Source organism: Heterodontus francisci, chromosome 8 (assembly GCF_036365525.1).
Source record: "Heterodontus francisci isolate sHetFra1 chromosome 8, sHetFra1.hap1, whole genome shotgun sequence".
NCBI classification, from domain to species: domain Eukaryota; kingdom Metazoa; phylum Chordata; class Chondrichthyes; order Heterodontiformes; family Heterodontidae; genus Heterodontus; species Heterodontus francisci.
Genome location: NC_090378.1, coordinates 31006254 through 31150432, shown reverse-complemented (window position 1 = coordinate 31150432; position 144179 = coordinate 31006254). Strand labels below are relative to the sequence as shown.

Here is a 144179-nt window from a genome sequence, read left to right as displayed (position 1 = left end):
CGGAGAACGAAAACACCCTGATGAGCAGCCAATGAGAATGTGCATGCACACCATTAAGAGACTGGCATGATTTAAAGGCTATATGTGCAATTCACGTGCAGAGACTGGCGAGAATAAAGAACTGCTAATGCATGAGAACAGTGGTGTGTATAGTGGGCAACTTGGGCAAAGTGTCACTACGTGCTGAGGTTCTATCTGTCCCCGGTGTTGCGAAGGATGGGCCTGGTCACATTGCCGCGGAACGCTCCATGCACTTGGACCGTGCCGTACCACCTATCCTTCGTGGAGCAGTTTCTGCGGGAAAACACCTTTGACCACCGATCCATCAGGCAGTGGTCTGCACGGAATGTCCTCAAGGCCCTATGGGAAAAGAAGACGGTGGATCCTGTCGGATGGTTCCCCGAATAGACCGCCAAAGTCATTGGGCAGAATGCCTCATCACCAGAACTTTCAAACAAGCATCAAGATGTAGCTTGGCTGGTGGTGAGAAGAGCCCTCCCCGTCAGATCCTTCCTGCACACCCGAAGTCTCGCCCCCTCCGCACAATGCCCCCGCGGTGGCTGTGGTGGGGAAGAGACAGTTGCCCACCTCCTTCTGGAATGTGTCTTTGCAAAGCAGGTGTGGAAAGAGATGCAGTGGTTTTTGTCGAGGTTCATCCCAAGCAGCTCTGTAACACAGGAGTCTGTGTTCCAAGGGCTGTTCCCAGGGACACACACCAAGACAAACATCTGCTGGAGGACTGTCAATTCGGTGAAAGATGGCCTTTGGTCTGCCCGAAACTTGCTGGTCTTCCAGCGCAAAGAGTTGTCCACGACCGAATGTTGCAGACTGGCACATTCCAAGGTCCAGGACTATGTGCTGAGGGACGCACTAAAGCTTGGGGCAGCCGCAGCAAAGGCTCAATGGGGAAAGACCACAGTGTAAGATCCCCCCACCAAGCTGAACTGAGGGGCTGGATCCATGGGAATCCCCTTGAACTGTATTGGGAAAATTTTCATTTGCTGTAAAATGTAAAAATGTAATTGGCATGACAAATGTGAAATGGAAGGGTTGTGAGGCAACTCATGATTGTAATGATTGCACTGTTTGTATTTTTTGACTTGGTGCTGTTTGAAACTGGTAATGTAATTTTTTACAGATTTTTATGAATAAAGTATATTTTGGAAATAAAAAAAACTTGGGCAACTCATAGTATAAATGACAATGCATGCAATTTTTTTGTATGAAAACTGGATGTTTGGGATAGAAATGCAATACTGTACTAATGTGCCTCCTGGCTTGCCGTAGTCACGTAACCTCTACCATGAGGTACTCACTGCAGGCAGTCATCACAAAGCCAGTTCAATAAAGACATAGTACATGCAACACTGTTGTCATGTGAGCTCGTAAGACCTCGTGTCTGCCAAATCTTTTTTAAACACTTATTCCCCTCCTTCTGATGTTCTAACTGGTTTTTAGTTTCCTGAGCCTCAGTCACAACTGCGCCAGCATTCAGTATTGAGACATGCTGCTGCTGCAACAAAAGTGGTCGTACGCTGTTTGCACAGTTCCAAATCTCAGACCCTCAGTTGCTCTATCTCCTGATCGCTCTGATTAATGGACTCTTGGATCAGTTGATTCAACTGCTCTATTTCCTCATCTTTTCAGTTAATAATCTCATCATCTCTCTGAGTGCAAGCGTGAGTGCTATAAGCCAGGCGGTTGGTTTGCCGTTTCAACATTTAACTTTTCTGGCCTTTTCTATCTTGGATAAACTTTATAACTCCCATATATGGCATTCGATCGGCTGCAGTCAGGCATCCCGCCATCAGCTCTTGTACCTCATTATCAAGGAGTTTGTCTAGTTTCTGCTCGAAGACCCATTTAACATCTTTGGACGACATAATTATACCTATTCTCACGTAAGTGCCTTTGATCACTGGTGGGTCCATTCGGGTCCTCACACTCCAATAAGATTCCCCTCCTGAGACACGTGTTGGCCGGACTCGCTAATGTCGAGATTCCTCCTTTCTCTCAAAAAGAGTTCACAACCTAGTCACGTCCCATCTGGGTCGACACTTGTTAGGATCTAATCTGTAAGAATTTAAACCCTGACAACAGGATGGGACGTGAAAAAGTTCAGTTGTGAATCTACTTTACTGAGACAAAGTCAGAACAAGTTTATTAAATTTTACTCAAACTAAAGCAATAAACTCGGCAGCGCAGTCTATATTATCCATATCAAGAATGGACAGAAGAGCGCACATCTTCTCTTGCAGCTTTGGTCTTCAGTCTTCAAGCTTCTCTCTCTCTCTCTCTTGTCTTCTGTCTTCTTGTTTCAGGTTCTTCTCTGCTCTACCAGACCCAATTGGGAGGGCCTCTTTTATCCTGGCTCATATCCAATTAACCCCTTCCTGTCCACAATCATGTTCAGCCTCGAGGTGATCATGCCTAAGCATGCTTTTCTTGACCAATCATGTGAACCTTCCATAATTACATAATGCCCTTTTAGTTTGCCAGTGTCCTATTTCCTCTTATCTCAACACTTCTACATCTGTGGTCTCTTATCTCATTGAGAGGTCCCTGCATTCTTGTTTTTAGCTTGCACAAGCAGTCTTCAAGGACTCTAGTTTCCAGCTGCAGTAAGTGTCTTGTTACAGCTTGACATTGTTTCCCATAATCCCTCTACCTTGGCATCATTTATGTTATGCCCTATTTCTAATATACTATACTACAAAAAAAAGGGCTTTAATAGAGTTAAACATTTAATAATCTTACAAACCTGTGCCTTTTTATTGACTTATTTCAACAGTATGTTATGCTTTTTAGGTTCCTGTTTCTCTGCTTATCAAACAAGCAAACTAAAAGCACATTACTGCACCGGATGTCCACATGTTTAGGGTTACATATTCTTTTGTCTGAGATTCACAGGCAGAAGTTGAAAAGACAGGACCAAGTTTGAAATTGTACCTTCAATTATCCGTTGGTTTCTTCCAAATGGTACTACGTGGAAATGCAAGCTGTCTCTCTACTTGGTCGGCCAAACAATCTTTTCCTGGAAATCTCATCACCAAAATGATGATTGGTAACTCTTTCTCAGGAGTGGTAAAGTAAACCAATCTGAGACCACCTAGTGCTTCATATAAATCTCTCTCGGTCCCCAACCCCATTTGTAATGCTTTCCTACTTATATTTTCTGACTATTTGTTCAAGCTGCTTTGCCAAAAAAGTATTGAACTATAGAATCAGTGAATTTGACCACATGATTAAATGTGGAAAACCCTTGCTGGGCATTTTTTGTAGCAGTAAAATTTTCGCTGACTTTTAGTCAGAAGATGCCATTCAATTATATCTCCATCACCTTGAAGGACAAGGGCAGCAGATGCATGGGAACACCATCACCTGGAAGTTCCCCTCCAAACCACACAGCATCCTGATTTGGAACTATATCGCCGTTCCTTCACTGTCGCTGGGTCAAAAACCTGGAACTCCCTAACAGCACTGTCGGTCTCCCAACACTACATGGATTGCAGTGGTTCAAGAAGGCAGCTCACCACCACCTTTTCAAGGGCAATTAAGGATGGGCAACAAATGCTGGCCTTGTTAGCTGTGCTCAAATCCCAAGAATGAATATTTAAGAAAAATTGCCGAGACTATTGGCCCCCAAAATCTATGGTTCCTCTAGGATGCTACTGTTGAAACTTCAGTGGGAGTATGCCAGAATGGCCAGAATCGAGGCTGGGACCTGACCTAGTCCTCAACATTCTTATGGCCTGCGGGGACTGTTATGTTTTTGCCGTTTGCTGGATATTTTATATATTTGATTTATCTCAGATCAATGCAGATATGACACTACTTCTAAATCATCAACAGGTTTATTTAAAGTACTTTAAAATATTTCAGCACGTACAAGATTTCAGTACAATGTCTTTCAGAAGACTGTTGTGTTTAATAGAACTTGCAAGCCTCTCTTTTCAGTTTCAGTTTCAAAACAGGCTTAAGTAATGAAGCACAGTGAACATTGATCAGTGGACAGACTAATACAATCAAACCCAGATCAATCAAACCACTGAACACTACAGGGACAAAGACTCCACCTGCCCCTTACAAGGCCATCAATGCAGAAGGAGTTGGGGCTTGGGGTGAGGACTCCCTATTTCAAGAGTTCCCCAAGCTTTTGGTGGGTGAAGATCAGGAACACCTCAATAATAAAGACAGAAGCGAGGCCCACCTGGCACTGCAGCCTGAACCCCATTAAGGGGATCCAAAGTTTTCTTCATTAAATTATTTTTCAATGCACTTCCCTCACCATGGGGGCCATGGGGAATGTCCTAAATTACTTTCTGGTGATGGGGAGGGAAGATGGTACCCCACCCCAATCATCAGACTTTCCAGTTTTCCCAATTTGGTAGGTGCTCCATATGCATCTTTAGTGGCCGTCCCTGATTTGGGAAAGTCCTTGAAGGTCATCAATGGAAGTTCCTGTTGCATTTATTTCAGCGTGTACCCTGATATATACTCAATTGTGGCTTTTCAAGGCTTTTAGATACATGAAGAATTCTCAGGAAATCGGAAAGAAAAAATGAAAATAAAAAGTGAACAGTTTGCACAGGTTACTGGGTCTTTGTGATGAGGCAGAAATGTCATTAGGTGCATGTTCCAAACATTACATGCAAGGCATACAGCTGCAAGTTTACTAGCCATAATGTGAAAGTGGTGGGGTAATACAGTACTGGAGTATTATATAGTCAATTTGAAATGATACACTGGATTATTTTACTATTCCGCACAGAAAATGTGCATTATTTGCATATTTGAAGAATGCTTATGAAATATACATTCTTATGCTGTTTAGAAGCAATTTGTGTCAAACTTCAAAGAAAATGTGATGCTTTGATAATCATCCACATATTGCATAAACTAAGAAGGAATCTAGTTGCTATTATCTCACAGTCAATCCTGCTCCATGTTAGAATGATCCTTGTGCACTCCAGTGCACTGTGATGGGTCTATGGCCTGATGAATTTTATTGTCCTTTGAGTGATAAGACAGACTAAACCAATTTCTACAAAACGTTGCACCTCATGCAGAAAACACATTGAATCTCATCTCAATAAAATTTATCTGAACCAGTGAATAAGGGAAAATTTGTCAATTTTAGGTGTTATAAAGAAAATATATTGGAAGCAATTTACTTTCAATATAACAGAACGCAAACAAGCTCTTGGAAAAGGATGCATATTCACTGGAGAATTTTAAGGAAAGGGAAGTGAATATGGAATAGATAAGAACTTATTTTGTGATAATGCTTGGCCAATAATTCAAAAGCAGTCTATTTGGAGTGATATGTTCACAGTATTTTAAATGTCCCTGGTTTTATTCATGCTATTAAAGTTCCATAGCGTGTGATCATTTTGATCAGGATTATAAAGACGAATAGAGAGAGATTTCTGCACTACAGTTTTCATCTCATTTCATTTCAATTATGCTATTTTGAAAGAGATTAAAATATATATGGGAGTATTAATTCACTCTTCACCCATCATTTACTATCAACAATAGATCATTCACTAATTGTGGCCTCTTATTTCACAACTGTGAGCTCAGGTCAAGCCAAAGCTCAGGTTCTGAAACATAAAAAAGATAATCAGTTACAGGGTACATACTGCAGCAGAATCTTGACGCTGTTTGGTGCGGGTCTGCTCACAGTGCTAAAACAGTAGAAGATGGATGGTAAGCAATAATACATGCAGACATGTATTTTCAAATAGCAACTACCCTCCAATATGGCCTCATGGCAAATTTTTATGAGGTAACTAATATTTTTAAAGACACCGTGTGTGCTCAAACCTGTAATGTATTTTTGAACTGGATATAGATGATGGGAAGCATATGAATTCATGTTCTCACCACTGACATATAGAAGGCATTCAGTTACATCTGGTTGGCATGAAGACATTGCACAGAAACCCTCTTTACAGCCTGGCAACCTAGACTGTGGCATCCAGCAGCAGGTTTTCTAGAAGGGACGCAATAAAAATCATTTATATAACCTCATTTATAAAACATTCATAAACCAATGGCACCAATGCAGGGAGGTGATGGGAGGGAGAGGGGGAGGGGGAAGAGAGGGAGGGGAGAGATGGGGGAAGGGGAGTGGGGGGTTGGGAGGGACAGAGAGGGAGAGAGATGGGTAGGGTATGGAGGGGAGGAGAGGGAGGGGAGGAGGGGAAAGGTGGGGGTAAGAGGGAGGAGGGAAGAAAGGAGGGAGAGAGAGGGGCTGTGAGGGAGGAGCATGAGTGTGAGGGTGGGGGGGACAGAGGGGAGGGAGGGGGAGACGAGCATTGGATATTGTGAAAGAGGTAGCTGGGCATGAGGGAAAAGCCAGTGGAGTGTGATTAGGTGAGTTGCTTTCCTTCTGTGCTGTATCCATTCTATGATTCCATACACAGAACACGGCTGTTTCACTATTGCCCGGAACACTTTTAAACTCTTTAAGGGCAATTGTGCAACTATTGTCTTGAAATAGGTTCAGAACTGCTAAAAATGGTGGAATTAAAAGCTTTTCAAACCCAAAGTCAAAAATCCTGTTAGCTTTGCCATAAAGTGTATAGGTAAGTGTCCATAGAGTGTAAAGCATGCCGATTGACTCAAACCAAACTATCGAAAAGCCCAATTTGTAAAAGAGAATCACTATTTCCAATACTGAGCCCACAATTCCTGGGAGGTGGAGAGAGCTCTTGCTCCACTGCAGATATGCAGCAACATGGCACATCTGCCTGCCAGTCAGCCTGGGTTCTAACCCTGATTCCTCTCCAATACCTTGAGTCAGGATCACTTTTCATGATGGGGGCCACCACGCTCACGATGCCCAGTATTCCCTGATCATCAACCCCATCTAGGGTTGGCAATTTGCAAGAAGACACTGTTGTTCTGTTAGTGGGACTGAACAGCTCTGCCTAAAGAAACAATTTTTTTTTTAAATGCAAATTTAATGCAATGAAGGAATTAGCATTTCAGGACTTACTTCTGCCGGGGTCCTTTTCTGGCATGCAATTGTTATGTATTTGCCAGTTTGCTGGATATTTTATATATCTGATTTATCTCAGAGCAATGCAGAGATGACACTAGTTCTAAGGCAACAGGTTTATTTACAGTACTTTAAAATATCTCAGCACTTACAATATTTCTACACATTGTCTCAAACAGAACTCATTCTGTTTATCTGGAACTTTCTCAATGGTTTCACTTCCTTAACTCTCAGGTTCCACCCACAGGCTTATACAATTAAGCACAGTGAACATCTCTCAGTGAACAGACTAACACAGTCATAAACAGATCAATTGAACCACTGAACACTACTGCAATTATGCCTGCATCTTGTCTCTCCACTTGCCTGGATGGGTGCAGCTCCAACAACACTCAAGAAGCTCCACAAACATTCATTCACTCCACCACCGACACACAGTGGCAGCAGTGTGTACCATCTACAAGATGCACTGCAGCAATGCACCAAGGCTCCTTAGACAGCACCTTCCAAACCTGCGACCTCTACCAATTAGAAGGACAAGGGCAGCAAATGCATGGGAACACCACCACCTGCAAGTTCCCCTCCAAGTTACACACCATCCTGACTTGGAACTATATCGCTGTTCCTTCACTGTCGCTGGGTCAAAATCCTGGAACTCCCTTCCCAACAGCACTGGGGTGTACCTACCTCACATGAACTGCAGCAGTTCAATAAGCCAGCTCACCACCACCTTCTCAAGGGCAATTAGGGATGGTCAATAAATACTGGCCTAGCTAGCGATGCCCACATCCCATGAATGAATGAAAAAAAACATTCCTTTCTCCCTGGGGCTTTGTTCTGGCATATTGCTTTGTTACAGAGTTGGAATCTTTTAACTTTGGCCTTCCCGCTATAGTTTTAGATCCACTTTGATTTATGGATCACCAGTTCACTTCAATAATGTTTATTTTTTCTCTTTGTATGAATGAGTAGTCAGCAGTGCAGAATGATGTTTGTTTTGCGTCCACTGCTCCTCAACACCATACCACCTCACCCCCACCAAATGCTCCCAGTAACTCCTCCTGCTGACTATAGCCTCACTCTCTGTATGCGCTTAGCATCTGTGTCAAGGTCACGTGCCTCTCACTGTCTGGTGCATCTAGGCTGAGCTACTAACTCATGGAGGTCAGCCCTGGCTCCAGAAACTCCTGTAACTTGAATATATTTTGTTGATTAATAAAATGTTGAGACACTTACTAACAGCACATGGCTTCAACTACTTTAAAAAATAGATGTATGGACAAACTCTCTTTCTTGGCTGCTGCAGCCTTTCTTTTCTTTGTGTATGCAGATACTTTGGTCTTTTCAACTGACCCTGATCTCTGTTTCTGCCCCTGAGAGCCGCATCCTCTGCCCTTCCCTGTTGTGTTTCCAGCTCCTCCTCCCAGCAGATCTTTCTCTTCAGCTACCTTCGTTTGATCCCTTCCACGTACCAAGTCCAGGCCCACCACATAACTTCCTCCCAACTCAGCCTTCCTTTCCCTGCCTGAGCCCCCAGTGCGTCACTTTCTCCATCTGATCCCGCTGCCTACCTTCGACACAATGGGTTGATTTTTCTGTGGCAGTAACATGGACAATTTCAGCGTTCACTGCAACTGGGCGTTGGAGAGGGCCCGTAACTACTAGAGGGCACGCATGCGCACTAGAGAGCGCTAATTCAAAAGTTGCAGTAGGCCAACCAATGCTATCGTCAAACTACTTCAAACTCCATGCAAGGAACCAGTGTGAAATTGGGGCGAGTTGCCCACTAATTTTGAATTAATTACACTTAAATTTTACATCTGTGTTTTCAGGCTTAAGGAGCAATTCTCAATTTGCGAATACTTAATGAGGCAGCCCACACCATTTTAAAAGTTAAAATGGATTGATTTTTTTTAACATTTCTTAACATGAAACCTTTAAAAAATCTTGTTAAAGAGTAAAATTTATGACTTTTTAGCATGATTTAGCAGATGTTTTAAACATCATTTTTAACTGATTTATCTGATCAAATTACTGTGCTTTTAAAAAATATGTTTACATTTTTAATTTTGTAAAATGTCTACTGAAGTAACGATTTTCCAAAGCTTTTTTTAATGTGATTTTCCAATGCCTATTTTAATGTGAGGGAATCCTCCCTCAAGGTAGCTGAACTTCTCACTACAAGGATCGCAGTGGGTTTGTGTAGGTTTTATTTGATGTCAGTGGTGAGCTCCCTGCTGCACTGCTGACTGCAAAATATGGGCCGATATGTAGTGGAGGCCATCTTGCTGCATTCCTTCCTTTCCTTTTTGGCCTTCTTGTCTCACGAGTCAATGGATAAGTGCCTAGAGGTGGTCAGTGGTTTGTGGAGCAGCGCCTGGAGTGGCTATAAAGACCAATTCTAGAGTGTCAGACTCTTCCACAGACGCTGCAGTTAAAGTTGGTTGTCGGGGCTGTTACACAGTTGGCTTTCTCCTTACACTGCTGTCTCTTTTCCTGCCAACTGCAGAGTCTCTTCGACTCGCCTCTCTTCAGCCCCGCCCTTATAGCTGTCTGCCAGCTCTGGCGATCACTGGCAACTGGCTACCATGACTTGTGGTCAATGCCGCAGGACTTCATACGCTGGGTTTAAAAATAGATAACAGAGATATATATTGTAGATCAACAAAGAAACATGTTGGAGCCATGAAGAAAGATTGGGAGACTTACAGAGAAAGAATAGAGATGGAAAGAGATTGTCATGCAGGCCCCCACCTGCCAAGAATGAGGCACACATTATTTTGCCACATGAACATTAAAACTTTAAATTGCTGCCGGGAAGAAAAGAGGGCCTATCATAAGGAATTGCCAGGCCCCTCACCGGAAAGACCTTTTTTGCGTACTGGCAGACAGTGTTGGAACAAAGGAACCAGTCCCTGCTTGCCCAATACACAGAAGATCTGGTCAGACCAGTTTAGTCACATGACTAACTGGCGGTTGTTTTTTTTTTAATTTGAACTTGCCACAGAGTTTTAAAACTCGGTAAGCTGTTTGCTCCTGGACTGAGAACATCTCTCTCCTGTCTGCTCCCATCTCTTTCTCACTGAACTGAAGACCCATTGAAGGCACGTGAACCCCAAGAGACAAAAGTCTCCTACAGTGAACAAGGTTTAAGAAGAATACTGGGCCCCAACGAAAAGCAAGACTACCTACAAAAGGGTTACAGTGAGCTCAAAGCACAGTATCAAAGAACTCTCCTGATATTGCCTCAAACCTCTCTATTTTTTCTTCTGCTCTTTTCTGTCCCTATTTGCATGTGCGTATTGTGTATGCATGCTAGCGTGGGGCACGGCATGTATCCATAGACGTTAACTGAATTAGAGTTTAAGTTTAAGGTTTAATAAATTTCATTTTTCTTCTTTAAATCTAAGAAAGCCTGTTTATGCTCATTTCTTTGTCTAATAATTGGAAAGTGGTGAATAAGGATTCACCAAGGGAGAACTAAAAACACAGTGTGTTTAAAAATTAAACCCTGTTACAATAAGACCAGGTGAAGGCTGAAAAGACACCCTAGACACCTTTCTCACCTGGTTGTAACAGAGAGATTTACAAAAAAGTGAAAGAGGCATGAACAGAGTTGAACACAGAGAGGCATCACAATGATAAAGTGTGTGGTGTGACTGCCAAAATGAAACTGACCCTGCTAGAAAAGCTAAAGTTCTTTCCACTTCATCCTTAACTATTTCTACACCATTCTTGGAGTATGTGCATTGCCCATTTCTCCTTATGTGTAGTACCTTACAATTGTTCACATGAAATTTGATCTGCCATTGTTCCCACAATGTTGCTTGGTAAATATGTAACCATTGCACTGTTTTCATTTTAAAACAAATAATTAATACATCACTGATGCAGTGCTATTTATGAATGCTACAGACATTGCTGTCCATTTTTCACAGTCAGCCCCAGGTTTCAAGTCACTGAAGCTTACAAAAGTAAAATCCTTAGTCTGTAACCTATAGATGAAGTACAAAAGGCTGTTCTAAATCTGTACCTTTTTTTTATTCAGTCATGAGATGTGGGCATCACTGGTTCAGTCAGCATTTATTGCCCTTCCCTAAATGCCCGAGAAGGTGGTGGTGAGCTAACTGAGTGGCTTGCTAGGCCATTTAAGAGTCAACCACCACATTGCTGTGGGTCTAGAATCACATGTAGGCCAGACCAGGTAACGACAGCAGATTTCCTTCCCTAAATGACATTAGTGAACCGGATGAGTTTTTACAACAATCGACAATGGCTTCATGAGCACCCTGAGACTAAATTCCAGATTTATGAATTGAATTCAAATTTCATCATCTTCCATGGTGGCATTTGAACCCATTTGAACTCACAGCATCAGGCTGGGCCTCTGGATTAGTGGTCTAGTGACAATACTACTACACCACTGCCACCCCGCTATATCTATAATCTGTACCTTTAAACTAACCTTGTTTTTCCCCATGTGGCATCTTAGTACCTAGAAACACAAGCAGCTTTTTTTTAACAGGTCAGCCAATTAGAGTTTCTCTTGTCACTATTCCCTCATGAATAATTGGATAGTTTTCAAGTGATTCCTTATCATTAGAATGGTCGGAGGATTTCTTGTCTGGAGCAAACCAGCCAGTGACTACCTCATGCCAAAAATAGTGGGGCTAGTTTGCTAATTGCCTTCTCTGAGCTCTAACACATTTCTATCATGTTATTCCCATTTGCTACTAATTGGCTCATTACATCCACTGGCAATCTCTTTTGGAAAACTATTACTTCCACTTTCCCAGAAAGTAAATTTGACAACTCTAAATTTACACTTTCAAAATTCACAATCTACCTCAGGCCATTATGGTCACATAATACAGACTCCAACAAAGAAACTGAACTGAGGGAAGAAGAAAAACTGTGAGTACTGCAAGCCTCATATTTGCTCTAAGAAATACTTTCCTAATAGTAACCCAAGAGAAATGCTATATGGATTCCACAATATACATACCTACCATAAACCGTCAAAATTATGCAGCAGAGACACAATGACATTGTTATCATTTTCTTGTTTTGTTAGCCTCAACAGTGAGTAACAGTCTATTCAACCACAAACCTAAACCCAGCTATCATTAACCCCCAAAATAGCAGGAAAAAAAGAAAGACTTGCATTTATAGAGCACTTTTCACAATCACAGACTTCTCAAAGCACTTTATCGCCAATTAAGCATTTTTGAAGTGAAGTCACTGTTGTAATATAGGAAACACAGCAGCCACCTTGACACAGAAAGCTCTCACTAAATAATCTGTTTTTTGATGTTGATTGAGGGGTAAAGATTGGCTAAGACACCAGGGATAACTCTCCTGCTTTTCTTCAAAGTAGTGCCATGAGGCCTTTTATATCCAACTGAGAGGACAGGGAGGATCTCCGCTCTTTCGGCCGCTCCGCTCCCCCCCCCCCCCCTCGCTGCTGTCTCCAGTCGCTCCTCTCTTTCCGGCCGCTCCCTCCCCCACCCCCGTCCCCAGCCTGCTCGCTCGCCCCCTCCCCGGCCTGCTCCGCTCCCCCCACCCCCATCCCCGGCCCCGGCCCGCTCCGCTCGCCCCGCCCCCATCCCCGGCCTGTTCTGCTCCCCCCATCCCCAGCCCGTTCCTCTCCCCCACCACCCCCCCCGCCCCCCTCCCCGGCCTGCTCCGCTCCCCCCACCGTCCCGGCCCCAGCCCGCTCCGCTCCCCCACCGCCATCCCCGGCCTGTTCTGCTCCCCCCGTCCCCAGCCCGTTCCTCTCCCCCACCACCCCCCCCCCACCGCCCCCGTCCCCGGCCTGCTCCCCTGCCCCGTCCCCGGCCCGCTCCGCTCCGCTTCCACCTCTCCCCAGTCCGCTCGCTCACTCGCTCACTCTCTCCCTCCTGCCATTGTGTGCTGCCATGTGTTTAGGTTAGGTTGCCTTCGTGTGATTACTAGAGCAGCACCATCTTTAGTCCTGGCAGCTGCCTGAAGTCGCAGACTATGACATTTTAGTGGCACTTGCTGCATTTGCGCACGTGCCACTGCAGCGCCACCTAGTGGTAGCCTTCTGTGACCTTGTCCTATCTACACCTTCTCCTTTGTTATCTCTTGCCCCACCCCCACTTTACTTGCTTATAACCTTTCACATTTCTAATATTTGCCAGTTCTGAAGAAGGGTCACTGACCTGAAACATTAACTCTGCTTCTCTCTCCACAGATGCTGCCAGACCTGCTGAATATTTCCAGCATTTCTTGTTTTTATTTCAAATTTCCAGCATCTACAGTATTTTGCTTTTAATATACTGAATTTGCAGGGTCTTGCGTAGGCACCGCTGGTGATATCTCTCCAGGGCTTTGAGATGTCTGCTGTACAGTGTCCATGTTTCCGACGCATACAGGAGGGCAGGTAACACTGCGGCCCTGTAGACCATGAGCTTGGTGCCAGATTTGAGGTCTTTGTCATCAAACACGCTTTTCCTCAGATGACCGAAGGCTGCGCTGGCACACTGAAGGCGATTCTGAATTTCATTCTCAATGTCTGCCTTTGCTGAGAGGAGATTTTCAAGGTATGGGAAGTGATCAATGTTGTCCAGTGGTTCGCCGTTAATCTTGATAGTCGGGGGGCAGAGTTGCGCTGCGGGAGCAGGCTGGTAGAGGACCTTTGTCTTCCGGATGTTTAGCTTAAGGCCCATTCTTTCATACCCTTCCGTGAATGCTTCAACAAGAGTTTGAAGCTTGGCCACTGAGCGTGTGCTTATGCAAGCATTGTCAGTATACTGCAGCTCGATGACAGAGGTTGGAGTCATAGAAACATAGAAAATAGGAGCAGGAGTAGGCCATTCAAAAAAGATCATGGTTGATCGTCTAATTCAGTACTCTGTTCCCACTTTCTCCTCATATCCCTTAATCCCTTTGGTATTAAGAGATATATTTATCTCCTTCTTGAATATATTTAATGATTTGGCCCCCACTGCCTTCTGCGGTGGAGAATTCCATAGGTACACCACCCTCTGAGTGAAGAAATTTCTCCTCATCGCAGTTCTAAATGGCATACCCCATATCCTGAGACTGTGACCCCTGGTTCTGGACTCCCCAGCCATCAGGAACATCCGCCCTGTATTTAGCCTTTCTAGTCCTATTAGAATTTTATAGGTTTCTATGAGATCCCCTCTCATTCTTCTAAACTCTAGTGAATATAGGCCTAGCCGACCCAATCTCTCCTCATACGTCAATCCTGCCATCCCTGGCATCAGCCTAGTAAATCTTCTTTGCACTCCCTCCAAGGCCAGAACATCTTTCCTCAGATAAGGAGACCAAAACTGCACACAATACTCCATATGTGGTCTCACCAAGGCCCTGTATAACTGCAGTAAGACATCCTTGCTCCTGTACTCAATTCCTTGCCCTGTACTCGCCTTGGCTCTGGACAGGAGCCAACGTAAGTTAAATAGTTTCCCGCTCGTCCTGTAGAGTAGATCGACTCCCGCAGGGAGCTTCAAGGAGATGACGTGGGGTTTTGCGGCAAGCACTCCCTTAGCACTGCACTGGGTTACCAGCCTTGATTTAATACTCAAGCACTGGAGTGGGATGTGAATGCAGAACCTTGTGACTTAGAGGCAACAGAACCACAGCTGATACTACCAAATGGGGACTTTGTCAGAGATGATTACAGTAATGAGGCTTTGTTTTTGAGGTGTGAATACAGTAGAAATTTTAAAATTAAATAAGCTCTGTATGCATATTTACTGCAAGCAATAAAAATGTCATGTTTTGCACTGGCACATGGCAATTTATTGTTAAAGGTAAATTAAGGCAGAAGAATGTGTGAGGTGAGAGTGACTGCCCTTGACATCAAGGCAGTACTTGATCGAGTATGGCATCAAGGAGCCCTAGCAAAACTGAAGTTAATGGGAATCAGGGGGAAAGGTCTCCGCTGGTTGGGAGTCATACCTAGCACAAAGGAAGATGGCTGTGGTTGTTGGAGATCAATCGTCTCAGCTCCTGACATCACAGCAGGAGTTCCTCAGGGTAGTGTCCTAGGCTCAAACATCTTCAATTGCTTCATCAATGACCTTCCTTCAATCATAAGGTCAGAAGTGGGGATGTTCGCTGATGATTGCACAATGTTCAGCACCATTTGCGACTCCTCAGATGCTGAAGCAATCCGTGTAGAAATGCAGCAAGACCTGGACAATATCCAGGCTTGGGCTGATAAGTGGCAAGTAACATTCACAGCACATAAGTGTCAGGCAATGACCATCTCCAACAAGAGAGAATCTAACCATCTCCCCTTGACATTCAATGGCATGATGATCACTGAATCCCCCACTATCAACATCCTGGTGGTTACCATTGACCAGCAACTGAACTGGAGTAGCCATATAAATACTGTGGCTTGGCACCCCATCCACAACATTCACTCCCTGCACCACCACAGTGGCAGCAGTGTGTGTCATCCACAAGATGCACTGCTGCAATGCACCAAGGCTCCTTAGACAGCACCTTCCAAACCCGCTACCTCTACCAACTAGAAGGACAAGGGCAGCAAATGCTTGGGAACACCACCACCTGCAAGTTCCCCTCCAAGTCACACACCATCCTGACTTGGAATTATATCGCCGTTCCTTTGCTGTCGCTGGGTCAAAATCCTGGAACTTCCTAACAGCACTGTGGGTGTACCTACGTCACATGGACTGCAGCAGTTCAAGAAGAAAGCTCACCTTCTCAAGGGCAATTAGAGAGGGGCAATAAATGCTGGTCTAGCCAGCGACCCTCACATCCCATGAATGAATAAAAAAAAAAGAGCAGGTCAGAGACTAGGAATCCTGCGGTGAGTAACTCACCTCCTGACTCCCCAAGCCTGTCCACCATCTACAAGGCACAAGTCAGGAGTGTGATGGAATACTCTGCAATTGCCTGGATGGGTGCAGCTCCAACAACACTCAAGAAGCTCAACACCATCCAGGACAAAGCAGCCCGCTTGATTGGCACCCCATCCACAAACATTCACTCCCTCCACCACCAATGCACAGTGGCAGCAGTGTGTACCATCTACAAGATGCACTGCAGCAACACACCAAGGCTCCTAAGACAGCATCTTCCAAACCTACGACCTCTACTACCTAGAAGGACAAGGGCAGCAGATGCATGGGAACACCACCACCTGCAAGTTCCCCTCCAAGCCACACACTATCCTGACTTGGAAATATATCGCCGTTCCTTCACTGTCGCTGGGTCAAAATCCTAGAACTCCCTTCCCAACAGCACTGTGGGTATACCTACCCCACATGGACTGCAGCGGTTCAAGAAGGTAGCTCACCACCACCCTCTCAAGGGCAATTAGGGATGGGCAATGAATGCTGGCCTATCCAGTGACTACCACATCCCATGAATGAATGAAAAAAATCAAAGGGCCGGAAGCTCAGCAATACCGGGAGCAGTGGGTACTGCTGGTACTGCAGGAGGCCTGAAGCAGTGAAGGGTTCAGTTCTGGGTGCTGCCTGTGCGGAGTTTGCAAGTTCTCCCTGTGACCGCGTGGGTTTTTGCCGGGTGCTCCGGTTTCCTCCCACAGCCGAAGACTTGCAGGTTGATAGGTAAATTGGCCATTGTAAATTGCCCCTAGTGTAGGTAGGTGGTAGGAGAATGGTGGGGAATATGGGATTAATGTGGGATTAGCATAGATGGGTGGCTGTTGGTCGGTGCAAACTCGGTGGGCTGAAGGGCCTGTTTCAGTGCTGTATTTCTAAAAAAAAACCCGAAATGCTTGGTGCGCTGCCAGCCTGCCGGAATGCCTGTGCTCAATCTCAAGGAGCATGAAGGAGTCTAGCACCATATTGGCACAGTCTTTTGCACAGAATTTGGAGCACATCCTTTCCAATATATAACTGGTGGTCACCTCTGCCAGCACAGTTGTGGAACCCACCCTGATGCAACATCTGATGACCAATGTCACAGCTTCCATTGCAGCACAAACTGCTTTCATCAGAATGGAAGCTCCTGCAGCATATACCACAGATCTCATACTCGGTCAGCCGCTCCAACCAGTGGCAGTGTTGCTTGATGATGCTGATGGTGTGCTCAAGAATGTCCCTTGTGACAGTATGGCTCTCATTGCTGTGCATGTATGCCTGGGTTGTGAGGTACACCATGAACGGATAACCCTTGTCACACAGTAGCTGGCCTTTAACTTGCCATGGTGAGTTAAATAGAGCTGGCACAGAAACAAGGAACCATGACTACTGCCAGGATAACAAGTGCTCACCTGCATGTTGCACTGCCTGTGGTTACACACCAGTTGCGCATTGAGAGAATGGAATCCCTTTCAGTTCATGAAAATGGCTGAGTTCGGATGATCTGCAAACAAGGTAATGTGTGCGCAGTAAATGGCGCCCTGTACCAGGGGGAAGTCTGCAATCCATGCAAATCCTTGTGTTTGCTCCACCTGCTTATCCCTGGCACGAGGGTATGAGATGAAGCTGTCTCTTCATGTAAGGAGAGACACAGTGAATTCCCTTATGCAGCAGTGCACTGCAAACTGTGAGTTGTTGCCTATATCTCCAGCAGCAGCCTGGAAGTAGCCAGATGCATAAGATTGAAGAGCCATGGTCACCTTTACAGCCATAGGCATTGTGGTCCTTGCCCTACTTTGAGGTTGCAGTTGCAGTGTCAGATTTCAGTCATGATTTAGTGAAAAGAAGACGTCTCAGGCATTGATTCTCAATTAAGTTGAGGTAAGAAAATTTCTCGGTAGATATAGCCTCCTGTTGACAGCCCAAATCCCCTTTTTCCTCCTCCCTCTTCTAGCAGCTTGTCTTGTTCTGCCTGGTCTATCATCATTCTCCCATTCAATATCAATTCCAATAGGACGGCCTCCAAGGCTGCCCATGTCTGGATGCAACTGGTTTCAGCATAAGCTTTTAGTTGAACAAAAAAAAGTACTTCAGCAGCAGCCTGGCTGCTCCTTATAAACAATTCAAACTTTAGCCAAGTGCAGGAAAACTCCCAAAGGCTCCAAAATAATCCAGCAACAAACCTGTAAGTAGTTCATGATCTCTTTTTGTAGCAGTAGTGGGCAAAGTCCTTCATGTTGTTAATGTCGTATTCAGCTGTGCAAGGTTAAGACAGGCATAGGATGGAGTGTGGTGTTCGAAAATGGCACCGCTGGCATCAAATCATTAGTTTCCTATTGTCTCTGGGTTTCTTGATCATTTTCTCGTTCATCCAGATAAATGATCGATCATTGCTTCTGTGGAATAGGGATAACATTTCTCCTATTTCGTCGTATCATACTCTCTGCTATATGTACTAGATATGATCTCTGATAATTTTCATCTTTTTGGATGACAACACCTTCCCATTCTAGGTCTCTTATCTTCTTGCCTTCCTTTAGCTGAGGTAAGTTTCTGGCATGAAATCTTTATTGTAGTTGTGAGCTCGTTGGTTTCTTTAGTAATTCTCTCTATCTTGGACTTTTCAATATCTTTGATGTTTAGCTCCGGAAGTAGTTTTCAAGGCAAAAGTTGGATTTTTATCTTCCTCCCCATCAACAGTTCAGAAGTTGATAGTCCACACAACAATGGAGTAATCGTCAGTTAATCAATGCAGTTGGAAGATCTTCGTTCTTCTTCAACAACGTTTTTATGGTTCTTACACCTTTCTTGACCTCACCGTTCGACTGAGGATATTGTGGTGAACTCGTGAGATGTTCAAATCCCCATTTTCTTGCAAATTGTGTGAAGTGTTCATTTGCGAACTGCGGTCCATTCCCTGACACGACTTCGTCAGGGATACCATGTGTCGCAAAGATCTCCTGCAAAGCTTGAATAACAGATTCCGTTGAGTGCAACCTTTTCACTTCAATCCATCATGAGAAATAATCGATCATGATTATATAGGATTTTCCATTGTACATAAATAAATCCATCCCTAGCCGTTCCCACGGTCTAGTTGGAAATTTTGTTGTAATCAGAGGTTCTCTCTGCTCCAGTCTATATGTATTGCACGTACTTGGCAGTTCAACACTATGACCGAAATTTTATGCCCCCCAAAAGAGCGGGCTAGTGGGGTGGTGGCGTAAAATGGAGTGGGAGGCTGGGGGCGGGGCGGGGTGTGGACGGCAGTGCCCTTCCCGATTTACACTCCTGCCTCCACTGCCAATTTACACGGGACTGTGCGGGCGGGAAATGGGCTGCCTGCCCCCAGGCCATTCAAGGCTCACTGCCACGGGGATGTTACATTTGGCTGGCGGACGGCTGAAGCCTCAGAAAACCCATCTGATAAAACTAGGCGCCCTTCTGGTGGGCTTGTGCCCCATGGAGGGCCACCCCAGAAGCCCCAACCACCCCTAACACACAACATGTCCCCCGCCCCCCTAACCGACCCCCCTTGCCTCGCCGAAGCCCGGCGAGACCCCAAAAACGTACCTCTTTTCCGGGGCCGTCCATCACCTTCCTCCTGAAACTGGGTGTAGTCCCAGCAGTGGCCACTGCTCCTGGTGGCGCTGCTGGGACTAAGAGCTGCCAGCCCGCTGATTGGCCGGCAGCTCCATTAGGCAGCACATCCTGCCTCAATGAGGTGGAAGTCCAGCCCAAGACCAATTAAGGGCCTGAGGACCATAAAATCCAGTCTGGATCCCCAGGCCTGGCGGAGATGGGATCGCCACCGACTTTTCGGCCTGTGGACAGGTTCCCCCTGCCCACCATAAAATCCAGCCCTATGTTTTCTATGTCTTTGCGTATTCCTGACTGTTTGACTTAATCTACCTTTTTGAGTAGATGTATGTCTACGCATGCTTTTCTGCTTAACAAGGAAAATTCTTGGTTCTTCAAAACATAGACAATTTCCATAATCTGTCTTCCTTTATTTTGGAGAGTTGCTTGAAGCATACCCTTCACCTTCAGTTGGATCCTTCTGGACCATGTCCACTGGTTGTAGGCAATGTCTTGTCAACCATGGCTCTTGGTCTAACAGAACTGTGACACTTGAACCTGTGTCCAATTTGAAATTAGTAATATGTCCATTGACATAGATGTTTACTGTCCAAAATCCTTGTTGGGGTCACTAATTTCCCCAAGGACATCTCCTGGTTTATCTTCCACTGGAAGTTATTTGACCTCATTCACTGCCCTATGCGTTGTTACGACTGGGTGAGGAAAGGGTCTCAAGCTCCTCCCTTGCCCCTTTCCTGGTTTGGCCATAACATTTAAAACACAATGTTTTTTTAGCTTACCACCTCAGTGAGTCCTTGCTCACTGCTCTCTAGTTGTAATTGTAAATGAACCAATCAGACAGGTTTTCTTAGGTTTAAACAAGAACGATGTAAATTTATTAGCCTTATCACTCTAACTCAGTACAAATGACTAAAATACGCAATGCAACCACACTAGCATGCATACGAGATAAACACACACACAAATAGATACAGAGGGGGTGAAGGAATTGGGGGAGGGCGGGGTTGAAGTAGGGTTGTCAATAAATGGAATTCATTTCCTTAAATTCCTTGGTTGAAGTTGAGGTCTTGGAGTTCTCGCTGGGGCCCAGTGCACAATTTCCGACTTTCTTTTCTGGTACCAGAAGGCTGAAGAGGTGCTCTGTCCTGTGGCTTGTGCTGCCACCACGACTTTCCTGGGACTTTGCTGGAGAGCGAGACAGAGAGAGAGGTGCTTTCCCCTTTGAGTTCAATTGCAGTCTCCCAAAAAACCCTTCTGTGAGGCACAATTCAAACAGTCTTCAGTCTGACCAGCAGGTAAGTCATATGACCATCTCTTTGCTTGAGACAGTATCTTCTGGGTGGGTTGTTGATTCTCAAAGTTCTCCAGTCACATTCGGTGGGGTGTGGAGCTCTGGCTCTTACACAGACAAAGAATGTTGATTATTATGATTGCCCGGACCAATCTTATTAATTGAATCAGTGAGCCCTCCAGTTGTCTCTCTATTCAACTATCTCTCAGAATACAAATGTGCAGCCATGTTTCAGCTGTCCAACTCTGTGGTCTTTTTTTAAACAAGTTGGGCTGAACTTTACCGGCCCCTCAACACCGCGGGTTGAGTTGCGGGGGCCGATAAGATTCTATGGGGAGAGTGCTACCTTGACCCGCGACATCAAGAAGGGCCCGCCGCATATCACCGATGGCGGGCTCTTCATCAGCATATGCAAATTGACATTAATCATATGTAAATAAACTTACCTGTTGGCGGCAGCTGTCCCATTCCGATATTATGTTCGGCATTTATACTTCGCGTGCCTTCAGAACTCCGCACGGTATTCTGAGGCGAGAACCTGGTGGAGAGCAGGGATGAGTAAAATTTTCAGGGTGGGAGGGGCGGAGAAGTGGGGAAATCAATTTTTATTGGATGTGGGGATGGTGGGAAGGGGTTAGAGGCCAAATGTTAGAAGGTTGGGGGGAAGGTTCGGGAAGGGAATAAAGTATTTTTTGACAATAAGTGCCTCTTAAGTGACCATGGGGGGCGGGGGGGGAAGGGCCTCAACATCTTTATTAATTGTTAATAATACATCTCGATTACTGTACCTGTAAAAATTAAAATTAATTCTAAGGGCTTAAAGCCCTTTACAAATGACGCTGCGCCTCCGCGATGGCGCCGGACGCTGTTGTCAGGGTTGCGGCGGCTGCCCCCTACACGTCATTAGGGGCAGCTACTCCGCCCCCTCTGTTTAAATAAGCCCCCATGTGTAATATCACGGGGGTTCCTCGGCCGCTGAATGCAGGCAGCCCGCTGAGTTCAAAGGGCAACGCCGCGCACTGCAGTTCCGAATAAAATTCATGTCGTTATGTGCAATGTCCAGTAAAAAGGGTTCAAGTAGTGTTCCATTTAATGACATTAATATGTTTCCATTTGGCAGGTGATTTCCATCACAGTGTTAAATTTTTTGTTTTGTAATTTTAAAAGACATCTTGCTTTCACACATCTTTCCAAAGTGCCCGTCTTTTTTCAATTGAAGCATTCTGCTTTATTAGCAGGACACTGATCACTTTGGTGGGTCAGTCTGACTCCACAGTGCTGGCACGGTTTCACGGTGTCTCGCACCCTCTCACATGTGTGTACCTTCTTATATGGAGATTGCTTTTCCATCCTGGGCTTCGGGAACTGGACCATCTTCAGGTTTTCTCTGATCCATGGCATCTCTTCGGGCTGCAGAATAGTTCTGCATTGTCTTTGGACTTCAGCCTGCTGCACCCCATTTGAATTGCTTTCTCGAGTGTGAGGTAATTTTGGATTGCAAGAGGTCTACTACTGTCCGGTCCCTGATCAACTCAGACTTCATTGCTCCGTACCCGCAGCCCTCCGCCAATCTGTACAAATCATTAATGAAAGCATCCATGGATTCGCTTATCTTCCGGACTCTCGTATTAAATTTTGCTCTTTCGTGGATTTTATTACTTCTCAAGTTAAAATATTTGGCGAATGCTTGTAACACGTCTTCAGATTTGTCTGAAGCTTCATTTATGCCTTGCCTTCTGATCAGCAATGGCACCCACGGAGTATAAAAGAGTATTAACTTGCTCAGCTTCTGTTTGAGTGTGTAGCTGAGAAGCTATTCTAAATCTTAGGAATCTTTCTCTTCACACTGACCAATTCGGTATCTGATTGAGTCCTCCCCAATTTGGAAGCTTTCAGGCATCATATGTTTCAAATTTATTTTTTTGGTAGACTCTTTTTTAGGGTGTTTATCTTGCTTTAAGAATTTTCTTTCTTTTTAGGCTTGCTTGCTTTAATGGAGGGGTCCCCGCCCTGTTTGGAATTCCCGGGCTTTCTCTGGGGTTTCCCACTCTTTGGCAGTTTGTGGTCAGTCCAAAGACAGGATTTGTTTTTTTTCCCTGTTTTCTTTCTGTGCACAGTGCTGTCAGAAAAGTACTGCGACCTTTTCAAACGGCTTCTTACCCAATCCCTGACCGTCGGTACCGTGACCCGCCCATTCGATGGATTCTTCTTGCAGGCCACCATGCTTCTGTAGTGTAGCTTGTCGTTCTGTGCATTGACTCCCTGACTATCTGTGTCAGAGCAGTTGTGGAGCGCTTTACAGCTTCTACCACTGAGCCACAGCTGACACATATTGTGTTATGAGTACCTTAATAAAATTGGAATAGTAGGCTTTCCAATTGGAATCCTACACTGCTTGTGTTCTCTGGAGGAAGAAAAGGAAGAGCAATTGAGAGGTATCATGCAAGTCAGATTGCAGAACTGTGCCTACTCGCCAATAGTGTCCCAACCACTTTTACAGGCAGACTTACCTCAGAGAAGCTTGTCATGTAGGCTCCGGTTGACTGGGGCCGCATGCTGCAAGCTGACCTGTAGTCAGGCTCCTCCTCAGGCATATAATTGCCAATGATTGTGAGGTCTTGTATGCCCAATCAGAAGCTCCCTCCGTGAAATTGGGCAGATATTTGGCCTGCTACAGGATTCTTCAGTGGCCATCGTGAACAACGTATAAAGGTAGGTTTTTTAAAAGGTTATTTTTACACACACCTCCACAGTCATGAAATTTACCGCCTTCGCACTGACTGCTCCAACCCCACATTCTGGGACATAATATCAAGCTGCTGCCAGTGAGGCAACCAGCCTGACATTTGTGCTTCTCAAATGCATGTACTGCTTGTGGAGAGGCTAAAATATTAATGAGACTGCAAGATCAATTTTGGGCTGGTGTCATGCTAGGCCTCCACCTGCCAAGAATGAGGCACATTAATTTTGTCATGAACATTGATTTTAAACTGTTACTGGAGTGAAAAAAGGATGTTAAACAGATAAGCCGGGCTGGAAAAGATATTTGCATATTAACAGATGATGTTTAGAAGGACAAAGGACCATTTCCTGACAAATTCAACCCACAATGGACCTTGATCACGCGTTATTGTGTGTAAGAGGAGCATTCCAGAGACCACTAAGATGATACAATCCAAGACGTGGGCAGACCAGTTAGCCACATGACTAACCTACTTGGCAACCTGGGTTTTTCTGAATTGTAGAAACAGTTTGAACTGAGAGAGTGTCTGTTTACTCCTGGACTGAGAGGATCTCTCCTGTCTGCTCCCATCCCTTTCTCACAAGCCTCTGAATCCACTGAAGACACATGAACACCAAGAGAGAAAAGTCTCCTACAGTGAACAAGGTTTCAAAAGAATACTGGGCCCCAACGTAAAGCAAGATCTATCTACAATCAAGGACTCTACAGTGAACTCAAAGAACTGTCACAAAATCTCTTCAGATATTGCCTCAAACGTTTCCACTTTATTTTTCTTCTGCTCTTTTCTGTCTCTATTTGCATGTGTGTATCTCATGTGCATGCCAGCGTGGGTGCGTCATTTATCCGTAGGCGTCAACCGAATTCGAGTTTAAGTTCAACTTTCACAAATTTCAACTTTTCTTCTTTAAATCTAAGAAAAGCAGTTTGTGCTGGTTTCTTTGCCTTATAATTGGAAAGCAGTGAACAAGGATTCATCAAGGGGGAGCTAAAAACACAGTGTGTTTAAAAATAAAACCCTGTTACGGTAAGACCAGGTGAAGGCTGAAAGGGAACCCTAGACCTCTTTCTCACCTGGTCGTTACAGAAATTTGGGTGCTAGCAAATGGAATTGACCCACAGACAAATGAGAAATTGGAAGTGGGAAGCCAAATTGTTACCAATCAAAAAAGAGCAAGATTTCAACACAGGTTTTCTTGTGGTTGCGTGTGATTGAATACTAACGTGTCTGTAACTGAAGCTAGTAGCTCTCCAAGCCAGGGTGAAGTAACTTGGGACAAGTTAAAAGCACTGTCTATGGGGGAGTTGAGGAAAATGTCTGAGCAGTGTGGGATCACTGTATATGGCAAGGCTAGGAAGTCTGAACTCCTAAGGCTAATGGACAACCATTTTCCCCTTGAATCTGAAGAAGCAGAAACAGGGTTAGAAGCAGACTCCGACAGGGTATTGTTAACAAAGATGCAACTGGAACAGAGGAAACTTGAATTAGAGAGAGAGCAAGAGAGAGCTTTCCAGAAGGAACGTGAAGAAAATGAAAGGCAGGAGAGGGAGAGAGAAAGAATATTCCAGAAGGAATGTGAAGAAAGAGAGCTGTTGTGGCTGCAAGTTAACTAGGGGGTGAAAGAGTAACCCCAGTGAAAGCATGGCCAATATGGAGGAGAATAATTCAGGGCTGGGTACAGAATTGTTAAAACCAGCTCAACTAATTCCAAGATTCAATGAGGAGGATGTAGAAGAATTTTTGTGTCCTTTGAGAAACTGGCAAGGCAGCTAAAATGGCCAGCTGAGATCTGGCCTCTTTTACTACAAAGCAAGTTAACTGGAAAAGCCCATGAGGTTTATTCCCTTTTGCCAGATGAGACTTAATCAAATTATGAACTGACAAAAAGGTGCTATCCTCGGAGCATATGAATTAGTACCCGAAGCCAATTGCCAAAAATTTAGAACCCTCAGGAAGCAAGCTAATCAAAGTTATCTGAAATTTGAAGGAAGTAAGCAGCTGGCTTTTGACAAGTGGCTGAGGGCTGTTAAAGTACAGATTGGTTATGAGAATCTCAGAGAAGTAATTCTGTTAGTAGAATTTAAACACTCTCTCCCACTCTCCATAAAGACCCAAGTAGAGGAGCAGCGGGTCCAGAGAGTCCGGCAAGCGGCCGTTCCAGCCGATGAGTTTCCTTTAATTTATAAGTCAGTTTCCCAGGGGAGAACCTTTCCTAGTCAGCCCCACAAATCCGAAAGCGATAAAGGGTGGGAAGGTGATAGGAGCACAAGCAGTCCTGGGAGAGAAAGAAAAGCAAGAGACATGGGGGGCACTCCTCTAGCCAAAAAGGAAGATGCTGTGAGCAAGAGTGAGACCCAGAGACATGTGTGCTTCCATTGTAATAAAGCAGGGCATTTAAAAGCTGACTGCTGGAAACTAAAGGGAAAACCTGTAGGGTTAATCAGGGCGTACCCGCTCAGTGAAGAAGTGAACCTGATGGAAAGCACAGCAAAACGAGCTGTAGCTTTAGTTGCAATAAGAGTGAGACGCAGAAATCTTATGGCTGCGGATGCAGGAAAAGCTAATAGGATTCTTAAGGCTATCATGGTTTTGTGTCTGAAGGGAAAGTAACCCCATACCCCTCAAGTGAGGCAAGCAAGCCCATAGTGATTCTCAAGGACACAGGGGCCACTAGATTTCCTTTACTGGGAAAAGGCCTGACCTTTCCCCCAGAGAGTGCAGTGAACACTAGAATGGTGGTGAATGGTATTGGAGGGCAGTATATACCTGTACCTGTACACTGGGTGCTCCTGGAGTGTGACCTAGTTTCGGGACCGGTCACCATAGGGATTGTGGACAGGGTTGACCTGCTCCTAAGTAATGATCTGGTGAGGGTGAAGGTGGTAGTCCCCCCAGTAGCGAAAGAAAGACTGCAGGAGGTTAGAGAGACAGGGCAGTGGCAGGAGACGGACCCCTGCAGTTTCCCTGAATGTGTAGTGGATCAGGCCATGATCTAACCAGCTCCCCCAGAGGAGACTGCATTGGCACTGCAGGCAGATGACCATGAGGCCTGCCTGTCTGAGACTTTCTTTGGAAATTTAAGAGACCCAGGGAATGAATTAAATGGATTTTCCCTAGCTGAGGCTCAGTGAGCCGACCCAGTATAGCGAGAGTTAGCACAGGCTGCCCAGTCTGAAAGTGAAGCAGAGGGAGTTCCTGATTTCTACTATTTAAAGAATGAGGGACTAATGAGGAATTAGAGTTCCCCTCACAGTCTTGAGAGCAAGGTGTGGACGGTAGTTCACCAGTTAGTGGTGCTGCGGAGGTACCAGAGAGAAATATTAAGTAGGGCCCACGAGACTACAGTGGCTGTACATGCCGGCACACGAAAGACCAAAACCTGCATAAGACAGCAGTTTGACAGGCCAAAACTCCACAAAGATGTAGTGCAGTACTGCAAGAGTTGCCACATGTGCCAGGTTGAGATGAAACCCCAACCTACAATGAAACCTGCACCCCTAAGTCCTGTACCAGTGTTAGGAGGACCCTCCAGCAGAGGGCTGGTGAACTGTAAGCGACCCCTGCTGAGAACAAAAAGGGATAGGCAGGCACACGGCTGGCAAAAGGTTAGACAGGGAAGGGAAAAAAGTGACGAAGAGGGCAGGTTAAAGGAAGCCCAGGAGGAAGCCCAGATGAAAACCCTCACTGTCCGGTCAGCCAACGTCGAAAAATGTGAAAAGTTAGACCCCACATCCTCCTACCTAAATGCAGACGCTATAAGAACCCCACCAGATCTGCTAACAGCATTCACAGGAACCTGTCGACTCAAAGAAAGGCCTCTAGGGGGCAGAGAAACCATGAGGGTGATGCCTCACCTAGTCGAAGTACCACAGGGGAGTGTAGTAGAGTCTGCACAAATACCTGCAGGCAGGAGTGTCCTCTGGGACAAGGGGGAGATTAGCAAAGAATCCTCCCCCGCAGTCAGAACCAAAGAGAACCACCTCTCCCCCAAAGTCAAAAGCCTGTGCATGACTCAGCAAAGCATTGAAAGAGAGTTCAGGATAGACCCGCCCACTTCTGACTCTCCTAAAAAAAAAATGACCTCAGCAGGAACAAAGAAGCTAGGCAGCCATGGAAATGGGCAAACAGAAGAGAAACTTCCCCAATAAAGAGCCACATGTCTACTGGGATGCCAATAAGAGGAGGGGGGACAGTTTTAATAAGATTTAGGATTGGTGAATGAATGAGAGAAAGTCATGTTTTTTTTTCTGTATCTTATATTTTCACTTGACCCTTTTAATGAAATGCGTCTTTTCTCAAATCGCATATCATTCCGCTGGATGTGGAGGCGTCATGCTAGGCCCCCACCTGCCAAGAATGAGGCACATTAATTTTTTCATGAACATTGATTTTAAACTGTTACTGGAGTGAAGAAAGGACTTGTTAAACAGATCAGCCGTGGCTGGAATAGACATTTGTGTATTAACAGACAGTGTTTGGAAGGACAAAGGACCATTCCCTGACACATTCAACCCACAATGGACCTTGATCATCAGGTATTGTGTGTAAGAGGAGCATTCCAGAGACTGCTAAGGTGATACACTCCAAGACGTGGGCAGACCAGTTAGTCACATGACTAACCTGCTTGGAAACCTGGGTTTTTCTGAATTGGAGAAACAGTTTGAACTGAGAGAGTGTCTGTTTGCTCCTGGACGGAGAAGATCTCCCCTGTCTGCTCCCATCTCTTTCTCACAAGCCTCTGAATCCACTGAAGACACATGAACCCCAAGAGAGAAAAGTCTCCTACAGCGAACAAGGTTTCAGAAGAATACTGGGCCCCAACGCAAAGCAAGATCGACCTACAATCAAGGACTCTATAGTGAGTTCAAAGAACTGTAACAAAAGCTCTTCAGATATTTTATTCAGAGATACAGCACTGAAACAGGCCCTTCGGCCCACCGAGTCTGTGCCGACCAACAACCACCCATTTATACTTCTTCTTCTTCTTCTTTGGCCTCCTTATCTCGAGAGACAATGGGTAAGCGCCTGGAGGTGGTCAGTGGTGTGTGGAGCAGCGCCTGGAGTGGCTATAAAGGCCAATTCTAGAGTGACAGGCTCTTCCACAGGTGCTGCAGAAAAATTTGTTTGTCGGGGCTGTTACACAGTTGGCTCTCCCCTTGCGCTTTTGTCTTTTTTCCTGCCAACTGCTAAGTCTCTTCGACTCGCCACACTTTAGCCCCGCCTTTATGGCTGCCCGCCAGCCATAAAGGACTCTATAGTGAGTTCAAAGAACTGGAACAAAAACTCTTCAGATATTTTATTTAGAGATACAGCACTGAAACAGGCCCTTCGGCCCACCGAATCTGTGCCGACCAACAACCACCCATTTATACTACCCCTACAGTAATCCCATATTCCCTACCACCTACCTACACTCGAGGCAATTTACAATGGCCAGTTTATCCATCACCTGCAAGTCTTTGGTTGTGGGAAGAAACCGGAGCACCCGTCAAAAACCCACGTGGTCCCAAGGAGAACTTGCAAACTCCGCACAGGCAGTACCCAGAATTGAACCTGGGTCCCTGGAGCTGTGAGGCTGCAGTGCTAACCACTGCACCACTGTGCCGCCCCAAACCGTTGCACTTTATTTTTCTTCTGCTCTTTTCTGTCTCTCTTTGCATGTGGGTATCGCGTATGCATGCTAGCATGGGCGCGTCATGTATCCGTATTAGAGTTTAAGTTCAAGTTTAATAAATTTCAACTTTTCTTCTTTAAACCTAAGAAAACCTGTTTGTGCTGTTTTCTTTGCCTTATAATTGGAAAGTGGTGAACAAGGATTCACCAAGGGGGAGCTAAAAACACAGTGTGTTTAAAAATAAAACTCTGTTACAGTAAGACCAGGTGAAGGCTGAAAGGGAACCCTAGACCTCTTTCACACCTGGTCGTAATAGCTGGGTTGAGGCCTATTAATTGGGGCGTGCGCCGAGCCAAAACTGCAAGCAGTACTCCAGATGTTGTCTCACCATGGCTAAATGCAGTTTTAAAATGATCTTGTATAGATTCATATGCTCTCCCCCTTGTTAGGCATCCCAGCATTCTGTTTGCTTTTTTAAACAGCCTGGGAACATTACATAGAAATACATTGACAACACTGAAACAGGCCAACAGAAAAGCAAAATACTGCAGATGCTGGAAATCTGAAATAAAAACAGAAATTGCCAGAAATACTCAGCAGGTCTGGCAGCTTCTATGGGGAGAGAAACAGAGTTCACGTTATAGGTCTGAGGCCTTTGATCAGAATGGTTTTTATTCAATTCTGGTGAAAGAACACAGAAACAGGCCATTGGCAAAACAAGTCTGTGCTTGTGTTTATTGTTCCTTAAACGTCTCCTCCCATTCCATCTACCTCATCTCAGCCTTTCAGCAAATCTTTCTATTCCCTTTTGTCTCATGTACTCAACTGGTTTCCTTTTGAAAGCATCTAAGCTAGTTGCCTCAACTACTTCATGTTGTATTGAACTCCACGTTCTAACTACTCCCCGAGTAAATAAATTTCTTATTTCCTTATCGGATTTATTGGTAACTATTGTTTATTTATGGTCCCTAATTTTGGATTCTCACACAAGTAGAAACATTCTCTCCACATCTACACTGCCCAGCCCATTCATAATTTTAAAGCACTCTATCAGGTCACCTTTAAGTCTTCTCTTTTCTAAAGAAAAATACCCCAATCTGTTCAATCATTCTCAATATCTGTAATCTCTCCGTTCTGGTACCATCCTTGTAAATCTTTTTTGCATTTTCTTGAGTGCTTCCACGTCCTTTTTATAGTATGGAGACCAAACTGTGCTCAGCACTCTAAGCTGATCAGGGTCCTACAGAAGTGTAACAGAACTTCACTACTTTTGAATTCTATACCTTGGAAAGAAATCCCAGTGCTTCGTTAGCATTTTGAATAGCTTTGCTTTCTGCCAAAGTGATAATGTGGGGGAAAAAGGAAGTCAGTTACTGGGAGGAATGGCTCTGACCTATGTTGACCTTCCTACAAATATTCTACAACCGGTGTCAGATTCATTGTGGGCATGCCATTTTACGAAAACCTCCCTTAAAAGGAACTGGATTAATTTGGGCGGCACAGTGGCGCAGTGGTTAGCACCGCAGCCTCACAGCTCCAGGGACCCGGGTTCGATTCCGGGTACTGCCTGTGTGGAGTTTGCAAGTTCTCCCTGTGTCTGCGTGGGTTTTCTCCGGGTGCTCCGGTTTCCTCCCACATGCCAAAGACTTGCAGGTTGGTAGGTAAGTTGGCCATTATAAATTGTCACCAGTATAGGTAGGTGGTAGGGAAATATAGGGACAGGTGGGGATGTTTGGTAGGAATATGGGATTAGTGTAGGATTAGTATAAATGGGTGGTTGATGTTCGGCACAGACTCGGTGGGCCGAAGGGCCTGTTTCAGTGCTGTATCTCTAATCAATAATCAAGTATTCCATAATTAAGCCTGATACACAGCAATAGATTTAAACACAGGATCATAGCCAGGGTTTGGTGTCTGCCATGATCGGGTCCCAGATAATCAAACTCAGACTCCGTACATTCAACTTCTCAAACCACCCTGTATGGAACAAGTTTGTGTGCCAACATTGTGATCCAAGCAATGGGGGCAATACACTAACAGATTTTATGGTTAGTTTTGCTGCTCAGCACACTACTTAGGAGGGGATTTTGATACCTCATGACCATCTAATGAGACTTCAAACCATAATTGTCAGTTGACTAACTTATACAAACATATGAACATACGAACTAGGAGCAGAAGTAGGCCATTCGGCCCCTCGGGCCTGCTCCACCACTCAATAAGATCATGGCTGATATGTTTCTGTTTCGAATTCCACACTCCCATCTACCCCCGATAGCCCTTGATTCCCTTGCCTAACAAGAATCTATCTACCTCCGTCTTAAAAATATTCAATGACCCCGCCTCCACTACCTTCTGAGGCAGAGAGTTCCAAAGTCACACAACCCTCTGAGAGAAAACATTTCTCCTCATCTCTGTCCTAAAAGGGCAACCCCTAATTTTAAAACAGTGCCACCTAGTTCTGGACTCACCCACAAGAAGAAACATCTGCTCCAGATCCACCTTGTCAAGACTGTTCAGGATCTTATAAACTTCAATCAAGTCTCCCCTCATTCTTCTAAACTCCAGTGAAAACAGCCCAGTCTGTCCAACCTTTTCTCATAAAACAACCTACTCATTCCAGGTATCAATCTAGTAAACCTCCTCTGAACCACCTCCGATGCATTTACATCCCTCCTTAAATAAGGAGACCAAATCTGCACATAGTATTCAAGATGTGGTCTCACCAATGCCCTGGATAACTGAAGCATAATATCCTTACTTCTATTTTCAATTCCTCTCATAATAAAGGATAGCATTCCATTAGCCTTCTTTATTTCCTGCTATACCTGCATGCTAGCTTTTTGTCACTCCTGCACTATAATATCTAGATCCCTCTGCACCTCGGAATTCTGCAGTCATTCTCCGTTTAAGTAATACTTTGCTTTTTTATTCTTCCTGCCAAAGTGAACAACTTCACATTTTCCCACATTATACTCCATCTGCCGGATTTTTGTCCACTCATTCAACCCATCTATATCAGTCTGCAACCTCCTTATGTCCTCTTCACACATACTTTCCTACCTATCCTTATGTCATCTGCAAATTTAGCTACCATGCTATCGCTCCCCTCATCTAAGACATTGATATAAATTATGAAAAGTTGGGGCTCCAGCACAGACCCCTGGGGGAAACCACTCGTCACATCCTGCCAATTAGAAAAGGACCCATTTATGCATAACCTCTGTTTTCTGCCAGCCATCCAATCTTCTATCCATGCTAGTATGTTAACCCCTATACCATGAGCTCCTACTTTGCGCAATAACCTTTTATGTGGCACCTTGTCAAATGCCTTCTGGAAATCTAAGTACAGTACGTCAACAGGCTCCCCTTTATCCACAGCACATGCCACTCCTTCCAAGAACTCCAACAAATTGGTTAAACATGATTTCCCTTTCACAAAACTATGCTGACTATTTTGGATTACCTTGATTTTTTCTAAGTGCCCAGCTACAACCTTAATGATTGATTCTAACACCTTCCCCACGATAGACGTCAGGCTAACTGGCCTATAGTTACCTGCTTTCTGTCTCACCTCACTTCTTGAATAGAGGGATTATATTTGCTACTTTCCAGTCTGATGGAACCTTTCAAAATCTAGCAAATTTTGAAAAATTAACACCGCATCTACTACCTCATTAGCTATCTCTTTTAAGATCTTGGATGAAGTCCATCAGGACCCGTGACTAATTTTCTGGTAGGACAAGCAGTTGTATACTTACCAGTGCTCTGTGCTGATGCGATGTGTGGCTTTAGCTCATTTTATTAATTCTTCTCAATTCAGAGACTCAAATATTGTGATAAAAACAGAAGATGTTGGAAATACTTAGCTGGTCAGCCAGCATCTCTGGAGAGATCAATGACCTTTCATCAGAACCGCTTTCTATTAGACACTTTACAGTCTTCCAGACTCAATGCTGAGTTCAACAATTTCAGATCACAACTTCTGCTCCCATCTTTTTTGTATGATAACTGTGGGTGATGATTCTGCTTTTTCCACTTACACCTCCTCTGGACACATCTTTTGTTTCTTTACTTGTCCCAATACCATCTCCTTTTGCCTTGCACCATTATCCCTTTCGTCATTTAATCTCTCTTGCCTTCCACCCTATCGCAGACTTTCCCTTTTGTTTTTCCCCTCCTCCGCTTTTCTCTGCCTCTGTACTTGCTGAAAACCTGTTATATCTCTAACTTTTTCCAGTTCTGATGAAAGGTTATCGATCTGAAATATTATAGGCAAAATTTTGTTGTCACCTTGGAGGCAGGCAAGGAGGCCGGGGGTAGGGGGAGGGTGTGGTGGGGGGGGGTGGCGGGGGTGGAAGATGCAAAATGGCAGGGCGTGGCGTTAAGGGCCTCTTCCCGCCTCCATCTCAATTTTGTGGAAGGCGGAGGGGTCCGCCGCTGCTGGGAGACACCTCCACATAAAGCCTGGCGCCCTTGTAGTGGGATCAGGGGAGTCCCTCCTTTGGGAACAATCCAGGTCCCCCGAAGGTCTCCCCCCCTCAACACCCCGGCGACAATTGCCATGACCCCAGGAAGACATCCCCTCACCTCGCCATACCCACCCCGTCACTGGGGCCTGCCACTTACCTGTCCCAGGGTCTCCTTCTCCTTCGCTACTGCAGAACTGCTGGCCTTCCAGTTAGCTGACAGCTCTGGAAGTGGAAACTTATCCCTTAAGGGGAGAGCATCCCCAACGCCGGGCAGTCAATTGTCAGGCTGCCGTGAATCGGCTTCGGGGTATGACGGAGGGCTGAGGCAGGGTCTCCCCCTGCGTTCGGGCCTGCCACTGAGACCCCTGTCGCAAGAATAAAATGCATCCCTAAATCTGTTTTTCTCCCCACAGTTGCTGCCTGACCTACATTTTTCTTTTATTTCAGATTTCCAATATCCAAAATATTTTGCTTTTCTTTTACTCAAATATTATAATTTATTTCAAAGTATGTCTAAAGGATAAAACAGGTGAAAAGAGGAAAATTGTTTAGTATGAGATCTTGGAACATTGCCCTTCATAAGTGCTAGATCCCACAGAGATGATCAGCACATGCACCAGGTTGAGTTTAATGGTTGGCATTGGGTCCAAAAAGGCATAATTTCTGCCTCCACATGACCTTCTGTGTAGATTCACTGGGTGTTGGAAATGTATGATTGATAAGAAGGCTGCATTTTATCTGAAGCTCCACTTATTAGAAGGAGGTTATAGTCCTTATTGTACAAATTAATCCAAGGAAATTCTTCAAGAACCGTTTATAATCCCTAGAGTCAATGTGCTGATGGTTTTAGCAACCTGTCCATTAAAACCCCAAGTTTTCTCCTCTGCTCCGATATCTAAAATACATTCACTTTTAGCACATAATCCACGTCAACTCACCCTCTGCCAAATCTCCTAACCCTATATTTTCCTCTATTATACTCCATCTGCCATTTCTCCATCCACTGGTTGACTTGTCAAGATCCTTTTGAATTTCTGTGTGTTGATATTCATCATTTGCCGTTGCTCCCAATTTGGTGTCATCTGCGAATTTGGATGCTTTGGGCACAATTCCTTCCTCTAAATTATTTTTTATAAGTTCTAAATATCACCGGCTCTAACACTGAACCTGTGGCACTCCACTGGCAGCTGGCTGCCAAACAGATTCCTTCCCATGCACCACTTATTCATTGTTGTTTATGAAGCAACCACTTGCCAATCCATTTTAACACACTCATCTATCCCATGGACTTGGACCTTAAGTGTTAGTTTATTATGTTGCACAGTGTCAAATGCCTTTCTGAATACCAGGTAGAAAATATCCACTGTCTCTCCCCTATCTACTAGTTCTAACATCTTCTCATGGAAATTCAATGAATTCGTCAAACATGACCTCCGACTCATAAAATCATGTTGACTGTGTTGGATTAGTCCGGCCCATTTCCCGCACCTCTACCCTCACTCCTTCCCCTCCCTCCCAGAACCGTGACAGGGTTCCCCTTGTCCTCACTTTCCACCCCATCAGCCTCCATATCCAAAGGATCATCCTCTGCCATTTCTGCCACCTCCAGCGTGATGTCACTACCAAATGCATCTTCCCCTCCCTTCCCCTGTCAGCATTCTGAAGGGATCGTTCCCTCCATGACACCCTGGTCCACTCCTCCATTACCCCCACCACTTCATCCCCTTCCCACGGCACCTTTCCCTGCAATCGCAGAAGGTGTAATACCTGCCCATTTACCTCCTCTCTCCTCACTATCCCAGGCCCCAAACACTCCTTTCAGGTGAAGCGGCGATTTACTTGTACTTCTTTCAATGTAGTATACTGTATTTGCTGCTCACAATGTGGTCTCCTCTACATTGGGGAGACCAAACACAGACTGGGTGACCGCTTTGTGGAACACCTCCGCTCAGTCCGCAAGCAGGACCCCGAGCTTCTGGTTGCTTGCCATTTCAACACTCCCCCCTGCTCTCATGCTCACATCTCTGTCCTGGGATTGCTGCAGTGTTCCAGTGAACATCAACGCAAGCTCGAGGAATAGCATCTCATTTACCGATTAGGCACACTACAGCCTGCCGGACTGAACATTGAGTTCAATAATTTCAGAGCATGACGGGCCCCCCATTTTACTTTTATTTTTAGTTTTTTTTTCTTTTTCCTTTTTCTTATATATATTTTTGTGTTTATTTTATTTTATTTCATCTTAGTTTGTTCAGTTTGCTTACCCACTGTTTTTTTCATGTTTGTACTTGCAGCTGTTCAATTTTCAGTCCGTTAACATACTTTCTGTACTATTGCTTTGTCTTTCAACATACCATGAACATATCTTTACTCCATGACCTTCTGGTCAGCTATTCTGTGACCTTGGCCTATCTACACCTTCTCCTTTGTAGTCTCTTGCCCCACCCCCACTTTACTTGCTTATAACCTATTACATTTCTAATATTTGCCAGTTCTGAAGAAGGGTCACTGACCTGAAACGTTAACTCTGCTTCTCTCTCCACAGATGCTGCCAGACCTGCTGAGTGTTTCCAGCATTTCTTGTTTTTATTTTGGATTAGCTCAAGCTCCTCAAGATAATTCCTCAAATACTTTCTAGAATTTTCACAAAAATGCAACTACATCTTCTGGCTGTATAAGTTGAATAGGTAGTGGTATACCTTCTCCTTCAACCATTGCATTCCTTCTGGTTACGATGCTCTAATGATTATGTTAGGTAAGGAATGTTAGAATTTTGACCTGACAATGATGAAGGAACATGTCCAAGCCAGGGTGGTGTGTGAATTGGAGGAGAAGTTGAATGTGATGGAGTTCACATCATTTTGTAGCTTTTATCCATCTGAGTGACAAAGGTCATAGGGGAGGGAGATGTCATTGAAGCAAGCTTGGTGAGTTGCTGCAGTGCATGTGTAGATACATATTGTAGCCAGCAGTGGATGGATTCATAGAGAGAGGTACAGCACTGAAACAGGCCTTTCAGCCCACTGAGTCTGTGCCAACCATCAACCACCAATTTATACTAATACTACATTAATCCCTACCACATCCCCACAATTCTCCTACCACCTACCTACACTAGGGGCAATTTACAATGGCCAATTTATCTATCAACCTGCAAGTATTTGGCTGTGGTAGGAAACCAGAGCACCCGGCGGAAACCCACGCAGGCACAGGGAGAACTTGCAAACTCCGCACAGGTAGTACCCGGGTCACTGGAGCTGTGAGGCTGCAGTGCTAACCGTTGCACCACCCTCCACTGTGGAGTGGCTATTGAGTTCAGTAGCAGGATTGCCGATCAAGCAGACTGCTTTGTCTTGGATGGTAGCAACCTTCTTGAGGGTTGTTATGACTGTATCCATTACAGAATACCCAGCATCTACCCTGCTCTTGTAGCCATTGTGTTGGCATGACTGATCCAATTAAGCTTCTGGCCAAAGGTGACCATGGGGATGTTGACAGTGGGGGATTCAGCCATGGTGCTTTAAAAGCCAGAGAGTGATGCATGGCACTTTTTCTTGTTGCAGATGGACATTGCCTAGCACACCCAAGTCTGAATGTTGTCTAGGTCCTGCTGTAGTCTGGAATGGGCTGCTTCATTATTGGAGGAATCGTAAATTGAGTTGAACACTAAAGCATTATCAGCAAAAAGTGAATAAGTAATGAGTTGAGGTATTAATTAAATTGTCTTCCTCTCTTGCCTTACTGATTTTTTTCCCTTTGGGACATGAAGCACAGAAGAAAACATTTATACTGTGTTCTGAGATCTCCAGTTTGGGTCTGCCTGGTGATGAGGTCATGTCCAGAGACCAAATTGATCTGCTGTTGACCTGTTCACAAACACATCAATATTTAATGCTGCTGCAGTTCTCACTTCTCAACAACACTAAAGTTATGTAAATGCAAACTAAATGCTCTCAACTCAACCGGCTTTTGGTTTATTCAGTGGATAGTGCAGTTTTGCACCTGCCTTTAGCAATGTTCAAGCCTGTCATTAGCAGAAGAAAATATATATCAAAAGCAGTGTATCCAAAATAACTAATTAGTTTATCTAAAACAGGTCAAGAGATTTAGATTCAATTTATGACACAAGTTGAATAATCAGAGCAACTTTAGCAAAAAGATTTTACAGATTTATATTAATACGGAGCAAAATCACTCAAACTTCATCTTACTGATTCATTTCTGCTGTCCTTAGGCTGAATAAGCTCCATCTTACAACAATCCCTTAAGGTTCTGACTAATTTTAGACTGAAAATTTGACAAGAGTGGAAATGGTCACACAACTTAGCAACCACCCATCGGGGCAGAGAGGAAAGCGAGGAATAGTTTATGTAAATTTCTTTGAAGTCTGGGCTCTTTAGCTGAGTAAGACAATTTAACTACAGCCTGTCATTCAGCTTTTCTGGTCCTGTAGTTTTCTTATAAAATGGGACAAGATTAATGTGCCTGCAGTAGTTTGCTCTCTGGAGCAAATCCACTTCTGGGGTAGTGTATTTAGATTTACAATTTAGGTGCAACAATCAAATGGACACAACTGTCCTTTAACGATATACATGAGTGCGCCAGACATCATTCTATTGCTTTTACAGCAGGCAGTTGGATTATGTTACTGAGGCACATGACAGATATTTGGCCCTTCATGTGTTCTTAGATCCTTGAAAAATACTGTCTACTTAATCCTTGCATGGTTCTGGAAACATTATCAATGATCCCATGTCTCCTTTAATTTAAAGGAAAATGACCTATTGACATTGAATAGAAAATTTTGCAAAGCTATAAACAATTGACATCAGAGAAAGAGAATTTCTCATGAATTTGCAGTTGAGCAGGATGCAGTGTTTCAAAGCTGGTACATTAGAAGGGCCTCAGTGAGTAGAGACTATAATATGGTCTCAAAGTACTGGGTTAACATCCAGCAGGACACTCTCATCCAGACATAGTGATCACTAGCTCAGTGGTAGTATTCCTGCCTCTGAGCTAGAACGATAGAGTTTAGGCTTCACTCCAAACAATGGTGAGCAGAGTCCAAAGCATTGGCTCTGAATACTTGGTAACATCCAACATGGGTGCTTACTTCCAATGGGGACGGGTGAATCCTGTAATATTACTTGTTAAAACAGCTGCTCAATCATAAAGGGCAGGTGGGGCTCTTTAGTCTTGGTTGTAGTCCACCTAGGAGATGATACCCTGAAGTTAAAAATAGCAAGAAAGGCAATAGGAGAGCAGCTCAGCTACCCTCTTCCCTGGTATGTGGCTCAAGAATCTCATATTGAGACTTGTGTCTGCTTCAGGGAAGATGGATGGATGAACATGACAAAGTGCACAAAGCATAACAAGGCATGCCTCCTCCATAGCAAAATAGTTAGGCACCACCAAACTAGCAATTCTTGAGTGTCATTGCAATACTAGCATTGGGGGATGAATGGGAACAATTCTCTCAACCTGATGCTGCAGTTATATTTCTTCTCTATTTAAAAAAGCATCCCATGAAAGACTGTAAAATTCCTATTTCATTGGATGCACCAGGACCACATTGTTGTGATATTTTTCTAATAGAAATGAGATTTGTTGCTTCCATAATATTTTTATGAATTCACTCTTTTAAGGTCAGAAATAAATATTGGCTTACCATTATCTACATCAAGACTCTAATCATGATGTTAGTATGTTTTAAATTGGTCAGTCATTATTATAGTAAGTTCACAGTTTTTCTGTTAAGTCATAAAAATTCTTCAAAGTGCTTTTTTTGGAAAGGTTGTTAGATTATGAAGTTCTATTTCATTCTGTCAATGGGCAAATCAGTACCAGACTGATCCTGGCACAAGGACGATCATACGAACATACGAATTAAGAGCAGAAGTAGACTATTCGGCCCCTCAAGCCTGCTCCGCTATTCAATAAGATCATGGTCGATCTGTTTCTGTTTCAAATTCCATACTCCCATCTACCCCCGATAACCCTTGATTCCCTTGCTTAACAAAAATCTATCTACCACCGCCTTAAAAATATTCCATGACCCCGTCTCCACCACCTTCTGAAGCAGAGAGTTCCAAAGTCGCACAACCCTCTGAGAGAAAACATTTCTCCTCATCTCTGTCATAAAAGGGCAACCCCTAATTTTAAAACAGTGCCACCTAGTTCTGGACTCACCCACAAGAAGAAACATCCTTTCCACATCCACCTTGTCAAGACCATTCAGGATTTTATAAACTTCAATCAAGTCTCCCCTCACTCTTCTAAACTTCAGTGAAAACAAGCCCAGTCTGTCCAACCTTTCCACATAAGACAACCCACTCATTCCAGGTACCAATCTAGTAAATGTCCTGTGACCCGCCTCCAACACATTTACATCCTTCCTTAAATAAGGAGACCAAAACTGCACACAGTATTCGAGATGTGTTCTCGCCAATGTTTTGTATAACTGAAGAATAACATTCTTACTTTTATTTTCAATTCCTCTCATAATAAAGGATATCATTCCATTAGCCTTCTTGATTACCGGCTATACCTGGATACTAACTTTTTGTGACTCCTGCACTAGAACATCTAGATCCCTCTGCACCTTGGAATTCTGCAATGGTTCTCCGTTTAAGTAATACTCTGCTTTTTTATTCTTCCTGCCAAAGTGAACAACTTCACATTTTCCCACATTATACTCCATCTGCCAGATTTTTGCCCACTCATTCAACCTATCTATATCGGTCTGAAACCTTCTTATGTCCTCTTCACAACATACTTTCCTACCTACCTTTGTGTTGTTATGACAGACCACTCCAGTCAAAGGCCCCAATCAAAATATACGATTCTGATTGTGGTGGGAGAAATGCACTGTTAATTCAAGCCCATTCCTCCACAGATCGCCTAACATATCATTTTAAACTTTCCAAATTAAAGAAAGACCCAGCCAAATTGTACCATCTATTAACCCCCGAATGAGGCTAACCAAACCAGGTGTCTTTAACTCAACAAATTAACTGTTTAATTAAAAAAACTAAATTCTTAAACACTATAAAGATATAAACAACATTTAAAAGTGAAAAAATTAGAGTCCTTGCAAATTTACAGTCCAATGTTGCTTGAAGTGCTCACAGCCATCTGATGGGGAAAAAAAAGGTTCTTCAACAGTAGAACAGCATGTAGTCTAATTCTAGCAGTAAGCGATGCTTACCTTCTTCAGCGATGGATTTCAACAATTAACAACTTGCAAACACTTTCAATAGAATCAATCTGACTTTAGAATTTTTGAGGGATAAAAGATTGTAACAGTCTAACTTCCCTTCCTTCAGTTTAAATTATCAAAGATCTCTGTTTTGGCTTGACATTTTTTTTAGAATTTTGAGAGATAATAATAATTAAACAGTCTAAATTTTCTTCCTTCAGTTTAAATGGCTGAGAGCTCTTCTTTCAGGTGCTGACACAAGCTGTCTGTTTTTGTTCTGTTAGAAGAGACTGTCTTCAACTAAAAAGCCAGTTCAAAATTGAATTGTAACAAATGTATTGCTTGATACTTAGTTCAAGTGGCTGTATCCAAGGTAACGAGAATGCACCCTTTGAATTGCAGTCTCCAAATGGCTGTATCCAACGGCAACCAAAATGCGCTTTCTCCAACTCCTGAGGCCTGCTGGTTCTTTAGGTAGTACTGATCCTTTGCAAGCCTTAAAGGGACACCGTATATTTCCCAGAGAGAGAAAAAAGGCAGGATCATGACACCTCCGCCCCTGGTGGAATGAAACGCCATTCCTGAAATGTGTTTCATTATAATGGGTAAAAAAATACAAATTGATAAAATGCTAACTTTTTTTCTGCATTTACAGGCCTACACGTTTCTAAAATGTTAAGACAAGTTCCACCAGAACAGTTTGGCTTTAAATTTTCAAAAAGTTGTTCCAATTAACCTATTTAAAATTTACAAGCATAGTCTTCCAATTGTTTCAAAACGTTGTTCCAATTAACCTATTTCAAATTTACAAGCATAGTCTTCCAATTGTTTCGTGTTTTCCTTCCAAGTGTCCCTGTTATCCATCACCTCAGCCAGGTGAACTGCACAGCTAGGAGCACTGACCACTACTGGGTTGACTATTCTTTGAGAAGTTTCTTGAGTACCCCTTACCCTATGTGGCATCACTTGACACTGGAAAACCCTGTCTGGTGTAACAGAGGCTGATTTTTTCTTACCCTGGGGTGTCAAAGGAATTTGACACTATCCCTCTGACACATCTGTCTCTTTAAGACACATTGTGTGATCCACTCTGTCCTTACAGCCCTTTAAATGAGAATTTGTGTAGGGGTCTGCCTTCTTTACCACAGTGGCTTTTCTAGAGTCTATGCAAGTTTGAGCTGACCCACCAGGTTTAGACATCAAGACCATCTGTGAATTCCAGTTGTCCTGACTAGGTTCATCTAAGCTGCCTTTCAGCAGGCATTGTACCTCTGCTTCCACTTGGGCCTGTCTGTCTGGACCTAAGCGACAAGGATGTTGTTTTAAAGGAATGGCCCACCAACCCCCCCCCCCCCCCATACCCACAACATGTGTGGCTAAGGTTGTACATCTTGGCTTATCCCTACAAACTTTTTGAAATGTTGTGAAAACCCTGGTTAGGGCTTCATGCTGTTTTGCCTCTAAGTGTAAAAGCATATTGTTTAATTTTCCTAGCCATTCTGCCTCACCTTCACTATCGTTTTCCCTCTCAACAGTCCCGATTACCTGACATACCTGTACTGGCGTATCCTCCTCCTGCGGCAATATTGTTTGAGCATATTAATGTGACAAAACCAGTTCTTCTTCTGGCGATCAGGAGTGTCAATCAAGTAATCTACCTTACCCACTCTTTTGATCACTCTATATGGCCACTGAACCATGCTTTTAATAGTTCTCCCTGTAATGGTAACAACACTAATACTTCATCACCTGGTTTTATGGTAGGTTGTGTTTTTCCCACCATTTGACAGGTATGGCACACCGTACAAAATTGTTTCACATCCTTTGTAAGACCTGGCCAATAATAATGTTTGCTTATGTGTGATTTGGTCTTCCGAATTCCCCTATGTCCTGCAAAAGGAATGTTGTGTGCTAACCTTAATAATCCTTGTCGATATTAAGGTGGTACCACTATCTGTTCAACAACAGTCCAGTCTTCGTCAGCAGATCAATGATGCAGTCTCCATTTCCTCCTCAAAACCCCGTTTGCCATATAATAGCCTTCCGGAACTCCTTTTGTCACAGCTTCTAACAGAGCCGTCCGTGCTATTCGGTATATCTCCGGATCAGCTTGCTGTGCTGCAATGTAGGCGATCTGTTAAACAACTTATTTGGATTATCTAAATCCCAAATAAAGTTTCAGATGCTTGGCTATCTATTTGTGGTGCCCCTTTTACCTCCGACAATGGATCCTGTTTAGCCATTGCTCAGGTAACTACACAGGCAGAAAATATTCCCGGAACTTGTTCATGTAATTGCTCCGTTCCCTGAATTTCACTTAGTTCCTCTGTAACTATAGGAGAAACTGATACTTTTGATCCAGCCAAATCATTTCCTAGGAATAGATCAATTTCCTTTACTGGTAAACTGTGGACAACACCTACAGTTACTATCCCAGATATTAAGTCACTTTCTAGGCATACCTTATACAAAGATACAGGTATACACACCCCCACCAATTCCATTTACTAAAACTTTTGTGTTCAAGGCACTCTCTGTTGGAAACCTCATATCTTTCCCCAGCAAGAGTGTTTGGGTTGCTCCTGTATCCCTGAGTATAATGATAGGTTCTCCTGCCTCACTTACAGGATATGGAGTAACTCTCCCCTTTGACAAAAATGTATTATAACTCTCAGGTATTTTATTCTTAAACTCTACTTTCCCTTTAGTTCTAGTATCTGGTTTCACATTCACAACTGTCGTTAAAGCTATAGCCTCGTCTGCTATACACTCAGCGAGAGTCCTTTCCTCTGCACTAACTTTGCATACCCCAACAAGTCCTATGGGTTTACCTTGCAATTTCCAGCACTCTGAACGAAGATGACCCGTTTTGTTGCAATGATAACACTTTGGCTTGCGAACCTGACTTCTACCCTTAGCACCTTCCTTTCTGACCTAAGGAGGTGATCCTGGGGCATTCCCAGCTGTTCCTTCTTACCCCCGGCTACTTGCCTTTCTTTCACTCTCCCACTTTCTACCCTTCTCAGGTCTATGGGGGTGATGGATAAAATAGGTTGGCTTATTCACAAGCTCAAAATCATCAGCAATCTCTGCTGCTTGCCTAGCTTTCAAAACTTTCAGGTTATCTATATGAGTTCTCACTCCCGAAGGAATGGAGTTTTTAAACTCTTCTAAGAGAACCGATTCTCGAAGGTTCTCATACGTGGTTTCAATCTTTAATGCCCGTATCCAACGGTCAAAATTCATTTGCTTCACCATCTCAAATTCTAAATATGTCTGCCCAGTCAATCTCCGTAAGTTTCTAAACTTCTGACAGTAAGCTTCAGTGACTAACTCATATGCAGCAAGAATAGCCTTTCTTGCCATCTCATAATCTGCAAAAGCCTCTTCAGGAATAAGCTCTGCCTATCAGCCTGCCCTGAATAATCAATGTCCAGCTTTCTTTCAGCCATTTCATCAGTTTGGCTATTTTTTCAAAAGATATGAAAAATGCCGCTATGTTCCTTTCCTCGAACTTAGGAAGAGCTTATATAAAATTAAACAACTTCTCACTGGGTCCTGATCTAAACTGAGATTCTTCCTGACCTGAATTTTCCCTTGATTTAAGACTACCCTTTTGTCTTAGATCCATCTCTTTTAGCTTAAATTCCCTCTCTTCTCTTTCGCTTGCTCTCCAAAATGCTCTCTTTTTCCTCTTTTTCCAATTCATGTTTTGTTAATGTTATTGCTTTTTCTTTTTCCTTTTCCTCTTTTTCCAATTCAAGTTTTCTTAATTCTTTCTCTGCCTCAAGTTTTTTCGTTTCTAACTGAATCCTAGCCAATAACCATTGTATCACTGTCGGACCTACTACCTTCATGTCTCTCGTATTCCCTTTCTTGTTCCTCAGATTGCCCTTCATCTTCTTCATCATCATCATCATCATCTTCTTCTACTAATTTCAGATGTTCGGCTATTATGTCAATTATCTTTGCTTTTTTGGCACCTGATTTCAATTCCAACCCCTATTTTGCTGCCAATTTTTAAATTTGTTCTTAGTTAAAGTTATCAAATCACTCAGGGAAACATTCCGCTTTCCCAAAAACTCTGCTTAATTTCTTTGTAATTGGTGTTAGATTTAGATCCCAACAATAGAGTTTCCAATTGCTATGATCCCAGATGCGAGAACAATTAATCTGATGCCAAACGCAGGACCCCAATTTAAATGTTATCCCAGAGATGGGTAATTACTATGATTTCAAATGCGAGCCGTCCAAATTAGTCTGATTCTGATCCCAGATGCGAGCCACCGAATTAAATATGATTCAACTGCAAGCGAGCCCCCAATTAAGATACGATTCAAATCCAGAAACCCATTTAATATGTGATTCAAATCCCGAGCGAGCCCCTAATTAATATGTTACTCAAATCGTGGATGAGCCCCAATTAATATGTTGCGACCGACCGTTCCAGTCAAAGCCCCTAATCAAGATATACGATTCTGATTGTGGTGAAAGAAACGCACTGTTAATTCAATCCCATCCCTCCACAGATTGCCTAACATATCATTTTAAACTTTTCAAATTAAAGAAAGACCCAGCCAAATTCTACCATCTATTAACCCCCAATTGAGGCTAACCAAACATGGTGTCAACCCCTGAATGAGGCTAACCAAAGATGGGTCTTTAACTCAACAATTTAAATGTTTAATTAAAAAAAACTTAATTCTTAAATTCTATGAAGATATAAACAACATTTAAAATTGAAAAAATTACAGTCTTTGCAAATTTACAGTCCAATGTTGCTTGAAGTTCTCACAGCCGTCCGATGGGGAAAAAAGGTTCTTCAACAGTAGAACAGTCCGTAGTCTAATTCCAGCAGTAAGTGATGCTTTCCTTCTTCAGCGATGGATTTCAACAATTAACAACTCGCAACCACTTTTAATAGAATCATTCTGACTTTAGAGTTTTTGAGGGATAAAAGATTGTCACAGTCTAACTTTCCTTCCTTCAGTTTAAATGGCTGAGAGCTCTTCTTTCAGGTGCTAACAGCAGTTGTCTGTCTTTGTTCTGTTAGAAGAGACTGTTCAAAATTGAATTGTAACAAAAGTATCGCATGATGTTCTGTCCAAGTGGCTGTATCCAAGCTAACGAGAATGCACCCTTTGAATTGCAGTCTCCAAATGGCTGTATCCAAAGGCAACCAAAATGCACTTTCTCCAACTCCTGAGGCCTGCTGGTTCTTTAAGCAGTACTGATCCTTTGCAAGCCTTAAAGGCACAACATATATTTCCCAGAGAGAAAATAAAAAGGCAGGATCATGACAGTGTCATCTGCACATTTAGCTACCATGCTATCGCTCCCCTCATCTTTGTCATTGATATAAATTGTAAAAGGTTGAGGCCACCTCTGTATCAAAGTGATTGTAGAAAGTTCCTAGCTTGTTGGCCTTTCTTATGTCCTTTTGGGAATGTTGATTCTCTATTGTCCAATGTTCTAAATGATGTGCCCTGTGAATGATCTGAGGCAGCCATCCTGTCCTGACTGCTGAGGAATATTATAACCTTATCAGAACAGTCAAATCTTGCAGGGGTACTATTTAGGACTATATTTTCCTCCATTTATTAATGTGAATGATAAAGTACAAGCATAAAATTGGTTGGCTATTTACATTTGCAACAATTATTTTGCCAATATTAGCAACCAGAGGAAAATATGCCCATGGATAGAATAGCTTTGGCTTCATCTCTTCAAGTTAAAGCCAGTTAATTAAAAACTGGACTGAGACTTCTTATGTACTGAGTCACTTGCTATGAAAATCCACTTGCTTTCTTAATAAGAGATTTAGGTGCATCCCTTGAGATTGGATCCACCTTCATCTTCCCTATTCCAATACATATTGGCATCTGGGAGCATACAAAGATGTGCATGTGAAAATGGATATAATCTTGCACAGCTATAAGGACACAAACACAAGTATCATCACATAGCTATGTGAACACATAGGGCTGGGTTTTAACTGTTCGACACACTGGTAGTGGGGCAGCCTGGTAGCAGGTGGGGGACCAAAATGTTTCAGCAACGTATCTGTCAGTGTTTTCTTCTAACCCAGCCCCTACATTTTAGCATCTGATTTCTGGGTTTCATGACAAATTAGCATGAGTGAGCATGATGACAACCGCATGAGTCTATTTCAGCTGAAGTATTTGAAGGGACCCTGCTAAGATGAAAGTTGAAGGATTGTCCAGGTATTTCAATAGATAAGAAACTGCAGCAATGGATTCACAGTGTCGCACAGCAGCACCTTGTTTCACTGATGCCTCCCTAGAACTGATGCTGCGATCTGTAAGGCCCTGTAATGAGATTCTCTTCCCTGTTAATGGGAGGAAGAAACCTGCTTCAGAGAATAAGAAGGCATAGCTGGAGATTGCAGAGTAAGTTAGCAGCAGGGCTGTGGTGCCACACGCCTGGGTTCAGTGCTGGAAGATGCTTAATGACTTGATCAGGTCAGGAAAAGTGAGTGCATTAGCACATCCACATAGTACAATCCTGATATGCATCTAACCCCAATCCCCGCCTCCCTCACTCTGCCTACCCAAGCCTACTCCTGCACATCATTCCTCATAACAACACATCTTGTCGATCTTCCAGGTGCACCCATCCCTCTCTGTCGATGCTGTTCCTCACATTCTCACCTGACCATCCACCACTGATACTCTTCCTCATCTTAATATTATGTCACATCTATACCTCAACAAATAAGCACAAAATACTGCAGATGCTGGAAATCTGAAATAAAAACAGAAAGTGCTGGAAATACTCAGCAGGTCTGGAAGCATCTGTGGAGAGAGAAACAGAGTTAATATTTCAGGTCAATGACCTCTCATTAGAACTGGCAAAGGTTAGAAATGTAAGGTTTTGAGCAAGTGAAAGGGGGGAGGGGGGAGAAGAACAAAGGGGAAGGTCTGTGATCGGGCGGAGGGCAGGAGAGATTAAATGACAAAGATGTCATGGAATAAAAGGGAGTGCTAATAGTTGTAGAAAAAGACAAAGCGTTGGTCCAGAGACAGTGTTAATGGCAGAATAATGAACAGCTCTGTACGAAAGCAAAAACATGTAAAACAAGTTTAAGACTGGGTTATGGTCTGAAATTATTGAACTCAATGTTGAGTCCAGAAGGGCTGTAGTGTGTCTAATCGGAAGATGAGGTGCTGTTCCTCGAGCTTGCGTTGAGCTTCACTGGCACACTGCAGCAGGCCAAGGACAAAAATGTAGGCATGACAGCAAGGTGGCGAATTAAAATGGCAAGCAACCGGAAGCTTGTGGTCATGCTTGTGGACTGAGTGGAGGTGTTCCGCAAAGTGCTAATCTAATCTGTGTTTAGTTTCCCCAATGTGGAGGAGACCTCATTGCAAGCAGCGAATACATTATACTAAATTAAAAGAAGTACAAGTAAATCACTGCTTCACCTGGAAGGTGAGTTTGGGGCCTTGGATGGTGAGGAGAGAGAAGGTAAAAGGGCAGGTGCTACAGCTCCTGCGATTGCATGGGAAGGTGCTGTGGGAAGGAGACGAGGTGTCGAGGGTGAGGGATGAGTGGACCAGGGTGTCGCAGAGGGAACGGTTCCTTCGGAATGCTGACAGGGGAGCGGAGGGGAAGATGTGCTTGGTGGTGGCCTCACACTGGAGGTAGCAGAAATGGCGGACAATGATCCTTTAGATTTGGAGGCTGGTGGGGAAAGTGAAGACAAGGGGAACCCTGTCGCGGTTCTTGGGGGGGGGGGGGGCAAGGGGTGAGGGCAGAAGTACGGGAAATGAGTCAGACAAGGTCGAGGGCCTTGTCAAACACAATGAGGGAGAATCCTCGGTCAATGAAAACGGAAGAGATATCAGATGCTCTGTTGTGGAAGGTTCATTATTCTGCCATTAACACTATCTCTGATGTAATGCTTTGTCTTCTACTATAACTATTAGCATTACCTATCACAGCAAAACCTTTACCTTGTGTTCCATGACAGCTTTGTCATTTAATCTCTCCTGCCCTCTGCCCTATCACAAACCTTCCTTTTTGTTCTTCTCCCACCCTCCCCGCTTTTACTTGCTCAAAACCTATTACATTTCTAACCTTAGTCAGTTCTGATGAAAGGTCATTGACCTGAAACATTAACTCTGTTTCTCTCTCCACAGATGCTGTCAGACCTGCTGAGTATTTCCAGCACTTTCTGTTTTTATCCCTAAACAAATGTTGTCCATCCATACACTTAACACATTCTATTACTCTCACTCATAGGTCTCCTCTCTCCTTCCTTGCAGGAGAACAGAGCACAGAACACCAGATAAAGGCAGACAACCCAAAATGGCCTGTCAGTCATCTCCAGACAGAGGAGACAGCGCTGGAGATAAGCCGAATCTCTGGCCAGCTACCTGGTGACAGAAGTAAATATCACATAGCCACATGGCATAAAATACTCACTCATGTTGACTTGATGTCAGCAGCCAGTGAAGTTTGATGATGTGCACTATGTTGACTGAACACCTTCTTACCTTTTATCTCCCACAGGTCCATTGATCTGCCTGCAGCAGGTGATACAAGGAAGGACCTCCTTAGAGGAGGTCACTCACTCTGACCATGTTCTGTCATAGGACTTCACCAGCTCAGATACATGCACCATGGTGGGACTCGCAAGACAGGTTGTTGAGTTTTCACATGTCTCACACATGACATGTGAGCACAAACAGGTGTTGGAGATGGGGACAGCAGTGGAGAGTCCCCGTCAGAGAGCACAGGACACTCCAAGCTCTGCTCAGCTGGCTGCAGATGCAGAGCCTCGGGGGCTATTGATGAAGTGGACAATTCTGGAGCAGAGCGGAAAAGGTGTGAGGTGCTGTCTGCCTTTCCAGCCACACTGCGTATGATTGGAGAGAGATTAGAGGAGTCCATATCAAGCATGAGTGCCATAATGTCACAGGCCTTCACAATGATGTCAAAAACGGCCGCCTCCATGAAGCATCAAACACGGCACTCAAAGGAGTACATATTGGCCCTTACCAATGGCCTGCACACTTTGGATGCCACCTTAAATAGGATTGATGAAAGCCTAGCCTTGTCCCTTCAGTGCCCTATGAATGTGCAGCAAAGTGCTGTTCAGCTCTTTGTTAGGAGGCAAGTGCAGGATGGGCCATGAGAGGGAAGTTGGAAAAGGGGACATGGAAGTGAGAACTTAGCTCAAAGCACCTCCACTTCTCACTTGTTACCCCCTCAGTCAGTGCCCCACATGCTGCGTCCCATCCTGTAGGCCAGGTTTGCCTCTGCAGAGGTGCAGGTGGGGACACACTTTGGCGGGGCCCTCACAAATGCCAGAGGATGTCAGCCAAGGGCATGTAACTAGTCAGATCAGGGATCTGAGAAGCCTGCCTCCAACTCTGCTAAAGCCACAGGAGTTACATAATAAGAACATAAGAACTAGGAGCAGGAGTAGGCAATTCAGCCCCTTGAGTCTGCTCTATCATTCAATACGATCATGGCTGATCTCAACTCGGCCTCAACTCCACTTTCTTGCCTGTTCTCCACAACCCTACAAACCTTTACTAACTAAAAATCTGTCTATCTCCTCCTTAAATATTCTCAGTGTCCTGGCATCCACCACAATCTGGGGTAGCGAATTCCACAGACTCATAACCCTTTGAGAGAAGTTATTTCTCCTCCTCTCTGTTTTAAATCTGCTACCCCTTATCCTAAAACTATGACCTCTCATTCTAGATTGCCCCACAAGAGGAAATATCCTCTCTACGTCTACTTTGTCAATCCTCTTAATCATCTTATATAGCTCAATTAGATCTCCTCTCATTCTTCTAAACTCTAGCGAGTAAAGGCCTGAACTGCTCAATCTCTCTTCATAAGACAAACCCCTCATCTCTGGAATCAATCTAGTGAACCTACTCTGAACTGCCTCCAATGCAGCTACATCCCTCTTCAAGTAAGGGGACCAAACCTGTACACAATACTCCAGGTGCGGTCTCACTAGTACCTTGTACATTTGCAGCAACACTTCCCTTCTTTAATACTCTATTCCTTTAGCAATAAATGCCAAAATTCCATTTGCCTTCCTTATTACCTGCTGCACCTAGAGTCATAGAGTCATAGAGTTTTACAGTACAGAAACAGGCCCTTCAGCCCAACAAGCCTATGCCGACCATCAAGCACCTGACCTAACTAATCCCATTTCCCCGCACTTGGCCCGTAGCCTTGTAAGTTATGGCGTTTCAAGTGCTCATCTAAATATTTCTTGAATGTCATAAGTGTTTGCCTCTACCTCTCCTTCAGGCAGTGTGTTCCAGATTCCAACCACCCTCTAGGTGAAAAAATTCCTCCTCAACTCCCCTCTAAATCTCCTGCCCCTTATCTTAAATCTATGCCCTCTAGTTATTGACCTCTCCGCTAAAGGAAAAAGTTTCTTCCTAGCTATCCTATCAATGCCCCTCATAATTTTGTACACCTCAATCAGGTCCCCCCTCAGCCTTCTCCGCTCCAAGGAAAACAACCCCAGTCTATCTAGTCGGTCTTCATAACTGAAATGCTCCAGCCCAGGCAACATCCTGGTGAATCTCCTCTGCACCCTCCGCATTGCAATCACATCCTTCCTGTAGTGTGGCAAACAGAACTGTACACAGTATTACAACTGTGGCCTAACCAGCATTTTATACAGCTCCATCATAACCCCCCCCTACTCTTATATTCTATGCCTCGGCTAATAATGGCAAGTAACCCGTAAGCCTTCCTAACCACCTTATCTACCTGTGCTGCTGCCTTCAGTGATCTATGGACAAGCACCCCAATGTCCCTCTGACCCTCTGCACTCCCTAGGGTCCTACCATCCATTGTATAATCCATTGCTTTGTTAGACCTCCCGAAGTGCATCACCTCACACTTGCATACTAGTTTTCTGTAATTCATGCACGAGGACACCCAGATCCCTCTGCACCGAAGCACTCTGAAGTTTCTCTCCGTTTAGATAATAATTTGCCTTTCTATTCTTCTGACCAAAATGGATAACCTCACACTTATCCACGTTAAACTCCATCTGACAAATTTTGGCCCATTCACCTAACCTATCCATACCATCTGTAAATTTCTTATTTCGTTATTGCAACTTACAATCCCACCTATTTTAGTGTCATCTGCAAATTTGGCTATAGTATCTTCTATCCCTGCATCCAAGTCATTAATATGGATTGTAAATAGTTGGGGCCTGAGGACCAAACCCTGTGGCACCCCATTAGTTACATCTTGCCAACCAGAAAAGGACCCATTTATCCCAACTCTCTGTTTTCTGTTGGTAGCCAATCCTCTATCCAAGCTAATAAATTGCCCCTAACCCCATGTGATCTTACCTTTTTATTACTTTTTTAGTAACCTTTTGTTGGTCTTTAAAAGTTTCCCAATCTTCCAGCTTGCCACTGGCCTTTGCAATATGGTATGCCTTAGGTTTTGTCTTTATGTTATCCTTAACTTCCTTGCTTAGACATGGATGTTTTTTCCCCCTCTTAGAATCTTTCTTCCTCTCTGGAATATATTTTAGTTGGGAGGAATTGAATATCTCCTTAAACATCTGCCACTGTTCATCAACTGTCCTACCTTTCAGTCTTCCTGCCCAGTCCACTAGGGCCAAATCTGTCCTCATGCCTATGTAATTACCTTTGTTTAACTCCAGAACATAGTGTGGGACTCCAGTTTCTCGCCCTCAAACTGAATTTGAAATTCTAGCATGCTATGATCACTCTTCCCTAGAGGATCGTTAACTATGAGATCATTAATTAATCCCACCTCATTACATAATACCAAATCTAGAATATCCTGCTCCCTGGTTGGTTCCACAACATATTGCTCCAAAAAACAATTTCTAATACATTCAATGAACTCTCCCTCAGGGCTACCCTTACCAATTTGATTAATCCTGTCTATATGTATATTAGAATCCCCCATGATTATTGCCATACCTTTCTTACAAGCCCCCAGTATTTCCTGGTTTATACTGTGCCCCACTGCAGAACTACTATTTGGGGATCTATCGATTACTCCCACCAGGGACTTCTTTCCCTTGCTATTTCGTATTTCGACCCAGACTGGTTCTACGTCTTGATCTCCAGTGCCTATATCATTTCTCACTACAGCACTGATCTTTTCCTTTACTAACAAAGCTACACCACCTCTTTTTCATTTCTGCTATCCTTCTGAAGTACTGAGTACCCTTGGATATTCAATTCCCAAACCTGGTTTATCTGCAACCACCTCTCAGTAATCCACACTAAATCATACCCATTCATCTCTATTTGCGCTGTTAACTCATTTATTTTATTCCGAATGCTTCGTGCATTCAGATACAAAGCCTTTAAGTTTGTTCTATTATCAAATTTCTCTACTCTTGTACGATTCCTTGGTGCAATATAACATTCACACATTCTGTCCCTACCTTTTATTTTCTGGTAACAATCAGCCTCATCACTAACCTGCACTCCCATCTTCTCCTTTAAATTTGAGTTCCTAGTTTTGCATGCAACTGAACCCCCCCCCCCCCCCCCCCCCACTATTTAGTTGAAAGCCCTATCTATAGCCCTAGTTATGCGATTCACCAGGACTCTGGTTCAGCATGATTCAGGTGGAGCCCGTCCAATCGGAACAGCTCCCTCCTTCCCCAGTACTGGTGCCAATGTCCCATCAATTCGAACCCATTTCTCCCACAACAATCTTTGAGCCACGCATTTACCTCTTTAATCTTATTGACCCTGTGCCAATTAACTTGTGGCTCAGGTAGTAATCCAGAGATTATTACCTTTTTGGTTCTGCTTTTTAATTTAGCCCTCGCTACTCATATTCCCTCAGCAGAATCTCTATCCTCATTCTACCTATATCGTTGGTACCTACGTGGACCACGACATCTGGATCTTTCCCCTCCCACTCCAAGTTCCTCTGCAGCCCAGATGAGATATCCTGAATCCTGGCACCAGGTAGGCAACACAGCCTTTGGGACTCTCGATCCTGCCCTCAGAGAACAGTGTCTATGCCCATAACTATACTATCCCCTATTGCAACTACATTTCTCTTTTCTCCCCTCACTTGAATGGCTCCCTGTACCACGGTGCTGTGGTCAGTTTGCTCATCCTCCCTATTGTCCCTGCTCTTGTCTACACAGGGAGCAAGAATCTCGAACCTGTTGGACAAGGGCTGAGGCTCCTGCAATACTACCTCCTGGATCCCTCTACCTGACTCACTCATAGTCATACCCTCCTGTCCCTGACCACTGGCCGAATTCAAGGTAGTTAATTTGAGGGTTGTGACTGTCTCCTGAAACATAGCGTCCAGGTAACTCTCCCCCTCCCTGATGTGTCACAATGTCCGAAGCTCAGACTCCAGCTCATCAACTCTGAGCTGGAGTTCCTTGAGCAGCCAACACTTGCTAAGATGTGGTGACTAGGAACCACAATGGGGTACACCAGCTCCCACATTATGCAGGTACAACACATCACCTGGCCTTGCATCTCTGTTTTATTTAACTAGATTTTAATTTGTTTTTTAAATTTCCAACTGGTCTTCAGTTTTTAATCTGTAAAATATTTCTCCTATTCACCTTTAATCTGAAATCAATTTAGAATAGGTAATTTAAATTAGCAGTTACTTACCAACCAATGAATTTACGGTTTTCCGGTGATGTCACGCTTTGTTTTTTTTTCACTCTGTTTTTACTTCCTTAAAATACCCAAAAATTAGATTATTTACACTAGGAACTTTGATTCCCTAAAAAAAACACTAGCTACTATATTAAAAAAGAACTGTAGTCCTTTCTCTTTACTTTAGTTACTTACTGAGCTGTTTTGAGTTATTCCCTATCAGCTGTTACTCACCAACCAATCACCTTGCAGCTTTCCTGTGATGTCACTGTTGACTTTCTTTATTCAAAATTCCAGCGCGCCTGGACTGTTCCAGGCACAGATCTGACTGCTGTCTGTTTCCAGAAGGTAAGTGAAGGCCCCGAGCCTTGTGCTGCATTTATCCACTCCTGGATCTAGGTGTTCTCACACAGGTCTGATTGCATTCCCCCATGGAAGGAAAGTTAATGTAGAACTAGAAAAAGGAAAATTAAAGATTTTTTTTATTTGTTCATGGGAAATGGGTGTCGCTGGTTTGGCCAGAATTTATTGCCCGAGCCTAATTGCCCTTGAGAAGGTGGTGGTAAGCTGCCTTCTTGAACTGCTACAGTACTTGGAGTGTAGGTACACCAGACTTGGTAGCAGTGGCTTGCTAGGCCACTTCAGAGTCAACCACATTGTTGTGGGTATGGAGTCGCTTGTCGGCCAGACCAGGTAAGGATGGCAGATTTCCTTCCCTAAAGAACATTAGTAAACCAGATGGGCTTTTACAACAATTGACAATAGTTTCATGGTCACCATTAGACTAGCTTTTATTTAAATTCCAGATTTAATAATTGAATTCAAATTTCACTATCTGTCGTGCTGGGATTCGAACCCATATCCCCAGAGCATTAGCCTGGGCCTCTGGATTACCAGTCTAGTGATATTACCACTATGTCACCACCTCCCCCAATTTGTAGTTGTACAAGGGTGTGTAAACAGGTCTGTAACATAATGTTAGATTGAGTTCTGATGAAAGGTCACCGACTTGAAATGTTAACTCTGTTTCTCTCTCCACAGATGCTGCCAGACCTGCTGAGTATTTCCAGCACTTTCTGTTTTTATGTTAGATTGTTACGTTTGTTAGATTTTTCCATAAAATTCAAATTATTTGTTTGCACTATATTCTCGTGTTGTCCTTTTTGACCTGCTGCCTGAAAAGTGGCCTCACTTGTGATGGATGGTACGACTAGAGTTAAAGAGGAGCAATGGGTGTCTGTGATAGGGATCCTTCGTTGATTGAAGGACTAGTTTGTATTGGGGGATGAGGGTACCAAATGGGTTTAAAATGTGGCTGCCAGACTGGTGCACTACTTCAGTGCAACTGAACTGTGCCAGAAGAAAGGGTATGAAAAGAGACTGGCAGCTAACATAAAAGGGAATCCCAAAGTCTTCTTTAGGTGTATAAATAGGAAAAGGGTGGTAGAAAGTGGAGTAGGGCTGATTAGGGATCAACAGGGGGATTTACGTCTGGTGGCAGGGGGAATAGCTGAGGTATTAAATGAATACTTTGCATTTGTCTTTACCAAGGAAGAAGATGCTGCCTAGGCCACAGTGAAAGAGGAAGTAATTAATACACTGGAAGGATTTAAAATTGATAGGGAGGAGGTATTCGATAAGCTGTCTATACTTAAAGTTGATAAAGCACTAGCACTGGGTGAGATGCATCCAAGGATACTGAGGGAAGTGAGTGGAAATTGCAGAGGCACTGGCCATAATTTTCCAGTCTTCCTTAGACTCAGAGGTAGTGCCAGAGGATTGGAGAATTGCAAATGTTGCACCCTTGTTCAACAAAGAATGTGAGGATAAGCCCAGCAACTACAGGCCAGTCAGTTTAACTTCAATGGTGGGGAAACTTCTAGAAACAATAATTTGGAACCAAATTAATAGTCACATGGATAAATGCGGGTTGTTTAAGGAAATCCAGCAAGGATTCATTAAGGGAAAATCATATTTAACTAACTTGCTGGAGTATTTTGAAATAGTAGCAGAGGGTTGATGAGGGCAATGCTGTTGATGTAGTGTACATGGACTTGCAAAAGGCGTTTGATACAGGCTGCACAACAGACTTCTGAGCGATGTTATAGCTCATGGAATAAAAGGGACAGTAGCAACATGGATAGAAATTGGCTGAGTTATTAGGAAACAAGGAGTAATGGTTAATGGATGTTTTTTGGGCTGGAGGAAGGTTTGTAGTGGAGTTCCCCACGGGTCAGTATTGGAACCCTTGCTCTTCTTGATATATAGTAATGACCTAGACCTTGGCGTACAGGGCACAATTTCAAAATTTGCGGATGATACGAAACTTGGAAGCATTGTGAACTGCGAGGAGGATAGAACTTCAAAAGGACATATTCCATTTGGTGGAATAGACAGACAAGTGGCAGATGAGGTTCAATGCAGAGAAATGTGAAGTGATTCATTTTGGTAGGAAGAACATGGAGAGACAATATAACATAAAGGGCACAATTCCAATGGGTGTGCAGGAGTAGAGGGACCTGGGGTATACGTGCATAAGTTATTGAAGGTGGCAGGACAGCTTGAGAGCACGGTTAATAAAGCATACATTATCCTAGGTTTTATTAATAGGGACATAAAGTACAAGAGGAAGGAGGTTATGTTGAACTTTGTATAAGACACTAGTTCAGCCTCAGTTCCAGTTCTTGGTGCTGCATTTTAGGAAAAATGTGAAGGCATTGGAGAGAATACAGAAAAGATTTACACGAATGGTTCCAGGGATGAGGAACCTCAGTTACGTAGAGAGTTGGAGAAGTTGGGATTGTTTTCCTTGGAGAAGAGAAGGCTGAGAGGAGATTTGATAGAGGTATTCAAAATCATGAGGCGTCTGGACAGAGTGGATAGGGAAAAACTGTTCGCACTTGTGAAAGGATTGAGAATGAGAAGGCACAGATTTAAAGTGATTGGCAAAAGAAGCCAAAGCGAAATGAGGAAAAACCTTTCTACAGCAAGTGGTTAGGATCTGGAATGCACTGCCTAAGGGTGTGGTGGAGGCAGGCTCAATCGAGGCTTTCAAAGGGAATTACACTGTTATCGGAAAAGAAAGAATGTGTAGGGTTACGGGGAGAAGGCAGGGGAATGGCATTGGGTGAATTGTGCATTCAGAGAGCCGGTGCGGACACGATGGACCAGATGGCCTCCATCTGTGTCATAACAATTCTGTGATTCTGTGAATTAGGCGATCCTAGGAGTCCCGGGCAGCTATGTGCGCTGCTGCTGGTGCCACATCATGTTCGTCCTCCTCATGTTGCTCCTCCTCCTCTTCTGAAGAGGAAGTGCACTTAGCACCTTCCTTCACCTGCAGCTCCAATCCTCGCTATTTTGCTAAATAGTGCAAACTGCAGCAGACCACTATCTTTTGATAAGGACACCCCCAGGTCTGTCAAGTCATCTAAAGTGCATCTTCAGCATTCAATTATTTGCTCGATGACAGTTCTTATAGTCAGGTGACTTTGATTGTATCTCTCCTGGGCATAATTATCTGGACTCCTAATGGGTGTCATCATCCAGGTCTTCAGTGGGTAGCTTTTGTCTCCAAGGAGCCATCCACTAACTCTTCTTTGAGATCCTAAGAACTCAAGGAGGCTCAACAGGTGCAGGATGAAAGCATCATGGCAGCTCCCTGAGGATCTTGCACAAATATGCATGATTATTTTTTGTGGTTACAGACAAGCTGCACATTGATACCCTTTTGGTTGATTAAGCCCCGAGTGTGATCTGGGGTGCCTTGATTGCTACATGTGACCAGTCAATATCTCCCTGTACTTGGGGGAAGGCAGGCAGAGCCACAAAGTCAAGCGCCCACTCATTCTGATTGGCCTCATCGGTTGCAAAGTGCACATAATTCCTGGCCCTGGCAAATCAGTCATCTGTGAGATGCATTTATGGGCAGCAGATTATAGGATGCTACATATATCTCCTGCAAATGCCTGGAAAGATCCAGAGGCAAAGAAATTAAGGGTGGTGGTGACTTTGACACCCATTGGCAATGCGTGTCCAGCTAGTCTGCTTGGCAGGAGATCTTCTTTCAGGAGGCTGCAAATGTTAGCTACAAGCTGACATGATACCCTGAGCCTCTTGAGGCACTGATGCTCAGACCTGTCCAGGAAGCTGATCCTCTGCCTACATATCCTATGTTGAGGTTATCACTGCTTGCAAGCTGCACCTCTGTGCTCATCCCTTCTCTCATATGGAGCGGCAGGTTGATGAGGAGAAGGCTGCTGCTGTTGATCCTGCTACTGTACCTACTGCTACTCATCTTAGTCCTCATATGAGATCCAAGGTAAAACTGCATAAGCTGAACTAATGTAGATCAGACACATACAACTCCAAAGTAGTGCAAGCACACTCACAGAACAAGTCCTATGAGCAAAAGCCTTTCACTTAGGCAAGGAAGCAGGTATGATGTCTGAGTACTTATAGGACTTTTTTGTCTGCCATTTCTTCAGCGCCCTCAATTCCTGCTGTCCTCTTGCCTTGCTTTCGCCCACGAGTTCCAGGAGGCCCAGGAAACCTGTACACTCACAGTTAAATTTGAAAAGTCCTGTTAAAACAGCTGCTAATTGCCTTTTAACATGTTATATTTGGCAACCCACCTCTCCCATGGGGTTTCTTGCATGCAGCTAAACATGCTGAAGTTAAAGGCTGAAGTCAGCGATTGGTTCAGGCTTCCTGACACACTGCCGCTTTCAGCCCTATTAGCCAGCAGCCCATTCTGCAAACTAACTCACCTTTTTACGTTGAAATACCCCCATACACTCAGAATTACATAAAAACGACAGCTTGGTTGTTTGGCCCAACCAGTCCAGATTGGTGTTTTTCCTTCACGTGAGCAGTAGTCCTTATCCCATGTGCCAGCTCTATTCCCATATCCTTTTATTTCCCTTTCCATCAGCCATTTATTTAATATATTTCTAAATATTAACACAGTTTCTGCTTCAAACACTAATCTTTTTAGTGCATTTCACAGTCTCACAACTATCTGTAAAAAAAAAAGATCCTGCCCTCTGTTCTAAATCTCTCATATCTATGTCCTCTTGTTCTAGATCCCTTAATCAGGTTTGGCTAACAGAGAAGGTACACAAACACACAGGCATACACATGTATAGGGGGAAACATACATAAACAGATGCAAATACACATTTGTACAGATTCACAGGAATAAATATGCATGTGTAAACAGATATGCAGACACAGATACACACACATACAGATGCAGATATCCCCAAATACATACACACTGACCTTTAAAATTATATGCGGACAGAGAGAAACAGGCATGCATACACAGACACACGAATGATTAAAGGCACTTCAAAGTTAAAAGTTGTTTGTTTGGTTGCCTGGGAGAATTTTTCTCATTGCCCTCCTGAGGCGCTTTAGTTTATTGCTTAATTACGCTCTTTCCCTTGTCTATTCAGTACATGGCAGCTGGACCACTCACGGCGTTCTCTCCAGCGTAAGTCACCAGGGACTTGCAATCTGCCTGCTGCTGCTATATTTAAACTCATTAAACTTTCCCCATCCCTGTCTCGCCACCTTGCGAGTGCTACAGCAATGAATCAACCAAAATGTGACCCACAATATTAATGCTTCATTTACTGAAGGAAAGAGAGAATTGAATGCAAGAACTTTCCTGAGCTTTCCTTCATTTCTTTTTAATTTCCTGTCCCTGACCTTTCAGCTTTTCAGGGCTCTTACTCTGCCGGAAATACTGTCCTGTTTTTTTGTTGGATATTGTATGACGATTATGTTAATGAGGTGGTGGGAAGGGGTAAAGGGAGGTTACTCGGTTGTCAACAGTAATTGCTGCTCACTCTTAATTTTCTGATTTTAAATCTGCTGTGATATCAAGGGGTGAGAAAGCAGTCCTTAACATTGTACTACCCTTGACTGAAATGATTTGATGTAAAGATATATTCTATCACACAAAATGGCTGGAATCTGGCCTTGGCAGGGCCGGTCTCTTAGTGGGGTCCAAATTCATCGATAGTTCCAACATTTTCTTTAAATTGCATCTGGATCAATGCTATTGGATCAAGTGGAAAATGCTTGTGTTAGAGATTGTGTACTATTTTCTGCTGCTGGTAAAATTCTCTCCTTTAAGCCCACTGATATTCTTCCAGGCCTCTATCAATGCTACTTTGTAATGCTCCGGTAGAAGCTGCATGGGGGCAGGCTAGTTCAGATGACCTACCAAATTTTCTTTCACACATAATATTACAATCCTTTTATAGGATATTTTCACCCATGTGCCAACCTGTGGTGCCTATCCTACCATTCCTATGAAATGCTATCACAGTGGCTTCAGCATGGGTGGTGGAAGGCTATTGATGCTCAGAAGAGGGTTCTTAAAACACTCGAGGTTAGTGACCTTTACGAGCTCTGACTTGAGAGTGCTCAGCTGCAGATACTGCAGCAATTTGGCTACTGCCGAGGCAATCAGGCGAACTGACTTGCTAGAATCATGGTGGGCATTGGTTGAGGGGGGTGGGCCTTGAGGGAGCAGCTATTCTGTAATTCTGAAGAGGTAAATATGTGCCCTCTCACATTACATGGCTCCCAGTGATCAGAAGGAGAGCAGACTGTAAGAGATCAGCGACATGATTGAGGTACCTGTGATCCTCTTGCCTTTCTAGCTGGTGGAGAGCCAGAATGGCACCAGTTTGTTCTTCAATCAATGCTGGAAGAGCAGATAATGCAGCTTTCTGTTGTGAGGGCCAGGCTGCAGCCCTAATGGAGGTAATCACGCACTCCATATGTAGAAAGCAGAATGCTGAGGCCCTGCTCCAGAACATTACACAAGCAAAAACAAACTACTTCACACTCTCAGACATGGTGAGACAGATCCTAGGAAGGTTTTCCAATACCTCCTGTAATTGCATACATGCAGAAAGGAGCTTTCTCTTGAAGGCTGGACCCTTGCGTTCAGCATCTCTGTCTTCCTTAGAAGCTGAGATTGCCTTCTGGTAAGCTATTTCCTGGGCTGCCCTTTCCACTAACTTCCGCTCCTTATTAGCTTGTGTTATGTGATTTACCAGCTATAGAGCCCTCTATATCACCAACTATGCCATCCAAGGTATTGATTTCTGTGCTGGTGCTTTGGAGGGATGGAATGGGTGCCAGTGTTTCTTTAGGCGGATTGTACTCCTCATAGTGTTGTTCTGCAGGCTGCAGATAGACCTAGAGAAAGGGGAGTAGAACAAGCGTCAGCATAGCATGGAAAGGCTCAGCAGTAGCAGATTTATGACAGCACTATATAGAACCAGCTGTTAGTGCCTGTTGTGAGGGCAGCAGTAATTGTTGAATGTGGGATTGGAATGGTGCAGTGTCCCCTTGTAACTGATGGCCAAACATGGGCTGTGGGGTGGGGATATGTGCTGTAGGTGGGATGCAGAAAACTAGAGCTAAGAAGACCCTCGCTGTCTGGGTCAGGTCATTGATATGCTTCCAGTACTGAGCCCACGTTCATGCTCCCTGAATGAGTGATTGCTCGAGATAAGAGAAAGATTACAAATTATTGGCAGACAACTCGCTGAGCTTAGCCGCCAGCCTTGCCCTCACCAGCACTCTCTGCTCTACCTGGCCTGATGATGTCAATGGCTTCCTCCTCCATCTGCTTGAAGGCTTGGATACCAACAATTCCCCCCCCTCCCCCCCTCCACCCCCCCACCCCTCAAGATCTGATCATCTCCTGGTTATTCTGAGTCAGCTTTTATCCTGCAGAAAACAGAGCAAGAGTTAATGAGTGTCTGTTAAAAAAGATTATGTAGTCGTGTGGATCAGCTTCATTTAGAGTGCACCCTGAGAGGGAGATGCACCAAATTGTGAGCATGATAGGAAGGTGATCATGTATCAGAAAGTGGATCTACTGTGAAATGAGAAAGCAGTCTGCAGAGGAGCAAAATGCTCAGCAGTTAAAAGCAGAAAGCTGTTCGTACCTGTTGTGAAGACAGCAGCAATAAGTAAGCGTGTGATTGGAATGAGAAGGCGAATTGGTACACTAAACTTATGATCGGTGGAAGAACATGTGGTGTGGGGCAGGGAGGTGTTTAGAGTGCTGTGGGCGAGGGGGGATGGAGTAGTGCTGTAGACAGGCATAATTCAGGAAAACTGAGATAGGAAAACCTCATGCTGTCTGGCTCAGGTCATTGAAACTATTTGAGCACTGATTTCACATCCTCGGGGGCGATGCTGCAGAAAAACTGTGCAGCATGCAGCAACAATTCTCTATCATTTTGGGCTGTACATTTAAAAGCCTTCAGACTGATCCAGACAGAAGAATCAGTATTTAAGCCAGCGAATAATGTGTCCAATTGGCTCTGGTAGAGGCATGCAACTTGTATTTTCTTTCAGCTAGTGCTCTAGTATTTTGTGCTGGGGTTACCAACCACAGCCACAGTGGATATCTCTGGTCTCCAGGAATTTATCTATTTACTGAAGAATGATCTTGAAACAATGTGGGGCTGCAGACTGGTATGATGATATAAATGCTATCACAGAGACATGGTTGAGGGAGGGGCAGGACTGGCAACTCAATATTCCAGGATATAGAATCGTCAGGCGTGATAGGGGAGGGGATAAAAGAGGTGGTGGTATTGTACTGTTGATCAAGGAGTCAATTACTGCAGTAAGGAAGGATGATATCTTAGAAGGTTCCTCAATGAGGCCATATGGGTAGAACTTAAGAACAAAAGGGGGACAGTCATTTGGCTGGATGTGTACTACAGGCCTCTGAACAGTCAGGGAGAGATAGAGGAACAGATATGTAGGCAAATCTCAGAGAGGTGTAAAAATAATAGGGTAATAATAGTAGGGGATTTCAACTTACCTAATATCAACTGGGATAGTCTTAGTGTAAAAGGTTTAAAGGGGGAGTAATTCTTAATATGCATACAGGAGAGCTTTTTGAGCCAGTACGTAGAAAGTCCCACAAGAGAAGGGGCAGTACGGGACCTAATCCTAGGGAATGAAGCCGGACAAGTGGTAGAAGTATCAGTGGGACAGCATTTCGGGGATAGTGACCATAACTCTGTAAGATTTAAGTTAGTTATGGAAAAGGACAAAGACGGGCCAGAAATAAAGGTACTGAATTGGGGGAAGGCCAATTTCAATTTGATAAAGCAGGATCTGGCCAAAGTGGACTGGGAGCAGCTACTTGTAGGAAAGTCTACATCAGGCCAGTGGGAGGCGTTCAAAGAGGAAATAGTGAGAGTTCAGAGCCAACATGTACCCTTTAAGGTGAAGGGTAGGACCAACAGGTCCAAGGAACCCTGGATGTCAAAGGATCTAGAATATTGGATCAGAAAAAAAAAGAGGCTTATGGCAGATTCGGAGTGCTGAAAACAGCGGAGGCATTAGAGGAGTATAGAAAGTGTAGGAGGATACTTAAAAAAGTAATTAGGAGAGCGAAGAAGGGACATGAAGAAACATTGGCGGTCAATATAAAGGAAAATCCTAAGGCGTTTTATAAGTGTATTAAGGGCAAGATTTGGCTGTGCAACGTTAACATTCACCTCCGCCACCCCAGTTTCATGCCCTGAGTTAAAAGCAGGGCTCAAGAATTTTTGTAACTGTAGCCATGAGTGGTTTTGCCCATGCACAGTTGTGAGCTTTCTGTAAGTTTTTGAATCTATCAAGATTCCAGATATGATCATTTCCTGTACAGCCATAATTTAGAACTTAGAGAATTTCTGAAAAACACCAAGATTGCAGAAATTGATAGAGTATTCTGGATCATAAACCTGTAAATAGATGAAGTTTCAACATTTTGGGAAAGGATCATGTTTTTGTTTGTAGCTAGATTTTATCTTTAATATTATAGAATCATAGAATGATACAGCACAGAAGAAGCCCATTTGGCCCATCATGGCCTTGCCAGCTCTTTGGGTCCCCTTCCCCTATCCTTTCTCGATAGCTCTGCAAATTGTTTCCCCTTTTAAGTATTATAAATTCTAGATCACAATACACTTCCTGTCTTTAAAATCATATTTCCTGTTGGCAAGTTTCTATCACATTTTAGCGCCAATTTTTGTTCCATCTTAAATTTCTATGGCTATATTTATAGGCTGCATTTGCTGACAACGCTACTGCTAGGGGGCGCTGCTGTGGCACATGCGCAAATGCACTGCAGCAACTCACCAAGGCTCCTTAGACAGCACCTTCCAAACCCGCAACCTCTACCACCTAGAAGGACAAGGGCAGCAGATGCATGGGAACATCACTGTTGTATGATTGCCTTTATGTGGTGTCCCTTTAAGATATTGGTATGCTAATGAGATAAGTACCAGGGCATAGTCATCTGATTACAAGCCAGAGTCACTCTGCAACTATAACACCCAGAGTAAGGTTCTGTAAATAGTTTGCTCTATACTGTATAAAATAATTTAGCTGTAATGAAGCTGTTTAAGATCTTCAACCAACTGAACTCCAGGCATCAGACAACATGACGGGCTCATTACATGGTGGCAGATGTGGTGAAAAGACAAAGGTTAAGTTGAAGACGATGAGTGAAACAGCTCTGAAAACAACTTTCCTACAGCCACTGGAGAGAAAATTCAAAAGAAGTACTGGCCCTAAAATGAAAAGAAGGAAGAACCTACCTCCAGCTGTAGAAGACAGAGCTCAGAATGACATGCTGCAAGTAAATCAGGTGAGTCATTATGCCAACGATCGAGGGATAATGGTTTTTTTAAAAAAAAGCTTTTAAGTCCTCAAAAAGTTGATTCTTTTTTCAAAGATTCTGTTTAAAAAAAAAGGGAAGACCAGATTCCTCACCCAGGCTGATCAAGGTCGGAAAAAAACTTAAGAAACACGGATCACTGCAAAGCCACATCCACACAGCCAAAAAATTTTTTTTAACTAATTAATCCACTTGAGCATAAAGAAGCTTTCATTCACGCAGCCATAACTCTCAAAAATACTATTCAACCACTCAAGTGTGAAGAACATAAACAAACTCTAAAAATAAAGCAATTGAACTGCCTAGTGAACAGTTGTGTTAGCAGACCAGCTAAAGTGCTTCAAGCAAGATAAACACAGAGCACTGCAAAATACCTGCTCCTCTCCATCCAAGCAGCTAGTCTAAATAACAGAGAAAGAGGAAACAGTGCAGCGTCATAGAGCAAGTCTTAAAGCAAGTTTGAAGCAAACAAGCAGCAGAAATATGGATACCAAATTTCCGAGCAGGAACTGGATGACAATTGATATCCTATCTGAATTCAAACTTTTCAAACAGAGAATGCAGTTATGCTTCACCGACCAAGTGATTGTTGAACCAGTGAAACAGGCTGTCAAAATACTAATAGCAGTTGGAAATGAGGGATTGCACAGAATTAATACCCCTAGCTTATCTGAAGAGGACCAGAAAGATCCCACAAAGATATGGAAAGTGCCAGAAGATCAGCTCCAATTATGAGTGAATTTTAGAATTCACTACCTGAAATTGATGTCTTACACACAACAGCCACAGGAATCAATAGACCAGTTCATCAGTAGATACCATAGTAAGTGCAATGAATGTGATTTCTCAGAAACTGCGTTGTCGGACCAAATAATGGAGCTGGTGATGGGTCACCCATCCCTTGCAGTGGCACACTAACAATGCAATGCAGCTGTGGTAAGTCGGCATGGAAACTGCAAATATTCTACCTGGTAGACATGAGCAAACCAGCAGTGGCAGGACTACCAACATGTAAGGACCTCAACAGTGGGCGGCACAGTGGCGCAGTGGTTAGCACCGCAGCCTCACAGCTCCAGGGACCCGGGTTCGATTCCTGGTACTGCCTGTGTGGAGTTTGCAAGTTCTCCCTGTGTCTGCGTGGGTTTTCTCCGGGTGCTCCGGTTTCCTCCCACAAGCCAAAAGACTTGCAGGTTGATAGGTAAATTGGCCATTATAAATTGTCGCTAGTATAGGTAGGTGGTAGGGAAATATAGGAACAGGTGGGGATGTTTGGTAGGAATATGGGATTAGTGTAGGATTAGTATAAATGGGTGGTTGATGTTTGGCACAGACTCGGTGGGCCGAAGGGCCTGTTTCAGTGCTGTATCTCTAATCTAATCATAACTATCCACCAGGTCACCAAGGTACCAATTACAACAGAAGAGACCAAGGGTACCTGCATTGAGTCACAGTTCCTCCAGGATCTCAGTAGTTCTGGTTTGGATTTTATCAGCTCCTTCTCAAAGATGTCACAACAAAAGAATGAAGATCCAAACTCAGATGGTGAAAGTTCTTTGTCAACAGGCAGTGTTTCCTCGTGCTCCAGCGACTCAGAAGAAGAGATCGACATTGACGCTACTGAGAAGCAAAGGCTGGCAGTGGGAAGCATTACCAAGGGGAAATCTCCAAGGACCAGAACCTGCTCGCAAACTCTGGCTAGCATCATACGTGCAGTCTGGAAATCCAGCAACAGCATAACTATGCCACACCTTCACTTCTGCGCTATAGATAACCGCCAGCACCACAATGTGCCAGAATGGACAGGTGCCTCCACGAAGTACTCCTCCCCCAACAAGTCCTCGACCTTGAGCCCTAGGCCTTCAGATACTGAGGATGAGGAGAGGCAAAGGACACGCAATGTCCTGAAGAGGCAGAGAAGGAAGGAATTGAAGCATTGTCTGTTGGCTCTTCGAGTTGAGGTGCCGGAACTTCCCAAGAATGACATGGCCTCAAAAGTGGTCACCTTGAGAAAAACAACAGAGTATATTAGCAGGCTGAAGGCAGAGCAACAGAAACTGAATGAAGGGAGGGAGAAATTTCAGAAAAAACAGCAAGCGATGAGACGCAAATTCCCTGAACAAGATTTGTCAAACCACCAAAATGATCTATGGATTTTAAAGCCTCGGCATTTGTAAATTTCACAATCTCTATCCTTGCACCTGTAAATTCTATAATCTATATCCCATATAACTAGTTTTGATGTTATCTAATCTTATGCATTTTTTCTTTTAGCATACCAGACATCTTTGGAAAGAAAGGGGATTTTTATGATTGCCTTAAGAGTGATGTTCCTTTAAGATCTTAGTATGCTAATGAGCTAAGTATCAGGACGTAGTCATGTATCTACAAGCCAGTGACACTCTGCAACTGTAACACCCAGAGTAAGGTTCTGTAAATAGTTTACTCTGTACCATATATAATAATTTAGCTGTAATAAACCTGTTTGAGATCTTTGACCAACTGGGCTCCACGTATCTTATTTATGTTGCACCAGACAGCATAAAGAACCCATTACAACCACCACCTGCAAGTTCCCCTCCAAGCCACACAGCATCCTGACTTGGAACTATATTGCTGTTCCTTCACTGTCACTGGGTCAAATTCCTGGAACATCCTTCCTAACAGTGGTGTACTTACACCCCAAGGACTGCAACGGTTCAAGAAAGCAGCTCACCACCACCTTCTCAAGGGCAATTAGGGATGCTGGCCCAGCCAGTGACACCCACATCCTATGAACGAATTTTAAAAAAATTGCCCAGTATAGTTGCACACCAGGAGGATGGGAACAGTTGAAGCATGAAAACCAAACATTTTGTTTCATGAAAAAAAATCCACAACTTATTTTTTATTTTAGAGATACAGCACTGAAACAGGCCCTTCGGCCCACCGAGTCTGTGCCGACCAACAACCACCCATTTATACCAACCCGACAGTAATCCCATATTCCCTACCACCTACCTACACTAGGGACAATTTACAACAGCCAATTTACCTATCACCTGCAAGTCTTTGGCTGTGGGAGGAAACCAGAGCACCCGGCGAAAACCCACACGGTCACAGGGAGAACTTGCAAACTCCGCACAGGCAGTACCCAGAATCGAACCCAGGTCCCTGGAGCTGTGAGGCTGCGGTGCTAACCACTGCGCCACTGCGCCGCCCACTTATTAAATTATATTCTCTCTGAGAACAAAAGCAGTTTAGAAGACCTGCTAGTGCAGCTCAATTGCCCTCTGGTGGATAGTGGCATTATTTACATCTTGTGGCCTTTGCTATGTCACTGGGCAGTTGGGTAAAATTGAACCGTGGCTGGTGACCACCTTCAAAACTCTAAAGTGTTATTGTTTAGAAATGACAAGCTCACATTTGTAGTTTGAAGTCATGGTCTGTTTTGAGGCATGCCACATTTAGAAATTAATGCAGGCTAATCAGGATGGTTATGTTGATAAAGTAAGATGAAGTAAGGTGGGAGGAGGCTCATGTGAAACGTAAACACCAGTACAGACCTGCTGGGCCAAATGGCCTTGTTTCTGTAGCTCTAAATTCTATATAATTCTAAGTACAAATAGGTCCATAATTGGTGTAATTTTTAACTGTCTGGCATTTCTGCAATGTTGGCACCCCTGTGTCTTACAGAACAGAAATTGATAGAGAATGTAAACTTCAGAACTATATGGCAGCAGTTTAGTGCTACATACAACAGCTTGAATTTATATAGTACCCTTACCTTAGTAAAACATTCCAGGGTACTTTACAGAAAAAGCAAGGAATTAACACCAAATCATTGTGATAAAATTGGAAAAGGTGGCCAAAAGACTTGGTCAGAAATAGATTTTGAGAAGGTCTTTAAAGGCAGGGATAGAAAGGCAGAAGGGTTTAGGCAGGGAGCTCCAGAGACTAGGCTTGAGACACCTGACAGATGTCACCAATTTGTAGGGTGGAGGATGTTGTCTACAAATAAAGACAAAATCTGAAGACCAGTGGTGCATGAAGCAAGGTAAAGCTGAAGGAAGTTGTCAAGGGAGAGAGAGGTGAGGCCATAAAGGTATTTGTAGGTGAGGACCAGATTTCAAATGCTATGAAATTAGGCAAAAGTGCTCCAGGAAAATCATCCCTACATTGTCCTACAGCACTGAACCATGTAGGCAAGGAAAATCTCAGCTGCAACATCTTTGGGTGTCTTTATTCCAGATATTTTCGGTCACTGTGATTCAGAGTACTATTATAACCACTAAATCTATCTCTCTGTCCCAGAGTGTTTTCACTTGCCCCGATATCAAAGCAAATTCATAGTGTGCCCAGGGAACCAACAGATAAACATCCTCAGGTTATTTGAGCTTCTAATTTTATTGCATGATCTCACATCAATCTCTTTGTCCTCAGGATCCATATAGACATCTTGTCGCATTTCTTCAAATGTGTTTCATCACAGCCTTTTTTGAATTTAATAGATAACTAAATTTGACTTGGCGCAGCATGACACTACATTAGGTTTTGACTTAGGCTTTAACAGAATCACAGAATTGTTACAGTGCAGAAGGTGGCCATTCGGCCCATTGTGTCTACACTCGCTCTCCGAATGAGCAATTCACCTAGTGCCACCTCCCCCCCACCCCCCACCCCCCACCCGCCTTCTCCCCATCACCCTACACATTCTTCCTTTTCATATAACTGTCTAATTGCCTTTTGAATGCTTTTGAATTGAACCTGCCTCCACCACATCTCAGGCAGTGCATTCCAGATCATAACCACTCGCTGCGTGAAAAGGTTTTTCCTCATATCGCCATTGCTTCTTTTGCCAATCACCTTAAATCTGTGCCCTCTTGTTCTTGATCCCACCAATGGGAACAGTTTTTCCCTATCTACTCTGTCCAGACCCCTCATGATTTTGAATACCTCTATCAAATCTCTGCTCAGCCTTCTCTTCTCCAAGGAAAGCAGTTCCAACTTCTCCAATCTATCTTCATAACTGAAGTTCCTAATCCATGGAATCATTCTTGTGAATCTACACCCTCTCTAAAGTGTGGCGCCCAGAACTGGACGCAATGCTCCAGCTGAGGCCGAACTAGTGTCTTACACAAGTTCAACATAACCTCCTTGCTCTTGTACTCTATGCCCCTATTAATAAAGCCCAGAATACTGTATGCTTTATTAACCTTTCGCTCAACCTGTCCTACCACCTTCAATGACTTACTGCACATATACACCCAGGTCCCTTGGCTCCTGTGCCCCATTAAAATTGTACCCTTTATTTTATATATATTTTATATAGCAGCCAAGTAAGTTTATGAAGTGGTAAAAGGATAAGTGAATGCCACCTTAACAAATGTTCTGATTGTTTCCATTTTTTTGTGAAATCTTGATAATTTGTGTTTTAAAACAAAAATGGATACCAAGATGCTGGAACTTTGGGTGTTTTGTTTAAGGAAGGTCACCAGAAGATTTGGACTGAATTTGAACTGTCAACAATTACTGGAAGACATCTATTTTCAAATAACCCAGCAGGGGTTATTTTTGACTTGGAGAGATGTTTACAAAGAAGTGACAGACCAAGATTTATAGCGGTAGGAGACTTGACTTGTGAACTGATTTTGTTTAATTTTGAACTATTACAACATCAGTTGGTGTTTCTGTCTGCACAGAAGAAAAACTGCTCATTTCTCTCTTGAAAAGAAACCCTGCATTTTTTTTTATATTTTGATTCCTTCTATTTCTTTGTAATAGCTGTAAATAATAATCCCTTTTATTTTTTCCCAGTTAATCGGTTGTGTATGCATGTGTGTATGTGTATGAGGGCTAGGATAAATAAGGGGCTTTAATATTTGAATTTGTGTGTATGTTTTACTTCATTATTGGTTAAGACTTGGTTTATAATAAACTGATAATTTTTGTTTATTAAAGAAACCTGGTTGGTGTGTTTTATTCTGGGGGAAAAGTATATTGTTTGTTTCGGTAAGTGGGAAAATTTAAATATATGTTCTGGCCTTTGGAGAAGTGGGACTAGAATAAACAGTGCGTTCCTCCTGCCTCAGTCGTTACACAAAATATGTATTTTTATAGTAACTGTTAATCTTAGCTCCCTTGCCTGGTTGCTTAAAATGGCAAATCGTTCATAACTGTTGTACTAAACTAGAACATGAGTAATATGTTTACAGAGATCTTCTCCTTGTCTCATCATCTAAAAAAGCTATCTGACCTGACTCAATGATTTAAGGCAGACTTTCTAATTTGAACAAAACAGCTTGACAAATACTTTCAAAAGGGTGATCAGGACCAACCTGATTTAAATAGCTCTTATTTTTTAAACTGCCAATCAAACATATATTTGAACAAATCCCACTCTTTTAATTGAGTAGCTTGGGTCCCTACTCAGACATTAGCCACTAAAACCTAATAATTGTGCTCAATTAAGCTGCATTATGGTCTCTGAGGGAAGCTGGCTTTTAACTCCTTATGTAACTTGACATTAAATACCTTGCTAAAATAAAAGGAAAATACTGCAGATGCTGCAAATCTGAAATAAAATCGGAAATTGCTGGAAATATTCAGCGGGTCTGGCAGCATCTGTAGAAAAAGAAACAGAGTTAGCATTTCAGGTTGCTGACCTTTCATCAGAACTGGCAAAGGTTACAAAATGTAATAGGTTTTGAGGAAATGAAAGGGGAGAGGAGGAGAGAAGAACAAAAGGGAAGGTTTGTGATAGGGCGGAGGGCAGGAGAGATTAAATGACTAAGATGTCATGAAATAAGGCAAAGGGAATGCTAATAGTTGCAGTAAAAGACAAAGCATTTGTCCAGAGAGAGTGTTAATGGCAGAATAATGATCAGCTCTAGCCAAAAGCAAAAACATGTAAAACAAGTTTAAGACCAGGACATGGTCTGAAATTGTTTAACTCAATGTTGAGTCCAGAGTGCCCAATCAGAAGATGAGGTGTTGTTCCTTGAGCTTGCATTGAGCTTTGCTGGAATACTGCAGCAGGCCAAGGACAGAAATGTGGGTGTGAGAGCAGGGTGGTGAATTAAAAGGGCAACAACCGAAAGCTCAGGGTCATGCTTGCGGACTGAGTGGAGGTGTTCCACAAAGTGCTCACCCAGTCTGCGTTTGGTCTCCCCAACATAGAGGAGATCAACTGTGAGCAGTGAATATAGTATACAAAATTGAAAGAAGTACAAGTAAATCGCTGCTTCATCTGGAAGGAGTGTTTGGGGCCTTGGATGGTGAAGAGAAAGGAGGCAAAAGGGCAGGTATTACACCTCCTGCGATTGCATGGGCAGGTGCTGTGGGAAGGGGATGAGGTGTTGGAGAATGATGGGCCAGGCTTTCGCAGAGGGAATGGTCTCTTCGGAATGCTGATTGGGGAGGGAGGGGAGGGGAAGATGTGTTTGGTGGTGGCATCATGCTGGAGGTGGTGGAAATGGCGGAAGATTGTCCTTTGGATGTGGAGGCTGGTGGGATACTTTGCATTTGTATAGCACCTTTCACATCATAAAGCCAATTATTTACTTTTGAAGTGTAGGCGCTGTTAGGTTTTAGATAAACATGACAGCCTATTAGCTCATAGCAAGGTTCCACAAACAACGAGGTAATGCCTATTCAATCTTCTTTTGGTGGTATTGATTGAGGGATAAATGTTGGCCAGGACACTGGAAAATTCCCCCTACTATTATTTAAATAGTTTTATCAATCTTTACGTCAACCTAATGGCAGACTATGCTTAACAACTCATGTGAAAGACAGCACCTCAAATTGGCCAACTCTCCTTCAATACTGCACTAAGATGTCAGCCAAGATTATTTGCTCAAGTCCTGTAATGGGGATTGAACCCATAACACTCTAACTCAGGGGTAAAAGTGCTACCACATACCCAAAAAGAAGCTAATATTATGTTTAATCATTCGCCAAAAATGCTTCCTTTTTGTCACACCAGGTATCATCCTTGAATTAATTATCCTTTGCTATTTGGCAATTCCTGAAAATGTTTAATTGTAAGTAATTTGGGGGAGAAAATAATCCTTTTGATTATATTGTATGATATGCTTTTTCCAAAATGATATTAAAATTATTATAATTGACTGGTGTACAACTTCTTGCAAACTGACAGGTATTGCCCACATAACTGAGAAAATGAAGGACTGCAGCATTAAAAAGGACTAGATCAATCCAAAAAAGATAAAGTGCTGCACATAACAAGAGAAAGGAAAACATATTGCAAGAAGCAGCTAACTTTTGTTCTATTGATTATGAAATGGTAACCAACTATCTGTGTTGAAGAAAAAGTAGAGGGATGTTGAAAACCAATCGTTTTTATTAATAAGTGTTCCAGTAGCAGCAGTCAAAAGCAAAATTAAACATTGTTCACATCACTCATATTAAATTGCATACAACCTGATTTTGTTGTCATCGAATGACTTTTTTCTTAATTTTTTAAGCTTTTGCCCATATCTTTTCAACCTTGATGGTACCTTTCACTTTGTGCCTTGGCTCTTATCTAGTTCTCTCTGTGATAAAAAAAAAATCATCTTTCATAATCAGTAGAGTGGAACTATAACTTATGAAACATGATGGCCATGAAAATCTGAAGGCCCCACCCTACTGTCCTGGCATAATCACCAGTGTCATCCAGTGTCAATGGGGGGTCAAGAGGCAGTAACCTAATAAACATGAAGCTGGTGGTCACCCACCAGCTGCTCACATTCAATACTAACTTGCTCCATGCTGTTGGAAGATCTGATGCTTGTCCACTACTGGGGTGAGATGGCCCAGAACCCTCCTCCCTCACACAAGCCACCAGAGTGAAACACAGCCAATAAAATATTATTTTGTTAAACTTAGTTTTACTTCAGAGGTCCAAGTCTGGAAATCACCAGTGGGGTCAACTTTTTAAAAAATCAAGAGATTTGTAGGCTGGTGCGCCTCCTTCGATGTAGCTTGCTGGCCTCCAATTATACAGTGGGTCCCTCCTGAGCCGAGGATGCAGGAGCTCCCAATATTGGCAGCCCCAGCCCTAACTCCACCCCCATAAATGCTCCTAAATGTCATTGGTCTTGTAAGCAGTAGATAGAATTTCTGCCATCTATAAGGCTGTAAGAATTTAGGCTGAAAAATTCGACACTAGAGCATCACTGGGCCCAGTGCTACGGAAGCCAGAGGCCCTCTGACTGGGGTGCACAACGATTCTAGTTGCTTCTAGTGTGGCTCACGTAGTTCCCCATGCTGGAAAGGGCTCTCAAATGGGCATGCCATGCTTGCACCAGAAACTTCCCAACTGACCGGATTATGACATCAAACATCTGTTCCAGCTGATTTGCACAAATTCCAAACTTGGATTGTGCAGGTCCACTGAATGCATTCGCTTGTCACTCACCAAAGAGCATGCACTCAGCACATTAACATTATTTAAAGGGCCAGCCATCCAACTTGCAGGTAAGATGATTTAGACCAGCTTCTTCTATAATAAAGTCTCTGGAAGCACCGTGGAGTGTTGTTGGAGGTGTTGTGGCGAGTTTCTGGATTTACCAGGAAGTGTTGCTACAACCTCTCAGTGAGGGAAAAGGATTTGATGTTCTGTTCACACAAAGGCTCAAAGAGTATGGGATCTGCAGTCGTAGTGCCTCTGGGTCAGTGCCTCACAAGACAGCGAGATGGTGCAGAGGCTGTGGAGAAGGCAAGCTCTGCATGATGCTCTCTGCCAAGTTAAAGCCGGACTCCTCCATTCTCCTTGATAGTGACGGGAGGCTGTTTGGCACGCCAGCCAATGTACCCAGCACCTCGGTGTGCCTCCTCATCATCAGATCCCAACTTTATACTAGCCCTTAAGGTACATGCAGTGCAATTATCTGAGCCAGTGGCTTCAAGTGTCAGATCAAATGATGGGGCCTCTATCAGTGATGTGCTGTTGCTCTCTCTCCTCCTGCTGGGGCTGCTGTGGCAAATGTTCTCAATGACGTCAAATGTCAGCTTCATGATGCGAAGAACTAGCTCCTCCGTAGGACGAGGGGATGCAGGAGTCCTTGATCTTTGCCAGTTCTGCTCTGCTGTCGGCGGTCATGGGCCATCTTGTCCTGCAAAAGAGAGGGAAGAATGTAATTGATTGTATTGCACTGTGTTTGGGTGATGTGCCTGCAACAGCTGAATATGGGGTATGAGGAAGGAGCTGGATGTGAGGCTGGCAGCACTGGTAGGTGTGTGAGAGGGAGGTGTAGTATATGGATGTTAGGCCTGAGTCTTGACTGCTAGGGACTACTGCAGGGTGAGTGATGGAGTGAGGTGCATTGAGAAGCTTGAGAGGTTAACGGTACAGTGGGTAGGAGATGTTCTTTGATGATGCATTCACTGAGCTTGACCACCTGAGTGAGATCATTTAACTTCTTGCAGCACTACTGCCAGGTCCCCAGGGACAGACTCTGGGGATTAACCTCCTTGGGCACCTGCTCCCATTCCTTTCTGAGGGTTTGCCTTGGGGACCTCCTGAAACATGACCTCTCTCCTCCTGTCCACCTCCATCACTAAGGCCTCCAGCACCGCATCCATGAACCTAGGAACCGTTTCTCTCTGCTGGTGCTCCATTTGTGCAGCTTCTAGTTGCAGCCAGTCTAGGTACAGGCAATCAGCAGCAGCTTCCTTCCACAGAGTGCCGCTACCTTTAAGAGGAGCCGAATGCCTTTTAGAGGAGCAGGCTGGCTGTACCAAGCAAGATCATGGCACGCTGCTCAGCCCCCTGCTAAGCGTTCAACCAGCCAGCAGTGTGGGGCCCCCTCAACCCAATGCTACAATCATGTAAGCAAGGAGACAGCAGCAAGTTTGCAGGCTGCCTGCCTCAGTGGGGATGGGCAAGGGCAAATCATGACTCCCACACCTGAAAATGGGCCTTACTGAGTTTTTAGCCTTTGAACATTTGGATTCGTACCAGGAAGTTTTGGGCCAGCCATAGACAAAGAGGACATTATTTTAAAATAAATGTAACAATTTCATTGACAGTTTACCAGACAAATCAATCTTACAACCTTATCTAAGGAGTGGAGCTCAAGACCTCAAGACCTGCAGGTTTCCTTCAAATGTCAAAGTAAAATACTGCGGATGCTGGAAATCTGAAATGAAAACAGAAAGTGCTGGAAAAACTCAGCAGGTCTGGCAGCATCTGTGGAGAGAGAAGCAGAGTTAACGTTTCAGGTCAGTGACCTTTCATTAGAACTGGAGAAGGGTCACTGACCTGAAACGTTAACTCTGCTTCTCTCTCCACAGATGCTGTCAGACCTGCTGAGTTTTTCCAGCACTTTCTGTTTTTATTCCTTCAAATGTCATCCTGACTGAGACATATAATCAACACCTCTGGGTCAAAGCATGGAATTCCTACCCGACACCATCACAGGAGTACCATCAGCTCAAGGGATTCAGCAATTCAAGGAGAAAGCCAACCACCACCTTCTCAAGGCAATAAATGTGAACTGGTCAGCATGGACCATAGAATCTTACAGCACGGAAGGAGATCATTAAGCCCATTGTTCCTGTGCTGGCTCTTTGAAACAGTTGCTGAAATGGTTCCATTCCCCTACTCTTTCTCCATAGTCCTTCAATTTTTTTCCTTTTCCAGTATTTATCCAATTCCCTTTTGAAAGTTACTATTGAATCTTCTTCCATCACTCCTTCAGGCAGTTTTCAGATTTTGGATTATAACAGCTTATTGAAGAAAGAAAGTTCTCCTCATCTCCCCTCTGGTGGCTTTGCCAATTAGCTTAAATCTGTGTCTATTGGTGATCGACCCTCCTGCCACTGGAAATAGTTTCTCAAGATCTACTCTCTATCAAAATCACCCATAATTTTGAACACCTCTTTTAAATCTCCCCTTTAACATTCTCTGCTCGAAGGAGAACAATCCCACCTTCTCTAGCGTGTCCACACAAGAACAACTTTACATTACTTCCAAGTTATAGCACAGTAACAAGCCATTAGGACAAACTAGTCCATGCCCATGTTAGCTTCCTCCCACCGCTCTTCATCTAACCCTATCAGCATGTCCTTCTAATTTATCTCTGGAACATGTTTAGGAGCAGGGGAAAATCTTAGTCCCCACTCAAATTACATTACTAATATACAATTCAGGACTACACTAGCTCTGACACACTCAGCTAATGAAAACCCTTGAGGTTGATTGGATGATTTCCCATACATTTCAGAACTGGTCCCAAGGGCATTGCAGACTTGGAATTGTCTACTGCCTGACATATTTTCTGGGCTAAAATAAAAGCAAAATACTGCAGATGGTGGAGATCTGAAATAGAAACAGAAAGTGCTGGAAATAATCAGCAGGTCACGCAGCATCCATGGAGAGAGAAGCAGAGTTAACGTTTCAGGTCTGATGAAAGGTCACAGACCTCAAATGTTGACTCTGCATCTCTCTCCACGGATGCTGCCTGACCTGCTGAGTATTTCCAGCAATTTTTGTTTTTATATCTTCTGGGCTGTTGACTTATGGAATCATAGAGTCATTTACAACACAGAAGGAGGCCATTCAGCCCATCATGTCCATGCCGGCTCTCCAGTCAGTCCCCATCCCTCACTCAATCCCTGTAGCCCTGCAAGTCTATTTCCCTGAAGTGGCCATCCAACTTCCTCTTGAAATCATCGATTTTCTCCGCCTCCACCACACACTGTGTAAAAAAGTTCTTCCTCATCTTCCTCCTGCATCTCCTGCCCAAAACCTTCAATCTGTGTCCCCTAGTCCTTGTACCATTAGTTAATGGGAACAGTTCTCCTTGTCTAACTTATCTAAGGTGGTCATGATCTTGTACACTCGTATTAAATCTCTCCTCAATCTCCTTTGCTCTAAGGAGAACAACCCTAGGTTTTCCAACCTAAGTTTGTAACTAAAATCCTCCATCCAAGTCACTTATATATAGCAAAAAAAGCAGTGGTCCAAGCACTGATCCTTGGTTAACACCACTGTCTCCCATCCTCCAGTCTGAAAAAACAACCATTTGCTATGACTCTCTGTTTTCTGTCCTGAAGCCAATTTTTTATCCAGTTGGACACTGACCCTTCTATTCCATGAGCCACAGTTTTGTTAATCAGCCTTCTATGTGGCTTTCCTAAAATCCATATAAACAATATCACCATCTTCCCTTCACCAACCTTCTCTGTTACTTCATCAAAAAATTCAATTCGATTAATCAAGCATGATCTGCCTTTTACAAATCCTTGCTGGCTATTCTTAATTAACTCAAACCTCTCCAAGTTTCTGTTGTGTTTTTCCCCGATTCTTTCTTTCTTTCTTTGGCCCCCTTGTCTCGATAGACAATGGGTCAGCACCTGGAGGTGGTCAGTGGTTTGTGGAGCAGCGCCTGGAGTGGCTATAAAGGCCAATACTAGAGTGACAGACTCTTCCACAAGTGCTACAGAAAAAATTGGTTGTCGGGGCTGTTACACAGTTGGCTCTCCCCTTGCGCTTCTGTCTTTTTTCCTGCCAACTGCTAAGTCTCTTCGATTCTCCACACTTTAGCCCCGCCTTTATGGCTGCCCGCCAGCTCTGGCGATCGCTGGCAACTGACTCCCACGACTTGTGATCAATGTCACAGGACTTCATGTCGCGTTTGCAGACATCTTTAAAACGGAGAGATGGATGGCCGGTGGGTCTGATACCAGTGGCGAGCTCGCTGTACAATGTGTCCTTGGGGATCCTGCCATCTTCCATGCGGCTCACATAGCCAAGCCATCTCAAGCGCCGTTGACTCAGTAGTGTGTATAAGCTGGGGATGTTGGCCGCCTCAAGGACTTCTGTGTTGGAGATACGGTCCTGCCACCTGATGCCAAGGATTCTCCGGAGGCAGCGAAGATGGAATGAATTGAGACGTCGATCTTGACTGACATACGTTGTCCAGGCCTCGCTGCCGTAGAGCAAGGTACTGAGGACATAGGTTTGATACACTCGGACTTTTGTGTTCCGTGTCAGTGTGCCATTTTCCCACACTCTCTTGGCCAGTCTGGACATAGCAGTGGAAGCCTTTTCCATGCACTTGTTGATTTCTACATCGAGAGACAGGTTACTGGTTATAGTTGAGCCTAGGTAGGTGAACTCTTGAACCACTTCCAGAGCGTGGTCGCCAATATTGATGGATGGAGCATTTCTGACATCCTGTCCTATGATGTTCGTTTTCTTGAGGGTGATGGTTAGGCCAAATTAGTTGCAGGCAGCCGCAAACCTGTCGATGAGACTCTGCAGACACTCTTCAGTGTGAGATGTTAAAGCAGCATCGTCATCAAAGAGGAGTTCCCTGATGAGGACTTTCCGTACTTTGGTCTTCGCTCTTAGGCGGGCAAGGTTGAACAACCTGCCACCTGATCTTGTGTGGAGGAAAATTCCTTCTTCTGAAGATTTGAATGCAGGTGAGATTATTGTTTCTAAAACCTTACCCACCACTGTTGTTAAACTAACTGACCTGTAGTTGCTAAGACTGTCCTTATACCCTTTCTTGAATAAGGGTGTCACATTTGCCACTCTCCAATCCTCTGGCACTTCCACCGCATCCAGGGAAGATTGGAAGATTATAGCAAGCCCTTCCACTATCTCCATCCCCAATTCCTTTAGCAACCTGAGATGCAAGCCATCCGGACCAGGTGACTTATCTACCATAACTATGGCCAGCCTTTTAGTATCTCCCTCTCTCCGCTTCTACTGATATTTTGTCAGATTCCATTTCCTTAGTGAACACCGATACAAAATACTCATTAAGTATATTAGCCTTGTCCTGCACCTCTAAGCATATATTACCATCTTTGTCCCTAATAAGCCCCGCTCCACCTCTTGCTATTCACTTACTATTTACATGCTGGTGGAAGATCTTTGGGTTTCCTTTTATGTTGACTGCCATTCTATTCTCATATTCTGTCTTTGCCAGTCTCATTTTCCTCTTCACCTCCCCTCTCAACTTATTGTATATGGCCTGATACTCACTTGAAGAGCTCGCCTGACATGCATCATACACCCACTTTTTTTGTTTGATCATAATCTCTATCTCCCTTGTCATCCAAGGAGCCCTGTCATTGGTTCCCCCACCTTTTGCCCTTGTTGGAATGTTCCTCGCCTGTACCTGAAGCATCTCTTCCTTAAAGATAGCCCATTGTTTCGATAAAGCTCTTCCTGGTAGCCGCTGGTTCCATTCTACCCTGGCCAGATCCCTTCTCATCACAGTGAAATTGGCCCTCTTTCAATCTAATAGACATTCTAATCCAATAGACATTCTATCCTATTTTGGTCCTTACTTTTCTGCATTACTAGTTTAAACCTTATGATACGATGATCACTCTTACACAAGTGCTTCCCCACAGACACTTGGTCCACTTGGCCCACCTCATTTCCCAGCACCAGATCCAGCAATGCTTCCGTTCAAGTTGGGCTGAGAACAGACTAATCAAGAAAGTTCTCCTGAACACATTTGAGAAATCCCTCCCCCTCCTTGCTCTTTACTCTAAAATTATCCCAATCAATATTTGGGTAATAAAAGTCCCCAATATCACTCTATAGTTCTTGCACATCTCTGTGAAATCCTGCAGATTTGCTCCTCTATCTCTCTCACTATTTGGAGGCCTATAGATATCCCTAGTAACATGATCATACCCTTTCTGCTCCTCAACTCTAACCAAAAGGATTCTGTCCTTGCCCTTTCAAGGACATCCTCGCTTTCCAAAACTGCAATGTCTTCCCAAATTAGTACTGCCACTCCATCTCTCTTTTATCCTTCTCTATCTTTTCTGAACACTTTATATCCTTGTATATTAAGTGCTCGGTCCTCGCCATTTTTAAGCTACATTCCCGTTATTGCCACTACATCATATTGCTATACTGCGAGTTGTGCTTGTAGTTCACCAGTCTGATTCACTATTCTTTGTGCGTTTACACACATGCATTGTAATCCTGTCTTTGCATTCCTCATGGTCCTTCTCATTTCCTCTCTCCCTGCATAATCTTAAGGTGACCACATCTATAACTGTGCTAGCCACGAAGCTCTGAGCCTCATGGATGCGCCACAGTGATGCCAGCTGTTGCTCACGTTCTGAAACCCAGAGCTCGAGCTGCTGCAACTGACAACACTTCCTGCACATATATTTATCCAGGACACAGGAAACGCCCTGGATTTCCCACATAGCACAGGATGTGCACTGCAGACGTTGGAGCAGCCCTGCCATTCCTCTATCTATTAGATAATAAACCTTGGTACTAATAAAGCTAAAATAAAAGCAAAATGCTGCGGATGCTCGAAATCTGAAATAAAAACAGAAAGTCATCAGAACCAAGGTCACTGACCTGAAATGTTAACTCTGCTTCTCTTTCTACAGATGCTGGCCCGACCTGCTGAGTATTTCCTGTACCTTCTGTTTTTATAACTAATAAAGCTTCTCCTGGTAAACTTTGCCAATTATTTTTCAGAGTCTTCAGTTTCTTTTTTCTCACCCTTATTAGGTCAAAAGGGACATCGATTTGTTTTAGAGGTAGATAAATCATCTCTGAAGAAATGAAAATTGGATTGTAAAAATTATTGTCTATCTTTTTAGGACCACTACATTAATTGCTATTTAAAGACTGCAGATACAAGAAGACACTAATTTTGCAGCTTGCATTGTATTAACTTAAATGACACAGAGATAATGTAAGGATATATATCCATATTCCATACCAATTTTCTTGAAGCAAGGGCTCCTATCCTTCCTAGTAGCTGCCTTCCTTTCAGCAGCTGTCAGATTGTTTTTGGAGGGAGCACAATTTCACCCTTGGGATGTTCTTGATTGCTGCTGATACTGCGTCTCCTCAATTCAACCTCCCTTTACAAGTCAATGAAATGGATTTGACAGTCTTCCAAATAGCGCTGATTGCTTAGAATATCTTGTTGACCTTTTTGTCATTTATGCCCAGGCTTTTTAAAGAGATATTGACTTTTTTAAAAAGCCCCAATTGTTTAAAAAAATTGTGACTGAACCTTTAATTTGGTTTTCCAGAAGTATGACTTCTTCATCAACTTAATTGGGCTTGCAATTTTTTCTTACCTCAAGTAGAAACACAGTAAACCAGACTCATTAACAAAGGTCATTTGGTTCATTTCCAGTTGTTGAAGTTTTGAACCAGAATAATTGTATCTGTCTTGAGGCTGAATTACTTAACTAACCACTGGCACTGAAAATGTGCCTATGTGGATAATATACATGGAAACAACACCTTCCGTTTTTACATAGCTTAAAAGAGCGCTTTGGTGGTTGTCAAGTGCTTCAAGGTGTCCTGAAGAAATGATAAGGTGCTATATAATTACATCCTTTATTCTTTCATTCTTTATCTTCAAACTAGCATTGACACATTGGGGAGAACTGAAAAATGATTCCTGGACAGATTGTCAGAATTATACATCTTACATTGCAGAAAGGAAGATTGAGGAAGAGACATGATATGGGTCTTTAAAATGCTGAAAGGCATGAATAATGTAAACAGAAGCTGATTGTTTAATGTAAACTGCAGGACTAAGGGACAAAATTGGTAGGCTTCAAGGATAAGAATGAAGGATTTCCCACAGTAGATATTGGAATAAAGTCCATTCAAAATCATTTAATGCTTTGGTATTTACTTTATTTAATGACACCTAGAAAAACATTTGATTGATTTGATTGAAGGCTCGAAGAATTGGTAGAAGCATAAAGCAGGCACTGTGACTCCAGTCCAATTCTGAAATGTCATCAATGGAATGTGACAGATTAAAATTAATTCTGTCAGATTGATTGTCTGAAGCTTTTCACTCAGGCGGTATAAGGCCAAGAAGCATTATCTCTCTGGTCATGGCCAATTCTGGAGTTCCATCATAGTGGTGGCAGGACTCTGCTCCTTGTGTTCAACGCATGACACAACGCATTGACCTGACCTTGCCCGAGTTTGTGAAGTCGCATTTAGATTAATGGAATACTTCCCCTATAAACATTGACCCAGGCACAAAGTGGATGAAGGGACATGTAGTATAAGGGTTTGAAAGGGTTATGTTTGAGACAGTGTGAGGAATACCTCCCACCATGATGATGTAAGAGATCACATGTGAGAGAGACTGGAGGGAGAAGTAGCATGGCTTCAGAGGAGTCATACAGACTTATATAAAGATATATATAGTAAAAATGTAATAAATGAGGTATTGTTAAGATTACTGAAGACTCAGTAATCTCTCCTAGCTAGACTAACCAAATATACAAATGGTGTCAGACTAACCAACATACAATATGGTGAGCAGCGGTGGTTCTTACCATACAACACCCAGAAGAATTTGAAAAATACTTTAAAGAAAGCTGACCTGGAAAAAAAGTCTCCAGAACTGTAGAACTCAAGAAGAGGCCGTGAAAAAACTCCAGAGCTTCTCCGTAGACAAAAGAGGCATGGAGAGTCAGGGATTCGGCTTGTAGAGACATTCAGGCTGCACCACAAAGGCGTGGTGGCATTTGTGTAGACTTAATAAGGCCGTGACAAGAGAAGCTCATCCAAGTCGTCAGTAGACGAAAGCTTGTCAAAGTTATTCAAAAGTACCATGTTCACAAAGCTTGTATCGAATAGTAACTTTTGCCAAATTCTGTTGGGTACGAAGTCAAGGTTATTAACAATCTTCATTACTCCATTCGGAAAATTTTGTTTTAATTGTTTACCATTCAGAACAACATCAGCACCAGGAATATTCCAAAGAACTATGTCGAACATTCTACAGAGCCTTAAAAGAGTAATATGCCATATGGACGACATCTTAGTCCACAGGGAGTCCATCCAAGAACATGACCTGAGGGTTAGGGCAGTTTTGAATCATTTACAAGAAGAAGATCTGACACTTAATGAAAAGTGTGAATTCTTGAAAGCGTCTATTTGTTTCTTAGAACACATTGTCAGTAGCAACAGCATAATGGCAGACCGGCAAAAGATGAGAGTCATTAGTGAATTTCGAATTCCTATTTCTGTCCTAGATCTTCAACGATTCCTTGGAATGGTTAATCACTTGGCAAAATTTTAACCCAATCTAGTGCAAGTTACTGAACCATTAAGACAGCTATTAAGGAAAGCTCAGGCATGGTGTTAGGATACACATCAGGAGCAAGCATTTCAAAGGATCAAGGAGATGCTGATTTTGCCAGATACCTTAGCGCATTATCACCCCTCACTACTGACTGCAATTGCAGTAGATGCCTCATCTACAGGGTTAGGTACAATCCTTTTTCAAGAACAGCCAGATGGATGTCAAAGACCAGTTCATTATGCATCATGAGCATTGTCTGAGACTGAGATGAGATACGCCATCATAGAGAAAGAAGCTCTCACAGTCACATGAGCTTGTGAGAAGCTCTCAGATTATATTATTGGCTTAAAGGTTGTCATAGAGACAGACCACAAACCCTTAGTTTCCTTACTTGATGAAAAGGAACGCGCTCGGATGCCTCGGAGAATCTAGAGATTCCAGTTGAGGCTAGTGAGATTCACGTACAAAACAATGTACGAACAGGGCAAGCAACAAACAACAGCAGATGTATTATCCAGAGCTACTGTTGACTATCCTACACAATAGGATGTTAACTTTATTAATGAGATTGATTCATATTCTCAGTTCACTGCATCACAATGGCCAGCAAATTCAAAAAAGCCCCACGAAATTTAACATGCTCAGAAGCAAGATGAGGAATGCATCTGTATCCACCAATATTGCACGCAAGTTTTACGGCAGCAGCGTCCTAGTGGTAAGAGGATGAAAATCTTCTCCGAACACAGAAGGCACTTTACAATTGTGGATGATTTGCTGGTATACGATGAGAGGCTGGTGATTCCAGATTCACTCAGGGTAGACACCTTGGAGAAAATACACCAGGTCTACAATGGGTATAACGAAATGCAGAGCATGGACTCAGTTGTCCATGTGGTGGCCGGGAATGTCGAGAGATATAGAAGACATTATTTCTAATTGCTTGGTATGCGCAGAGCACAGACAAGATCAGAGGGAACCCCTGATCTCGACCTAATTTCCAATCAGACTGTAGGAATGTTTGGGATGGATCTATTCATGTTTAATGGAAAATCCTACCTGATTATCATTGACTATTTTTCAAGGTAGATTGAAATCAAATGTTTGTACACTGAGATATTCATTGGAACTTTATCGGAGATCTTTGCAACACATGGTATACCTGACCAGATAGTTTCCAATAATGGACCACAATTTGCAAACAACCACTTTACGCACTTTGCCGAAAACTATGAATTTGTACATCTTACAAGTTCCCCTAGATATCCTCAATCAAATGGTGAAGCTGAAAGAGGAGTCAGAACTATCAAAGCAATGTTAAAGAAAAATGAAGATTTTCAAACAGCACTCCTAAACTACAGATCTACTCCACTGCTATGTGGATTAGCACCACCAGAACTGTTGATGGGAAGGTATCTTCGAACACAAATTCCCATCCTACCCAAAATATAATTTCCAGGGCTAGAAGTCCAAGATTATCAGCGAGTTCAAGACAGAGAAAAGTCTTACCAAAAGCAACAAGCTTACAATTGTAGTGGGAAATATCATACCAGGATCCTACCTACGTTGATGGAAGGAGAAAAGATATGGGTACGAGACCAAGGCAGAGGAGTAATCGTCCAGAGAGATGAGAATCAACAGCGATCTTGTTTAGTACATACTTCAGAAGGTACTATAAGAAGAAACAGAAGAAATCTTATTTCTATTCATCACAGATGTCAATCAGTCATACATTTGGATGAACCAAAGAAAGAACAAAGAACAAAGAAAATTACAGCACAGGAACAGGCCCTTCGGCCCTCCAAGCCTACGCCGATCCAAATCCTCTATCTAAACCTGTTGCCTATTTTCTAAGGGTCTGTATCTCTTTACTTCCTGCCCATTCATGTATCTGTCTAGATACATCTTAAAAGACGCTATCGTGCCCGCGTCTACCACCTCCGCTGGCAATGCGTTCCATGCACCCACCACCCTCTGCGTAAAGAACTTTCCACGCATATCCCCCCTAAACTTTTCCCCTTTCACTTTGTACTCGTGTCCCCTTGTAATTGAATCCCCCACTCTGGGAAAAAGCTTCTTGCTATCCACCCTGTCTATACCTCTCATGATTTTGTACACCTCAATCAGGTCCCCCCTCAGCCTCCGTCTTTCTAATGAAAATAATCCTAATCTACTCAACCTCTCTTCATAGCTAGCGCCCTCCATACCAGATGTTGAACTGGAAATTCAGAAAGCACCAGATACTACAAACCTCAACGAAGGCTGTCCAAGTCAAAAAACAAGATCTCAGAGAAAGACTACCAATTTTATTTATAGATACAGCACTGAAACAGGCCCTTCAGCCCACCAAGTCTGTGCCAACCAACAACCACCCATTTATACTAACCCTACATTAATCCCATATTCCCTGCCACCTACATACACTAGGGGCAATTTATAACAGCCAATTTACCTATCACCTGCAAGTCTTTGGCTGTGGGAGGAAACCAGAACACCCGGCGAAAACCCACATGGTCACAGGGAGAACTTGCAAACTCCGCACAGGCAGTACCCAGAATCGAATCTGGGTCTCTGGAGTTGTGAGGCTGCGGTGCTAACCACTCTGCCGCCCCAAATCTTCTGCATCTGGCAACAACATGATCAGGGAAAGTTGTGAAGCCTCCTGACAGATTGACTCTGTGATGTCAGAGACTTGGGGGGAGATGAGGTAGTATGTAAAAATAAAAAAAATGCATAAATATATATATATGGATAAAGACTTGGGGGGAGATATGGCATAAGGATTTGAAAGGGTTAATGTTTGGACAGTGTGAGGAATACCTCCTACCATGATGATGTAAGAGATCACATGTGAGAGAGACTAGAGGGAGAAGCAGCATGGCTTCAGAGGAGTCACACAGACTTATGTAAAGCTATATATAGTTAAAAGGTAATTAATAAGTTAATGTGAAAATTGCTGAAGACTCAGCATCTCCCCTAGCTAGACTAACCAAACATACAAATAGTGGCAGACTAACCAAACATACAACAGGACACAGGTACCCAGCTCTTCGGACAGAAACATGTAGGTAAAGCATCTGTAGGAAATATGCCAATAGGACAAAGTAATGTATGGATTGGCCTGGAACTTGACAGGTACTAGGTGATCAGGTCTACTTTCTGACATCGCACATGAGTCAGGCCCCCATTGTTCAGACCACCCCGCCCCCAGTTAAGCATGGGAACACATACTAAAAACCACCTCCGAGCATCCCACAAAGAGCTGTAACTCTGTGCTGCTGCTAAACAAGATCCCTCATATCTCCCTGATTACTTAACCCCAGTCATCAGATTATAGAAACTTCAAACAATGCTTAGTTCCCAACAGGTACACAACCATACTGATAAGCCTGTGTCAATGTAGCTTCCTGAATGCACCATGTGACAAAACTTCACAAAATATATCCATGTATTCTCCTTTGCTAATAAAATTTATTAAAAGGAGAACTGCTGGGAAGATGTTACTGTTTGCAGATTAATATTTTGTCAACCTTACCAAAGGCTGTAGTTGGGGAAGGGAGTATCAAGCCAAAAGCAAGAGAAGGTAATCTCAATGTCAAGGCATGAAAGTGAATCAGTCGGCAAGTGGAACAATGGTGCAGTTCATGGCCTGACTTGGTGTTGGGCTAGGTTGGTGTGCTGCTGCATGAGGTAGATACAAGGCAGATTTTCACTCTTTGACACTCCAAAACTCTCTCAACAGACTGTTGTGCAGCATGCCTGGCAGGAAGTAACAGCCAGGCCCAATACTATATATAGTATCTGCAGAACTTGGAAACAGATGCAGCAGACAGCATACTTTAAGCTATCAGGAAGGTGGCCCAAAACTACATACCACTCAACTTGTTCCACATTTACCATTTATATATACCAAGTCCTCATATGATTTTACAACTCTGTTATTAGATTTTATGCACTATCATAATACAGCAAGGCACACATTCGAGACACAACTTATAATCGAAAGCTTTGCCATGATCAAAGGTTGCAGGGTGTTTTATTGGCACATGGGGTCTGATTTTAAATCTGTGCAAGTGGATGGATTCTGAGTGAATTAAAATCTCACCAGTCCTCTCTTACTGACGCCCTGAAAGGACTTCAACTTAGACACATGGAATCCATCAGTGACCCCTTCTACTTGAGGTGTGAGCAAAAAGTAAGAGAGCAGTAATCTTACCTTGACAACTCTAGTGAGGTCATTGAAGTTTTTTCAGAATTGCAGCCATGTCCTGGTGCTAAAGCCCTTGCATTTACATACTCCATGACTTCCTCCTACTATTGACAGAGATGATACCTGGAGGACTTCCTGACCACTGCAGGGGAAGAGGATTTCCCTCTTCCTCTCCATTGTCTGGAGCCTCCAACATGCTATTAGGGAACCTGGATGCTCTGTCTGGACCTCTTGAAAGCCATCTTCTCGAACCTGTGCAGCCTGCGGCCAGAGTACACCTCCTCTTTAAGAGATGCTGGCTGCCTTTGAGTTGCATCAGACATGTTCGATACCCTGCCACCACACCAACACCCCCCCCACACACCCCCACCCCACCCCAACCCACCCAACCCCGAGATGTATGCAGCCAATGAGTAACGTAGGTAGTGCTGGCTGCACACCTAAGTGATTATAATCAGAGGCAGCATGAATATTACGTACTTCCTGAGTCAAAGTTAACAGTCGCATGCAGTGTATGCCCTGCCCCAACACACTCATTTCCATGCACTATCTAATTTCTGGGAGACAATGAGTGACTTATTCAACCCTTATAGTCTATGCATTATGACCTGATAAAAGGAACCTTTGATAAAATAGTTACTTATTTACTGCAAAAGTGCTTTGGCATCCTACTACTATTTAACTGATCAGGGCAGTGTGTGCTGCAGGAATAATTAGTTACTGATTAGAGACAGATTATCTTAATTAACTGGTGACTGTGAGTCTGCAACTGTATTAGGAAATGACACATGCAATGTAAATACCTCAGCCAACATCATCAGAGTTAATCACATAAATATTTTGAAATGGGTAATTAAATGATGTTTAATTACTGTTGGTAAATAAAGTAATTGATCCTTATTTAATAGGACTACCCTGGTTCCTTTGTTAGTGTAAATATAGGTGTATTCCACTTTCCAACATCTTTTATGCAGCATCTCATTTACTCAAGAACAGCACAGACCAAAATAGTATCAGCAACAAAGTCATACTTGGTGACCACTGTATCAAAGCAAACTGCTGTGCTCAATTTATACATTGTTTTACTTTGTTGCAGTGAAATCAAAAATGCTTTCACTCATTATTACCTTGAGCTGTTAACACTGAAAATGGCTGCCATTTAATCAGTATAACATAGGGTTGCCAACTATCCAGGATTGCCCTGGAGTCCCCAGAAATTAAATATTGGCCAGAATTTTGAGGTTGTAATGATGGCAAAACTGTTAGCATTCGCAGTCATTACTCTGTGAAACTGACAGCAACGTCTGGTGTCTAGACATGCACAGTTAGATGCAGAAATCCAGAAGTCGCTGTCAGTGATACCCCACTTCTCGACAGTTTTCACTGTTGAAGTCCTCACAAATGGAAATCAATTAGAGATCACTGAAATAACCTGAACTTCCACATTTCACACGATGTAAAAATCTTTGAACAGGTTATACCTTGTTGAATGAGATATAACTAAGTCATAATTATTAATGAACAACCTCTCTGGCCTTGAAAAACTAATTTTATATTGAAAAATGACAAATTTCTCCATTGCTTGCTAAATATTGCATACATTTTTAAAATAACAAAAATTAATTTATTTTATTTTAAAGTTTATTTATGATATTTCAGCTTCTACTTTAATCCCATGTTTATGTCCCAGTCTTTATTTTTCTTTCTGGAAAATTATAAAAAGTGAATGATAAAACTTATTTGTTACTTTGTGTTTTGCTAACTGTAAGAATTCTTCAATGTGATTGGCTGTGTAGCCTGCTTGATGACATCACTGTTGACGGATGCCAGACATCCACTATATCTGGAGCCAGAATGAAAAGAACATTGGGAAAGAGGAAATCTACACCACCAAGCTCGCTAGATCATTGCAGGCAGCTTTCTTCGTGGTCGGCAGCAAGGGCGGCACAGTGGCGCAGTGGTTAGCACCGCAGCCTGACAGCTCCAACGACCGGGGTTCAATTCTGGGTACTGCCTGTGTGGAGTTTGCAAGTTCTCCCTGTGTCTGTGTGGGTTTTCGCCAGGTACTCCGGTTTCCTCCCACCACCAAAGACTTGCAGGTTGATAGGTAAATTGGCCATTATAAATTGCCCCTAGTATTGGTAGGGGAATATAGGGTACAGGTGGGGATGTGGCAGGAATGTAGGATTAGTACAAATGGGTGGTTGATGGTTGGCACAGACTCGGTGGGCCGAAGGGCCTGTTTCAGTGCTGTATCTCTAAATAAAAAATAAAAAACTGTTACTTTGCCACTGACTACAAAATCTAGGCTGATAATCTCCGAAGCACTGCTGCGAGGAAGCCTGGAGAAAAATTCTAGGGGCATTAAAAAATGTGTGTTTTCTTCATTTCCTTTGAAGGCTTTAGTTTTCTAGTTATAAAAATATCGGAGATGGGAAAAGGCTGTTTGACTGGGTGATGGAGTTGAAGGCAGACAACCATTTGATAAAACTTCCAAAAATACATCCAACCAGAATTGGCAGCCTTATAACTTCAAAGGTATTCAGACATTAACACCAGATATTGCTAACAATGTTGTACTACTAAGAATATTCCATTTCCTTTGAAAAGAATATGATAAAATGAAAGACACTGATCAAAGAATATGAACAAAGGATCAATTACTTTGCCAACTTTTAAAAGGCTACTTTTCCTTTTTTCAAGACTTTATGTGTACCTTAAATTTTTCATTGTATGGGAAGAAAAGCACTTGGAAACCCCAACTGCATTTACCATATAAAAGGAAAATGTCAACCTCTTAAACAACTTATACTTAATGCACGAATGACCTTTCAATATTTGGGGGTTCCTGGCAGGGATTTATTTTAAGGATTCATTTTACATAAGAAAACAAATTTAGAAATGACTACTTTCTACTTACTGACAGAAGCCATTAACTGCTCTTTAGAAATTATTAACAAGCTATTGTCATTGAATTATCTCACATTGATTGTTCCTCCAAGTGAAATTCATAAGGGAAACTATAAATGTCAACCTGGGAGGAGGGGGCGATTTCAGAAAAGCAATCTTTCTCTTCTGATTAAATAGAAGATAATTTTTTTTGTGGGCTAATGCATCTCTCAGGCAGTGCTGAACAAAATTATTTCCCAGCGTTTTATGACATTCCAGTCAGCACCAGGCCATAAACAGCTGGTCCAGTAAATGGGAAACAGCCACTTTAATGCTACCCTTATATTGTAGAACTGTCATAATACTGGCTGCAGTAGCCATTGCTGTGAATTAATCTGATTTACATTGTGGGCAGTTAGTTTCAGATTAAAATTGCATGAGCTCACATATGCATGCGCACATACACACTCACAGGCTGAATTTAGTGACCCCATCACGTGTCCGGGCAGTAGACCCGGAAGTGGATGTCATCACCGCCTGTGACGCATGTGGCCGGCCAATCGCAATCACATGGCAGGCAGCAACTTACCATAATCATGTGACGGGGCGGTGATTGTATTACTGCATTTGAGTGAATGACTGATTCTGGATTGCTGCTGGGCCCGGTGAAGAGATGTTGGAACTCCTGGACCACCCCCTTCCCCCGGAGAAGGATGTACCACTGTTGTCACAGAGCGTGAGCAACCTGGCACCATGGCTGAGACAAGACAAGACAAAACCATGGCCCCACAGTTTAGTGAAGCATCCCTGGAGATTCTCCTCCAGGCTGCAAGGGAAAGGTGGGAGGTAATCTTTCCTAGGGATGGCAAGAAGAGGTCCTCGTCAGATGACCAAGCAAGGCTGGATGGAGATTGCAGCGAAGGTCAGCAGCCATGGGGTCACCCCACGCAACCGGGTCCAGTGTCAGAAGAGGGTCAGTGACTTCATTCTGCCAAGGTGAGTCCTCCATACCTCTCTCCTCTTTGGGGCTTGCACATGACTACACTGGAGAGTGCATGAAATAAGGACGGAGTAACTACAAAGATGGTGGCAAGGACATGAGGCATCATCACATCCTGGCAGATGCATGGCTGCATCTCGTCAACAGGCACCTTCCTTCACATCTCACCCCCATTACGACCCCTGAGAGCAGATGTGGGGAGAAGCCATGTAGGAAACGGCATCAGGGGATGCAGGGATGCCACTATCATAACTGTTCTGTTGCTCTTCCTCCGAAGTCTTACTATAACACTATTTCCACTTGCAGGACAAACGGGCCCATAACACAAGGGAGACCTTAAGGACTGTCGAGGGCATCCCAGATCTCTGGCCTCTGTCCACAGCTTGTGAAGAAGCACTGGAGCTAGTGAGGGCCCAGGGCGACCACTCAATAGCATACGGTGAGACAGGAGTCACCGCACAAGAGAGTGAGGATTGTGTTCATTTGACCTCCACCACACTTCTGGAGATCCACATTACGATTGGTTGGCAGAATGAGATCTGCACAACCTAACACATAGATGTTTGTGTTCTCTCATGCAGGTTATCATTCGCAGGAGGCTTGAAATAAAGAGGGCAAGCCATCAACCTCTGAGGAGGAGAAGCAGTCAGAGAATGCACCATCACATGATTCCCCCGCATCTTCCAACAGCGCAGACATTCACGTCAGTGGGTATGTGCTCGGGCTTAGATTTCTAGGCTCGTAAGCTGGGGAGAGCACCACACACCCGCCCAAGCAGCTGGGTAAGGCTGTGACAGCCAACACCTCTGACAGTCGGAAGATTCTGGGCGACCAGGCCCATGCTGAGCCCCAGGCTGACATCGAGCCTCTAATGTCGACAGCACAGGGCATGCCGGAGTTGCAGAGAGACGTAAGACACCTGGTGGAGATGCCAGAGGCAATGCGTGACCATGAGCAGACAATGGAGGAGTCCATCCACGCCATGTCTCAGGTGTGTGAGCGCATGGCTTCCTCCATCAAGAGGTTGGCAACCCTCATGGAGAGCCAGATTCCACAGATGCATGCAGACCTGCACACCATCACCTTGGCCATGAGCTCCACGCTGCAGTGGCAAAGCAGGAAAAGGACAAGGTGCCTGGAGTCTTCTCCGGGTCCTCATCCTTCTCTGGTGAGCAGGGAGGTTCAAGTTAGCCATGAAAGGGAGGAGGAGAGACTGACCTCCACATTTGGGTCTCCCTTCAGAGTTGTCTGAGTGAGGACAGTGGCTCCTCATCCCCTCCGCCAGTGAGCCCAGCTCCAGTAGCCATGATGACTGAGAGGCTCCTACACCTGTGCAGTAATCCCTCAGCCAGCCAGAGCCCTCCAGACCTCAGGCACCCAGTGGACATCCGCCAAAGGCATCCAGAGACAAGGGGCAGCCTGAGGAGGGAGTGAGGAGCTCCTTTCATTTCCTACCTGTCCTCAGAGTGAGGGGAGCCGCGAGCTTCCAAAGAGCACAGCTGACTGGGAGAAGACTCGGAGGGCGGAGTTCCAGACCGGTAAGTATAAAAAACCTACCTCTGGTTAAAAAAACTGAAAGTGACGTCACAGGAAAGCTGTGACCTGATTGGCTGGGAAGGAATTTTTACTGAATTTGAAAATAAAACATTGATAAAAATTGATTAAAACCCTAATTAACTAATTAATAAGTAGAGTAACTAAACCAGAGGGAGGAGATTACTGTATTTAGTTAGCATTTAATATTTACAGTAGGAATCTAGCACTCGGGACCATATAGTTAATTATAACAATTTAGTAAGGATTTAATAAGTATTTATTTATTTTAAATTAATTTATTAATTAGTGCTAGAAATGTCAGTTAGAGGGGTGAAGTGCTTCACCTGTGAGCTGTGGGAGGTCCGTGACGCTTCCAGCGTTCCGGACGACTACATCTGCAGGAAGTGTACCCAGTTGCAGCTCCTCACAGACCGCATGATCGGTTGAAGTGGCAACTGGATGCACTTAGGAGCATGCAGGTGGCGGAAAGCGGCATAGACAGGAGTTTTAGAGAAGTGGTTACACCCAAAGTGCAGGCAGATAGATGGGTGACAGCTAGAAGGGGCAGGCAGTCAGTGCAGGAATCCCCTGTGGCTATCCCCCTCTCTAACAAGTATACTGTTTTGGATACTGTTGGGGGGGATGGCCTGTCAGGGGAAAACAGCAGCAGCCACTACAGTGGCACCACAGCTGGCACTGCTGTTCAGCAGGGAGGGACAAAGCGCAGAAGAGCAATAGTTATAGGGGACTCTATAGTCAGGGGCACAGATAGGCGCTTCTGTGGACGTGAAAGAGACTCCAGGATGGTATGTTGCCTCCCTGTTGCCAGGGTCAAGGATGTTTCTGAACGGACAGGGGGCATTCTGAAGGGGGAGGGTGAACAGCCAGAGGTTGTGGTACACATTGGTACCAACGACGTAGGCAGGAAGAGTGATGAGGTCCTGCAGGGTGAGTTTAGGGAGTTAGGTAGAAAGTTAAAAGACAGGACCTCAAGGGTTGTAATCTCGGGATTACTCCCTGTGCCACGTGCCAGTGAGGCTAGAAATAGGAAGATAGTGCAGCTAAACACGTGGCTGAACAGCTGGTGTAGGAGGGAGGGTTTCAGATATCTGGACCATTGGGATCTCTTCAGGGACAGATGGGACCTGGACAAGAAGGATGGGTTGCATCTAAACTGGAGGGGCACAAATATCCTGGCTGCGAGATTTGCTAGCATCACTCAGGAGGGTTTAAACTAGTGTGGAAGGGGGATGGGAACCAGAGCAGTAGGACAGCAAGTGAAATAAATGAGGGGGAACTAGTAAATAAGGCCAGTAAGACTAAGAGGAAGAGCAGGCAGGGAGATGTTGCAGAGCATAGCGGGACTGGTGGTCTGAAGTGCATTTGTTTCAATGCGAGAAGTATAACAGGTAAGGCAGATGAACTTAGAGCTTGGATAAGTACTTGGAACTATGATGTTGTTGCTATCACAGAGACTTGGTTGAGGCAAGGACAGGATTGGCAGCTAAATGTTCCAGGATTTAGAAGCTTCAGGCGGGATAGAGGGGGATGTAAAAGGGGTGGGGGAATTCCATTACTGGTTAAGGAGAATATCACAGCTGTACTGCGGGAGGACACCTCGGAGGGGTCATGCAGCGAGGCAATATGGGTGCAGCTCAGGAATAGGAAGGGTGCAGTCACGATGTTGGGGGTTTTCTACAGGCCTCCCAACAGCCAGCGAGAGATATGTAGACAGATTTTGGAAAGATGTAAAGGTAACAGGGTTGTAGTGGTGGGTGATTTTAACTTCCCCTATATTGACTGGGACTCACTTAGTGCTAGGGGCTTGGATGGGGCAGAATTTGTAAGGAGCATCCAGGAGGGCTTCATGAAATAATATGTAGATAGTCCAATTAGGGATGGGGCCGCACTGGACCTGGTATTGGGGAATGAGCCCGGCCTGGGTTCTGAGAAACTCCCCTATTTCAGACTGTTTCCTGCATTCTAACCAGTTTTTTATTCAGTTTTCTCCTCCCTTCCTAATTCCATACCCCTTCATGTTTTCCAATGTTCTCCTACATAATACTTTGCCAGAGACTTTCTGAAAGTCCATGTATACCCCATTCTACATCTGTCACTTCCTCAAAAAACTCTTATCGGGTTTGTCAAGTATGAATCTTCCTTCCTGAAATCTGTGTTGGCTGTTTCTAATTATTATCTCTTCATCAGGATATTTGGTAATTTCATCTTTGATTAAAGATTTCTAAATTGTTCCAACCATAGATGTTAAATTAGCTTAACTGTAATGATCCAGGTTAGCTCTGCCTCCCTTTCTGAAAATAGGTATTACATTGGTCACCAGCTAATCTTTTGGCACTCATTTACTTTCAATAGAACCTGGAAATATAATTTCTCTGCCAGTTCTTCCGCCATTTTGTTCAGCATCTTTGGACCTATCCCATCAGATCCGGGTTCTTTGTGTCTTTAGTTTAACTGTCTTCTCTAATATTACGATATCTCTCATCTCACTTTTAACCAAATTGGGATTTACTTCTTCTGTTTTGTAAACACTGAAGTGAAATACTTGTTGAATACTCAGGCAAATTCCTGCTTATGCTTAAGCAGATGTCTAAAGGATTCTATGTGGCATTAGTATTGTCAGAGTCCTAGTGCAGCACCTAATAAATATGAACACTTTTTTTTTGTTTGACACCCTTAAGTTTGACTTTGCCAAATTGGCTGATCTTTTCACTCTTTATTGAATATGTCATTGGCAATATACAAATGCATGTTAATGTTTGGCTTGTATGTTGGTTGGTAACTCTGCATCATTGCATATTCTGGCTATTAACCCATATTTTTCTATGCTTCTCTATTTATTACAGCGCCTGTTGCTTCAGGATCTGCATGACAGCCATGTATGTAATTCACTGCTTGTTGCTGAGAGTGAGGAGGACATCTGGAAGAATGAAACCCCCTACACTTCATATCGTCCACGGGCTACTGCTAGTGATGGTATGCAATCACATTCCTATTTAGCCCAAATTCATAACTGTATTTATATGTTCATTTTCAAGGCCTGTTGCAGGTTATCTTTGAATAGTGCAGGAATGCTAATTTGTAGGGTGAAATACAACAATCAAGAGGTTCTAAAAGCTTTCTGAAGTCAATATTCTCAATTTAATTCCTCATATCATTCCTTTATTTTCACCATTGTGTCATTATGAAGTTAGATAGATCACTGTTTTCAGAGCTTCTGTTAATGTTAAGCCATCTTTTGGAGGTGAGCTAGTCAGATTCAGGTGAAAAATGCAAAAATATTTAGGTGCAGTGGTAAACATTAGTTGATCATCAAGAGGATCCAGTCATTGCTAGGATTTCAGGTGCATGACCAATTTAATTACATTGACATATTCTTTAGAACTTGCATCCTGTTTGATGGATTATGGATTATCATGGCCAGGTTCAACAACAAGCACCTAATTGTAATAAATCACTTGCTAGAGAATAAGCCTGTCACATTTTCCTATCATCTCTGAAATTGGAAAATAATATATTACAAACCCAGTGCATACAGAGAGGGAACAGAGGAACAGGAGGAGTCCATGAGCCTGTACCACCATTCATTGACTGATCTGTATCCGAACTCCGTCCAGCATTGGCTATATATTCCTTAATACCCGTGGCTAGCAAAATCTATCAACCACAGATTTAAAATTGTTAATTGAGCTAGCACCCACTGCTTTTTGTGGGAGAGAGTTCCACATTCTATCACCTTTTGTGTGAAGAAGTGTATCCTTCTCTCCTGAATGGCCTGGCTCTGATTTTAAGGTTATATCCTCTTGTCCTAGACACCCCCCACCAGCAGAAAACATTTCTTTCTACCCTATTAATTGCTTTTAAAATCCTACAACCTCAGTCAAATCATCCCTTAACATTATGTATTCCAGGGAGTGTGTGACTGATTCATGTCGTCTCCCCTCATAATTTAACCCTTGGATCCTTAGTAGCATTCTGGTGAATCTGTGCTGAATTCCTTCTAAGACCAATATATCCTTTTATGGTGCAGTGCTCAGAACTCTACATAGTACTCCAGATATGATCTAACCCGGACATTTTAAGGCGAGCCTTTATTTTCTATCCCTCTTGTTATAAAGGCTAGCATTTTTAATTATCTTTTGTACCTAACCACTGCATTTTAGTGATCTGCGTACAGGAACCCCTAAAATCTCTTTGGACCATCACTGTTGTTAGCCGTTCACCATTTAAAAAATAGCCAGATCCATCTTTTTTAGCTCCAAAATAGGTGACCTCACACTTACCTGTGTTGAAATCCATCAATCAATGCCTTTTTTGTAATTTTATTCTGTATATACTCCTACTGCACCTATCTTTGTGTCATCAGCAAACTTAAATATATGGCTCTTCATTATGTCATCTAAGTCATTAGTAGAGGAAATAGTGGAGGCCCCATCACAGATCTTTGTGGGAAACCATTAATCACTACCTTCAAATTTGAATATATACCCATTATCCCTATCCTATATATGTAGCTGTTCGCAACGGGCAAGGTACAGACTGTACCCAAGCAGCCCATGCTTGCAAAACTCAAAACACAGTGTCTAACATTAGATGTGATTCCGAGAATGGGCAGCATTTGCTAAATAATCCTCACTGTTAAGAATTACGTTGACAACCAATTTAAGATTCTCAGTCAGGCTCACAGTGTGGCACATTTACGAGTACTGGAAGCTACGCATATTAATACACAGGGCCCTGTTTTTTGCAGACAGAAAGCACGTGTACACACATTGCGCCTGTTTCAGCGAAACAAAATAAGTAAAAGCAAAATACTGCGGATGCTGGAAATCTGAAATAAAAACAAGAAATGCTGGAACCACTCAGCAGGTCTGGCAGCATCTGTGGAAAGAGAAGCAGAGTTAACGAGTCGGGTCAGTGACCCTTCTTCGGAACTGGCAAATAACAAAATAAGTGACTGCCATTCGCTGGTTCATTGCTCAGGGCAATGCTTTGACCAATCAGAATCAAGCTGCCTGGTTTAAATTTCAAACAAAGCTTGTCGGTTAACTGTCAGTCACCATAAACTGGTGCATTCTCCATGGCAAAGCCTCTACCAATCCAGAGACCGCTTGCCAACCAATTGGCACTCCCTCCTCATATAGTATAAATTTGTTGCTTTCCCTTACATTGGTATTCTTGTGATTTATCCTGATGAGTGCAAGACGAAAAGCTTTGACAAAATGTCTCTGTTTTCAGCAATACTCAAATAGGTTTGTTAGAAATGACCTGTCCTTTACAAATCGATGTTGTCTCTCTCTAATCAGCTCAAATTTCTTTTATGTGCTCAGTCACATTGTCCTTAATTATAGATTGCAGTAACTTGCCGCATCGGGATATGTTGGGCTAATAGGTCTATGATTTCCTGGTTTCTTTGTCTTACCTTTCTTAAAACTTATTGACCATATTTATTTACAGGTGAAGTACTAAAGCAAAGCAAAAAGAATTGGCAAGATACTTAGCAACACAATACTTAAGAAAGTAAACAATGGAATTAAAAACAGTACAAAAAGGGTTAACCTATTCTTTTCAGAAGAGTGTATCTTATAATATGATGAGCAACAATTGGGTTTGTTTCTTTTGTGGACTATCAAGGTTTGGTTATATACATGGTCGATCCACGGAGCTCATTCCTTGTGTCAGTATAAAACAGCCTATGATTTATAACCCATGGATCTTTTGTCATGTTAAAGTCATTGTGTTTGAAATAAAGGTATTAAACCCAACAGACTACGGAAATAGATGCACATCTCTCAGCTGAGGTGTTAATAGCTAAAAGATGCAGTTTCCTCTGAGTTTTCCATCTTGTAATGAATTTTCCAAATGGCTTAGTAATCACATAGCATGTATATCACTAACAACCCCAAATATTAACATTTCTCATACATTACTGTACACATACTGTTCCTATTTTCAAATAATTGACTTAATTAGTTTCTGAACTGAGGGAGACAGTTTCCATTTAACTCTAGATATTAAATTAACACAATCCGATACACAATCCATCATAAGTTCTAAAAACTGTGTTTTTGTTTCGTGTTTATTTTTGCTCCATTTACTCACAGACTATTCAGCAGATGATAATTACCAGTCAAGAGATTATTTGGCTGCTACAATGCAGTTTATGTCAGGTCACTTTGCCTGTGAAGTGGTGTGGAAAACCATCATACATATCCATCCTCGACTCAAGATGGGACCCAACATGGGTGTCGCAAGAGGTATGCTAAATTTTGGGGGTTTTGCACTATATTTATTTTTATTTATTTATTTAGAGATACAGCACTGAAACAGGTCCTTCGGCCCACCGAATCTGTGCCGACCAACAACCACCCATTATATTAATCCTACATTAATCCCATATTCCCTATCATATCCCCACCATTCTCTTACCATCTACCTACATTAGGGGCAATTTACAACGGCCAATTTACCTATCAACCTGCAAGTCTTTGACTGTGGGAGGAAACCGGAGCATCCGGCGGAAACCCAGGCAGTCACAGCGAGAACCACAGGGCGGCGCAGTGGTTAGCACCGCAGCCTCACAGCTCCAGCAACCCGGGTTCAATTCCGGGTACTGCCTGTGTGGAGTTTGCAGGTTCTCCCTGTGTCTGCGTGGGTTTCCTCCGGGTGCTCCGGTTTCCTCCCACATGCCAAAGACTTGCAGGTTGATAGGTAAATTGGCCATTAGAAATTGCCCCTAGTATAGGTAGGTGGTAGGGAAAATATAGGGACAGGTGGGGATGTGGTAGGAATATGGAATTAGTGTAGGATTAGTATAAATGGGTGGTTGATGGTCGGCACAGACTCGGTGGGCCGAAGGGCGTGTTTCAGTGCTGTATCTCAAAACTAAACGTAACTAAACTTGCAAACTCCGCACAGGCAGTACCCAGAACTGAACCCGGGTCCCTGGAGCTGTGAGGCTGCGGTGCTAACCACTGTGCCGCCCTATACGGGCTGAATTTTACTGACCCCCCCGGGCATCTGGGGTTGTGGCAGGGCGGGGTGGGAGGCCTGAAAATGCCTCTGGGGGAGGGCTGCCATGTACCCCGATGCTAGGAAGACCCGGCCCGATATTTCCGGTAGCGGTGAGGCCTCGTGGCTCTGCTCGGCAACAGGAGCCATATTTAAATTAATTGAATTCAATGCATTAATCATCGTTATGCTCCTACTGTCTGTCCCGGTGCCATCTTCGTGCCATTGGCAGGCACTGTCACGCCTTCGGATCCCCCTCCTTGGAACTGAGGGAGGGGGGAGGAGGTAAATTCCTGAGTGCGGGAGAGGGGGAGCGGGGTCGAAGTAATTTCATTGGTGTAGGGTTTTGCGGGAAGGGTTATAGTATAAAGTGTATGTACTTGGGGTGGGGGAGGGGGGGGGAGAGTCAAGTGGACAAGGTAAGTGATTTGGGGGGTGAGAGGGCAAGTAATTAATTTTGATTGTTATGGGGGGGGTGGGAGGGGGCAGAATAAACGTATTTAATTTTTTTATTTACATGTTTCTGTAAATATTTAAATTTATCGGTAGGGCTTGAAGCCCTTTAAAAATGGTGTCACCGCCTGCACACAGGCAGCTGAGGCCATTGACGGGGATGGGTAGCCCGCCCCCTCCACGTCATCACGGGTGAGGGAGTCTGCCCTGGTTTTCTAAATGAGCCTTCGCGCTTAATATTGTGGCGGATCCGCGATGTGTGCGGGCTGCCATTGTTTTCGGCGGCATGAGCATAAATTTTAGCTATATGTTTAATTGGGTTTGTTGTCATTATGCACTCCTATAAGTTGTTCCAGTGTATCAGAGTGTGTCTATATGTGCTCAATATCTACGTAAATATAGCGTGACCCATGGGTTGAACAGAGAAGCTCTGTCAATGTGCTGTGGCCTACCAGAGTATATCACAGGCTGTCATGTGATCTCTTTGCCTTTGCTAAGGTGGGAGAATATAGAATATGTACTGTATCAGACTGTGCCATAGGACACGAGACAAAATTATTGAATGCTGAACAGGTAAATAAACAATGTTTGACTAATTACGAACTTTATTTGTCTCCTTGAAATGCTAAAAAAGGACATAGCTTGTCTTAATTTTATTTATTTTATTTTATTTAGAGATACAGCACTGAAACAGGCCCTTCGGCCCACCGAGTCTGTGCCGACCAACAACCACCCATTTATACTAACCCTACAGTAATCCCATATTCCCTATCACCTACCTACACTAGGGGCAATTTACAACGGCCAATTTACCTGTTACCTGCAAGTCTTTGGCTGTGGGAGGAAACCGGAGCACCCGGCAAAAACCCACGCGGTCACAGGGAGAACTTGCAAACTCCGCACAGGCAGTACCCAGAATTGAACCCGGGTCCCTAGAGCTGTGAGGCTGCAGTGCTAACTTTCAACATAAAACTGACCCTTGAAGGGCAGTTACTTAACTCTTAGGTGGCCATCTGCTACCTTGAAATCCCTGATTAACTTCATATCCCTGATGACCCCAGACTGAATAATTGCCATATTTATCAACATATAATTTCACATTCCTTTGACATGATCCTAAACAAAACAGCATTCGAAATAGTACATTTTGTAATTAAGAAAAACATAAAATACTGCAGGTGGTGGAAATCTGACACAAAATTGGAAGATGCTCAAAACACCCAGCAAGCCAAGCAGAGCAACTCTGTTCTAATGAAATATTAACTTTGTCAGTTCTCTCCACAGATGCTGTGCGTGTCTTGCTGGTTGTTTTCAGGATTTTCCAATTTTGTTTCTTTCATAATTAGATTACAAATGTCAGGAGGTTATGCTAATCCTGTATCAAACACTAGTTCCAGCCCAGCTGGAGTATGTGTTCAATTCTGGACACCACATTTTTAGGAAGCATGAGAAGGCTTTGCAGAGGGTACAGTAGAGATTTACTAGAATGGCTCCAAGGATGGGGAATTACAGTTATGTGGATAGGTTGAAAAAGCTGGGGTAGCTCTCCTTAAAGTGGAGAAGGCTGAGAGGAGATTTGATAGAGGTGTTTAAAATAATAAAGGGTTTGGATAGAGTAAATCAAGAGAAACTGTTTCCGAGGCTGAAGGGTCAAGAACCAGAGGACACAGACTTAAGGTGATTGGCAAAAGGGACATACAAAACCTGCCCTTTTACTTTCTCCTCCCTTCCCACTGTCCAGGGCCCCAAATGCACCTTCCAGATGAAATAATGATTTACTTGTAGTTCTTTTAATTTAGGATTCTATATTCACTGCTCATGATGTGGTCTCCTGTACATTTGCGAGACCAAATTCAGATTGGAAGACCGCTTTGTTGAACACCTCCATTCAGTCTGCAAGTGTGGTCCCAAGCTTCCGGTTGCCTATCATTTTGATTTTCCAGCCCACTCCCACTCTGAGCTCTCTGTCCTTGACCTCCTACACTGTTCCAGTGAAGCTCAATGCAAGCTCGAGGGACAGCACCTCATCTTTTGATTGGCCATGTTACAGCCTTCTGGTCTCGACACTGAGTTCAACATTTTCAGATCGTAACCACTGCCTGCATTATTACGGCCAGCAGCTATTGATAATGATTCTGTTATTGCCATTTACGCCTCCTCTTGACTCATCTTTTGTTTCTGTACTTGCCCCCTTACCATCTCTTTTTGCCTTGCACCATCATCCCTTTTGTTATTTAATCTCTCCTTCCGTCCATCCTAACACAAACCTTCCTTTTTTTGCTCTTTCCTCCCCTCTCCCTCTCTCTGCCTCTGTACTTGCTTAAAACCTGTTATGTCTCTAATTTTCTCCAGTCTGACAAACGGTCATCGATCTGAAATGTTAACTGTTTCTCTGCATTCAGGTACTGCCTGATGTGAAAGTATTTCTAGGATTTTCTGTTTTTATTTTAGATTTCCAGCACTTTGCAGCCTTTTGCCTTTGTTTATGTATCATAAAAAGACCCATAGGTAGCTTGTATTTGGAAAGAAAGATCAAACCACAAGAAGGTCTTGGAGAAATACTTGGAGGAGAAAAAATGCATTGATTATGGGGAAAGAGCAGGGAGTGGGATTAACTGGATTGCTCTTTGAAAGAATCGGCACAGCCTCAATGGGCCGAATTACCTCTTTCTGTGTTGTATGCTTCTATGACTGAAATACCTATGGCTAATTAAGCATTATCAGATCTTATCCTGAAGTATTGTTTTTAACTATGAACTTAACCTTCCTTATCCACAGTCCTACATTGTTCCAGTGTAAGTACCCTTCCTGTATGACTTGTAGTTTGTCTCCTAATCTTGTGCATATTCTAAATGCTTCATTTAACGTGTAGTTTGTTTGCTTTTTTTTCAGCTATTCAGGCCTTGAGATCTGTTCTAAATGCTTTTTCGGTTGTGAACAGAAAAAACATGTTTGTTTATCAAGAAAGGGCCACAAAGTCTGTATTTTACCTCAGGTAAGAAAGCAATCCAAAGGACACTGCCCATTGTGCTGCAGTAATTGGCACTAAATTAGCAGTCTCACTCCAACCGTGGTACTGGGATAGGCATGCGAAACAGAAAAGATTATACTGGTGCTACAAGGGGTTGGGATTTAAACATGTTGGGCCAGCACAGAGGAGGCATAACCCATATCTGATGGTAACATATACCTGAATATAGGAGTATTTGATACTGGAGGCCAGAAGTGGAAAAAAGTTCAGCGTACTATGTTGCCATTCCTTTCCTTTAGGAACATTAAAAATGAGTCAAAAATATATTTTTTGACAGCAACAACAGCAGTTCTGTACTGTGTGCTTGGATAGCATTCTGAAATAGAAAGCAAAGCTTGGGAGGTGACTACGGTTTTGAAATCATTCCAGGGTGTATTTTTTTTTAAAGTTGTGTCTCTGTAAAAATTAAACTCTATTTGTAGAGTAACAAAAACAGAAAATAAATAGTTTTCTAACAAAATCATGTACAATTACAAGTGGCGCAGTACTACCGTAGTTCATTACACTCTCCTAAACTCTTACTTAGCATATAAGTTTCTCCAGGGTCTTGCTTGTTTCATGTGTGATTTGAATATAGATCATGTGTTCAACATTAGCAGAAGCAGGTGGCACACACACCCAGTTCAGAGGCCAGTATAGCTTAGATTTAGCCACGCAATGAGCCGTAGTTTCCAGAACTCTAAGGAAGTAACAGCATCTGAATTTGGTATTCCATGCAGATAGTAGATTTTCCAAAGCTTTCACTGTCCTACAGATTTTGAAAAGCACTGATTGGTGTTACTGGTAGTGGGCATTATAGAATCATAGAATGCCAACAGCACAGCAGGAGACTATTTGGCCCGTCATGTGCATGCCAGCACTACAATAGCAACTCGCTAGTCCCACTTTCCCGCCCTTTTCTTTCTGTTCAGGTGCTTATCCAATTCCCTGTTGAAAGCCATGATTGAATTTGCTTCCACCGCACTCAGCCAGTGCATTCCAGATCCTAAACACTTGCTGCGTAAAAATGTTTTTCTTCATGTCGCCGTTGGTTCTTTTGCAATTCACCTTAAGTCAGTGTCCTTTGGTTTTTGACCCTTCACCCAATAGAAACAATTTCTCTCTATCTACTCTGTCTAGACCCCTCATGATTTCAAACACCTCTATCAAATCTCCTCACAGCCTTCTCTTTTCTAAGGAGAACAACCCCAGCTTCTCCAATTTATCCACATAACTCAAGTCCCTCATCCCAGGAACCATTCTCGTAAATCTTTACTGCACCCACTCTAAAGCCTGCAATCCTGCCTAAAGTGTGTTGCTCAGACTTGGACACATATTGGGACCATATGCAGGTGCTGAGCCCGTGCATGGCCTTAGCGCGCCTGTCAGAGCAACTTTATGTGATTAAGGACGGCAGGCGAGATTGCAGTGCTGAAGGCCCAATGAGAGGGCCTGCAGCACTGGACAGCCAGCAGCCCCATTGCGAGAGTGGGCGCTGCTGAGGGACATACGTGAGTGTGCGGGAACCTTAAAATGGAAGTGCTCCTAGATGTCTGCAGAACATCTTTTAAATAAAGAAGACTCAGAGGTGTTAGAGCCATCAGTGTAGAGTGGGAGCCCCTCCACAGGAATTATTGCGGCTGCAGCCATTTTAGTCTTGCAGCTCCGTCATCAGGTGTTTGAGATGGCTGTCTGACCTGTCGCTGGGAGATTGTCTCCATACAGTTTACAGGCTCTGGCGTTGGGGTGGATCCTGCTTGATGCATAGAAAATTGCTTCGGTGTGGGATAATGGCCCTTGATTAGGACCTTAATTGGAGTGTGCTGCCAATACCCCTGGTGAAGTCAGTGCGAGGCGAGACAGCGTCAGGGAGCTGTCCTTGTGGGGATGCTTGCTACTTTCCTGGCCCCTGCCTCCAATCTCATCTCCATGGGGCCAGGAAAATTCAGCCTCATGTTTCTGATTCTGCTATGGAATACAATTCAGCAAAAAATACCAGAAAGGAAACATCCTTTGTGCTGAAGAGAGGGAGTGATATTCAGATTTTCAGATGATAAAATAGGAAGCATGATAAATAATTCTACGGATCAAAGGAAGTCACAAGGGGATATTTATAAATACAATGAAAGTCTTGAGGAACTGGGGCTGTTTTCAATAGAACAAAGGTGATTAAGGGATTTTTTGATAGCGATGCATACAATTATGCAGGGATTGGACAGAGTAGGTAGAAATAGACTGTTTCCAGGTTTTGAAGGGTTTAGAACAAGGGGATATAGATATGATTTAATCTAAAAGTTTTAGAAAGAAAGAAGGAGAAACCGTCAGTGTGTTGTCGGGCTATGGAGTGCACTACCAGAATTAGTGATTAAAGCAGGAGACCATGTCAACATTTAAGAATAAGTTTGATAGGTGGTTGAAGGCAAGAAGGATAATCTGATATAGATCAGGGCTGGCATATGGGATTAAGGTTTCTACCCATCTTAAAGATAGCAGCAACATGTGCTGGTTGAGCCAAATAGCCTGTTTCTGTGTTGTTGTTTCTATGTAATTCTATGATCGATGAGAATTCCAGTTGCTTCGATGCAAATGCTGTTTCAGATTTAGCTAAACTAAATGGAAAAGGTGGGTTTTGGTCAGATGGTAATGAAATGCCAAAAACAACCTAAAAACAAATGAAGTAATAAAACAAGAAGCCCAAGAATGCAAAGAATGTGAATTTTCCAGTTAAATTTGCAAAGACATTGGGCGGCATTTTAAGAGTTCGCTGCCGAAGTAGGTGGCAGACGTAAAAATATGCGACCCGTGCACATGGGCACCACGTCATGGAGCCACCGCAATTTCAAACGCAGTGGCTCATTTGCATGGCCATGGCACCTGCCCCCTGTGATGTCATGGAGGGGGTGGGCGGGCTGTCACCTGCAATGGCGTCCGGCACCAATGCGCAGGCGCTGGTGCCATTTTTAAAGGGCTTATAGCTCTCAATGGACATTTAAAATCTAAAGGGTCAGGTAAGTGAAAGTTTCCTGAAAACAATTAAATTACCATTGTCCCCCCAGCCCCCCCACCCCCTCCAGTGGCATTTCAGAACATTCCTACCCTTTTCTTCCCCGGAATTCGTATATTGAGAATTTGACCTCCCCTGCCCCTCCCCCCAAAATTCAGTACCTTTGCCCTTCCCATCACCCCCTGACCAATCTGCATCATTATCACCCCACTCCCCCCTCCCCCACACAGAGAAAAACCTCCACCCCCCCCCCCCCCCTTCCCACAAGTGCCGTGCCACGTTTCCCCTGAACAGGGATTTGAAGGCACGGCATTGTCGGCGACAAGAATGAAGATGGCAATATGACAGCAGAATCGCTGCGGGATGAATGGTAAGTAGGTATTTAAATATTTCTTGTGGGTCCTGTCGCCACTCAGCAGGGCGGCTGCAACGAGGCCTTGCCACCGAGATTGGTACGGGACCTGCCACCGTCGAGGTCAGTGGCGGGCCTCCGTCGTACCCATTTTCATTGCTCCCTCGCCACCGTTCCTGATGGAGGAGGGACTTTAAAATCCAGCCCATTGTCCTAGTTATAATATAGGAAAATATTGTTTTACTTAGGTTTGGATTACTTCCTTTTTTTGTTAATTTTTTTTGGAGGGGGTTGGCAGATGATGATGATGGATGGTCAGCTCCTGCTTGGTAATTCCATGATTAGGCCAGGATTGATATAGGGAATTACTTTACTAGCCAAAAAAAAATCACATACCATCATATTATGCCATAATAGCTTTGTAATGCAGTATTACAGTAAGACATTTTTGCCATTATATTTCTCACTTTAATCACATTGTGTGTTGTCTAGTATTTGACCTGTGATAACTGCTTTCTCCCTTCACTGCCTGTCAATTCTTACAGACTGTCTGAAACAACATGCAGTGGAAATACAGCGGACTCGGATAGGGAGCTTCAGCCCATGTTGTCTTCTCGTTCACTGGCTTTAACACGCAGCCAGGAACCCATACTTGTGGATGAATTAGGGGTAAAGTCAAATGGTGATCTTTATATATCTCGTTTTTATCTGAATTGATTTAGACTTTTCTCATAATTTCTGTTCTTTGATTTTTAATGCAGAGTTTAAAACCCTACATGGATTCCACACCTTCCCGAAGTGCAGAATCATCACGGCCCATTGGCCAAGTAGATAAGCACATTCTGCTGATGGTACATGGGGTAGGACAGGCAGGTAGGTTTTCAACGGGTGATGGAAAAGCAGAATCATCCTGACAGGGTGGGAATAAATTTGCTGTAAATATAGGAAAATGTATCCAGGAGTAACAAGTGAAATTACAAAATGATGGACAATTAAACTTCCAAAATGAAAATTTGGCTGTGAAAGCCTGGCCCATAATATTAAGAAGCACTTTTAATCAAAATCTTTTGTAGCACTCTTATTCTAGTCACTGATTGAAATGTCATGTACGCTATCAGGCAAGGTTGAGGTCAAGGCTCAGCAATCAGCTGAACCTAATAAGTTTACACAAGTTCTGCATTGTTCTCAAATTTAGTTTTTGCCTCTTCCTCCTTTCCCATTTCAAGTATCACATGATACTGCTTCAATCTTCAACTCTCTAACCTTTGAAAATCTATACCAAAGAAGAAAAACTTGCATTTATATAGCACCTTTCATGGCCTTAAAGAGCTTTACAGCCAATGAAATACTTTTTGAAATGTATTCACTGTTGTAAAGTTCGAAACGATTCAGCCAATTTGTGCACAAACAGAAATGTGATAATGACCAGATAATCTGTTTTAGGGGTTTGGTTGAGGGATAAATATTGAGCAGGACAGCAAGAAGCACTCCCCTTTTCTTGAAATAGTGCCATAGGATCTTATACATCCACCTGCGCAGGCTCCGGGCCCTCTGTCTCATCCGAAAGACGGCGCCTTTGACAGTGCAATACTCCCTCAGCACTACACTGGAGTGTCAGCCTAGATTATGTGCTCAAATCTCTGGAGTGGGTCTTAAACCCACAAACTTCTGACTCCGATGAGATTGTGCTACTGACTGAGCCATGGCTGTATTTACTATTTTATTATTAACAAATTATAAATTTGCAGAATGGGCCTATAATTGGCAAATTAATTTTATTATGGATAAGTATGACTAATTACATTTTGCTTAGAAAAATAAGACGGTTACATATTACTTGGAAAATAAGAATCTAAATATAGTAGAGGAGCAAAGGAATCTGGGAGTACAAATGCACATATCACTGAAAGTAGTGGTGCAGGTCAGTAAGACTATAGCTAATGCAAGCCAAGCACTCGGGTTTCTTTCTAGAGGGTTAAAATTGAAAAGTAAAGAAGTAAAGAATCTTGGTTAGGCCATACTTGGAGAATTGTGCACAGTTCTGGTTGTTACATTATGAAAATGATATAGAGGCACTGGAGCGGGTGCAAAAAAAAATTGCAAGGATGGTACCAGACCTTCAAGGTTATTCCTATCAGGAAAGGATGAACAGGCTGGGTCTCTTTTCTCTTGGAAAGAGAAGGCTGAGGGGGTGACGTAATCCAGATCTTAAAAATTATGAAAGGGTTTTGATGTGGCAGCAGCCCACCACGGAGTCCGACGCTGGGAGTGCAGGGCCCGATCTTCCCGGCAGCAGCGAGGCTCTGTGGCGGCCCCCCCGCCAATGGACGATGGGACCCGGATTGCCATATTTAAATTAATGAAATGAATAAATTTAAATCCAATACACTGCAATCTTGCTGGCTGTCCGCCATCTTCTGAGCGGCAGCCGGCACTTACGCACCTTCACTTTCCCGTCTAGGGAAAGGAGGTGCCACTGTGGTGGGGAAGGGTGGAACTTATGATTCTTGGTGCAGTGGGGGGGGGGGGGGGGGCATTCAAATTTACATCACTAGTTTAGGGAATGTTGGGGAGGGGTGACCTCTGCACTTTGTTCAGTTTGGAGGGGGAAGGTCAAGTGTTGAAAGCAAGTGTTTTGGTGGGTGGGGAAGGGGCGATAGATTTTGCATCGGTACATTGTGGGGGGGGGGCACAGGCAGCTGACGCCATTGCCAGCATCGGAGAGCCCGCCCCCTCCATGTGATTGGGGGTGTGGCCTGACCGGCATATTATCATGGGCCACCGAGAGGATGATCGCGGCAGCATGGTGGTGTTGCTCCCAGCAACGGGAGGAAAAATCCCGCCCAGTGTTTCTACTTGTAGGGAAGAGCAAAACTTGAGACTATCAATTTAAGATAATCACCAAGAAATCAAATAGGGAATTCAGAAGAAACTTATTTACCCAGAGAGTGGTGAGAATGTGGAACAAGGAGTAGTTGAGGCGAATAGTATAGATACAGTTAAAGGAAAGCTGGATAAGTATATGAGGGAGAAGGCAATAGAAGGTTATGCTGAGGATGAGGAAGGATAGGCGGAGGCTCAAGTGGAACATGAAAGCTGATATGGACTGGTTGGACCGAATGGCCTGTTTTGTGCTGTATGTTCTATATAATTCTGTGTAGTATTAGTAGTGGTAGTGATACTTGTAAGGTTACTGCAGTATTTAGCCCAGTCAGTTGAAGTGTTTTGGATTTGCTGTTTGCTGCTGTTTCCAGGACCTGAAATCACAGATGAGTTGGTGAAGGTCCTGCGAAGACGATTGGATGAGGCAACGCTTGACATCATCACGGTCATGCTGGTCAGGAACTGCAAACTGACTCCTGCTGATGTAGAGGTATTGCAAACATTGAAATGTAACATAAAATGAGGAGGTGGCTGGGTGCCAATCTCTCCGCTGTCTTATCAGTTGAATGTATGAAGTAGAGGTTTGATATTACTAGATTTAAGCTACTTTTACTTGAGTGAAGTGACAGCAGATGCCTAGTTCTTTTGCAGAAGTTGCATTTGGAACTGTAAATGAATCAATATCCATTCTTGAGGCTGCAGTGGTGACCCATTTATATTGTGCGATTGTGAACTGCCATGGATCCACCAGTTCTAACTCTGGCTGACGAATGATCTCAGATGAGAGAACATAGTGCCATTCTCCCAAAAACAGAGCTGTAATATAAAAGCACCATGAGTCACCAAAGACATTAATGTTAATGACTTTATGTAAACGGCATCATTAAAGAACTAGTCTTGGTTGATTCTAGTTGGGTTGTAATGCTACAGAAGAAGCCCACAGGATGGCAATAGTGGATTGTTAATGTAGCGGAGGGTGTTTATGATTTTTCTTTTTAATGTTGAAAACTATGATTTTAAACCTTAATGTGGTTGTGATGAATTTAAAAAAAATCTTCTACATTTTTATTTACTTGATTTCTAAAACATTTTTTAAAATGTTACTTTAGATGGTCATTGAGGATTAGAACCACAATAGTGAAACCTATTCTGTCATTCTCCTTGTCCGCAAACAACATGTCCTCAGACTATACCTTTACAAACCATTCAGATTGTATCTCTGTCCTTTCCTTGAGCGTTCTTCAAAGTGATTCTCAGTAATTTGAGACCTGTTTTTGATACTGACAAAAAGTGACCCTGAATGGCCAGCACGTTATTACTTAATGATAATTTTTATGGCAATGATGCATTGCAGCAGATTCCTAAGGCAAGTATTGGATAGTCAAACTAGTAATTCAGATGGTAAATTATGGTGAATTTTTGACCATTTGAAAACTGCTATGTTTTTTCTTTTGCAGTTTATACAGCCACCTGGCACACCACCAACAGAAGTAGTGCAGTTCACAATCCCACACTGCTGTCTACCTTGGCTGTATGCTGTTGCACATTACCTGCGTCAGAACCTGCTGATTTTCCTTCATACTCCAAAATACACAGACAGTAATGTAGAACATCACTTCCAGGTAATTTTTTGGGATAAAAGGCTGCAACTAGCTGAAGATGTTGCTTTATCCTTAAAAGCAGAAGGTGTTGTATTTGTGTTTTGTGTCTACGTGTCTGTTTTCTTTAAGCCTAGCTGTAAACTAGGCTGAATATAGAAAGTTCAGAGGGGAAGTGAAAGAAGAAATAAGAGCAGCAAAGAGAGCGTATAAGAGGAGACAGGCAACTAACATAAAGAGAATCCAAAAGTCTCCTATAGGCATGTAAATAGTAAAAAGGTGGTAAAAGGAGGAGTAGGCTGTTTAGGGACCAAAAAGAGGATTTATACATGGAGGCAGAGAGCATGGCTGAGGTACTAAATAACTACTTTGCATCTGTCTTTACCAAGGAAGATGCTGCCAAAGTCGTAGTGAAAGAGGTGGTAGTTGAGATGCTGAATGGACTAAAAATTGATAAAGAGGAGCAATTAGAAGGGCTAGCTGTACTTAAAGTTGATAAGTCACCAGGACCAGATCAGATGCATCTGAGGGTATTGAGGGAAGTAAGGATGGAAATTGTGGAGGCACTGGCCATAATCTTCCAATCTTTCTTGGATAAAGTTCATTAAGACTGGAAAATTGCAAATGTTACACCCTTGTTCAAAAGGGTATAAGGATAAGACCAGCAACTACAGGCCAGTTAGCTTAACTTTGGTGGCAGGAAAGCTTTTAGAAACGATAACCCGGGACAAAATTACCAATCTGTTGAACAAATATGGCTTAAATATGGAAAGCCAGCGCGATTTGTTAAGGGCAAATGGTGTTTAACACATTTGATTGAGTTTTTTGATGAGGTAGCAGAGAGGGTTGATGAGGGTAATGTGTGGTTGATGTGTACAAGGACTTCCAAAAGGCATTTGATAAAGTGTCATGTAACAGGCTTGCAAATAAAGTTAAAGCTCATGTGATAAAAGGGGCAGCATGGATATGAAGTTGGCTTAGTGACAGGAAACAGAGAGTAGTGGTGAACAGTTATTTTTCAGACTGGAAGAAGGTATATAGTGTGGTTCCCCAGGGGTCAGTTTGAAGACAACTGCTTTTCTTGATCTATATTAATGACCTGGACTGGGGAGTGCAGGGCACAATTTCAAAATTTGCAATGACACAAAACTTGGAAGTATTGTGAACTGAGAGGAGAATAGTGATAGAGTTCAAGAGGACATGGACAAGCTGGTGGAATGGGTGGACAAGTGGCAGATGAAATTTAATGCAGAGAAGTATGAAGTGATACATTTTGGTATGAAGAATGAGAAGAGGCAATATAAAATAAAGGGGGTGCAGGAACAGAGTGCCCTTGGGGGGGTGGGGTTGTACACAAATTGTTGAAGGTGGCAGAGCAGGTTGAGAAAGTGGTTAATAAGGCATACGGGATCCTGAGCTTTGTAAAAGGAGGCATAGCATAAAGCAAGGAAGGTATGGTGAACCTTTATAAAACACTGGCTCAGCCTCAACTGGAGTATTGTGTCCAATGCTGGGCACCACACTTTAGGAAGGATATGAAGGCATTGAGAGGGTGCAGAAAAGATTTACGAGATTAGCTCCCTGGATGAGAGACTTCAGTTATGAGATAGATTGGCTGGGACTGCCCTTCTTAGAGAAGAGAATGTTGAGAGGAGATTTGATAGAGGTGTTCAAAATCATGAGGGGTCTGGACAGAGTAGATAGAGAGGAACTGTTCCTGTTGCCAGAGGGGTCGAGAACCAGAGGACACCGATTTAAGGATTTTAGCAAACAGCCAGAGGCAACATGAGGAAAATCACGTTTTACGCAGCGAGTGGTTAGGATCTGGAATGCACTGCCTGAGAGTATAGTGGAGACAGATTCAATTGTTAATTATCCAATTTCCTTTGAAATCATCTGAAGAGAAAATATTTGCAGGGCTACGGGGAAAAGGTGGGGATCTGGACTAGCTGAGTAGCTTACAGATACCCGCATGGTCATAGCGGGCCCAATGACCACCTTGTGCGCTGTAATTGTCTATGATTCTATTTCTGGCTGCCTGCAGCTTTGTAGCTATGGGGTCTAAAGCTTTTCTGTTGTGTGTCTGGTGCTCATGAACTGTCTGGTTTCTAATCGGCTGGCTTAGGTGTTTGTAATTTGTATGTCACATTTTACAGCAGACTCTTAAGCATAACTAAGATTGTAACGTTTTACTAAGCACAAAATCAAACAAGGGACAGATGTGGGATAATGGTTTGAATTTTAATATTCTGCTAATTATTACAATTCACTGAAAACCCCACATCATAAACAGAATTAACTGGGAGGGAAAAGCTTGATTTTGGTGTCCAGTTCTGAGCGCACACAAAAACAAGACTGCCTTGTCCAATGGGAGATGAGCCTCTGCCAATGCTGGCAAAGGTACCTGTATTGTATAGGAGATATATCATAATTTTAAGGTTGTATCTACCTGAGGTCATTAGTCATTTACGGCACAATAGGAGGCCATTCGGCCCAGTGACTCCATGCTGGCTCTCCATGGAGCTATTCAGTCAGTCCCACTTCCCCATTTGATTCCTGTAGCCCTGCAAGTCTGTTTCCTTCAAATGACCATCCAATTTCCTTTTGAAATCATTGATTTTCTCTGCTGCCACCACCCTTGTGGGCAGCGAGTTCCAGATCATTACCACCCACTGCATAAAAAAGTTCTTCCTCATATTCCCCCTGCATCTTTTGCCCAAAACCTTCAATCTATGTCCCTTAGTCCTTGTATCATTAGTCAATGGGAATAGTTTTCCTTGAATAACATTTAAGCTTGTCATAATCTTGTACATTTCTATGAAATCTCCCCTCAATCTTCTTTGTTTCAGGGAGAACAACCCCAGTTTTTCTAAACTAAACTTGTAACTAAAATCCCCCATCCCTGGAATCATTCTTGTAAATCTCTGCACCCTCTCAAGGGCCCTCACATCCTTCCTAAAGAATGGTTACCAGAATTAGATGCCGGGTGTTATGTACATGAATACCTGTTCGTTATTTTATCAAATATCTGTTTATGAAGTGAAATTAAGTTTGCTCATTGTTCACTCTGCAGCTGCAGGAGATGATGCAAAGCGTAGAATTCCAAATATTGGCGAATTGTTCACTTTTATTTAGTGTATACTCATGCATGTATAGATGCCATCACACCAGTCATAGTATGAGGTTCTGAGTAAATTGCACACTTTTATCCAGTATGCACTGTATTGGCTGGCTTTTGTGCCACAGCAGGGCTCCTGGTGATAGGCCGACAACGTGGAGGGAATCTAGCCTTGGCCAGCTGGAGCACCAATCGGAGCTATTCTACGCTGCCGGGCCAATTTACAGCCTGCGCCGGGATCGCTGACCCTTTAAAGATGGGGAATTCCCACCTCCAAGACCTGCTGGCCAATCACAAGGCCAGCAGCTCAGCTGTATTGGCAGCGCCACTGGGAGCGGTGGCCATTGCAAGTACTGCGAGAGGCCCTGGGCCCAGGACCACTGCTGGAGCCCGGATCCAAGGTGAGTGAGGTTGGGTTACTGGGGCCAGATGGGCAGGCCCTGACAAGAGTGGCTGGTGGGAGGGGTTGGTGGGAGTTTAGTACAGGGGAGGGTGGTTCAGGGAGGTGCAGGTTTTCCTGGCTGGGGGCCCTCCGTGGCCACAAATTGCCCACATAGGAGGGACCCCAGATTCCCCAAGCCTGCAGGGAGCTTGCCTTGTTTTACTCATTTAAATTCCAGCGGTGGCTGGAAAAGGCCCTTAAGCGACCATTAATAGGCCGCTTAAGGGCGTCATTTGGCCTCTGGTCGGGTAGGCCGTCGCGGCCTATCCTGTCCCCGACAAAATTGCGTTGCGATAGGGAGGCAACGGGCCTCTGCCTCCCATTGCAATACTGTGGGCCCTCCCACCTCCATGCCCGTCTCGGGGGGGGGGGGGGGTCATAATATTCAGCCCATGTGTGCAGGTGCCATTCTTTTTATCTGAAAATTGTACTAGAGATTGGATTAGTTAAATGTTTTATGATAAACTGATTTGTGATTGGTTTTGATGATGTATTGATAGTCTTTGTTGTGAAATTAACTGTTTTATCTTTTTACAGCATTACACTCATGGGAAAAGTGTATCTGATGCAGATATCTACCTCTACAATAAACCTGGTGGTCAAGGAACTGGTGGGAAAGGTAACAAAATTTTCTTTACTGCAGATGTTCAAATGTGCATCAGTTTTATAATATGGCACTCTGCCTCCATTTGTTTTCGTAAAAAGAATACTTTCATCATTCATTAATCTTTAAGATGGGATATTCTGCCATTGGTATAGGGTAAGGCTGCTGTCTCTATAAATCTTAATGCAAACTTAAGGTCATTCTTCTCTGTTGTATATCTAGCTTCATTCTGGCACACACTCACTGTGATTAGAATATATCAAATTTCTTAGCCCAGTTTTTGTTTAGCTCTTGAAAATTAGATGTGTAGCAATATTATTTTCTGCAGTTTTGCAAGAATTGTAAAGTTTGCTGTTTTCATGTGGTTTGGCATCTGATTCATGCTAGGATTAGAAACTTGTATTGAACGCAATGGATTCTTCTCTGCGATGGATCTATTTTCATTGTCTTCCAGCCATTACATGACCTCTAATAATGTGATCTTGTTCCAATATCAGTATAAGAGGTTGATCTCATTCGGTTCAATATGAGCCCGATGATGAGGTTGTGCAATATTACTGCATTCTTAAAACATTCTTCTGGCTCCAGGTCGCTCAGGAAGTGTCTAAAGGTCAGGATTACTTGCCACCCAAAGATTTACTAACTACATGGTAGACTATACCAGCTTTTATATCTGGGAGAAGTCATTAATATCTTTTCTTCTAGTTAGTAAGCATCAGTAAGAAAGCTGGTAAACTTAAGAACTCATCAGCAGGTCTAGATTTTAGTAACTCTGGTTCTGGGCAGATGATCGGCACATCAGGATCTTTGGCTGGTAATGTTAAAGTAACATGTAGGTGGCGTTGGTAGCATTAACACCCAACAGGGACTCTGTATAGACTGTTAACAAAGGAGTGTTTATTCAAACCACTGCAGGATCCTCATTGGTGTTCAAGTTCAAACAATATAGGCAGTGTCACATGCAATGGATGACAGTATGACTAGAAAATAGTCCAAATATTTGGACTTCTTGGGTAGGTGAGAATATAATTAAGAAGCATTCCAAATATATTTGTAGCATCCTATTGGGCACTGGTTGAAACCTATTTGCAAGAGACAATTTGAGCAGGTAGCTACATACTAAAGATGCCAGGATTATAACCCAAACTGGCCAACATTGTGCGCACAGCACAATTACCAGAGAGCCAACTACTGGAATTTCTTCTTAAAGCACTCCTATGCAGCTTTACCTGATTCAGGATCTTATTTCAGGTTTCTGAACAAGTTATTAGCTCTTTAAATGCAGAAGGCTGCTTTGGAGCCAAGTAAAGGCTACATGTAATGATCATAAGCAGAATTAGCCATTCCTGGCATGATTTCCAGGATCCCATCCAGAAAAAGCTCCTTATTAGGATCCAACAAGCAAAGACAACAGTACTTTTAGGCAGAAAAACTAGTCTTGGACCTAGAAATTCGATTGTTCGCTCCTGTTTAATATCTTTCAACTTAAACGGAGCTTATTCTCAGGAACACCAAGGGACAGATTTTATTTGGCACAAACAGATTTTTACCCCATGGTGTTTCTGGAAATAAGACTTGTTTAAGTTCAAGGACATCATTTTGACCTTTTGCATTGCATTGTATTTATTGAAAAACAAAAATGAAGTGTTAAGCCTTATAGTGTAGGATACCATCAAGGTTGAAAAAGAGTAAAATGAAGATTAGATAAATTGGCAAATAATAATTAGGAGATCCTAATGTCGGGTTTTAAATCCAAAAGATTAAGGGAGAAAAGGAAAACAACAAAAGCATTATTAAAGTAGAGACACTGTTACGATAGTCTATCATCTTCAGATAGTTCAAATGCTTTGGTATACTCCTATTTGTTTGTGGATATCAGTGATCAAAGAAAAGTGTTAACTTACTTTACTATAAGTGTATTCTTCCTTATTCTTTGAACACAATACAGTCCCCACAAGTGAAGTTCCTTCCCAGCTATTGTGGTGGAACTGCTAGATCTTAAAATTTTACTTCTGGTTGGAAGGAATTCAAGGTGTGTTCCAAAGTGAGGATGGAAATCTTGAGTGGCATAGGAGTCCAAGATATACATTGATGTTCAATAGAACAGTGTCCTCTGCTTGTATGTGGAGGTTCTATTGCATTTGAAGAAAGAAGAACTGCACATGCAGTGAGCAATTTTAATAGAACCAATATTTATAGGGGTTAATAATTCAGCTAGTTGAATCAAGGGTTGCAAAAGGGAAGAGATATGATGGAGCTGCATTGGAGCTCTGTTTCATACTGAAATGCTTTACAATCCAACAACAGCTCTATTATATATCTTCAAAGCAGGCCACAGCCTCTATCAAAGTAGGAATTGAGAAAAGTAAAATATTAAGATTTTAAACAAAACTTTGAATATTTTTTTAAAGAGGAAATTAATCTTTTGCTGAGTAAGGCTTTATCAAATTGTCACTCCATGTCAGCATCAAACATTTCCAGGTTGAGTATAGTATGGCCAGCTCCCTTTGCTGCAGTTTTGAAGGAGTATGCACTACTGCACCAATGCAAATCTCTTATTTCTTGCACTGTGTTGGATGTCTCTGATCAAAGTTAGGGTACTGATTGGCTCACACCCACTAGAAGGGAGAATATGGCCTAATTAGATTTCACAGAGGACCTTCAGCCAGAGCAGACTTTCATCTTCCTAGTCTTGACTGGATTTGATCCCAAGCTTGAAAGGACAATGTCACATTGTGAAATCCAAAGTTGGTTCTATTGGATAATGACTGTGGCACTATAATGGAGAGGGAGCGATGATGGGGATGGAAAATATATATAACATAGAGGAGGGGAATGAAATCGATCCTGCCGTAGGTGTGGTGCTGCTTTAGGGTATGGGATTGGAAGGTGAAATGGTGCTGCTGTGGAGGGGAGAAATAGAACAGTAATGCATGAAGAGAGAGAATAAGAATTTGTGCTGTCAAAATACATGAGAGGTGTGGGGATCTACATCAGACAAGGTAAAGCAACACTACCACAGGTGGAAATCAGCAGGTGAAGTTGAAATTGTTTGGCACGAAGGGAAGCAAAGCAGGTGTGAAAGAGTTACTGCTGGCAATCATTGGGGAGTCCGAAATAAGTCACGGTGCTGCAGAAAATGAGGGTTATAAGGGAACTAATACTTTTGTGGGCATCGGGAGGAAAGGTCAAGTGTAATTACAGCTGGGGTGGAGGAGAAACATAACAAGGAAAACCAATGCTGTCATATGAGGAATCAGAAGTGCTGTGGAAGAAAGGAAATAAAAGGAAAGTAGTACTACTGTAGGGAAATACGGAGAGCGATGTGACACTGTTGGAAGGAATTTAGGATGAAAAGCAATGCTGATTTGTGACATGATAGGAACAATGAGCATAATTCCATAAGTTTTAAGGTACTTGTGGATAAGGATAAGAGCAGTCCTCGAGTGAAGGTGCTAAATTGGGGGAAGGCTAATTATAACAATATTAGGCAGGAACTGAAGAATTTAGATTGGGGGCGGCTGTTTGAGGGCAAATCAACATCTGACATGTGGGAATCTTTCAAACGTCAGTTGATTAGAATCCAGGACCGGCATGTTCCTGTGAGGAAGAAGGATGAGTTTGGCAAGTTTCGGGAACCTTGGATAACGCGGGATATTATGAGCCTAGTCAAAAAGAAAAAGGAAGCATTTGTAAGGGCTGGAAGGCTAGGAACAGATAAAGCCCTTGAGGAATATAAAGACAGTAGGAAGGAACTTCAGCAAGGAGTCAGGAGGGCTAAAAGGAGTCATGAAAAGTCATTGGCAAACAGGATGAAGGAAAATCCCAAGGCTTTTTATACATATATAAAGGGCAAGAGGGTAACTAGGGAAAGGGTTGGCCCACTCATGGAGAGAGAAGGGAATCTGTGTGTGGAGCCAGAGGAAATGGGCGAGGTACTAAATGAATACTTTGCATCAGTATTCACCAAAGAGAAGGACTTGGTGGATGATGAGCCTAGGGAAAGGAGTGTAGATAGTCTCAGTCATCTCATTATCAAAAAGGAGGAGGTGTTGGGTGTCTTGCAAGGCATTAAGGTAGATAAGTCCTCAGGCCTGATGGGATCTACCCCAGAATACTGAGGGAGGCAAGGGAAGAAATTGCTGGGGCCTTGACAGAAATCTTTGCATCCTCATCTGCTACAGGTGAGGTCCCAGAGGACTGGAGAATAGCCAATGTTGTTCCTTTGTTTAAGAAGGGTAGCAAGCATAATCCAGGAAATTATAGCCCGGTGAGCCTTACGTCAGTGGTAGGGAAATTATTAGAGAGGATTCTTCGGGACAGGATTTACTCCCATTTGGAAACAAATGAACTTATTAGCGAGAGGCAGCATGGTTTTGTGAAGGGGAGGTGGTGTCTCACTAATTTGATTGAGTTTTTTGAGGAAGTGACGAAGATGATTGATAAAGGAAGGGCAGTGGATGTTATCTATATGGACTTCAGTAAAGCCTTTGACAAGGTCCCTCATGGCAGACTGGTACAAAAGGTGAAGTCACACGGGATCAGAGGTGAGCTGGCAAGATGGATACAGAACTGGCTCGGTCATAGAAGACAGAGGGTAGCAGTGGAAGGGTGCTTTTCTGAATGGAGGGATGTGACTAGTGGTGTTCCGCAGGGATCAGTGCTGGGACTTTTGCTGTTTGTAGTATATATAAATGATTTGGAGGAAAATGTAGCTGGTCTGATTAGTAAGTTTGCGGACGACACAAAGGTTGGAGGAGTTGCGGATAGTGATGAGGATTGTCAGAGGATACAGCAGGATATAGATCGGTTGGAGACTTGGGCGGAGAAATGGCAGATGGAGTTTAATCCAAACAAATGTGAGGTAATGCATTTTGGAAGGTCTAATGCAGGTGGGATGTATACAGTAAATGGCAGAACCCTTAGGAGAATTGACAGGCAGAGAGATCTGGGCATACAGGTCCATAGGTCACTGAAAGTGGCAACGCAGGTGGATAAGGTAGTCAAGAAGGCATACGGCATGCTTGCCTTCATTGGTTGGGGCATAGAGTATAAAAATTGGCAAGTCATGCTGCAGCTGTACAGAACTTTAGTCAGGCCACGCTTAGAATATTGCGTGCAATTCTGGTCGCCACACTACCAGAAGGACATGGAGGCTTTAGAGAGGGTACAGAAGAGGTTTACCAGGATGTTGCCTGGTCTGGAGGACATTAGCTATGAAGAGAGTTTGGATAAACTTGGATTGTTTTCACTGGAACAACGGAGGTGGAGGGGCGACATGATAAAGGTTTACAAAGTGATGGGCGGCATGGACAGAGTGGATAGTCAGAAGCTTTTTCACAGGGTGGAAGAGTCAGTTACTAGAGGACATAGGTTTAAGGTGAGAGGGGCAAAGTTTAGAGGGGGTGTGCGAGGCAAGTTCTTTACACAGAGGGTGGTGAGTGCCTGGAACTTGCTGCCGGGGGAGGTGGTGGAAGCAGGTACGATAGCAACATTTAAGATGCATCTTGACAAGTACATGGATAGGATGGGAATAGAGGGATACGGTCCCCGGAAGTGCAGAAGGTTTTAGTTTAGGCAGGCATCAAGATCGGCGCAGGCTTGGAGTGCCGAATGGCCTGTTCCTGTGCTGTTCTGTTCTTTGTTCTTTGTTCTTTGATCAGCAGCCTGCTTCCAAACCAGCTGCTATCACAGGGATCACACTTTATAGAAACACTTGTATTAAGAAAAGCACCAAGATACACTTGGGGATTCATGAGTGTTTTCCATTTGCCATTTATATTGTTTTATAAACCTTTGTCATTCATATAGTTCACATTAATTGTTGTGAAATGCTTATTCGTTCATGCCTGAATTGTGAGCTGCTGTGTTCACCCTTGCTGTCTCATTGGTTGTCATTGTAGGCACAGGTCATGTTTGGTAAGTGTCTCAGATGTGCCAATGCGAGTGGTGAAGCTGGACGCTAGGCATGGACTTGAGATAGAAAGGAGGCAACAGACTGAATATAGTGAAGGTAGTCTTTATTGAGTTCACTTTGAGAGACCATCACAGTGGCAGGAAGCAGGTAAGTGTGAGATTATCTCTTGCCTCTCTTGCGTGTCTCTCAATGTGCCTGACCTCCGGTGCAAGGGGTTCAATATCCAGTGCTGCCTGCTGATTAGCCTCCTCATTGGTTGAAAATTGGCGATCGCTCATGTCCTCTTCATGCAAAGCCTCTCCCCTCTGCAGTTCTAGATTGCGCAGAGCAAATCAGACCACCACAATACACGAGACCCTCAGTGGGGCATACTGTAGGGCTCCACCGGATCAATCCAGGCACCGGAATCTCATCTTCTGTAGCCCAATGGCCTGTTCATTGGTCACTCTAGTGGAGCTGTGGCAAGTGTTATATCTCTCCTCCGCTGCATTCTTCGGGTTCCTCACAGGCGTCAGTAGCCAAGTCTTCAATGGGTAGTCCTTATCCCCGAGAATCCATCCCTGAAGGCGAGTAGGGAGCCTGAAAATCTGAGGCACCTGGGACTGTTGAAGTATGTAGTCGTCATGGCTGTTTCCCGGTAGTGGGCACACACCTGAAGGAAACAGTTTCAGTGGTTGCAGACCAGTTGAACATTGATGGAATGGAGACCTTTCCTGTTGATGAAGGTGGCTGGCCAATCAGTTGGGGCCTTGATGGCCACATGTGTGCAATCTATTATACGTTGCACCTGGAGGAATCCAGCGATGGCTCCGAAGCTGATGGCCCTCTCGGCCTGACTGTCATGCTCGGTTCAGGAGCTTATAGTCGCCAACCTTCTTGAACAGCGCATTGGTCATCTCCTTGATTCAGTGGTGGACTGCTGCCTGGGAGACCCTACATATGTCCCTGGTTGATCCCTGGAAAGAGCCAGACTCGTAAATGTTAAGTGCCATGGTGATCTTCAGGGCCACGAGCATAGGGTGTCCACTGAAGCTCATAGGTCGCAACTCATCCTGCAGCATGGCGCAGACGGCCTGCCTGGAGAGCCGCAATCTTCACTGACACTGCCACTCAGACGTTTGGAGGTAGCTGAGGTGAGTCCGCTGCCATCTCTGGTGCAAGTGGGCCCTTCTTGGCATGGCTGCCCGCTGCCACTCTCCTCTTGGAGATTCATGTGCAGGTGCAGCTGTCTCCGACCCTCCCTCTGTCGGAACCGCAGCATTGCTTCACGGGTGTCCACAAAGACGGGGTGTATGAGACCCATTCCAGCTGGTCAGTAGCCCTCCAGAATGCTATCGTTGCACAGACAAACTTGCCTTGGCAACTTTGCCTTTGCTACTCCCCTCGAAATGTACACTAATGCCCCTCAGTGCCCACCCTTGCAGAGAGTCCACACCCGATACTAAGGCCACCTAACCCTGTCACTCAAGACTGAGCATACCCGTGCAGAGTGCCCAGCACTGCAGGCCAACAATGGCCTCCGCTCCCCTCCCTTCCTCTATCCACTTGCTTGCCTTCCCATGGCGTCACTGTGGCCTCACCTCGGTGTCACCACCTTTCAAAGGCCAGGGATCGGAAGGCACGTGATCCCTGCCCACCATTGACTTAGTTCCAAATCCTCCATTGAATTGCTATCAGCTCAATGCAAATGTAATAAAATGAACTGTTCACCAACTTAAATTGCAGTCCTGCCACGTCAGGGCAGTGATGCCGCCTTAGAGCTTTCCCGCCGCTGACAAAATCCGAACCATGTCTGTTTTCTGGGCGAGTGCATCCAGCCCTATTCTTCGCCCACCCATGCCTCCATTCCCGCTCCTGCTGGCCTCACTAAATTCTGCCCATAGTTATTATTTGCAACTATTTCTAAGGGGCCACTATTGTTTCCAATGAATGGTCAAGTCTGCACAAAGAGCAACAAATGTACAACAACAATTCATACTTTAGTTTTCTCCCCTCATTCACGTCCTATTAATTCTTCTGCCATTTTGAAGCCATTTGTTACAGACAGAATTGAGAGAGAACTGAACCCCAGTTCCCTTCCCTTTACTGTCTGTAATCAGTGCGCTTTCGTAACCCCTGAGTGCATTGTCAATTTGAATAACCAGCAGCATGCTTTTCGTGGGTTTAAATAAAGAGGATTATTTTTATTCACATGTTCACCCTGAAAACCACAAATGGTTTTTTCTTAGTATGTCCATTCAAGGGAGGCACTCCAGCCATGGTCATTCAATTAGGAACTTTCCGGGGGCTTGAGATACTTTGAGTCTGGGTCAAAATTCCAAAAGTCACCTGACCCTCGGCAGCCACCTTATTCAGTATTTTAATGTCCATTGTGTTCATTTAAAGAAGAAAATTCAGATCCAAAAGATTCACTGCCGAATACAGTCAGGTTTAAAGTTATGAATAGGACATGCCTTTACTGGGCATGGCAACATTTCTGACTCATTCTTTGGTCTTTATAATGTGTCTTCAAGTACCTGACAGAAGTGACATTATAGTGTCCATAACACTTTCCGCCTCTTTCCAACATTTTAAAATCAGTTATAGTAGTAGGCAGTTAAACCCATCAACTGACTCTTTGTGAAAATAGTTAGCAGATTTGGAGAGGTGGGGGTTGGGTGTGGTCGTGGTGGCCGCGACTGTTTCCAATGAATGGTCGAGAGTCTGTTGGGGGATTACAACATCAAAAAATGCCAGCATGTCGGAAACCCAACATGATCCTGCTCATTTCCGCATTTAACTGTTTGGAGGTGCACAGAAAATTCCCATGAGGCTGACTATATCACAATATATAAAGTGGCAATTGAATGAAGATATAACATTGGATTCTGGCCTTAACTGCCAATGCATGGATTTCCAGAGCTGCCTGAAACTCACCAGGCTCAACAAGGTACACTGGGGGCTGTGAAATTGACAGGCTGGAAAGTCTTTAAATACTGAACCAGGACTGCTGCTTCCTCGCCTCAGTGAAAGTTTTTGCTTACAGGACTTGTTCTGAGAGAGTGCTTTCACTGCTTTGGAGGTGTTTCCCAATACTTTGGGGGTCATTTCTGCTAACTTGGACTTTTTTGACTTTGATCTGCACTTCCCAGCTGTCAGCCTTCACCGCATCGTGGGAGCACCTCTACCTTGGACCTCGGATGAGAACAATACTAGAAATACTAGAAGTGAAATGAGTCAAACAAGAAGTAGGCGAAGGAGAGGCTTGATAAATGCTGCATTCACTGATTTTAATAAAGCCACCCCAATGATTAACTCTATGGATTTGGCAGCTTTACAGATACAGTTACAAATGGTGTGGGAGAAATTGAAAAATATACTCAGTAAAGAGCTTAGCATAGAACATGAAGAGCTGAGAGAGGATCAGATAATGGTTGTACACCTACGAGACATTATACACGAGATAGAAAATCATGCAAAAAAGATTAATGACCTTATCCAAAAGGACAGAAAAGTCTCTAACCAGGCGGCTCATAATGATGTATGCATCATGTACAGTTGGTAGAACAGTTCAGGGACAACCTAGAAGTTATCAGTGAAGGACGTCTTCCCACTTGGGTAACAAATAGACATTTATTAGGACTATCCCGTTATCAGGACGATGCAGAATTCTGTAAAATTAGGAGTTTGATTGAGGTTCACCCAGTCAAGCACAAATGCCACAAGGTGGGGAACCAGAAGCTATTGGGACTAATAGTACACATCCCAAGTCTTATGAATCAAACTATGCCTAATTATCTGTTTAGAGTGGAAAACATATGAGTTGTGAGGGAAAATGTCATTAGTCGATTCCTGACAATAGTTAATCTGGCTAGAAGAACTAACTTGGAAAGAACCAAGTCTACAGGGATGCAGAACAAGCAAGGATGCCCTCATTTGCCCAAATGATTTATATGATCATTCAAGAGACAACTGGGGTTTCAGTTGGAATGAGAAGGGGCTGAACTGTACTTTGGAAGTTACAGGTCCATCAGATGTGAGAACTAGAACAGCCTATGTACAAGAACGAAAGTACTGTTTTGCCACCTTAGAACTCTATTACCATCATGGGTCACTTAAATGTTCAATCAAACCTGGGACCTACTGTATTACACCTACCAAAACCACAGTGATAAGGGGAGAAACCTTCTTCGCCATTGCTATGTCTGACCAACAGGTCTTATGAGCAAAAGATGGCTTGAACATAAACCTTGAGCATTGTGTCACTAAATTTGGGTATGACATCTCTGAACTACCTATAGCCTTGATAACATTAATAAGTCAAGTGAACGCCTTCCAACACCATTATTCCACGCCAGAGCAAGGAAATAAAGCTATAGCTAAGGAAATTCCAGGGTAGGGATTAGAATAATTTCACACATATTGGTTATAACCCAGTTATTGTTGCTAATATGCTTACTGCTGCACACTTGCTACTCGAAGCACCTGGTGTGCCGGATACGATCACAGTTAAACATGATCACAGCACAAAATCTCTTGGAAATGAGTAAATATGGAAGTTCAAAGTGCAAAAGAATTTAATTTGAGGGGTCGGCATTAATGCCTTGCCCTCAAGGTGGGGATATTGTAAGATAGATCATTGCTTGGTGCATTGTTTCAAACCCACAAAGATCACCCAGATAGGGAATTATATCATGTTTCCTGTACCTAAGCATAACATCACTGAAATCAGAGTCGACTTTGGAATACAGGAGGAAGCATTGAAGGCAATAATTCAGTTCAGACACCCCAGAACCCCCGTATCGTTAGATTTAAAATCCAGAATTAAAATACTGTAACATCCCAAAAGCAGTTGTTTATGATGCAAAAAGATAATGAACGAAGAGAGAAAGGAATTGAAAATCTGGGAAATAGACATAGGTGGGAAACAGTTATGAATGCAAATCAACATCCCTGGCTCAGAACTATTGCTATTCTGTTCATATTGGCACAAGCAGTGGTCAAAAGTGTAATAATAATAGTCGTCCTCTGTTACTTGAGAAATCTTCCCTCAAGACTGCCGAAGCGCACAGAATTGAGCTGGAACCCAGTTCTTTTGTCTAAAAGAAAGTAATAGTTAATAAAAGTAGTGAGGGATCAATATATTGTCATATATTTCAACCACAAACCGGGGAGTTGTAAGTACGTTTGGATAGCTAAATGTTAGCTTAACTTAACCATTTTCACATTGTATCCTCTGTAATAACTAACAAGGTCATGTAAACCATCTTAATACTAGCACGCGACCAAAGAAGTAATTTTTGTCTTGTATCAGCAACTGTAATAATTAGATTAATGTATTAAGTAGTAACCCATTGAGAACCAATGGAACTTGATTGAGTTGTAATTAATGAATTAAGAATCATGCTAGAAAGAATGGTCTTTAAAAATATTAAATTTAAAAACTTAGTCTTAAGCCTTTAAGAAAGTTCAGTGTCAGTAGGATTTTGTAAAGTCACTGTAACACAAAGTCAGCAGAAAAAGTATTGTGACCCTGATAACATTCAATAGCTTGGCTAAAAAAGAATCAATTCCTGTAAAAATTCATACTGTCCATGGAGATAACAACCATGATGAATAGAGCTCTTCATAGATGTTCATCTCAATTATTGGCAAAATGTTTTATCAATTAAGCCCCAATTAGAGTAGGGTAGTAACTGACATCACAGGACCTGGACCAACCAATAGGCAAACTACAAGGTGGTCTGATGGCCAAAAAGTGTATAAAAGAACAGCTATTGAGCATGAGAAGCAGCACGAAAAAGCCAGAGGAAGAAAGAGAATCTTCAGTCAACAGAACACAGTAAGAGAAAGAGCAACCGCGCCACAGTCACTCGGAGGGCTACTGCCAAGGTTCTAAGGAACAGACTGTGACTATTGTCTTTGCTAAGTATTACTTCTTTGCACTGAATATAAACTATTTAATAAATCTGCTACACTTATAACCAACATCTACCTGTATCCATAGTGGTTTTTTGTAGTCACGGACAAGTCACCCTTGTTGGCTTAAACTGAATCCTGAAAGCCGCAGGAAAACTGCAGGCAGAGCAGCACCAGCAACACCACCAGCAACAGTAGCAGCACCAATAGCAACAGGAGCAACACCAGCAGCAGCAGGAGCAACACCAACAGCAGCAGGAGCAGCACCAGCAACACCAGCAGCAGCAGCAGCAGCAACACCAACAGCAACAGGAGCAACACCAAGAGCAGCAGGATCAGCAGGAGCAACAGCAGCAGCAGCTGCCTGCTCCTCAGCCAGCTGCCACTGGGGGATGAACACAGAGCCCCAGCTCACAGGAAGCGATGCCCCCAACCCAGGGTCGGTTTTCTCAACATGACTGAGCAACGGTGCCTCAGGAGGCTCAGACTTTCATGGCAGGCTGCTGTTAACATCTGCAGCCTCCTGGAACAAGACCTCCTTCCAAGTGGTCCAGGTGGACATGTATCCCCAGTGGCCGTCAAAGTTATCACAGCCCTGAATTTCTTCACTTCCAGCTCCTTCCAGGGATCTGCTGGTGGCATCTGCAGAAATTCATAATCTTCTGTGCACAAGTGCTTCTCCCAGGTGACGAATGCCATGTTTGCCAGAGCCACCGCTCATGTCCATTTTGCTACAGATGAGGCCAGTCAGAACAAGAGGGCTCTTGGAATTGTTGCAATGGTTGGATTCCCGCAGGTCCGGAGAGTCACAGACTGCACACATGTGGCACTTAAGGCGCCTTCAGATTAACCAGGAGTATTCACCAATCAAAAGGATTTTCACTCCATCAATGTTCAGCTGATATGTGACCACTGGAAGGTATTCACGCATGTCTGTGCAAGACATCCTAGGACCTCCATAATGCCTTCATTCTGCACCAGTCACATCTCCCACAGATCTTCACATCTCCAAACAGAATCATCGGATGGCTTCTTGGAGACAAGGGCATAGCTGATAACACCTGTGAGAAGCTCTCCAACTGATGAACTGGAAAGGTGCGACTGGAGCCACATGAGCACAAGAATTGTCATAGAGTAAGCCATCAGTTTGCTGAAGATGTGACCCAAGTACTTGGACAGAACTGGGGGCACCCTTTAGTGTGCACCAGGAATGGTGTCCAGAATGGTAGTGATCTGCTGTGTCTTGCATAACATAGTGCTGCATAGAGAGGACTGGAACTGTAGGAGCAGGAAGATGATGACCACTCTGTATCCTCGGAAGAGGATATGGCCAGGGACCCTGCAGCCACTCACTTAACAGCCAGAGATGCCAGTGTCAGACTCACAAATCAGTTAATCTGAGTCTGTGAAGCCATATGGCACATCAATGCTGAACCCACTGCCTGACCTCCCCAACACAAAGCATTCCCACAGTCAATAATCCTTCCATTTCACTGACACCCATTGCTTGTCTTCTACTCTAGTCATATCATTTTCCTCAAGGCTGATGGCCATTAGTCAGCCAAGAGGTAACAATGGGATGACTGGACAATGGAGACTTGAAATAATGTTTATAGCTTATTTACATTTACAATATAATTAACATGATGACATACTTGTAAACACCCAAGTGATTTCCCTTGTGAAACTACAAAGTTTTTCTCTTCCTTTTCCTAATACTTTTATGTGGTGCTACCACTGTGGCTTCAGCAGAGCTAAAGACAGGCTGCTCGTTGCCCTGCTCTGACTGTTCAGATGCTGATGACTGATATCTTCTGGGTTTTGGGGCCCGTAAAGGTCCCGCCAAAGATTACTCCACCTGCACCTGTGCAGGGACAGACTTAGCCATCAGGAGACAAGGCAGCATGTAGGGTTCTGACTAAGGGTGGTGGGAGATGGGAGAGCAGAGTTCCAACTTCCATGTGTCCTTTCTCCATCTGCCCTCCTATGGCCCCGCTGCTAGCCAAGAGCTTGAAAGAACTTTGCTGCACTTCAGTGAGATGCTGAGCGGCCAAGCCAAGTCATTCCTCCATCCTATTTAAACTGGCAGACTGAGTATGCCGGCCATTGGTGATGGCCAGCATGCATTCGGTTGCCTGTCACGTCTGATGCTCCATGCAGCTGGCCACTCTTTCCATGGAGGTGAAAATCAGCACAAAGGCCTGAGACATCACAATACTCCTTTAATCTGTCTCAGATGGTGTGCGATACCTGTGAAAATGCTGACAGAAAGCGACTCATTTTCTGCTGCTTCTCCAGAATAGTCCTCATGGACAACCTCCAGGGCTCAGCATCTGCACCGAGCTGAGCAGAGATTGAAGTGTCCTGCACCCTCCGGTGGGGACTCTTCACTCCTGTACCTATCTCCAACACTTTCCTCTGCTCACTTGTGATATGTGGCTCACCATGTGAAAACGTAGTTACCTGCCTTGGAGGCCCCTCCAAGTTGTGTGTACCTGAGCTGGTGGATTGTGCACACGAATCTTGTGCCAGTGCTTCCTCTGAGTGTGTGACCTCCTGTGAGGATTCCTTGGCCTCCCTGCACCAGTTCCTGCATTATGTTTGAAAGACCTGCGGGAGATGAATGACATGAATTAGAACTGTCAAGGGGAAAGGGTTCAAGTCATCATTGTGCAGATGATCATACTGGTGAAATCAATTCAACATGAGTGAGTGTAGTGTGCCATGAGGCTATGCAATATCTAATTCTGTCTCCAGGCATCTGGGAAACCCCCATCTCTCCATTTCCAATCACCATGCACTCCACCACTCTGCTGATCTCCATGGCCTGCTCCTCCACAGCAGTCAGGGTGACGATTACTGAAGGGCCACCCTCGTTCTCTGTCTCTCCCTGGCGTTGTGTGCTCTCTTCTGCAAAGACAGAAAGCAGAGAGTTATGTGTGAGAAATGGAATGTTTTGAGAAATCGGATGGACAAAATTCATAGAGGGTGACTGTGAGGGATGGGTGTCAGATGGAAATAAGATGAAGGTGGCAATGGCAGCTGTTCAGATAAGGATGGCAGGAAGCGCTGAGAGAGAGGAATGGGTGGAAATGCCAGATGTGTTGGCCTGAGGAGTGCTGGAATCATAGAATGGTTACAGCATAGAAGGAGGCCATTCAGTCCCTTGTGAACATGGCAGCTCTCTGCAAAAGCAAATCAGCTGGTCCCATTAGCCCGCCCTTTCCCTGTAGTTTAAAATATTTTTCTCATGTTTTTTTTTAGAGATACAGCACTGAAACAGGCCCTTCGGCCCACCGAGTCTGTGCCGACCAACAACCACCCATTTATACTAACCCTGCAGTAATCCCATATTCCCTACCACCTACCTACACTAGGGGCAATTTACAATGGCCAATTTACCTATCCCCTGCAAGTCTTTGGCTGTGGGAGGAAACCGGAGCACCCGGCGAAAACCCACACGGTCACAGGGAGAACTTGCAAACTCCGCACAGGCAGTACCCAAAATCGAACCCGGGTCCCCGGAGCTGTGAGGCTGCGGTGCTAACCACTGCGCCACTGTGCCACCCAAAATTTACAGTTGCTGTTGCTTCTATGAAAAGATCAAACCTCTCAAAAGATGAAAAACCACATTCTAAGCAGATGGCCAAGCCTCAAATAAAAGAAAAAAGAGTCTATCATTTCTTGAGGCGAACTGACTGTTCAGGTTGAGATTTGTTTTGGAGGAAACACAGTCATCAACACTACATAAACAGGAACAGATGTAGAAAGTCTGTTCGAGCCCATTTTTGGGTTGAAGGATATCCATGCAAAAGCAGAGATTGTACATACTGACACCACATGAATGCTAAAAATAAAGACAGTAGGCTAGAAATTGCTGCCAGTGATACTATTGTACAAACTGCTAACATATGTATATCAAATTCCTTTCATCGTGATTATAATTTAAAACACTTAACTACTCCATTGAAATAGTGAACAGGATTATATGATCCAAGTGCTTTAAGTATTTGTATATCAGCAACTGTAGTCCCAGGCTATGTCTTTTCAATGTGGTAGCTGTAATGCAGACATCAATTATTGATGTGATATGATGTCCCTTTAAGTTCATGGACAAAGGTAGTTATATCATGGCGAGAAAATAATTATGTTGGCCCAGTGAAGCAATGGTGCTTCCTGCTGACCTCGAAGAAAGCTGCCCTCCAAAGATCCGGCCTTCTCTATGGCGTGGTTTTCCCCTTTCCTGGCGGCAGTTTAAATCGAGCACTAAGTCAAGGGGCTGTCTTGGTGTGCAGCAGCAGTGATGTCAACATACAAGATAAGCAGCCAATCATGCTGCACATACATGTAAATCAGGAAGTTAAAGGCACTTAATATCCTTCACTTTTAATTTAAATTATCTGATAGCAAAATAAATCATTAAGATAAAAACTAAAATAAAGATAAACAAACTTTAAAAAAAGAAACATTTTTAAAAATATGTATGGAATTTTTTTATTATTATGGAGAAATTAGAGCGATAGGCCGGAATCTTACGCCACCCTCCCCCCCCCCCCACAATAAGCAGGCTGATGAAGGGGGAAGGAGGGGTGGGGGTGCGTAAAATTGAGTAGGAGGTGAGGGGGTCCATTCCTGACCTCCTCCCATCCCTGCTGCAATTTTATGCGGGGTGGCGGCGATGAGAAACAGTCCGTCCATCCCAGGCCAATCAAGGCCCTTAAGTGGCCAATTAACTGCCTCCTCCCACCACCGTGGGTATTTTACCTTCGGTGGCTGGACAGCAAAGGCCCCCAAGAACCCGACCTGGCAAAACCAGGCCGTCCTTCCTCTTGCCTCCGATGGCTGGGCGTAGTCCCAGCAGTGGCAACCCTCCCGGTGGCGCTGCTAGGACTAAGAGCTGCCAGACTGCTGATTGGCCGGCAGCTCCATTAGGCGGGACTTCCTGACCAATCCCAAGACCAATTAAGGGCCTGGGGAGCGGAAAATTCCAGTCTGGCTCCCCAGCCCTGACGGAGACAGGCTCGCCCTCGACTTTTCAACCTGTTGGGTGGGGCCTCCTGCCTAACGTAAAATTCCGGCCAGAGATTCATTTACAGCACAGGAGGAGGCCATTTGGCTCATCAAGTCCATGCCAGATCTCCACGGAGCTATGCAGTCAGTCCCACAACACCCACTTGATCACCATAGCCCTGCAAGTCTATTTCTCTCAGGTGGCCATCCGACCTTTTCTTGAAGTCATTGATTGTCTCCACTTCCACCACTCTTGTGGGCAGCGAGTTCCAGGTCCTTACCACCCGCTGCGTAAAAAAATGCTTCCTCATATTCCCCCTGCATTTTTTGCCCAAAACTTTCGAACTGTGTTCCCAAGTCCTTGTACCATTTGTTAATGGAAGTAGCAGTTTTTCCTTGTCTAACTTATCTAAGCCTCTCATAATCTTGTACACTTCTATTAAATCTCCCCACAATCTCCTTTGTTCTAAGGAGAACAAACCCAGCTTTTCCAACCTAATGTTGTAACTAAAATCCTCCATCCCTGAAACCGTTCTGGTAAATCTCCTCTGCACCCTCTGAAGGACCCTTACATCCTTCCTGAAGTGTTGTGACCAGGATCTGACATTCCACAAATACAAAATAAGCTTTTCAGGGCCAGTGAGGGTGTTTAGCTGTAATTTTGCAGCTAGTACACTGTTAATAATTACAATTAAACCTCACTCAACAAGGTGTAACTTTTTCAATGGTTTTTGAAGCTAGACTAACAGTGTAAGAGTGGAAATTCTTATCAATTCAATTGATTTCCATTGATTGGAGTCTAGGAGTGCCTCAACAGTGCACCTTCTGGTGAAGCACGGAATGACTGATAGCAGCCTCTGGATATTCACATTATTCTGCACATGTGCAGACTCCAGAAGTTGCTGTCAGTTTCAATGAAGTAATGACAGTGAATGCTGATAGTTTCCCTGTCATTAGCACTGCAAAATCTAGGCTATAATTGCTTTAGACTACTGTTCAATCAACTTTCAATTTTGACTTGCTACAATGGTCACTGATTATTTGATAGTGAAAATGTAACAGAGGCTTGAATTTGGTAGATCATTAAAGCAGGAAAGATAAATACTTAACAGAGGTCTAAGTGCACTCTGAAATGCTTTTTGCCTTTGAAATTAAGATATTATTAAAAATGGAGAAACAGCTCACATTGTCAAGCTGCAACACCAAGTGGACATTTGTTAGGCCCCAGAAAGTTAATTAGAACAGTACCTTGTAATATGATTTGGCGTGACCTGTTAATTGGGCCTTTTATTAGTACCCTGCATTGGTCTAATTAACAAAAACTGTTAAGTATGTGGCTGACCTATACTGTCCCAGCAGGCCTGGGCTTCTCTATAGTCAAAGTTGCTTATTGAACTAATGTCAGCAGTACTCTTAATTATAGCAGTAGCACACACAGGGTTTATAGGAAAGGTCACTCATGGAACTTCTCACACAGCTGGTGCACTGACTATCAAGCACCATGTATATTGTTTTATTTCTAATAACCTTTTAGCCAGATATTGGTATCTTTGGTTCTCTACCACAAGACTACACATTTAGTTTAATTCGCAACACAACATTTTTTATGATTTACACAAATTGATGCTACACGGTTCAATCGGAGGGCACCAACATTCAGCAAGGCATGAGTGGACACATGATAAGAAGCTTTGGAGTGAGGTGAGACATAAACAAGGTGTGCTTTGATTAGGCAGCTACAGGAGGAGTATCCTTTGCTACATCATTGATTGACATGACCGCCTCCGATAATAGATTTGGTCAGGAACAAGCTAGAGTTCAATATTCAATATGAATCTGATAGGTACGGCCATTGATATTCTCAGGTCTACAGATTAGAATTGGGTTAAAATAATTTTGTTCAAACAATTTTCTTATCCTGTCAACAATACAACATTCATGCCTTGAAGATGTGCCCACAAGATCTCGGTACCTATATGCTTCTTTGCAGATCCCGAGGATTGTGATGCCTGCAACTAATGATACCTGTACTTAGTGCACAATAAAATAATAGCACTACATAGTTCTGAATGCTGTTAAACTGCAGTTGGCCAAAGATAGTTCTGGAGAAAATTAGGAATATGTCAAGCCACCTTAACAATCAGATCTTATATGAAGACATTTTTCAATGATTTATTAATTTTATGTTAGTGACTCATAACATAATTTTAATATATGTTCTCCAAAAGGACATTTATTTTAGGAAACTTCACCTCAAATTCTTCAGCCCTTCAAGTGGCAAAGTGTAAGCTCATTAGCCTTAGAAATTGTATCGATGAGGGCAGGGCTTCCCTGCTATTCATTTTATGTGGTTTGTCTCAAAGAGGTGACTCCATAGCTTTAGTTCTCATCCATTCCATGATTATTGCTAATATCCAATGACTTAACAAACCATCAGCACAAAGTTACTGAGCAATCAGTCTTAATATGTGTGGTAGCAGTGTGGCAGTAACTGAAAACAGTTAATGTATCGTTGCCGTTAAAGGGTCGGCGACTCTGAATATAAACACAATCTCCTTCTCATTGGGTAACAGGTATAATTAGGTAATTGGAAGAAAGATTTTTTGATATCATTCAAAAATGATATCAAATGGGCGGCACAGTGGCGCAGTGGTTAGCACCGCAGCCTCACAGCTCCAGGGACCCGGGTTCGATTCTGGGTACTGCCTGTGCGGAGTTTGCAAGTTCTCCCTGTGTCTGCGTGGGTTTCCTCCGGGTGCTCCGGTTTCCTCCCACATGCCAAAGACTTGCAGGTTGATAGGTTAATTGGCCATTATAAATTGCCCCTAGTATAGGAAGGTGGTAGGGAAATATATAGGGACAGGTGGGGATGTGATAGGAATATGGGATTAGTGTAGGATTAGTATAAATGGGTGGTTGTTGGTCGGCACAGACTCGGTGGGCCGAAGGGCCTGTTTCAGTGCTGTATCTCTAAATCTAAAAAATCTAATTAATTACTGTCCACATCCTTAATTAAATTTAAAGTGTTTTTTTTTAATTATTTTACCTTTGGCATTGCTTATGGATAGTCCCAGGCCTGGAGCACTTTGTGATACTTAGTTGGTAGACTGATCTGTCCTTTTAAGGCCTCTTCTCAAATACTTGCTGTTGTAGTTGTCTAGGCAGGTAAATACAGGTAATTGTCCCTGCTTCTACAACTGAGAATAATCGGAGGGCAACTATAATTACTAGTAAATGCCACACTGCAGATCAATGCCTGGCTTTCCTTCTTAAGAAAGGTTTGCATCTATAACAAGTACAATATCAATGTGTGCCGTCCATGGATATTTATGTGGGTATATATAGGGCAGGGATGCTAGGAGTCAATTAATAAAGCAGAAGGTAACTCATATATGGAGGTTCAAGAACATGCTTTTGCTTACATGAAGGTAAACTGCCTCTTTAATTTTCTGATTGTGTATTGATTTTTCTCAACTTCACAAAAGATGGAAAGCAGTATTGGAAAATGCACAAGATGCACCAGTGAAAATGAAGAGTCAAACGCTGACAAACTCATAGAAATCTCTTGGATAATGAGTCTGGTAAAATATTGCTTATATAGTGCTGCATTATTTATCTCAAGGACAATCACTTGGGTTTTTATTTTGTTTAAAATGCCCTTGAAATAAAGCCAAATGCAGAGTTATTTATTGACAAAAATTACATTCTAAATAAAAGCTTCTTTGCTGTAGATTGACCAATGACGTTTATTATGATGTATCATTTCTTACAGGCTAGCATTTTCAGGTCAAGGTGATACATGGTTCATTCCTGCTTTTTAAAAGAGGAGAATTTGTTGTAATTTTCAACATGATGAGGAACAGAAGCTATTTTAGCCACAGGTTAAGATATCCTTATTAGATAATGTACAGTTCTATGTTGATCTCCCTGTTTATCACCCTGAGAGACTTCAATCTTGTCCATCAGATCAGATAGTTCAGATCACCATGACCAACTCTTATCCATCAGTATATTGAAAACTCCAGATATGTTTCTTTTCAGTACCAAATTTGAAAAGCTGAGTGCCATAATGATCTTGCTAAACACTATCATATTGGTTAGCGTAAAACATTTGTTTTCAAACTGGGCGGAACAAGGCCATCAGATTTCTTTCCATCTGTTATCAGATTTCATTTATTTGTTGGCTTACAAGCAAGTTATTTTCACGACTGAATACCAATGACTAGCATTTTCTTCAACAACTGCATGGGTTTCTTCTGGATGACTGACTTTGCCTTTTCAAAATTAGGACAGGGGCTCCCTGGTGAATATTTCCTGAATTTTGTCTATATTTTCTGGGATCCCACGAATGTGTGAATATTTGCAGGAAGGCCCACTCAGAAATGTCTAATAACCACTGTTGCAGACATGTTGGATGTTGCTGTCATGTTGGATACTAAAAAGTATTGTTGGCAATCTGTCAATTCACCACTATGCTGGACAGTCCTGGGTATTGTGGTAGACATCTATAGTGAACAGCACAGTTTTGCCATGGTCTCTCTAGCCATTATAGAACTGGATAGCACAACATGTCATACAGAATACTCTCTGCTGTAGAATGGATAGGACAAGGTAGAGTAGCAAATTCCCATTTTTCCATCATGGTAGATAATTCAGAGCATTGTGACAGCTTCCATATTAAACAATATGTTGGATGGCACAGAACGTTTTAGTGGACACCTGTTTGCCATTATATTGCTCAGTGAAGTGTTGTCTCATTATCCACAGTCATTTTGGGTATCACATCATGATAGAGAATGCAGATTGTTGTGGCGATCACTCACTCCAAGTTAGATAATATAGTACATAGAGACAGACACTTTACCTCCATACCAGATAGCACAGATCCCATTCCCCCTTTCATAGTGACATGATTCATAAAACTATCTGCTACTATGTTGAATTGCATCTGCTCGTCCCTAGAATGAGCATTGCAGTGCATTGTAGCACATTCTGATTTATTGCGGAGTATAGAAAAGCCAACCTAATATTCAGACATTTCCCATTTTATTGAGTCCCTATCTACCAGTTGCTGTAGCAAACATTGTCAACATTTGGGTTGCTTTCTGAAAAGTCCCTTAGTTCCCCATTTGTCCTTAATAAATGCAATAACAAGATATTAAGAAAACAAGTGGGACGACTTAAGGATGGGGAAGGTGAGAAATTGAGGCAATGAACAGTATGTCAAAGCCTTTGTATTCCTCCCAGTCAACTAAATAAATTGCTTATGGAGAAAACCCTGTTCAGCACTAAAATGATCATTAAGAAACCAAAGTACTTGGAGGTCCATAAAACATCAGTCCTGATCCAATGCACCCGTGATACTAATTAAATCGGGTAGAAATAGAGGGTTGGGTAGTGGAAATTTTGCAAAGGTTATTAAAGAAAGAGGTGCTCGCAGAGTTTCCAAAGTAGCTAATGTGATTTCAATCTTTAAAAAAGGCTATATATATGATCTTGGGAATTATAAATGTGTTAGTTTTATGGCTGTAGTGGGGAAAATATTGAAGTCCATTAGAAAGAAAACAATTCAATAGCATTCAGTGAGTGTTGAGACTATAAAATCAACTCAGTATAGGTTTATTAAAGGAATGCCATTTGTAACAAACCTAATAGAATTCTAGGAGGATGTAACAGAGTTAGTGGATGAGAGTAATTTTGGTAAATATGATATATCTTGACTCTCACAATGCATTTGATTGGGTACTTGAACAAAAAATATACAGCTTCAATGAAAACTGATCGAATTTTGGATTAAGACCTAGAAGGATATGCTGATAGGGTTAGATGAAGTAGGATGAGAGTAGGTTCTCGTGGAGCATAAACAGCAGCACAGACCAGTTTGACAGAGTGGCTTTTTTCTATACTATAAATGCCATGTTAGAAACTGAACTATTAATTGGCTAGATAAGAATAACAGTTAATTACCAATGGTGATTGTTCTAAATTGGTAGTTAAGTAATCAGTGGAACCCTCCCAAAACTAATCAAGGCCATTTGAAAGTGGAGAGATAATCAAAACTGAAAACAAGTATAGAAAGCATAGACTCATAGTCATTTTGCCATGGATGAGGTCATTGGCTCATTGGAGCTAGCTGCTTCAACTTCCCTGCTCTTTCCTCATGTTCCTTAATATTTATCTCGAAATATTTTTCTCATTCCTTCTGAAATGCTGTCATTAACTTGGTTTCAGCAACTATTTGCAGTAATATTTACCATATTCTAATATGAAGGTGAATTTAATTTTGGTTTTCAATTTATTCATTTAATACTAAGTGTATGCTCTTTTATTGCTGATACATCAACCAGTGGAAATAATTTTTCATTGTGTAACTTCACAAATCCTTTTCTTACACTGAACACATTTATCAGAGATCCCTTTTATTTTCTGTGGTCCAGTGAATACAGCTGTAGTTTTTGAAGTCTCTCATCATAATTACATTCTATTACCTCTGGTGGCATCCTAGTAAACGCAAGTTGCACATTTTAATGGCTCCAAAATATGTTATATGCTGGGGATGCTGAAAATTGCAAACATGTGGAGAGACCAGAGATGCTGGCTTTGTTCTCAGCGTAGAGAAGTTCACGGGAAGATTTAATAGAGCTGTTCAAAATCATGAAGGATGTTATATAGTAAATAAGGAGAAACTTGCATGTGGATTGGTAACTAGAGGACACAGATTTAAGATAAGTGACACGAAAAACAGGGGAGAGAGGACGAGAATTTTTTTACGCAGTGAATTGTTATGGTTTGGAATGCACTGCCTGAAAGGCTTGTGAAAGCAGATGTAATAGTAACTTTAAAAAGGGCATTAGATATACTTGAAAGGAATTTGCCTAAACGTTTCAGCCTCAGCTCAGTGGTAGCACTCTCGCCTCTCAGTCCAAAGATTGTTGGTTTAAGTCCCACTCCAGAGACTTGAGCACATAATCCAGGGTGGCACTTCAGTGCAGTGCTGAGGGACTGTTGCATTTTCAGAGATGTCATCTTTTGAGTGAGACCTTAAACTGAGGCCCTGTCTGCCTTCTCAATTGGAAGTAAAACACGGCACTATTGAAAGAAGAGCTAGGGAGTTCTGCCCAATACTTTCTCTTAACCAGCACCACTAAAATAGATTATCTAGCCACGTATCTCCTTGCTTTTTGTGGGACCTTGCTGTGTGCAAATTGGCTGCTGCATTTCCTACATGACGACAGTGATTATATTTCAGAAATACCTAATTGGCTGTAAAGCACCTTGGGACATCCTGAGATCATGAATGTGGCTATATAAATGTAAATCCTTTCCTTTCCATTCCTTCAGAAACCAGATATTGCACTCTACCAGGTATTGGACACGCAGACAACTATTTATCTTGTTGGTTCAAGAACCCACAATCTTTTTTTTAAAATCAATTTGAAACAATTGCATGGTTTCTGGTTTAAGCAAAAAATGGGCTGCAAATTCATGAAACTTTTGTGGCTAGATAGGAATGTGGGAATATGAGAGTACGGATAATCAGGAATGTGGATAATGCAGATATGGATAATTGAGGTCCCACTGTACAACAAAATAAAGAAAATAAATCCTGAATATGAACATACAAACATACATACGAACATACGGCTGGTCTCTCCTCAGCCACACAGGAAAAAAACTAAAGCATCTTGAATTACAGCAAGACTAGGAGAGAGAGAGAGAGATCAGTTCCAGCCAACACAGTTGAGCCCTGCTGAGACAAGTTGGAAGGCAGCTACAGCAGAGACAAGAGAGTGCCTTTGCAAAAACTACTCTTCTATCAATGAGAATTTGAACTAAGCCATCAGCATCGTCTTTTACCCGAAGATGGCAGCCAGAAGGCTGCAACAGCCCAGCAATTACCAGATAACCAGCAACCAGGCCTGCAACTGTAAAATTTACCTTCCAAGATGATCATACAGGTTTTCCCTGAAATGACAGACTTTTACACCTTGACCTCTTACCCTTTACCTTCTATCTATCTTCTCTTGAAAGTGCATGTGAGAGTGAATGCATGCATGAGTGGTGTTGTGAACATTTCAGGGAATGAATATTGTTTAATAAATAGTTAATCATCTGTCTTAAACCTACAAGAAGGCCCGTCACTGTTTATTTATTTGGCAAGTAAAACACAAGGGTTGAAACACTAGTAACACAAAAACATGGTCTGTGGTCAGTTGGGAGGTGAACAGTGGAAACCCACCTATCCATAACAGTATGAATGCTTATTGCTGTTATAAATGTTAATATAATGAAATGAGAAAATTAAAACAAACATGCTTCTCATTTGTAAACTAATGTCCCAAAAAGTAATCTTAGGGCTTGAGTTCAGATCTCGTTGTGCAACCTTCAATAGTGCTGAAAATCAGTTTCAGATTTTCAGTTGTAAAGAATTAATTAATACTTTGTCATTCAAGATAACTAGCAGTTTAGAAGTTCTGATGAAGGGTTCCACTTAAGACACTAATCTATCTTTTTTTTCAGATGAGAGGTCACAGATCTGAAACATTAACTGTGTTTCTCTCTCTCCACAGAAGCTGCCAGACCTGCTGAGTATTTCCAGCACTTTCTGTTTTTATTTCTTTTTCAGATGTTGGCTGACCTGGTGTACACTTCCAGCATTTTCTGTTTTTATTGGCAGCTCAAAGTTATGCTGATACAAACTACAGGGACTCAGCACATAATCAAACATTTATGTGTTAGTCAAACAGCCAGCCAGTTTGGAAATCGCTGCAATGTGCTTGCAAAATATTGGTGTCTACTAAATATATCACACCACAATCGAATATTAAAATCTGAGAATTTTTAGATGACATTGAAGAACATTTGATAAGTAGTTTTAAAAGTACAAATGGTGAAATTGCACTGTGCAGTATTAGCATATTAATGCTTTCACATGGAAGCTAGTTCATTTAAAATTATATAACATAGCACAATTCATCTCAAAGGTTTAATTAACTGAACATTCTGCATTCAAAGGTATTGGAGAGCAGGAAAGCCTGATAAAGAATATCCCCATACACTGTTTTATGTTTTATATGTAAAGGGACGACGACCAACTGATGTTCTAGTGTTGAATATAACATCCTGGGATGAAGGGGTTGTCTTATGAGGAAAGATTGAGCACGTTGGGCTGATGCTTATTGGAGTTTGGAAGAATGAGAGGTGATATTATTGAAACCTATAAGATTCTGAGGGGGCTTGACAGGGTAAATGCTGAAAAGATGTTTCCCTTTGTGCGTGAATCTAGAACTAGGGGCCAAAGTTTCAAAATAAGGGGGTCTCCCATTTAAGATGAAGATGAGGACAATTTTTGTCTCTCAGGGATAATTAATCTTTGGAATTCTGTGCACCGGAGACCCGTGGAGGCTGGGTCATTGAATATATTCAAGGCTGAGCTAGACAGATTTTTGATCTACTAAACAGTCAAGGGTTATGGGGGGGGGCAGGCAGGAAAGTGTAGTTGGGACCACAATTGGATCAGCCATGATCTTATTGAATGGTGGAGCGAGCTTGAGGGGCCAAATGGCCTACTCCTGCTCCTATTTTTTATGATCTTGTGATCTTAATACCTACCTTAGTAAAAAAAAATTGTTTTCCTGCCATTGTGCTAAGAAGATCTGACACAAGGAGGAACACATGCTTCTAGTAAGATGAATAATAAGTCTTTACTAAGTTAAGTAAGTGGTGGGTTTACCTTAATCAGGTCCACCCTTTAATAAAAACAGAAAATGCTGGAGATACTCAGCTCGTCAGGCAGCGTCTATGGAGAGAGAAGCAGAGTTAACATGTCTAGTAGATGACCTTTCATCATCATCCTTTAATCAGGTTAATTTGTGATTTTCCACTGATCTGCTGATGTGTTATGCCTGTGATTAATTAACTGCTCCAAAACCAAATTTTGTGGTGATTGTACAAATGTAGTTTAATGTCTAAATAACTATTCTGCTGTACATTCTAAATGGCATTAAATGTACGACTGACAGGTGTTCTCCACCCATAACGAGTAACATTAAACACAGATTAGGTAGTAAATCTGATATCTGCCAAGAAACAAAAGATTTAGAGATCTGTTATAAGACTTGGTTGGAAGAGCGATGTTGTCTCATTCCAGATCTCTAAGTGGTTAAAATCCTTGCAACTTTTGGCAGTTATATGATTGTAATGCTGCTATTGCACTGAGAAAGGTCATGGAAATTTGCATTTAGCTCAATAATGGTGCATACATAAGGAGTGCTTTGTTTGGTGGACAGCCTCATAATATTTTGGGCAAGCTCCAAATAGAAGTGCCTCCAATTGGGGAGCTCATCCGTTTGGAGGTGAGAAGTAACATGAGGGTGAAGATTTAAAAGCCTGCAAAAACATAAGAAGGGCTGGCATCATAATTATTGTCTGTTCAGCAAAAGGTCAAATTGCACAGTAGTTGCCAGGAGGGGAGAGAGACCCCTTTTTTATGCAATGGTAATAACACAGCAAGAAATAAGGGAAAGGAGGGTAATACTCATTAGCACAGCTCCAAGCAATAAATTGTCAGTTTATGCATGGAGAACGAATTCACTGAAAGCATTTAAAAGCAGTTGGAAGAGTTCCTGGCTGTGGCTGATCTTTCAGGGTACAAATGGATGGTAAGATGTTGGTTGATGTGCTTCACAACCAATGCAGTCTCCTTGAACTTGTTTTGATCACGTTTAGGGGATGGAGATGGTTTTCCCAATTTTTCCCAAAAGCCTCCGGTTTTTAATTTTTCTTTTTGTCTTTCCCAGGAGATTATGTGGCTGCTGATGGGTGAGGGGCATTGGAGTTCATGATGCTGAGTTGTAACATGACTGTATGGGATAGGCTTAGTGGACTATCTAAAATAAAAGCAAAATACTGCGGATGCTGGAAATCTGAAATAAAAACAGAAAATGCTGGAAATACTCAGCAGGTCTGGCAGCATTTGTGGCGAGAGAAGCAGAGTTAACATTTCAGGTCTGCGACCTTTCATCAGGACTGGCAAAGGTTAAA

At 43.2% G+C, this 144179-nt stretch overlaps 1 protein-coding gene and 1 long non-coding RNA gene across 2 annotated transcripts; one reads left to right on the top strand and one right to left on the bottom strand.

Moving 5' to 3' along the window:
• Positions 1 to 73532: 73532 nt before the first annotated feature.
• On the bottom strand, positions 73533 to 88703 carry LOC137372499 (uncharacterized). The gene is made up of 4 exons (XR_010975438.1): positions 88400 to 88703; positions 85745 to 85855; positions 81468 to 81667; positions 73533 to 75231 (listed from the first exon to the last, which is right to left on the bottom strand). It is a non-coding gene; the product is annotated as an uncharacterized lncRNA (long non-coding RNA).
• Positions 88704 to 93318: 4615 nt separating this feature from the next.
• LOC137373187 (KICSTOR complex protein SZT2-like) lies at positions 93319 to 122103 on the top strand. The gene is made up of 13 exons (XM_068038043.1): positions 93319 to 93450; positions 96683 to 96812; positions 99941 to 100093; positions 104193 to 104295; positions 108212 to 108335; positions 108428 to 108539; positions 110921 to 111039; positions 112007 to 112171; positions 116245 to 116326; positions 116699 to 116816; positions 116900 to 116921; positions 117017 to 117136; positions 121975 to 122103. The coding sequence occupies exons 1-13, from the start codon at positions 93319 to 93321 to the stop codon at positions 122101 to 122103; spliced, it is 1509 nt and encodes a 502-aa protein (XP_067894144.1).
• The last annotated feature ends 22076 nt before the right edge of the window (positions 122104 to 144179 follow it).

Excerpts from the sequence above, each read along its gene's own strand:
- LOC137373187 (XM_068038043.1), top strand. The coding sequence starts at position 93,319 with ATGGAGAGCCAGATTCCACAGATGCATGCAGACCTGCACACCATCACC. Across the intron at positions 111,040-112,006 it reads TGACTCCTGCTGATGTAGAG|TTTATACAGCCACCTGGCAC; the intron begins GTATTGCAAACA and ends TTTCTTTTGCAG. Across the intron at positions 112,172-116,244 it reads ATGTAGAACATCACTTCCAG|CATTACACTCATGGGAAAAG; the intron begins GTAATTTTTTGG and ends ATCTTTTTACAG.